This window comes from Zingiber officinale, chromosome 6A, assembly GCF_018446385.1.
Source record: "Zingiber officinale cultivar Zhangliang chromosome 6A, Zo_v1.1, whole genome shotgun sequence".
NCBI lineage: Eukaryota > Viridiplantae > Streptophyta > Magnoliopsida > Zingiberales > Zingiberaceae > Zingiber > Zingiber officinale.
In genome coordinates this window covers 63,381,386-63,525,564 of record NC_055997.1, presented here as the reverse complement: position 1 = coordinate 63,525,564, position 144,179 = coordinate 63,381,386, and the positions used below count along the sequence as shown (strand labels likewise).

The following is a 144,179-nucleotide window of genomic DNA, read 5'->3' as shown; positions in this document are numbered from 1 at the left end:
CTTGAAAACATGTAATTGTGTATCAATTTGAAACTTAATTATGCAATCATATGTTTCAAAATAGCTATACCACAGTAAATAAAACATAGAATTATTTTCAAAACATTTAAAAATGTCCAACTATGATCTATGTACAAGATGTCCATTAATTAAACATTTACTTTCCTCACAGTTGGCCTATGATCACTAAAAATTGATACATTTCATAATTCATCAAAATGTCATAAGCATAAGTGAATTATTAGTATCATCCTAGTATCTCACATCTATGTTTAAAATGATAAAGTAAGTCATTGTGAGATGAAATAAAGGTAACCTCTACTTAGCCTTCATGAGGTTATATTCAAGGTTAAGTGCTCCCCCTTAAAATCTCAAGTCAACCACATAGAAAAAATTGGAATTATGACTTCCATGGTTGACTTATTCCAAAATCCTCTAACCCTTGAGGATTGATTTTGGTACCCAATAGAGGTTCTTATTAATTGAGTTAACCAAGTATTCCTTAGGGATCCATTTCCTATCTATGGTTTTTGTCTTTGATTGCCTCCTAACAATTAGACAATGATAGAATATTTCATTGTTGGATTCTTTATATCCAAAACCCTTTTTGTTGAAACTTACCCTTTGGCTCCCAATAATCATGTTTAGGGTATTTGAGCCAATTTCAAATTTTATAAGGGCTTTGGTGAGGTGTTCTACCTTTTCCCTTAAAGCCTTATTTTCTTCGTCTAAGCATGATACATTTAAATAAGAAGAAGAAGCATGCAAATTATTATCCTTAATAGTTATGGATTCTAATTTTTCTTCTAGGCAAATAATATCATTTTTCAAAGACATATTTTTCCTTTTTTCCTTAAACAAATCTTCATTTGTACTTTTAATAATTTTAATTAAAACATGAGGGGGAAGATTGCATACCTCACTTACCGAGAAGTCCGAGTCAGAAAATTGTCCTCCCCCTTCACTTGAGCTCCCTTCTTCTTCTTTTTCTTCAATTTTGGAAGAAGTGGAGGCTATGTCATCAATTCTCATTAAAGCAAATGGGAGACATCGTGTTCTTCTTCCTCTGATGATGATGGATCATCCCATGTTGCCTTGAGATTTTTGACCTTCTTCCCTTTTTCTTTTGTCTTCTTCTTCTCTTCCTTCTTCTTTTCTTCCTTTTTCTTCAAAAGAGGGCATTCATCCCTCATGTGTTCTTCTCCATGGCAATTATAGCAAATGACTCTCCTTGTCCACTTGCTTGTCGAACTCTTCCTAGCATGAGATTTGTTAGTTGAAAAATTCTTAAATATTTTTCTCATTTTTCTTACCATGTACGCCTCTTGATCGCTATCCATTGAGGCGCTTGAATCTTCGGAGTTGGAGGATGATGGGGATGAAGACTACTTCTTACCCCTTTCCCTTGTTTGTCACAAGGGCTACTGCTCTTGATCTATGGGCTTCTCCATCTAGCCTTTCAACTCTAGTTTTGTGGAGCTCCATTGTTGAGAAGAATTCATCTAAAGAAGATTTCTTTAGATCCTTTGAAATGTAGAACGAGTCTACAATTGAGTTCCATGTCGAGGTTCTTGGAAAAGCATTGATAGCTTTCATCATAATGTCCCAGTTGGAGAGTTTCTCACCTACACTTGTTAGTCCACTTAAAATTTCTTTAATTTTAGCATGAAGTGAAGATACCTTTTCTCCTTTTTCAAGTTTGATGTTGTTGAGTTGAGTTAAAAGAAGATCTCTTCTTGCTAACTTTGACTCCGATGTGCCTTCATAACTGATATGGGTAAGGTTTTATAGGTCCCTGGTAAGAAGAAAAAAGGAGGTAAAGGAAACTAAGAAGAGAGGCCAATATCGGTCGGGACATACCTCCCAGGCAGAGTTAGGGCTATATCGGCCGGGACATACATCCCAGGCAGAGTTAGGTCTATATCGGCCGGGACACACCTCCCAGGCAGAGTTAGGCCTATATCGGCCGGGACATACCTCCCAGGCAGAGCTAGGTCTATATCGACCGGGACACACCTCCCAGGCAGAGTTAGGCCTATATCGGCCGGGACATACCTCCCAGGCAGAGCTAGGTCTATATTGATAAAAACACACTTCCCGAGAGAAAATATTTGCATGAATTAAAAGGAGGTAGGATAATATCGGCCGGTACATACCTCCAAGGCAAAGTTAGGCTAATATCGACCGAGTCATACCTCCTAGGCATATTTAGGTCTATATCGACCGAGACATACCTCTCAGACGGGGTTGGGTCTATATCGGCCGGGACACACCTCCCAGGCGAAGTTGGGGTAATATCTGCCAGGACATATCGCCCAGGTAAAGTAGGCTAATATTGGTCGGGACATACCTTCATGATGAGGGTAAGGTAATATCGACCGGGACATAACTTCATGATGAAGGTAAGGTAATATCGGCCGGGACATAACTTCAGGAAGGAGGTAGGGTAATATCGGTCAGGATATACCCCGATAGGAGAGCCAGTACGGGACGGTCGATCAATACCTTGGAAAGATACTGAATATTAACATGAAAAGAGGTGTAAATAGAAGACGTATGAGGAGGGATCATAGATGAATATTTCAAATAAGATAATTAATGAAGATATCTGTAATATGTAAATACATAACAGGTGTTATATTTTGGCGGGAAATATGCTTCCAGAATATTTTGCAGGTACTAAACGACAAAGAAGGTACATCTGGGGTACGAAAAAGATTCCTTAAAAATCATCTACCACAAGTACGCAGCTGACGTCATCGCATAATGAACTCTAACTAACCGGGGTTCACTTCATGACTACGGAGGTTATATGAAGTGGTATAAAAAGGGGAATCCTCTCCGTTGGCCAGGTAAGTGAAGGAGTTCACATCATTGCACACATTCATAACCCTAATTTCCAATTACTGTTCATCTTCTTCCTTTTTCCACACGAAGAGAGAGGACTGACTTGAACGTCGGAGGGCCTAGCCAGGGATTCCCACCCCGGTCTTAGGTCACTGACGATAGTGTTGGTTGATCTCTTGTGCGCAGGAGGTCTTGGAAGCTCTAGAGCGGGTTGTTCTTCGATTGGATTTCTTTTTCGGCATGGGATCTTGGTAGGAAGGAGGCATTTGGTAACTCTATTCTTCTCGATCCGCTTGGGTTTTCTCGGATCGGTATTCTCTAGGCATTATTCTTCGCCAGCAGCACTATTCTCTATCAACAGTGGGTTTCTTCTCCCGGTTCTCCATCTTGTCTAGCTTCTTAGACAGGATCAATAACTATGAGCATTTCTCACAAATCCTTGGCATTTGTGTAGTTTCCAATCCTTGTTATTTCTTGTTGAGGAAGAACATTTAGTAGATGAGGCAAGGCCTTTGAATTTTCTAAGTGCTCTTCCTTTTGCTTCTTACTCCATCTTGCTTTGTTGATTCTCATGTTGTTTTCATCCCTAGGTATCTCGAAACCATTTTCCATAATTATCATAATATCAAAATCAGTATAGAAAAATACCTTCATTTGTAGGATCAAAAAGAATTTAGATATCTTCACAATAGCATGATATTATCCACTTTGGGCCTAGACCCTCATGGCTTTGCTCTTGGGCTCTCCTCAAAAGGCCTCATTCCAATGGAGATATCTTTTCTCTTATAAACTCATGATCTTTCCCATGTGTTTTCAATGTGGGACTATGTTTGCAACCTTGCAACCCCAACAATCCCCCCCCTCAAACAAAGGACCACAGGCTTCCCACGTCCGATCCTCGACCCACTAGGTCTTCCTGGCCCTCGGTCCACCTGACCTACTAGGACTTCCTTGCCTAGCCGCAACTAGGACTTCCTGCTTGGTGTTTGGTCCTCTTGATCCGAACATAGGAGCCCCCACTTTTTTTTTCGAGGTCAATATTGTACCCACATGGCTCAATCAGACCATAGCTCTTGTGCACAGTCGGCGGTTAAACCTTCTGGTAGTCCAGGCTCTAGAGTTGTCAATTTGGGTTAGACCCGTCGGGTTGACCCGCCTCGCCAAACAATTTAAGCGGGTTGGGTTGGAATTTTATCAACCCAAGCCCGCTATGGGCCGACCCGCCTAGGCCCGCGACCCGGGTAGGTCGGCCCGCGATGGGCTTGGGTTGACCCACGGGTTGAGAAACACATGTAAGTTAAGTTTTTTTTTTGTCAATTTATTATTATTTTTTATAATTTTGAAATAAAAATAGTACTATTCATCCCACATAACTACTTGTTTGTGTTCATTTATATTTAAAATATATGTTTATGGATACATTTGGTTGATGAAACATTTTCGAAGTAAAACGTTGAAAATATAAATTTTTTTAATTTTTTTTAAAAAAATTGATATGCCCGCGGGTTGGCCCGCCAAACCCGCAACCCGCCTTAGATTGGGTTGGGTTGAAATTTTCCAACCCACCAAATTGACGGGTCGGCCCGCCCCGCCTCGACAAATGATTGGGCCGCCACGGGCCGACCCACCCCGCCATGGGTTGGCCCGTTTGACAGCTCTACTAGGCTCTGATACCAATTATAGGATCGAAAAGAATTTAGATATCTCCACAATAGCATGATATTATCCACTTTGGGCTTAGACCCTCATGGCTTTGCTCTTGGGCTCTCCCCAAAAGGCCTCATTCCAATGAAGATATCTTTTCTCTTATAAACTCATGATCTTTCCCATGTGTTTTCAATGTGGGACTATGTTTGCAACCTTGCAACCCCAACATCATTCTCTTTTTCCACCAAGAGAAATCTCCTTCGAATTTGGGTGGTTGAATGTGTGAGACGACCATTTGATGATGTTGCTCTTCTTGGCGATTAGTCCGTTGAAGGGTGTCTTCGCTCTGATACCACTTGTAGGGGATCTATTGGCCGGCTAGAAGGGGGGTTGAATAGGCTAGGTCACCCCCAACTTGATTTCTTCTCTACAAGATTAGTGCGCAAGCAGAAATACAACTAACTAAAGAAAATAATAAAAGCAATGTAGAGAAAGAATACGAAAACGCTAACACAAATCCTTTTACGTGGTTCGGAGATTGCTTTCTCTTACTCCACGGCTTGTCCTTGAGGTGGACGAACCCTTAATCCTTCGATGGATTAGCCCCGGCAATCTTCGGCCAAAGGTTACTCCTTCTTTGTGGAGTACAACCTCTTACAAGGCACTCTTCTTCTTTACAAGATTGAGAATAGGAATAGGAAGAAGAGTGTTAGGATTTGGAAGCTTGGAGGCCAAGACTAGCGGTGTTTCAACAAGATCAGTAACCTCCTTCAAAACTCCAAGCTTCCAATATATAGAGAGGAAAGAGTTGATTACTAGACAACTCATTTCCTGCGCACCAGTCGAATGACACTTCCATAAGTCGACTGGTGCAACCGTTGGACACAACCAACAGCTACTTGGAAGAATTAGGGTTTCTGCCAACGGTCGCCAATGACCACTTACCAATTGACTGGTAAAAGTACCAGTCAACTGCTAGCTACTGGATGAGCGAATAGAATGCTTCTGTTCACTCTCAGTTGACTGCTTAGTCGACTGGACCAGTTGACTGCTTAGTCGACTGGACTAGTCGACTAAAACTTCCATCAATCGACTGGTCCCGGTTACACACTCACACTCATCCTCTCCATAGTCACCCTTGAAGCCCTCTTCCTCGGTCTTCGTCCCTCATATGCACCAGAGCCCATGGCTCCTCTCCATGCCATCCTTCACATTTCCTTGAAGTCTGCTTCCCTCAGCTCAACTCCATTACTCCTTATCCGGCAGTCCCTCAGATGTCTTCCACATCATCCTTCACCGTCTCAAGGACCCAAGCCCTAAGATGAGCTTCCTAAGCTTAACCACACCAAGCTCCTCATGTGTGTTTCACCAAGCCCTGCATGACTCAAACACACATATCAAACCAATATGAAATCCTAACTTAAACTCTTTGACACACACATCAAAACCATAATCGTACCGATCAAACCTAGGTCGATTACACCAACACCTAGTTCTACAAAAATTACTTTAAATTTCTAATAATATTACTGATCCTTCTATTGATGATATTGGTGTTAGTGGACTCTTCACCACTTATAATTATGATGATGTGGATAAATGTGTAGGGGCATGTACTATGGAGGAAACATCCCAAGAATCACCTCCTTTGGTCTCACAACCAATTGATACTATGGAATTTGTAAAAATGGAATTGGTTGATGATAAATGTGTAGGGACTTGTGAAATAGAAGCAAAGCCCTAAGAATCACCATTTTCAGAGGCACCACCACTTGAGCCAGACCTAGAACCATCATTTGATCCAAAAGAAGTCACATCCACATGTTTGGAACTTTTAGGTACATCTCAATAATGCAAGGTTAGTATTTTTAGTGATCTTTTAGATAATTTCATGGAGGTACCTATAATTGATTTTATTGGATGTGATTCAATTTTTTATACATACTCAGTTCATTCTAATATGGTTCTAGTTCTTTCTTATATTACATGCTTGTGGGAGGTGTGCCTTTCTTTTGGGTGTGTAGATTTTCTTGAGGTCGATAATTGGAAGCTCAATCTGGACCATCTTCAACCGCTGGAAAGAACTTTTAAGGAGACAAAGATGAAGAGAGCGGTGATACACTACACTACTCTTATGATGATAGCTTTCTTCATAATAATATGGGCCATTGGAAGAAAAGTTCGGAAGTTTCTCACTTCAGCAAGATCGTGATTTCGATGAGCCTAATTAGGTGGTCGAGCTAATTGTTGGAAGCTACTTGGAATTCCATTCTGCTTCCCCGGTACAAAAATTTGTATAAGCAAAGAACTTTCCTAACAACCTATGTGTTCCTCATGAGTTAAACTTGAATTGGAAACGGAACTTAACATTTTTACTTCAAGTTCTACTCATGTGTTCTTCAGTAGTTAAAACTTGGATTGCAAATGATACTTAGCATTATTAATCCAAGTTCATCCCATGTTACAGAAGTTGATTAAATATCTATTTCAAGGATTGGCTTCCAAGTTAAACATGGCGAGGCAGTCGGCCTTCTTGGGTATGAGATCATCCACCACTTCCTAGACAAAGCCTTTCAAAGAAATTTGATATTTAAACTTCTTACAGTAACCCTAGGTTTAACTACAAAGAACTCAATAAAAGCACAAGATCAAAACACTAAATTGAAACACAAAAAATGAAACACGAAATCACTAGCCTCTTGTGTTGGTATTTCAGGATCCATACAAAAAAAACTAGTTTCGCTACGGAATTAAGAACTAGTTATACCTTTCTTTGTAAACAAAGACCTCTTGATCTTTTGCTGTATTCCTCTCCTCCTCTTGGACGTCGTGTGGGTGACGATCTACCAAGATAAAATCCACCCAAACCTTCTTCTTTGCCTACAAGTTTCGGCCACCCAAAGAATGCCAAAATAGGAAACTTCCTTCTCTTCTCCTTCTTCTCCAAGCAACCCAGCCACAAGAAGATGGAGCTTGATATGTCGCTGGCCTTAAGAGAAGAAAACAAAGGGAGAAGGGAAAGAGAGAAGGGCCGACCACCAAGGAATCAAAGAACCACCGGCCACCAAGGATATATAAGGTAGAGTCCCTCCTTCTCTTCTTCTTCTCCTTCAAGCAACCGACCACCAATGGAATCAAAAGTGTGCCACCGGCCCTAAGCTTTAGAAGAATAGAGAGGAGCCGGCCACCAAGGATAGAACAAGAGAGGAATCATGTAGATCATTATTTTTCCTCTAAGACACCATCTATCCTCTTTTATAATCCTTGTTAATGGCTAAAAAGGAAAGTTTTAAACATAATTAAAACTTCCTTTTAATTCCAATCATGGCAAAAAAGAAATTTTTAATAATAATTAAAATCTCTCTCTTTTAAATTTACTATTGTGATGGCTACAAAAGAAAAGTTTTAAAATTAATCTCTCTCTTTTAAACAATGTAGAAGGCTACAAAAAAGGAAAGATTAAAATTAAAACTTCTCTTTTAAATCATGGTTACAGAAAAGGAAAGTTTTGTAAAAATGAAAATCTCTCTTTTTAAACATTATGGATAACTACAAAAAAGGAAAGATTAAAATCTCTCTTTTAAACCTTTGTAGATAGCTATAAAAGGAAAGCTTTTAAAATTTAAAACTCTCTTTTAAAATCATGTGGATGGCTATAAAAGGAAAGATTAAAATCTCTCTTTTAAATCCCTTTAAGGATGGCTATAAAAGGAAAGATTTTAAAACTAAAATTCCCTTTTAATTCCCTTATGGTCGGCCCCTTGCTTAGGCACCAAGCAAGGCTTGGCCGGCCACATCTTGGACACCAAGATGTGCTTGGCCGGCCACATCTTGGACACCAAGATGTGCTTGGCCGACCCTAACATGGACTAGAAGATGGGCTTGGGTGGATACAAGGTTTTATATATAGAGGCTACAACAGGGACCGAGAGGAGAAATTGATTTTGTTCTCCCGATGAGCTTGAGCTTCCTATGTTTGACCCGAACACCCAACTCAAATTCATCAATAATAACTTATACCACTAAAGAGTTATTATTGAACTACCACACCAATCTCATATTACATTATGACCTCCTTCTTATCATAAGTGCATTAGTCTCCCTGTGTTTAAGATATCGAATGTCCATTAATTAAATGAGTTACTGACAACACACTTAATTAATACCTAGCTCCAAGAGTAGTACCACTCATCTTCATTATCATGCCGGACTAAGTCCACCTGCAGGGTTTACATGATACTCCTTTGAGCTCCTCAAGAGGGCACAATCAACCTAGATAACTAGGACACAGTTTCCTTCTATAATCAACAACAAACCATATAAATAATATTATTTTCCAACTTATCGAGCCTATTGATTTAACGAATAAATCTCGCCCTTTGATAAATTAAAGAAATAAATACTAAGTATATGTGCTTGTTATTATATCGGGATTAAGAGTGCGTGCATCCAGAATAATAGAGGTTCTGTTCTTTTATGCAGTCAATATAAAAAGAAACAACCTCAAATGGTCCTGCTCAATACACACATAGTATACTAGTATAATTTTATAGTCAAGATAAACTAGTACCAAATTACACTACAACCATTCCAATGGTTTGTCCCAATCTATCTTGGTTGTGAGCTACTATTTATAATTTATAAGTACTGATAACATGATCTTCTGTGTGACACCACACACCATGTTATCTACAATATAAATTAAATGGACAACTGCATTTTACTAAAATGCAGACATTTGACCAATGTGATTCTCATTTCAAAATAAATATTCATACAAAAAGCTAGGCTTTTAGTATACATCCTAACACTAATTACCTTAAACAAGCACTTCTTGGGAGGTAACCCAAGTTCTTCTTTCTTGTCTTCAATTATGATTTTAATTGATTTCTGATTTGTTTTCTTTATTCCTAATAACTCATATCCTCTACTTAATTTTTCTTATCTATCTTATTTTTGTAGGATTCAAAGTTGTGGAGGGCTTCACTGATAGAGAAGTATCTTCAGAACATGAATGTCTTAACATTTTGAAGCTTATCACTTGATAACTTCTCTAACTTCAAAAATTTCCTCCATATTTCATTTTTAGTTTTCATTGGGACAATGAAAAGTTTAAGTCTGGGGGGATGTGTTAGGTTATAGCTTAGTTTTTGCATATTTCTTTTTGCATAATAAAATTTTTGCTAGTTGCATCACTCATCATGTCATTGTTATCTGATCCTCATAGTAAAATACTAGCATGTTTCATCTAGATATTTATGTTGCATGATTTGGTATATTAGTATGTACTGATCTATGTTTTTCTATCCATAGTAGCATGAAGTGAGCATTGTCATTACTAGAAGAATTTGAATGTTGGCCTAGTTTTAGGATCTCTTCACATTATGCTTGACTTTGATGGTAGTTATTTTTAAAAATAGTCATGATTCATAGAACTAGACTAGTACTCTTACTTCTATGGTGACCACTTAACTACATTTTGGTTACTGGATAAACTCAGATCATGTAAGCTCATTTGGAAAATCAATGCCTAAAAAAATGAAGGTTTGTTCAAGTTTGATACTTTGCAAACATTCAAAGAAAAAAAATATAATAAGGGATAAAAAATAGTTATCGTGAGTGAACATTAGTAATTTACCCCTTTGAGACAGAGTTAGGTTACTGGGGAAATGAATGCTATGTTTCTCTTGATACTGAGTATTCCTTTGAGACCTTATGTAGAAGATGCATAGCATTTTTTGTGGGGGATGAACCTTGTGTGTGGCAAGTAAGTGTCTATCACCGAAAGTATGAGTAACATGATTAAATGAAAATTTGACTAGGTTTAGAGATTGACACTTAAGAAAGTTAAGTTACTTATCACACTGAGCACAGAGAACTTCTACTTAGGTCACACTCAAATAATTTTTATATCATGCTCATCAATGAAACTATATGATAGGTTTATATTGATTCACTAGGGATCATTACATGACATATATGCACATAAATCTAGATTGTGGGTTTTGTTTGAGGACAAGCAAAGGTTTAAGTTAGGGAGTGTGATGTGCGTAGATTATATACACTTTTATGTATGTTTTGATGCATATCTACTTATATTCCATTATCATAATCTATGTTTATTGTATCCTATTTCATTATAATATCATATTTCTATTATATTCTATTCATAGATCTACTCTTTGCTTGTTTTGATTGATAGAACTCTATTTGGAGTGAAAATAGAGAAAAAATGCACACGGGAATAACTCCAGAAAAAATCAAGCTTCCGCCGTGTGGTTTCACATGTACATGCCCCCTACCATAGGCAAAGAAAGGTCAGCCATGTGAACCCACATGGCCATGTCAATTTCCCGTGGCCAGGCAGTACACGGTCGTGTCATTATTCCAGAGCCGAGAAAGATTACGGTCATGTGAACCCACATGACCTTGTCTTTTATCCAGAGAAGGAGAAGACCATGGCCGTGTGGATTTCACATAGCCGTGTGGATTCCACATGGTTGTGTGGTGAAGAACTCGAGGCCGTGCCATGCTAAAACAGAGTCATGCTGAATTCTGGGCAGATTGCAAACCAATCATAAAACAGCCATAACTTTGTACTCGATTAGAGTTACAGGATGTTATTTATACTGAAATTTAGCTAACTTCAAGATCTACAACTTTTCTTCAGGTCTAATAGAGTGATAGCAGATTCTACCCATGCTAAAAGGCACGGTCGTGCCTCCCAACCGTGGCTTCATCAGGACCTCCGCCCAGACTGCAGACCAAACTTTGAACCACCATAACTTTCAGCTTGTTTTGATCCAATGCTCAATCCAAATATCAGATTGTAGATAATTTCAAGGGCTAACTTTGGTTCAGGGTAAATTATGAGAAAACTAGGTTTAATGGGTGAAAAACTTGGTTTATCGGACCCCTATAATCCTAATTTTCTTGAGCAGTTTAGAGGAGGTATAAAAGAGTCAAGAACCCCATTCTTTGACTAATCTTAGGATTGAGGTCTTCATCCCTCTCCTTGGGGAAGGGTTCTCCCCCTAGGGGGAAACCCTGGGGCTTTATCCACCTCCATTCCTTCAAGATCCATCTATCTCTGGAGAAAAGGAAGCGCTTCCAAGGATACTACGGTTCAAATATAAGCATCTCTTCTCTCTATCTCCATGTATTGAGCTATAGTTTACTTCTTTCTTTATCTTTGGTTGTATCTCCCTTGTAATGGAGTAGATTCTCTAAATTTAGGATATAGGAAGTAACTATGATGTGATGTGATGCATGGACTATGTATTTGGATATTTTCTTGTGCTATGAAGTGTTTATATCATATTCTATGTGTGTTGTGCCTTGTATGTGTTTGACGAAATGTGTGTGAGGTCAATTCATATAGATGTAAGGGATTTATCTCTATGTTAAGGTTATTACTAGACTGGATAACTAGGGGATCTTTAGTGATAGAGAATACCCATTTAACTGGACATATTATATATGCCCTTAGTGGCAGAGGGTATCGATACTTATCCACTTTCTAGAGTCAAAAGATCTTAACATAAGGACTAATTCTTGTTAAGACATTCTAATTAGAGTGGATATTCTAGTGCTACCATTAGGAAGTACATTAGATAATTCTAATGATTGTATGACCGGGGGCCCTGTGACAAAGGGTAACCCTTTAACCGGACTTTTTAGAGTTATTTCTTTACTTAATGGCATTAGAACTTGGATAACTCTCCGGTGCGACTTTCACAGGATTGTACTGGACTCTAGTTAGAAGCCCTACAAGATTATAAGAATGGAGTTAGGTAGATGAACAATGCATAGGGACATTAACTAGCATCATAACAAAACTGAAATCCTAGAATCTATCATCCTTTCCTTCACTATGCTCATTTTCTCCCTCTCTACTCTCTCTTTACTCTTACTCTCTCTCCTCTCTTCTCTTTCTTTTTCTAGCATTTATGAACCATCTTTTGATTGTTTAGATAATTCACCGTGTAAAGTTAATAAGTGCTTAATCAACAGTCCCTGCGGGTTCGATATCTTTTGTATTACTAACGACGTAACCATATACTTGTGGTTCGTAACATAAACTTCAAAGTCAGTTTTAAAAAACACCTCCATGCACTTTTTTCCATAACACAAATTCTCCCTTGAATTTTGGCGGGTAGATTTTTGTTTCAACCATCATCTCGGTACTTCAATCGTCAATTAGTCCTTCTGAGGCATTCTGGCTCTAATGGCAATTGTTCGTGCAGCGGGGCTGACAACAGGGGGTGAATTGTCTATAAAAAAAATAAACCTCTTTCTTGATCCTTTGATTAGATCAGACTAGCACAATAATAATAATAAATTAATTGAACAACTAAATAAAAGTAAGTAAGAGGATAATTCTATTTACTTGGTTACTACTTAGGTGGTTGTTAATTCAAGGCGTTGAAAAAAGTTCCATTAGAATTCTCCTTTGTTATAGGCAGAGAAGCCTCTTACAGAAGTTGATTACTAAAAAAAGACTAAGAAAGTGTACAATACTTGTTATTCAAGTTGTTGGATTATTCCTAACTCCAGGGGTCTTTTTATAGCCTCTAGAAAATTCTATCCGAAGCTAGAAGGCGACTTCAATAGGGTGGAAGGCGCCTCCAGCGTGGTAAATCTTATCATCGAAGATAAAATTTTATCTTCAGTTAACAGCTAGGGAAGCCGGCTTTAATAGGCTTGAAGGCGCCTTCCCATGGAAGGTGCCTTCCACAGGAAAACTCAGCTCAAAGCTGACCTCTTCGCGTAGTTCTTCGTGTAGGTGATTCTTTGGCTAGCCGAAGTTGAGCTCACCTGAACCCAACTTCGACTTCCTTGAGCAAGCTTCCTTCCTGACTTCTCAGCCCTTGAACATCATGCATATCCTTCTCATCCATCGATGTACTCTTCCATATCATCTCGTCCCTCGGATGCGCCAAGCCCGTCGGCTTCTTTCCTATGTCATCCTTCTCGTTAGTTGCATCTTCCGCTCGACTTTTTATGTTCCTAAGCTCCTGCACACTTAGACATAAGGATCAAATACAACAGGACATAATTTAACTTGATTAACTACATCAAAACTATCCTGGGGTACTTACACGACTGTGCCTCAGGGCAGGGCACGATCGGGGCATAGATCTTGGCTGGAGCGAGGCACGACCTAGACTCAAGGCATGACCTACCCATGGGTCAATCTGGAAAACTTCCTTTGTTGGTTCCTGTGATACATAGTCATGTCTCAATGAGACACGATGATGTCAGCTAAATAGAGGTCGTGCTATGGCTGGCACGACCCCATTTTACTTATTTTTGCCTATGAAGTTGCTTTAACATGTGTTCTTCCTCTATTTTAGCTTAATATCACGTCTGAATAGATCTATGAATAAAAGAGTAATCATGCTGATAAAATAGGGTGTGATAACGTAAATCATAATTAAGAAATATAAGTGAATATGCATCAATCAATGCCTAAAAATATATATAATCTGCACACATCACACTCCTAGACTTAAATTTTTGTTTGTCCTCAAGCAAAAACCTGCAATCCAGACTCATGTGTTGGTATAGTGCATTATAATCTCTAGTGAATTAATCTAACTCTATAAAGTAGTTTCATTGGTGAGCATGAGACCAAAGTAATTTGAGTGTGGCCTAAGAAAAAGTTCTCCATGCTTAGTGTGATGAGTGACCTTAATACTTTAAATTTCAATCTCTATGCCTAGTCAAGTCATCATCTAATTGTGTCCTTATACTCCAATGATAGACAGTTACCTGCCACATGCTTGGTTCATCCCTGTTAAACTACCCATGGTGTCAAAGGAGTGCTCGGAATCAAGAGAAGCATAACATTTATTTCTCCAATAACCTAACTCAGTCTCAAAGGAATAAATTGCTATGTTCCACTCATGATAACTATTTATTATATCCCTTATTCAAATGATTTTTTTATGCTTTAAATATGTATCACTACACAAATACATACATACATATATATATATATATATATATATATATATATATATATATATATATATATATATATATATATATATATATATATATATATATATATATAGATATATATATATATATATATATATATATATATATATATATATATATATATATATATATATATATATATATATATATGTATGTATATATATATATAATTTTTTAAAGTCAATCGAGGGATATATTCACGAAGATGAACATAATATAATTTGAGATATCACCATGGGAGCACAAGTACTAACAAATTCTATGAATCATGACTATTTATAAAATTATATACTATCTGAACTAGACAAAATGAAAAGAGATCCTAAAATTAGGCTATCACTTAAATATTTTGAATAAAAATACTGCTCACTTCATGCTACTAAAGATAGAGAAAAATCATTCACTAAACATACTAGCATTAAGGATCAAACAACATAAGTAAAGATCAAGCATGCTAGAATTTTTTACTTGAGAATAAGTCAGCAGTAATGTGATCAATGATGAACTACACATGCCATAAAATGAAACTAAACTACACTAGAGACAAACTAAATCAAAATGCAAACAAGTTGAAACAAATGCAACTAAACTGAATATGTACAATTCTCCCCCAAGTTTGGACATTTCATTGTACCAATGAAATTAATAAGGTGGTGAAGGATCATATTCGGGGAAACTTGAAAATCCAGGTAATATCATAAACCAATATTTTCTACTTTCTAAGTGCTTGTGGTATTTGTACATTGTATCAATTTTGATATGAATTTGTTGCATTTGCCCCCAAAATCCTCATTTTACTTCTAATCTTTCCTTTGAACTTCCATGAAATTGGTGATCACCTTAAACAACCCCTTCTCTTTCCTAAAATGATTCCACATAAACTGAAATTGTTCATTTGACATAAAGCTCTGTTGCTCTAACAGACTTCTATGTATAACGTGTTCATGATGAAGAGAATCTAGAATAGGGTGAAATTTGAAAAAAAAAAAAATTGAACTTAGCAAGAGAATGGCTACTTGAAGGTATATGAGTGGAGGGTTTTTCAAGCATAGGTTGTTCATTGCCATTTAATAATAACCAATTTTCCTTGATACCTATAGTGGTTAAATCATGATTTGGCAAGCACAGGGGAATTTGTCTTTCAAAATAAGACTATATGCTTCTCCATTCAAATCATTTGGATCACCAAACATGAATTAATATTGATCCTGAAGGTACTATCCACCATTTCTAGATCTTCTAAATCATAACCTAATATTATTGCAATGCAAGTAAGCGAACCTCCTATGATGATAGGACTATGGAAAGAGGATTTTCTTCATCTAAGTAAGTGTTTGATAAGGTAAAATCCTATGTCAATGTTGACCTCTTCAACCATAGCTCATTGGCAAAGTGATTCACATTCATGCACCATTCCCTCACTATCAATTCATCCAAATATCATATTCATTATAACCAAATGAAGGTAACGAAAAATCGGATTAACTAATCTAGTAGCCTTTGAAGTGGAAGTCTCAAATCTAGATCTAGCACCAAATGATTTCAATACAATATTACTATCAAAATTATTAGGAGTTAGTCGACTCATTCCACAAGGTAGATCAAAACAAGAGTTGAAGTCATCGAGTATCCACACATAATTGTCATTGAACAAATGGAATAAATTTTTCCTACCCCAAAGGTATATTGGAAATTTATAGAATTCAAAATTTCTAAGATGACTATAGTATATGTGGGGTAGTTCATACTCATAAAACATGTCCATCCAATTCTATTGACTAACCATTCAACATCATTTTTGAAGCCTAAAACATCTAAATTATCATAATCCAAATATCTTTTTTTTTTTTGCATGTGATAGGGTGCTTCACCAAATAATTAAAATGAGATTTTTATTCATCACAATCAAGGAACAATGCCAAAATTGTTTTCTATACATTTGAAGCATGCCCCTTGTTCTTCCTTATCCTCAAGCTTGTATTTGCCTTTGTCTTTTAATGCATCTTCCTTCCATGAGCGGAATCCTTTCGTAAGATGTTTCAACATCTTAGATGACCTTTAAGGTCAAGTCTAGGGAGAATAAATGGATGGGGAGGAGAAGATCTTGAGTGGAGGATGAAAAATGAGAGAATGAATGAGGGGAGGTGTAGAAAGGAGGAGAATGAATGAGGAAGAAGGAAGAAAGAAGAATGAAGAGGGAATAGGAGGAAGAGATGGCATGACCATGTGAGGAAAGGGCATGCCTGTGGCCTATGGTTTAATGTTCAGGCGACCCGACCATGTGGGAAGACATGACCATGCTGTGTGTTTCACTAGATGTGCAACACGGAGGTATGAGTAAGCACGGTTGTGTCATATAATCTTTAGTTATTAGAAGCATGGTTGTGCCAAACCGACATGACCTAGGCATTTATTTTACTATATATATATATAAGACACGACATGTGATAAGATACGACCATGCTATGGGGCATACTAGAGCAAGCCCTATTTTGTCACAACCATGCTTGATAAGCATGATCTTGTCGTGTGATCCTCTGCCCAACGGGCATTGCCGTGTCAAAGAGACATGACTATGCCATGCGAGTTGTGGCTCATGGTTTCCAGAGGCATGACCGTGCCTGCTTTTACCCATGGCACACACACCACAACCATTCCATGAGGCACGATCGTGTGGTAAACAAGTATGGGTCATGCCCTTGTCTATAAAAGCGGATTTTTCTCCTCATTTGAGATATCTTGGAATTGGGGCTCTGTCCCCTCTCCTTGGGAAAGGATTTTTTCCTTTTAGGGGAAACCCTAGAGTCACCATTCGAGGAGCCATCGACGATCCATCCACCATTTGAGCATGGAGATTCTCTCAGAGATATTGACAATGCATTGCTAAGTTTCTCTTATCCTTTCTTTATGATTTGAGTTGTAGAATGCTATTCTTTATATCTTTTAGTTGTTTCTTTATTGCTATGGAGTAGTCCTTAGAACTCTAGGATGTAAATAGTAATTATGATGTGATATTGATGTGTGAACTATGCATGTATTTGATCATTTCATTATTCTATGATATGCTTATGACTTGTTCTATTATGTTGTGCCTTGTTTGCATTTGATGAAATGTGTGTGTGGTGATTACATGTGGATGTAAAGGATTGGTCTAGGATTTTGGTTTCACTATGATACTAGTTAATGCCCCTATGTATTATTTATCTTCTTACTTCTATGTTTACATTCTTGTAGGAATTTTAATGAAATATTGGCATAACCCCGTGATGGTTGGACCGGAGTGTTCACACCATTGAGTTCCAATGCCACTGAGTAGAAGAGGTAACATAGAAAGTCTGGTTAAAGAGATATCGCTTGTCACATGAGGCCCCTCGGTATACAATCTTGATTACACGGATCACTTCCTAATAATGAATTGGTGTAAACCCATAAAACTCGAATTATCTAATCCCTTGTAGAGAATTAGCCCCCACTTTGAGGTGATACTCTAGAAAGTTCGATTAAAGAGATACCTTTGTCACTAAGGACCCCCGGTCATACAATCCAAAGCACCTCTCTACATGGTGACCAATCCTTTATATCCATATGTATTCTCCACATGCACATTTCATCAAATGCAAACAAGGTACAACATAATAGAATAAGTCATAAACATATCATGGAATAAAATACATAGTTCACACATCAATATCATATCATAATTACTCTCTACATCCTAGAGTTTGGAGGACTACTCCATAGCAATGAAGAAACAACCAAAAGATATAAAGAATAGCATTCTATAACTCAAATCATAAAGAAAGGAGAGATAAAGCTTAGCAATGCATTGTCGATATCTCCGGGAGGATCTCCATGCTCTGCTGGTGGACAAAATGTTGATGACTCCTCGAATGGTGGCTCTAGGATTTCCCCTAGAAGGGGAAAACTCTTTCCCAAGGAGAGGATATGGAGCCCCAAACCCAAGATATTTCAAAAGGGAAGAAAAATCTCCTTTTATAGGCAGGGGCATGCCCCCTACCTATTCACCTCATGGCACGACCACGGCATGTGTGCCACAGGTAAACGCAGGCATGATCGTGCTCCTCAAGCACGACTTTTCTTTATTTATTCTTCCAAGTAGCCTCCATGCCCATAGAATAGTCATGAAGAGCTCAGGGAGGTGTATAATCCCCTGAAAATGAAAATATACACAAATTAGACTCAACAAAAAGTTAAAAACAATAAGAAAATAAACAAAAACATGAACCCTTGGGTTACCTCCCAAGAAGAAATCATTTAAGATCATGAGCTCAACCCCTGTCTTGATCAATCCGGGGGGTGGTTGGGGGTGGTTCTAAAAAATATATTCTTTCATCTCCCTCAACTATCTTTTCAATCTCTGCCCATTCACCTTGAAAGATTCTGATTCCTTATTCCAGATATCCACTACTTCATAAGGATATACATTTTGTATTCTATAGCTCCTGTCCATCGAGATATTAGTTTTCTATGAACAAGTTTTAATATTGAATTGAATAGTAAAACTAGTTTTCCTTCTTGAAATTCTTGTTTTATAATGTATCTATCATGTCATTTTTTTTGTCTTTCTTTGTAAGACTTTGCATGCTCATAAGTATCCATTCTTAGCTCATTAAGTTCGTTCAATTGAAGTTTTCTTTTCTCCTTGGTCGACTTCAAATCAAAACTGAGTCGTTGAATTTCCCAATATGCTTTATGCTCCAATTCTACCAGAAGATGGCAGAGCTTCCCATAAACTAATCGAAAATGTGTCATTCTAATTGGAAACTTGTAACTAGCACCATAGACCCACAGAGCATCATCCAACTTAAGAGACCAATCATTCCTTGACATTGATACCGCCTTTTCTAATATTCCTTTGATCTCTCTATTTTAAATCTCCACTTGCCTACTTGTTTGTGGATGTCATGGACTTGCAATTTTATGGCTTACCCCATACTTCTTAAGTAAGGTCTCGAATTATTTTCAATGAAGTGAGATCCTCCATCACTTATAACTGCTCAGGGAACTCAAAATCGGGGAAAGATTATCTTCTTAAAAATCTTGATTACTGTCCTAACATCATAAGTAGGAGAATCTATAACGTCCACCCATTTAGACACATAATCTACTACAACCAAAATATAATTGTTGCCACATAATGAAGGGAAAACACATATACTAAGTTTGATTAGAGGTTATACCTTTGTTGCGTGCCCTTCACAATCTCGACGGCAACTTTGCTTTGGATGCAGATCTCAGCACGATCAAGTGGTCACACCTCTATGGTAACCACACGAACACATTTCGTCTGTCACACAAACACAACTTTGGAGAAGAACTACCTTCTTGTGCTAGCAAGCAAGAGCGGTTTGGCCAAGATCAAGAAGAGAAGAGGAAGAAGAAGATGACAAGTTTTTTTATTTTTTAAAATACATTGACAAAATTCCTTTTATATTCATCCCATGAATACCGAGGATTTTTGCCCTTTAGTCTTCCTCTTATTAATGCATGATTAATCCAATTAACCATCATTGTCTTTTCATCTTCCTTAATGCATGATTAATCCAATTAACCATCATTGTTTTTTCATCTTCCCTAATGCATGATTAATCTAATTAACCATCATTGTCTTTCCATGAATGAATGGATTCAATTGAGTCTAACTCAATGAGTCTAATACGGATTAGATTCTATCCAACTCAATGAGTCTAACTCGGATTGGACTTATTAACCAATAAGCCTAATCATCTTATAATTATCTCTTAGGGCTAATACTAACATTATCTTCCTCCTATTCTTCTTCCATCCCTTTGCTGATTATTATAGTTGTTTCTTCTTCATGCCTATGACTATTTTTACCTTTTTTTCACAAATTTTTTCCCTCCACAATCTCCTTTACTTTTCTCATGTTCCTCTCCACACTAGATTATTCTCCAGGAGGGTTTTTATATAACCTTTTGTTATGACATATTTCTTAACACCTGTTGCACATTTCTTTAACCTTACCGCTATGCTTTGACTCGATCCTAACTTTCATCTTTCTGCCAAGTTACATACCACTACAAAAAGGAAAAATAGTGCACTCTTCTAAATCTACTGGCCAAAATTCTTAATTTCTACATGGATATATATGTTTCACATAAGTACTTTTCCATATTTCAAATAAAAAAATATTGCTCACAATACGTATACAGGACCATTTGCTTGTACTCACATACTGTAATAGTGTGTGATAAAGGGAGTTCTGATATCTGGAACTCACCGCAATCACATTTATGACTCTCTATATCAACTATATAGGAGGACCCTGAAGTCACTACCTCCATTTCTATTCTGCTATGTGGATGTACTGCATAGTACCCAATTCTTCGGCTCCTTATTTTAATCTCCTTCATAGTAGCTAGTGTTAAAGGGCCTGCAAACTTAGACACTTCCTCCCTACAATTATAAAACCATTGTTTAATTTTCCTATGTGTGTTGTTTATTAGTCTTGTTATTGGGAGTTCCCGAGTGTATTTGAACAATACATTCATATTTTCTACAATATTCGTGGTGAGCATTGAATACCTTCTACTAGAAAAATGTGCATTTACCCATTTGGTATGTTCAACATTTTGCAACCATCTATAAGTGCCCCCATGTTTCTCTAACATCCTCTGAATGATTTGATCATACTCAAAAATTGTATTTGCTCTAGCTACAGCCCAAAGCAATCCTGATGCATGTCTATCCCTAGTCTCTATTACCATATTACAAGACAAGTAATAGCAATAAAATCCATGATGAGTAGTAGGATAAACTTTAATCATTGCAGATAATATTTCACGATGTTTGTAGGATATTATTGTCATTGTTGATGGATCAATTGCAAGAAATGCCTTTAAGTGATATAGAAACCACTCCCAAGGTTACCCACACTGAACCTCAGCAATTACAAAGCCAAGTGTCATAAGATCTCCATTAATATCTACTGCTCTACTACTGTGGATATTAATAAAATACCTAGGTATTTGTCACTCAGGTATATTGCATCAATTCCAATTATTTTACAAAAGTATGTTCGAAAAACTCTCCCAGATGCACCAAAGGCCTAGAAACAACTTTCAAATTTTTTATCAAAGCTTGTTTTCAATGCAACATCTGTTTCTAGGTGGGGTTCTATATTTTAGCTCTCATAAAAGCCTAGGGAGGTCACCATAATCCTTTTCAAAATCACTTATCACCTTTATTAGAGTTTTTTACGTGCATTGTATGTCTTCTGATATGATATATCTACTATAAATCTTCCTCTCATATCTCATTGAATATTTCTGAGTTTCTACAAATCTACAGACACAAACTGACTTTCAATCTAAGAAGCTATAAAAGAAGCAGTGCATGTAGGATGATCAACCTTTTCTAAGCAAAGACCGTACTTTTGTTCTTCTAAATATTTTGTAGCAATCAACTCTATTTCTCTCCTTTCAATTATTGCCCATGTGCAGTTTACTCCAACACGTATTGCTTTAACTCTTGTTTTCCTAGAGTCCTTTATTTTGTAAATGAACTGCTTCTTCATAGCATACTTAGAAAGTGCATCTTTAAATTATTTTTGAGTTGGGAATATCTACACAAGGATCAAAAGTTTTTTTTACTAATACTATCGTTGAGTGTTGTGAGGAATATGAAAGTTAAAGAATAATACATCTAATTCAAATGAGTACACATTATATTTTGAAGGGTCAAAAAAATATATCTACACTAGTGTTTGAAATTTAAATAATAAGTTGTTTATTACATATTAAATTTGAAGACCAGCAAAATGTTGTAGCATCTATGATTTCGTAGCTGCTATAATTATGAGTTGTAATGTGTTGAGGGGCCATAACTTTTGATTTTATTTGAAGTACAGGATGCATAATATATCAAATCAAAGCTCGTTCAAAGATCTTTGATTTGATATATTGTGCGTCCCATAGTTAAATCTTACTCAGCAAGTGCATCTTTAAATTATTTTTGGGTTGGGAATATCTACACAAGAATTAAAAGTTTTTTTAGTTACTAATACTATGAAAGTTAAAGAATAATACATCTAATTCGAATGAGTGCCAATTATATTATAAAGGGTCAAAAAAATATATCTACACTAGTGTTTGAAATTTAAATAATAAGTTTCTTAATACATATTAAATTTAAAGATTAGTAATATGTTGTAGCAGTTATGATTTGTTAGCTGCTACAACGTGTTGCTAGTATTTTGAAGATCAGCAATACATTTTAGTAGCTATAAAATCGTAGCTGTTACAATGTATTGTTGATCTTCAAAATACTAGCAACACTTTGTAGTAGCTATAATTTCGTAGTTGCTACAATTATAAGTTATAATATGTTGAGGGGCCATAACTTTTGATTCAATTTAAAGTACAGGACGCATAATATATCAAATTGAAACTCATTCAAAGATCTTAAATTTGATGTATTGTGTATTCCATGGTTAAATCTTACTCAGAAAGTGCATCTTTAAATTATTTTTGGTTAGTAATATCTACACAAGAATCAAAACTTTTTTTAGTTACTTGTACTCCCATTGAGTGTAGTGAGGAATATGAAAGTTAAGGTCAACAACAAAGTTGTTGTTCATGTTCGAAAAATAGCAACACGTTCAAAAATCATCAAGATTGAGTTAATGATTTCTGAAAATCAACAACAATGTGTTGCTAATTTCATAAATCAACAACATTGTGTTGCTGAAAATCAGTAATACAATGTTGCTGGTTTATTGAAAATCAACAACAATATTATGTTGCTGATTTCGGAAGCAGCAACATTTTGTTGTTGATTTTTTAAAATTAGAAACACAGTAAAAAAAATGTGGTTCAACATTTTTTTAAATGAACAGTAAAAAGAAAGAGAGACATGTATAAATGAAGAAAATGACTATGTTGTTTGGACATTTCTAAAACCATATACGTGATCGGGGAAAACATATATTCACCTAAGTTGTTTGGTAAATTATTAAAACTTTATATTACCTTACTAACATAAAAATCCTCTCTCCTGTATGGTTCTTACATTTGCAACTCAGTCATTTTTGAGCTCATTACATACCCATTTTAAGCTAATGGGCATGCATCTTCAAGGTTAGTACACTGAATCATTATGACTGCTAGATCTATTGAATTGTCAATATCATTCCCTATAAAGTCATCCCTACAGACATCTCTTTCAATTTCTATTACTATTCTAATGTCATATTTTTCTTGTTGAGTGCATGTATCTTCAAACAATCCTGCCAAACAACTTTGGCCTACAACATTGTTAATACTAATAGCTTCTTCTCTCAAATTATATATACAATTCATACTCTCTCCGGTATTCACCACAACATTAGCAAAAGTGAAAGATGTCATCTTACTACCACCAATATATTTATGTTTAGTGTACCATCACCGAGTCGATCTTCATTTTTTGAGTTAATCAATTCTATCTTATGTGACAAAACTTCATCAGCAAATGTATAACTACATTGATTCAACCGTAAATAACAATCACTTCTACTAATATGCAAATATTTCTATAACACACTAGTCAAGTGAAGGAAGACAATAGATCATCACATGTTCCTAATTTCTAGTTATCAATTTTAAAATTTAACATACAAGAAACTTTAATCTCATAACCACACTTTTTATATATTGATTCTATAAGTATCACATGGTAGTTTTGATATGATCGACCAAGTTAAGTTAAGTCTTGTTTGTGTTTGATGTCTTATGTCTAAGTTGTAGGAACTTAGGAGCACAAGAAGTAGAGCGGAAGATGCAGCGGATAAGAAGGATGACACGGGAAATGAGCCGACAGGCTCGATGCATCTGAGGAACGAGGAGCTATGGAAGAGTATACAGGTGGATGAGAATAATGTGCACGATATTCGAGGGATGAGAAACCAAGAAAGAAGCCTACTCAAGGAGAAAGTCAGAATTTGGTTCGGGTGAGCTCAACTCCAGTTAACCAGAGCATCACCCAAGTGAAGAAGATTAGCTAAAGAGCTTATCTACCTTAGGGAAGGCGCCTTCAATGGCTTGGAAGGCACCTTCCATGAATTGTGCCGAAGGTGCCTTCCAACCTGTTAGAGGTGCCTTCAATGGTCGTTAGCCAAAGATAAAGTTTTATCTTCAACGGATAAAACCTATCATATTGAAGGTGCCTTGGAGTATCTTGAAGGCACCTTCAAGCTCAGATAACATTTTCCATGAGCTATAAAAAGGCCCCTGGACCTAAGAATTTGACAACAACTTGAGTTTTAAATTCGTAGTTTATTTCTGAGCTTTCAAAGAGTGTAAGAGGCTTCTCTTCCTTTAACGAAAGAAATTTTTATTGAGCTTTCAACCGCCTTGGATTAACAACCACCTAGGATGTAACCAAGTAAATATTGCACCTCTTTTCTTTTAAGTTGATCTAATTTCATTAATGTTAATTTTCGATTGCTACTTAATCTAATTGTGCATCCTTGCTAAGTTCAAAAAGAAAGAAATTATTTTTATTCTAACTTTAATCGTAATCTATTCATCCCCCCTCTAGACAGCCGCACCGGGACCAACATGTTGGGTTCGGAGCACAGCGGAAGATATATATTGAATCATGGATCTTTCGTGGTACATATAGTTTTACATAAAATAATATAAAACATACCTCAAGCCCTCGATAGGTGTGAATAATATCACAGATAGATAAGAGCCCCACGCGTGACTCCTCTAGCGGTATCCACGCGCACTAGATCATGAACTTGACACGATCCGTTAGGTACTAGCCTCTTGGATCGACAAAGCCTTGGAAGCACTACGATCTCTTTCGAACAAAGAAGAAGTTGACGAGGGAAACTCAGAGAGAATAAATTTATCTCTTGCATCTTTTCGAGGATGGCTACTTATAACCTCCAAGGAATAGAAGAGTTAAGTTCTCAATAAATTCATCATTTATGATCTTCATTAATTAGGAAGATGAAGAGTTATAGACTCCATAAATTCTTCATTTATAACCTTCATTATGATAACTCTTCAAATTCTTCATTAATTATCATTATGATGACTCTTCGAATTCTCCATTAATCATCATGATTATGGCTATTCGAATTCTCTCTTCTTTGTATCAAATAAATCCATATTTGATCTTGATCTCGACTATCTTCTGATACCATTGTTCATGTCTACGTGCTATGCGTGCAACCCTCTAGGTTTTATACACGAAGGCAGTGTAAATCCATACACAGACTAAGGTAACCGTCTAGCAACAGTTTTTAGCCACCCAATGCGATGAAATTAATATCATTCATAAACTGTAAACTATTATGAACCGATTACTATTAATTCAATCTCTTCATCTAAGCCTACATCCCAATTAATTCAATACATTATGCATCATTACCAAATTAATTGTTTTGCTTTATTTCTAAGATATAATAGACTCCTCTTGAATGATAAATTATTCCTCCCATGGCCATGGATTTTGAGTCACTAATATCTCTATCAAGCGGCTAGGATGTTAACTCCTAATCCAAGAGAGCGATGAATCCTCTATTGACTCAACACTATTCTCTCTACGCTTTGTCATACACCCAACTACCATATTAATCACAATCCGATTAAAGACTGCTTTTAACGGCGTCAAAGCATATAACTCCACGCATAGAATAAATGAAGGTCTCAAGTCAAAAGATCAGTTACACTCGTTCATAAGAGGAATAACCAATGATGCTTAATATGTGGTCTCCTCTTGAGCGGGTCATGTTCAGTATACCTCTAAACTCAAGGCACCCCCAAGTACAACTTGGATATTCATCCCTCCAGTCTATCTCAACCTAGTCATACTCAACGTTGATCTAGATATCCATGTCCCCTCTAGATATCTATCCGATCAAGGGTTGTTTTCAAATTAATATACCGATTAATCTGTGGGACTTTATCATTAATCATTTACATACAGAAAAGTAAATAATTAATGATAAATTCTTACCTTTATTAAATAATTATCCACAAAATACATAAGGAGTGTCTTGGCACATAAGTGCACACACTAACAATCTCCCACTTGCACTATTGCCAAACACTACGGACTCTCAGTCCTAGGCTCCTCACATGGGTCTCATGTTTCTGTAGAGGTAAGGCCTTTGTGAGTGGGTCTGCGATATTCTCGCTGGTATCTACTCTGCTAACCAACACATCACCCCTCTGAACAATCTCCCTAAGGAGGTGATACTTCCTTAGTACATGCTTGGATCGTTGGTGAGACCTTGGCTCCTTTGCCTACGCTATGGCAGCATTATTGTCACAGTATAGCACAACTGGATCAACAATGCTAGGAACCACTTCAAGCTCTGCTATGAAGTTCTTGATCCACACAGCTTCCTTTGCTGCCTCTAAAGTTGCTATGTACTCAGACTCAGCTGTTGAATCTGCAACTGTCTCCTGCTTGGAACTCCTCCAACAAACAGCTACACCATTCAGAAAAAACACATATCCTTGTTGCGACTTCAGATCATCCTAATCTGTCTGAAAATTTGAGTCAATATATCCTCTGACGACTAATTCCTCGTCTCCTCAAAAAACTAAGAACATGTTCTTTGTTCTTCTAAGATACTTGAGGATAGTCTTTATCGTAGTCCAATGACCCTCTCCAGGATCTGACTGATATCTACTCGTCATACTTAATACATACGAGACATCTGGTCGAGTGTATATCATAGCATACATTATGGACCCTATAGCCGAAGCATAAGGTATCTTGTCCATTCTACTTCTTTCCTCTTATGTTCCTGGACACATAGCCTTGGAAAGATGCACACCATGTGACACTGGTAAATATCCTCTTTTGGAGTCCTGCATACTGAATCTATTCAGCATTTTATCAATGTATACACCTTGACTCAACCCTAGTAACCTGCTTTGTCTATCTCGGTATATTCGAATACCTAAAACATAGGTTGCATCTCCAAGATCTTTCATTGAGAAACACTCTCCCAACCAAGTCTTGGTAGATTCTAGACTAGGGATGTCATTGCCTATACGAAGTATATCATCAACATACAACACTAGGAACGTAATCTTGCTCCCACAAACCTTCTTGTAAACGCAAGGTTCTTCTGGATTTTTGACAAAAGAAAAATCTTTAATGGCTTCGTCAAATCGCAGATTCCAACTCTGAGATGCTTGCTTTAGTCCATAAATGGACTTCTTGAGCCTACATAACTTATTGACATTCTCAGATTTTATAAAACCAGGAGGTTGTACCATATATATTTCCTCCTGTAACCTTCCATTTAGGAAAGAAGTTTTAACATCCATTTGCCAAATCTCATAGTTCTTGTAGCTGCTATAGCTAGCAAAATTTTAATGGACTTAAGCATTGCAATAGGCGAAAATGTTTCATCATAGTCAATTCCATGACGTTGATTGAAACACTTTGCCACAAGCCTAGATTTATAGGTACTGATGTTCCCATCCATGTCAATCTTTTTCTTGAAGATCCATTTGCACCCTATGGGTTTTACCCCAACTGGCACATCAACCAACTCCCAAACTTGGTTGGTGTACATGGAGTCCATTTCAGATTTCATCGCTTCCAGCCATTTCTCAGAATCATTTGAAGCAACTGCTTCTTCATAAGTCGATGGTTCATCATCTTCGATGAGCAACACTTCCTTATCTTGGATTACCAACAAACCATATTTGTTTGGCTCTCGGTGTATTCTTGTAGACTTACGTTGATCTCGCATTTCTTGAGCAGTCTCGGATGAAGGAGACACTTGTAGTTGTGGCACTGTCTCATTATCCAACTGTTCATCTTCCAACCTGTTTGTAGGGTCTATAATTTCTTCAAGACTTACTTTACTCCTACTACTTTCTTTAGAAATAAATTCCTTTTCCAAGAAAGTAGCATATCGAGCAACAATAACTTTGTGCTCACTTGGGAGATAAAAATAATATCCCATTGTAGTTTTGGGATAACCTACAAACATATATTTTATAGATCTTGCTGCAAGCTTATTAGAATTTTCATTCTTCACATAAGCATCACAACCCCATATCTTAAGATAAGACAAATTTGGTTTCTTTCCAAACCATAATTCATAAGGAGTCTTATCTACAGTCTTGGTTGGAACTCGGTTAAGTGGGTGAGCTGTTGTTTCTAAGGAATAGCCCCAAAATGACATTGGAAGACTTCCATGACTTATCATTGATCTAACCATATCCATAAGTGTATGATTTCTCTTTTCTAAAATACCATTCCACTCCGACGTTCTAGGAGGTGTAAGTTGGGAAATTATCCCACACTCTTTTAGGTAATCAATGAACTCTTGGCTTAGATACTCGCCACCTTGATCACTTGAAAGGGCCTTAATTTTCTTGCCATGTTGATTTTCTACCTCATTCTTGAACTCCTTAAGCTTGTCTAGAGTTTCAGACTTATGTCTCATTAAGTAGACATATCCATATCTACTTAAATCGTCAGTAAAAGTCACGAAGTATGTATACGCTCCTCTAGCCTGAACTTGCAATGGCCCACAAACATCACTATGTATGAGTTCTAGTGGTTCCTTTGCCAGTTCACCTATCTTGGTGAATGGCTTCTTGGTCATTTTGCCTTATAAACATGCTTCACATGTATCTATGAGCTCTAATTCAAAAGAGTCCAAATACCCATTACTGAGTAATCTAGCGATGCATTTCTGGATTATATGACCAAGTCTACAGTGTCAGAGATATGTTAAGTTTGACTCATGTAATTTCTATTTCTTACTTTCAATACAATAGATCAGTTCATCTAAGTTAAGAACATAAAGACCATTATTCAATGAACCATTCTCATAGAATATATTATTCAAATAAAAGGAGCATAACTTGTCCTTGAATTGAAATACAAATCCCTTGGTGTCTAAACTTGACACCGAAATGATATTCTTTGAGAAACTAGGAACAAAATAATAGTTTTATAAATTCAAAATAAGTCCACTAGGCAAATTTATTGAATAGGTTCCTACAGCTAACGCAGCAACTCTCGTTCCATTAGCTACTCGTAGGTCCATTTCGCCCTTGGACAACCGTCTGAAGTCACTTAAACCCTGCATGTTCGCGTAAATGTGAGAACTACTTCCAGAATCTATGACCCATGATGAAGAAATAGAAAGATTGCACTCTATCATAAAGATACCTGAAGCATTAGCTCCATTGGCATTCTTCTTCATGAAAATATAACAGTTTTTCTTCCAGTGACCTTTCTTGCCACAATGGAAGCACATGACCTCCTTCTCATCAGATTGGGGTACCTGCATCCCTTTCTTAAGCTTCTTCTGAGCTTGATATTTAGGATTCTTCACTGCATTAGCCTTGGGATTGAACTTCCTGGTGCTAGGACGCTTGTTGGTCTTTCTGACCATCATTGCATGCAGTGAAGTATTTACCTTTATATCCTTTTCAGCAGTTTTCAACATTACCATCAGATCAGTCAAACTCTTGTCCATGCTGTTCATGTTGAAGTTCAACACAAACTGAGAAAATGATGGAGGTAGTGACGACAGGATTAGGTGAACAACCAAGTCTGGTCTAACTTGGAACCTAAGCTCTCGAGCCTCTCTATGTACCCGATCATCTTGAGTACATGAGACCCAACTTGGTTTCCTTCCTCCAGCATGGTACGAAATAGTATTCAAGAGGTTTCATACCTCTCTACTCTCACACTCTCTTGGAAGAGCTCATGCAAGTGCTGATCAATCTCCCTAGAACTCCTATTCTCATGTTGTCTTTGCAACTCGTGAGACATAGAAGACAGCATGATACATTGCACATCTAGTGCATCTTCCAAATACTGAGAATAATATGACTGATCTTCTTCTGAAGCATTGGGTGTAGGCTCTTTTAGTGGTTCATTTTTGAGCACGTAAATTTTTCTCTCATGTCTTAAGACGATTTTCAATTTCCTATACCAATCTAGGTAGTTGGAACCGAGGAGGATATTCTCTTTCTCGAGAATGCTTCTCAGTGATAAGGTACTTGTGTTTGTCATCTAAAATTTAAAGCAGAGTTTTAGTATTTGTGGAATATATTTAATAAAGGTCTTTTATAACTCCTATTATTTTATTCAAGTCCAACAACCCTCACTGTTAGAATCGGGAATTGGTTGGTAACAATTCCTAACAGGACCGAAATCTTGAATCATATAGAATACATACAGCTGAGCTGTACCTATATGCTACATTCATCAAGTAGGCCTTAACTTACCAATCACAAATCTATGTGACTTTCGGTATGTTCTTGTTGAGCCTTATATTCTCAACACTTGCCCCTCAAATTAGTTAACCTTAGCTGAGCTAAACAAGTCAACGAATTTGAGTTAAGTCGACCCACTAATAATTATGATAAATTATAGATGTTTTGACACAAGCCCACAGCTGAGCTGTACCGACTTATGTAAAAACTCTAACTATCATCATGGTTATTAGTGGAGGGCTTTTAACAGATCTTGACTTTAATATATTTAAGGAATTTTATAATTATTAAAATGTCTCACCATAATTAACTTCTTGTGCATATGCACAATCTCATTACGAGATTTATCTCCATTAATCCTCTTAGTCTTTTAAGACAAATAGGTCTCGGAGATGTTAACATGTTAATCTACTTATGCCATAAGGAATTTATATCTAAATTATAACACGTATTACTTTACAGGTTTTAGACAAAATTCATTTCTATCATGAAATGTTACGGCATATAACTTGCAATAAAGAAATTAAGATTTCTTTGAAATCTCTTGAAACACTGATTCTTCAAATAAATTTTGAAGAATCGGCTTCGTACTATATGATCCAACCACGAACCTTGCTCTGATATCACTGCTGGATTCGGAGCGCAGTGGAAGATATATATTGAATCTTGGATCTTTCATGGTACATATAGTTTTACATAAAATAATATAAAACATACCTCGAGTCCTCGATAGGTGTGAATAATATCACAGATAGATAGGACAGATAAGAGCCCCACGTATGACTCCTCTAATGGTATCCACGCGCACTAGATCACCAACTTGACATGATCCGTTAGGTGCTAGCCTCTTGGATCGACAAAGCCTTGGAAGCACTACAATCTCTTTCGAATGAAGAAGAAGTTGACGAGGGAAACTCAGAGAGAATAAATTTATCTCTTGCATCTTTCCGAGGATGGCTACTTATAGCCTCCAAGGAATACAAAGAGTTAAGTTCTCAATAAATTCATCATTTATGATCTTTATTAATTAGGAAGATGAAGAGTTATAGGCTCCATAAATTCTTCATTTATAACCTTCATTACGATAACTCTTCAAATTCTTCATTAATTAACATTATGATGACTCTTCGAATTCTCCATTAATCATCATGATTATGGCACTTCGAATTCTCTCTTCTTTGTATCAAATAAATCCATATTTGATCTTGATCTCAACTAGCTTCTAATACCATTATTCATGTCTACGTGCTATGCGTGCGACCCTATAGGTTTTATATACGAAGGTAGTGTAAATCCATACACAGACTAAGGTAACCGTCTAGTAATAGTTTTTAGCCTCCCAACGCGATAAAATTAATATCAGTCATAAACTGTAAACCACTATGAATCGATTACTATGTAATTCAATCTCTTCATCTAAGCATACATCCCAATTAATTCGATACATTATGTATCATTACCAAATTAATTGTTTTACTTGATTTCTAAGATATAATAGACTCCTCTTGAATGATAAATCATTCCTCCCATGGCCATGGATTTTGAGTCACTAATATCTCTATCAAGCGGCTAGGATGTTAACTCCTAATCCAAGAGAGCGATGAATCCTCTATTGACTCAACACTATTCTCTCTACGCTTTGTCATACACCAACTACTGTATTAATCACAATCCGATTAAAGACTGCTTTTAACGGCGTCAAAGCACATAACTCCACGCATAGAATAAATGAAGGTCTCAAGTCAAAAGATCAGTTACACTCATTTATAAGAAGAATAACCAATGATGCTTAATATGTGGTCTCCTCTTGAGCGGGTCGTGTCCAGTGTACCTCTAAACTCAAGGCACTCCTAAGTACAACTTGGATATCCATCCCTCCGGTCTATCTCGACCTAGTCATACTCAGCGTTGATCTAGATATCCATGTCCCCTCTAGATATCTATCCGATCAAGGACTATTTTCATATTAATATACCGATTAATCTGTGGAACTTTATCATTAATCATATACGTACAGAAAAGTAAATAATTAATGATAAGTTCTTGCCTTTATTAAATAATTATCCATAAAATACATAAGGAGTGTCTTGGCACATAAGTGCACACACTAACACAACAAGTGGTATTATAGCAAGGATGTTTCAGAAGGACTAACTGCCGACCGAAGCAAAGAAATCGATAGTTGGATCAAGCCTCAACCTGCCAAAGTTCGAAGGGGAGTTCGCACACTAGAAATGCCGAATGGAGGTATTTCTAAAAATATATTTCAAAATTATTTTAATAATAAAGTATAGTTTTGTAGTTCCTAAGGATTAACAAGGAGAAGAAAAAGAATAAATAAATGGACAAAGAAGGAACAAAGTGACTTTGTAACCAATAGCAGAGTGGAATACAACTTTCTAAGTGTATTAGCTCCTCAAGAAGTCAACCACGTCAGAAGCTGCACCTCGGCCAAAGAACTCTAGGAGAAATTCCTAGAGCTCCATGAAGGCAAATCCAAAGCAAAGCTTGCACGACGGAATATTATTCGGAGTAATCTAACAAACCTCTGCTTAGAAAAAGGTGAGATGGTGGCTCGACTACATGTGAAGATCAAAGAGTTGATCACTGGATTGATCAACCTCGCCAAAACGATAACCAATCGGGACTCGTCCGCTACGCGCTCAACGCCTTTCCTAGAATTCCAGAGTGGACCTTGATCACAAATGTCTACTATATCTCTAAGGACTTGGAGGTAAGTACCTTAGAAGAACTTTTTTCAACTTTATAATTACATGAATCCATATGTGTATGGACAAGTAAAGAATCAAGATAGAATCTAGCACTAAGAGCTACCGAGAAGGACAAACCCGAGTCAGATTCGGATATTGATGCAGGCCAAGAAACTTATATAGTAAGGAAGTTTAAAAAGTTTTTTAAATCTAACAAGTTTAAAGAAATGTAGATCAGAAAAAATCCAATAAATAAAAGAAAGATTCGATGATACCATTGCCAAAAAGGGCATATAAAGGAGGATTGTCCAGAGTTTAAAAATGAGAAAAACAAAGGGTTAAGATGAACCAAGCACAAGAATCTCAAGGCCACTTGGGATGAAAGTTCGTCATCCGAGTTTGAAATTGTAGCCTATGTTGGACTAGCACTAATGTCTAATCATGAAGAACCAAGCAACTCAGAAGTGAGCATTGATGAAGGGGGAGCCACATCAGAAGAATACAACGATGCAGGGGGAGAATCCATTTTCAAATCTGACATAGTAAGTGAGTTATGTCTCTTACCTCATTATCAATTATATTTTAGAATAAAGTCTATGTCTAAGTTTATGTGTAAATTGTAAACAAAAAATAAAAATTGAAAAAGGAAAATCAAGAAATAAAAATATTCTTAGTAAAATCATGTTTATTAGAGGATTTCGATAAATTAAAAAAATTGAAAATGCTAAGTTGAAAGAACAAATATAAAATTTAAAAAATTTTACATGTTCAAATTTTGCTACTTCAAATTTAAAAAATTATCAAGGGCTAAATTGGTATTATAGATCCATAAAGGTCAAATAAAAAAGTAACAAAAAATACATTCTAAAAAAGTTCTGATTAATCCAGTTGATAGAAACCTATATTAAATTCTAAAATCATGCCTAGATTAAATCTTTATGCATGTTTTAATTTTAATTTACTTTAATATTTTTTACTTAAAATTATCTAACTTTTTTATATAAATTGTTTTGTATCATTTTTATTCAAAATTAATTAGATCTTGATTTTTCCGAGAAAAAATATTTTATTACTTATCTGTAAAAAAATTTAAAAATTTTCACTGTTAATTAATTTTCTATAAATTTTTTACCAAACTATTAATTTTTAATATTAAAAATTCTAAAAAAGTCAATCTTAAAAAAATAATTTTTCTAAACATATAATTTCTGTTTTACATATTGAGAAAAAGTTGCAAGAATTTTTTAGTTCAAAATCTATTTATTAAGAATTTTTTTTCAAAATGCATCTCTTTGAGAATAATAATTTATTACTATTTATATTAATTTTATTAATTCATGAAAATTTTATTACTATTTTAGATAAGTATGTTTAACAGTTACAAAATTTTCAAAAATTTTCAATAATTTAAAATTATTTTAAAATTACTTTTTTTAAAACTGACTTTTAAATCATAAAAAAAAATCAGTTTTTTGAAAAATAATTCCCAGAATTTTTTTTTATTGGTCACTTTTTATGTAACTCGTAGAATTTTTACCTATATTTTTAATGTAATCAAAAAGAAAAAAACTATAGAATAAGTCTAGGGGGAGATACATTTTACTTTGCATATCAAATATTTTAATTTTTGCATACTTATTAATTGCATAGCATGATTATTAATTGCAATTATTTTACTATTTTTTATTTGTTTTACCCGAACTTAACTTGAATTACTCATTTCAAAAAGGGAGAGATTGTACGTACTCCATTGTAGTTTTGATGTGGTCAACCAAGTTAAGTTAGGTCTTGTTTATGTTTGATGTCTTATGTCTAAGTGTATAGGAAGTTAGGAGCATAAGAAATCGAGCGGAAGATGCAGCGGATGAGAAGGATAGCACGGGAAATGAGCCGATGGACTCGGTGCATTTAAGGGACGAGGAGCAGCAGAAGAGTACACTGGTGGGCGAGAAGGACATGTACGACATTCGAGGGATGAGAAGCTAGGAAGAAAGCCTGCTCGAGGAGAAGGTCAGAGTTGGGTTTGGGTGAGCTCAACTCCGGTTAACCGAAGCATCACCCATGCGAAGAAGATCAGCTAAGGAGCTTATTTGCCTTAGGGAAGTCGCTTTCAATGGCTTGGAAGGCTCCTTCCATGAACAGTATCGAAAGAACCTTCTAGCTTGTTGGAGGCACCTTCAATAGCCGTTAACTAAAGATAAAGTTTTATCTTTGGCACATAAAAGCTATCCTATTGAAGGCACCTTGGACCATCTTGAAGGCGCCTTCAAGTTATAGGTAACATTTTTCAAGATCTATAAAAAGGACTCTGGACTTAGGAATTCGACAACAACTTGAGTATTCAATTCCTAGTTTATTTCTGAGCTTTTAAAGAGTGTAAGAGGCTTCTCTCCTTCAACGAAAGAGATTTTTATTGAGCTTTCAATCACCTTAAATTAACAATCACCTAGGTTGTAATCAAGTAACTATTGTGTCTCTTTTCTTTTAAGTTGATCTTATTTCTTTAATGTTAATTATTTATTGCTTCTTACTCTAATTGTGCATCCTTGCTAAGTTTGAAAAGCAAGAGATTATTTTTATTCTAACTTTATTCGTAGGCTATTCAACCCCACTCTAGCTGGTCGCACCAACACCAACAGATTTAGGGTATTCTGAATTGGACTCTCAAGTGTATAAGGGAAGATATTAAATTCCAAAAGCATAACATTAAGATCACAAGATAATCACCAATTTACTAAACCACATTGCTAGGGTTCCATATAATGCAAATCTATGTCCCCTCGGGGCAGGGCGGTGGTTAAGGCATGGGGTGATGCCACATTAGGTCATGGGGTCGAAACTCAGCACGTTCAAGTATGCATTCCCCAATGCCTTTGCCACTGCACTAATAACTAGTAGCCACCTATAATTTACCTCCTCCGTGTTAGTCTAGAGACTGGTTGGCGAGGGCACCGAGGGCGAGAAAATCACATTTTTGCCACATACAATGCAAATCTACACATCATATTAATTAATTTACACATTAGCAGAATAACACTTATATGTTCTCCACAAGATTGATAAGAGAATAAAACTTAATCCACACTTTAAATATCAATTATCACTCCTACTATGATTGGTTTTTCTATAATAACAAAAATAATTATTAGACAAATATAATGAATATTTCCTAGCCTATAACAATGGTAAGGGAAATTTTAGATGTTTTTCATGTCCGGATGGAGTCTCTACCCGACAAACGGACAACATCTCCCCCTTAATGACAACATATGGGACATGGATATATAGCTACATTACTGTACAAGTATAATAACTATGGCCCATACGACTAGAAATATACATAACCATGCAGGATAATAAGCAACCCACATGGCTGAAATAAAAATACAACAGAAGACATAAGATAGGTCACCTAAACCAAAAATGGTAGATTGCGTGATGGCACGACTTAAACACAACAAGTAGCATAACCAAGACCAAAAATACACCACAAGACCAATAATTATATAAACAAGTCCAAATGCTAAAATGCAAGTAAACCCAATAATAATAAAGTGGCAAACTCCTGAGGTAACTTGGGACTGGCGAACAGGACATCCAAGCGACTCCATAAATCCTCTACCTGCTCCATGGGGAAAAGAAAATAGTAAAATGGTGCTAGTATTAACCCTAGTATCAATTATGAGATGATTGATAAGGGTACTTTTTTAATCATATTTCATTAATTAATAAAAGATAAAGTTGGTTATTATATTTATTTTAGTTCAGTGTCGAATGAATAAGTATAATAATGTCCTAGGATAGTAGGTTCTAGTCTACAACATATCAATTGGTTGAATTGATAGTGGGAGCATGTAGATATATATAGATAATATTATTAACTATTCCTAGTCAAGCATTAATATGCAAGGATAATATTAATGTATTGAGACTAGTATATAGGTCAATTGATGACTTAATCTCATAAGTCATAAATATAAGATATCACGTTGACACATGAGTATATATTAGAGAATATATACTGAATTGACCCGCCATGAGATATTTTATGGATCGTTATATGAGTATTATAAACATTCTCATGTGACTATTGATATGAATAATCATTAGACCTAAAGTCACTACTATTCCCTACATAAGGAGTTGTGTATTTTGGTATCGACAAATGTCACCTATAACAAGGTGGACTATAAAGTTGATTATTGGGTATGCACTACAAGAAAAAAGTCAAACAACAACGGTTTTTCACCGTTGTCGTAGGCCATTTTGAACTGTTGTTAAAGGCCGTGTTGTTAAAAGGGGTGACAAAAGACAACAGTTTTTAACCGTTGTCTTTGAAGGCAAAGACAACATTTTTTACAACGGTGAAAAACTGTTGTCTTTTCCTTCAAAGACAACAGTTTTTCACCGTTGTCTTTGAGCGTCTACCTTTAATAACAGGGTCTTCAACAACAGTTTTAAACTATCTACGACAACGGTGAAAAACCGTTGTCTTTTTTAGAAAAAAAATAAAAAAAAAATTAATACACAATTTTCCAATATTATAAATCATTCAAAATATTAAATTTCAAAATAAAATTTAATATACAATTTTCTAACATTCAAAAATAATATTTATAACATTCTGAAGAAATTTCATAAGCAACCAACAAAATTTCATAAGCAACCAACAAAATGATAACATTTTTAAAACAAAGGTAGAACAATATAACACAAGATTTTCTACTTAGATGTCAGTGAAGAGGAGGGATTGCAGGTTCTAGTGCTCCTTAATTTGTTAAAGTCTCTTCATTTTTTTAGCTTGTCGGCATTCTTCCCAATACTCTTGAGGACACCTAAAAAGAGAAGAATGAAATTATACAATCCTGTGCACAAGAACTATGTAATTCTAAGTGGTGGATCATGTCTGTTACAAGTTCGCCACTAATTTTTTTGACCATTATGCACAGATTGTAGACAAGCATGAAAATAAGCAGAACCATAAATATAAGCGAATAAAGGATACCTTTCAATCTTCGAAATCTTCTTTTCTGGTTGGCCCGTCTCCTTTTCCTCTCTTCTTTTGTTAACTCTGCCTCTTCTTTGATGTTTCCTTTTCCATGAAAAATCTCCTCAGGGGCAAGCATAGCCGCATCTGAGACGACCAATGGAGCAACCTGCAAAACCATTGTATTTCAGTGACTCGAAACTGTTTTTACCATAAACTAAAAGACAACTCCAAAAGATATTTTTACCTCTTCCATTGCTAGAGCAGGTACATTGACTTGTATAGACATATCCTCAATAACCTACATCATAACTTATGGTCAATCAAGAAATAAATACTAAAATATGAAGTCACAAGAATATGAAGTCACAAGGAATACAGAATATGAAGTCACAAGACTGAAATACTAACTAAGATCAATAAGTTGTCAAATTTTGTATCAATGATGGATTCCTTCTGAATTGAGCATTAAGCTTCATTCCAAACAAAAAGAGAAAAAGAATGACTGTACAATAGGTATTACCTTCTTAATAGAGAGAATTAAATTGTGGATGAATCTAGGTGCAGTGCAGTTGATTCCAATAGCAACGACTTTGTTGCATGAATCAGCCAGAGAAACACATTCAGCCATAGAATCTCCACTAACAACATTGATCCCATCCTTCGAAGTGAAAGAAAACCAAGCTGGAATTTTTGTGTCACACTCCAAAAGAAGTTCAACATATGCCTGTAAAAGAAGTCATAATTAGGATCCACTAAAAGGAACATCTTGAGCAAAATAAGAATCTCAAGTCTAGGGTTCCACTAAAATCAAGCTTCTTAATATTTGCAGTAGATTCTTGTAACAAACTCTGTTCTGAATTTCTGTTTTAGCTAAATCTTATCCAAAGCCTCAACTATTTGTGCCATTTTACTCTTTGGTATTGAGTATCCCAAGTACCTAAATGTGTAACGAAGGAAGAGCAGGAACCATTGCTTAGCTCTACAAATACATCAAAAGATACTTGAGCTTCAAGTTTATTTGGAATTGTTTCAAAAGCAATTATATCAGCTCCAGCTTCAGAAAGAACCTCAAGCCTTCTCCTGTGAAAATCTTTGACGATTTCCACAGTAATTTCTTGGCCATAGTTTCCACTACAAACTGAACAATCACATGATCATCTAATGAAGACCTCCATATCATATTGTAGTCCCGAGCAGCATTAACAAGATGCACGTGTACTCAGAACCATCTGCTAGATATGCTCCATAGCTTCCTATTGATGCAGCAACCAACACAGGACGCTGCTTCAGGTTGATTGCGCCCTCACTGAATCCATAGCTTCCAAATGGCGAATCAAAACTTTTATAATTCCCCAAACATCCTTCTTGTTGAGCCTGCGAGACTGCAAATTTCTTGGCCTGCTGAATCTGAATTTTGACCTCCAATTGGAGTGCTGTGGCTGGTTCCTGCATGGAATTAAATGCATCTCAATGGACAGAATAAGGAGCTGAAAAGAAAGAGAAAGCAACAATGAAAAACATACACTGGAAGAAATTGAGGACGCTGAAGTGCTATAGTTTACAGTCACTGAGGGAACATTCCTGCATAAAGACAGGAAAATGAGAAACACGCCAAATAATAGAAGATGACATGTGAGAAAGTGTATCTCAAGAATGGGTATGTAGCTGTATGATGATGACCATGTACAAAGCACTCAGTTTTTGGACTGTGGATAGAACCAAAATAGAAATAGAAACAGAAACATTTTGTATGTTGCTACTGCAACATAAACAAGAAGATAGAAATAGGTTATCTTGATGAACATGCTAGAATTAAGGTAGTAACAAAGAACATCAATATGAAGGAAAAAAACAAAAACAAGAAAGAACAAAATCTAATGTCCAAGAAAGGAAGATTTTCAAAGTCAACATGAACTATGTTTATATAATCTAACTCTCTTATTACTACTACACTACTAGTTGACATTATAGAAACACACGATTTAAGACGAAAATGGATGTTTCAGGATTTGGAGGCAACTATAAATTTACCTATTGACATGGTAAATATCTTTCACTTTACAATTTTGCAGTTACAGAAGCCTCAGAGCGAACAAGGAGGCAAAACTATTCAACAATAAAGAAGAAATGGATAACAAGGAGGCAAAAGTGTTCAACAACACCTACATAATCTGAAAGTCTACACACAAACTCTGTTCTCGGTAACAAAGTCAAACTCTAGAGTCACTTAAATGAAAGGTTTCTCAAACGAAAACAGAACAAGTCAATTCAAGATCTCTCAAATAAAAGCTTCAACCTAACAGTCTGAAAGTGGGGGGAAAAAAAATACTGACGCCTTTGAACTCCTCCGCAAAGAGATCCACAATAGTCTTGCCGGCCCACCTGTTCTTAACCTATATTGACTCAAGCGTTAGCTCAAACTTACGTGAAGCATCAAAATGAAAGAATCGAGCGAAGAAAAGGATACAGGTCTATTTTGTTTACGTGCTCGTCGTCCCCCTCATCATCGAGATGGACCGAAAAAAAGATCCAGCATCCATCACTATCTGAAAACAAAGACAGTTTTTTAAGTCATAAAAACTGTAATGGAAGAAGAATGATGGTACAAAAGAGCAAGTTTATCACAAAAAGGGCAAGATAAACTAGCAGATTGCATATCTGTTAAGAATAACACTTCTATTCTTGATGAGCAAAGAATTCATCTAACAGTATACTCACTGCCGCACAATACAGGACGCCCAAATGCTAATTATTAACAGATCAGCAATCAAGATCAATTGTTTAGGCAATCAGAGGATAGAATCAAAATTCATCTATCTTTTACCCTAAATCTACGTTCGTCAGAAGGAGTCATTGAAAACAACCAAATGGGATCACCCTCCATGAAATCCAAAACATGATTCAAATCAACATGAAAGAAAACTGAAGTATTTTTGGCTCATCAAACAAAATCCGACTACCTTAAAGCCAAACGAAGCATGGGGTTGGATCGCTTCTGTCTCAGGCGTGCCCTTTTAGGAAGGCAGGGTCACCAGGGGGGGGCACCGAGGAGGGCGGACTGCTGCATCTCCAGATCGTTGATCTGCTGCTCTCGGTCCATCTCGATGATGAGGGGGACGACGAGCACGAGGAAAAAAAAAAGGAGAAGGGGCAACAGGTTTAGGGCTTGGAGAGGAAGGAGGAAAAAAAAATGTGAAGTAGGTGAAGTGATCATAGGTTGGACGAAAATCCTTAAGGATCGAGAAGGTAAAGGGGGGAATGCGGCGGCAAAAAATTTCGAGGAGAGGGAAAGAAAAAACGCGGCGGTAAAAAATGACGAAGGGAAAAAACGGTGAAGGAAAAAAAATAAGGGTATTCAACAACACTTAATAGACAACGGTTTTCAAAAACCGTTGTCATAATCCTAAAAAAAACACACATAGACAACAATTTTCAAAAACTGTTGTCATAGCATTTAAAAACTGTTGTCGTAGACCCAAAAAAACATAAATAGACAACAGTTTTTAAAAACTGTTGTCGTAAGAAAAAAAAACTACTAAAAGACAACAGTTTTTATTAAAACCGTTGTTAAAAGGTAAAAAGACAACAGTTTAACATAAAACCGTTGTCGTTTGAGTGTTGTTGAATGAACATTTTCTTGTAGTGATGCAATAAGTTATGCAGAGGGATGTGAGTGATGTAGATGAGACCTATCCCTTCCATATGACGTTAACGATATTTTTGGGCTCCTTGATTAGTAGGACACAAGAATGCATGACCATACTTAAATGAGTCAATATGCGATATTGAGCTTATTTGATTGAATGTGTCTACTTAGATATCAAGAAACACAAAGATTGATAAGAGGATAACACAGTCTATACCTCATTGATTAATCTAGATATCAAGGATAGAAGGATTGAGTCATACAAGATAATAGACACAGAAAGGGCAAGTCAAATCTTGACATTCTTGTCACTTGGGTAGTGATGATGCCTTGCTAGATGTCACTCATTGTTTATATATCTAAAATAATTTTAGATACATTGCCAATATTACGAGAGCCTATTAGGTCACACATAAAGAATATGTTGATTTAGAGATAGTTTTAATTTAGTTTGACTAAATTATTATGGGCCTTAAGATTATTGGGTTAGACTCATTGGGTTGGATTGAGTCAAATTCGAGTTAGACTCATTGAGTTATACTCAATTGAATCCATTCATTAAAGAAATAAGATCAAAAAGATAATGATGGTTAATTGGATTAATCATATATTAATAAGTGGAAGACCAAAGGGGAAAAACCCTTGGTATTCATTGGATGAATATAAAAGAATTTTTTGTCAATGTATTTTAGATATGAAACTTATCTTCTTCCTCCTCTTCTCTTCTTGATCTTGGCCGAAACCTTCCTTGTGGTAGCTAGCACAACCTTGGTTGGTTTTCTTCTTCACTTTGTGAGTTCGTAAGATGGACGGAAGGCTTGCTTTGTGATACCAAAAGAGGCACGGACAGGTGATCGTGCTGAGATCCTTGCTGTCGGGAGCTCATGTTCATGCAACAAAGGTATAACTCTCTTTTAAGTAACTTAGTATATGGTTTTTCTTCACATGAATCTTCTGGAAAGGATCTAGTTAGTTTTTTCTCTGTGCTTTCTATGTCTTAAGAGCTCTAGATCCTTATAGTGGTATTAGAGCCGCTTGCGAAGGCGTATACTAAGTTGTAGTTAGATTTTATATGTGATAGAGACATTACATGAGATGTTTACTATGATTTGCATGATTATGAGTCTTTATTTTTATTGGGAATGAAATAGTTTATGTTGAACAAACTAAAGGATATAGCATCTTCATACATGTTATAAGGCGTGCTATAGACGATTTCATTTGATAAAAATATACTTCCAAGGTCTTGGCCAAAAATTGTTGTGAATAGCAAGGTTTTGGCCAAACTGTTGTGAATTGCAAGGTCTTGGTTTGTGGACAATATGGTCTTGAGTATGACAGCAACTCATACAATGAGTATGCAAAATAATTTTGTGTTGAGGGCACTACCCCCTAAACCCTGCAAGGGGTGCTGCCCCTTTCACTAACCGGCTTACAGGACCGCTGTGGTGTTACAGCTTATAATTCTTTGTTGAAATCATAGTAAATTTTATGTCATAAAGATATTGTGAATGTTATATGACATGGTGCATGGTTATGACTTTTAACTCCAATGTGTTTGGATGTGTGTGTATGTTGTAATTCATAATACAGCCTACATGTCGTGCCTCTCTTCCTTTTCATTCTTGTTGTAAATTTAGACTACCCTCAAATGTAACTCCAGATTTTTTTAGATTTTGTAATGTATAAATTAGAAAAGGACTAGTCTACTGGACGATGGTGAAAAAGGGAGAAGGACAACAACATACGACGACCAAGGAAGCACTTGGAGAAGATGCTTTGACCTAGGTTGACCTTTCGATCTTCTTTCTTCCTTTTCATTCTTGTTGTAAATTTAGACTACACTCAAATGTAACTTGAGGTTTTTTTAGATTTTGCAATGTACAAATTAGAAAAGAACTAGTCTACTGGACGATGGTGAAAAAGGGAGAAGAACAACTACATACGACGACCAAGGAAGCACTTGGAGAAGATGCTTTGACCTAGGTTGACCTTTCGATCTTCTCATTGGCTTGAGAAGACTGTAGTTGATAGGGCTATGACTATGTCACATTTAATTTAGCATATATATTGATGTGTGCCATAATTCTATGTGATACATGTGTAGTTTAATCATAATTAGGTCCTTTTAATATGCCTACCAAAGTTCGGTACTCACTATTACCTCAATCAATTGTAGTCAGATTTTGTCAAAGCAAAGTAACTTGATTTATCTTGGTAGAGTGTGACAGGACAATTATGATATTTGACTATTGAACTTTGGGTGTGACTCAACTAAGTTACCTCAATTGGATTGAGAACTTAGAGGCATATTCTATACGATATAATTCAAATTATAATAGTCTTGAGCGATTAGCCAAAGCTAACTCAAGATGAGTTATAATATAGATTTCATAAGATGGGTAAGTGAATAAATAGTCTTGTTCACCCAATGATACAAGAGTTACATAGGATGTAATTGGTAAATGTTGCCTACCTATGTTATATGAGTCTTGGGCAATTAGCCAAAGCTAATTCAAGATGAGGTATATATGAATTTTATCCCATATGAATGTCATCGTGATTAGATTTGGATCTAATAGTGTGGGTAAAATCATATCTATAACTTGCTCCTGCCAAGCTTTATAATTTAGTGAGAGAATTATTTAATTAAATTCCTAATTAAATGATCTAAATATGATACTTATTTTTATATTTTATTATTATAGATCACCATATCATCAAATACGTCGAATACTCTCTCTCTCTCTCTCTGTGCGATTTGTCCTTGATAAGGACATGCTTAATGGATCTAACTTCCTGGACTGGTACAAAAACTTACGAATAGTTCTCAAGCAAGAAAGAAAACTATACGTCCTAGAGCAGCCTATTCCTGAAACACCCCCACTACTGCCACTAGAGCTGATAAGGATACTTATAAGAAGCATAAAGATAATACATTAGATGTATCATACCTTATGCTCGCCACCAAGAACTCTGAGCTTCAGAAACAACATGAGAACATGGATACTTATGATATGGTTGAACATCTTAGATAACCAAGGACAAGCAAGGCATGAGTGATTTGAGATATCTAAGACTTTGTTTCAATGCAAGATGCAAGAAGGCAGTCCGATAGGACCATATATACTCAAAATGATTGGGTATACAAAAAACTTATAAAGATTGGGATTTTCATTAGGCCAAGAATTGACCACTGAATTTATTTTGCAGTTATTGCCTGAAAGCTACAGTCAATTTGTCATGAAGTATAATATGAATAAAATTGACAAACCATTGCCTGAGATGTTGAGCATATTGAGAACTACTGAACTCAACCTTAAGAAGGCAAAACCTAATACCATTTTAATGGTGCCAAAGGACAAAGGTAAATGGAAGCACAAAGGTAAGGGTAAGACCCAAGCCAAAGGCAAGGGCAGGACTCATACATTAAAACCCAAAGGTGGGGTTGCTAAGGAAGGAACCTGCTTCCATTGCGGTGAGACCGGACACTAGAAGAGGAACTGCAAGTTGTACCTAGAGAAACTGAAAAGGAAGAGAAGTGAGATTTATACCTCAGGTATATATGTTATAGAAGTTAATCTATCTATCTTGTCTTCTTGGGTATTAGATACCGATTGTATATCTCACATTTATACTAATGTGCAGGGCCTTTGAAAGACTAGATCATTGGCGAAGGGCGAAGTGGACCTATGAGTAGACAATGACACAAAAGTTGATGCTATTGCTATAGGAACATATTCCTTATTTTTGCCCACTAGGCTTGTTTTAGAACTTGAAGAGTACTTTTATGTGTCTGCCTTAACTAAGAATATTATCTTTATTTCTTGTTTGGATAAGAAAGGATTCTTATTTATAATAAAAGATAAATGTTGTTCTATTTATTTCAATGAAATGTTCTATTATAGTGCACATCTTCTGAATGAACTCTTTGTTCTAGACTTTAAAAACCCAATCTATAATATAAATACAAAATGGTTCAAGTCTAATAATTTGAATCAAACATATTTCTGGCATTGTCACTTAGGTCACATAAATGAAAGTCGCATATCACAACTCCATAAGAATGGACTCTTGGACTCATTTGGTTTTAAACATATGAGGCATGCAAATCTTGTTTTCAAGGCAAGATGGCTAAGACTCCTTTTAGTGGGTACAAAGAAAGAGTTAATGACTTGTTATGACTCATACATATTAATGTATACGACCCATTAAAATAGCAGCTAGAGGAGACCATCAGTATTTCATTACTTTTACTGATGATGTCAGTCAATACGACTACGTGTACCTAATGAAACACAAGTTAGAATCTTTTAAAAAGTTTAAAAAATTCAAGAATAAAGTATAAAATCAACTTGGTAAGAGTATCAAGATGCTTCAATCAGATCAAGGTGGGGAATACCTTAGACAAGAGTCTCATGACCATCTTGTTGAGTGTGGGATCATATCTCAACTCACTCCACTTGGAACACCATAATGGAATGGTGTATTAGAAAGGAGAAATTATACTTTGTTAGATATGGTACGATCAATGATGAGTCAAGCAGATCTTTCTACTTCCTTCTGGGGTCATTCTCTAGAGATGACCACTTTCCTTAACTATGTTCCATCTAAGGTCGTCATAAAGACACTATATACAATATGGACTAGGAAGAGTCCCAAGATGTCTTTCATAAAGATTTGGGATTGTGAGACTTACATTCGATGACATATCTTAGATAAACTAGGACTTAAATCAGACAAGTGTTATTTATAAGATATTCCAAGGAAATAAAGGGATATTAGTTTTATAATCCCAAATAAGACAAAATGTTTGTTGCTAGAAATGGTGTGTTTCTAGAAAGGGAAATTATTTTCTAGAAAAACTAGTGGGAGTAACGTCAATCTTAAAGAAATTCAAGATACAGAAAATAGCATCAAAGCCTTAATGAAAATTGAATAGGTACCACAAGATGTTATTACACCGCAAGAAGTTGAGAAGAATCAACCAGTTCAAGTAGAACAACTTCTATGCAGAACTGATAGGACCTGTCATCAACTTGAGAGATATTCTTTTCTCTTATTTGACCACTGTGATCTAGTGCTTATTTATTGGTCTGAACAGGCCTATATCTTATCAAGAAGTTGTACAAGGACTAGATTCTGAGAAATGACTAAAAGCCATGAGATCCGAAATGGAATCCATATACACTAACCAAGTATGGACCTTGGTTGATCCACCTGAAAGAAATAAAACCATTGGGTATACTAGGTCTTCAAAGTGAAGACTGACATAGATGGTCATATGCATACCTATAAAGGTAGATCGATGGCTAAAAGATTCAAGTAGATTCATGACATAGACTATAATGAAACTTTTTCATCAGTTACAATGCTCAACTCTGGTTGCTATTGCAGCTTACTATAATTGTGAGATCCGATAGATGGATGTCAAAACTATATTTTTTTAATAGAAATCTACTCAAGGATGTGTACATAACACAACCTAAGAGTTTTATCGATTTAAAGCATACTGGAAAGGTATGTAAATTGCAAAAATCTATTTATTGATTAAAGCAAGCTTCTAGAAGCTGGAATCTTTGATTTGATGATGCAATTAAAGCATTTGATTTCATCAAGAATGAAGATGAATCTTGTGTCTACAAGAAGGTTAGTGGAAGCACAATTATCTTTCTCATATTGTATGTAGATGATATACTTCTTATTGGAAATGATATCTCTACACTACAGTTTGTGAAGACATGGCTTGGGAATTATTTTTCAATGAAGGACTTAGGTGAAGTAGCCTATATTTTATGCATCAAGATCTATAGAAATAGATCTAAGAGATTGCTTGATCTAAGTCAGAGTACATATATTGACAAGGTGCTTAATTATTTTACCATACAGAATTTCCAAAAGGGATTTCTGCCAATGTCACATGGTATGAGTCTTTCAAAAATTCAATGGCCCTCTTCTAAGGAAAAAAGAGACCGCATGGATTAAATTTCTTATGCATCTTCTATAGGGTCTATCATGTATGACATGCTTTATACTTGCCCAAATGTCTCGTATGCATTAAGAATTACAAACATATATCAGTCAAATCAAGGTGAAGGTCACTGGATAGCAGTCAAGAATATTCTTAAGTACTTGAGAAGAACTCAAGATTATTTCTTTATCTTTGGAGGCGATGAAGAGCTTGGTGTAAATGGTTACACCGATGCTAGCTTCCAAACTGATAAGGATGATTCCAGATCACAATTAGGGTATGTATTTTGCTTAAATGGTGGTGTGTGAGCTGGAAGAGTTCAAAGCAAGACACAATCGTTGATTCTACAATAGAGGCTGAGTACATTGATACTTCAGCTACAACAAAAGAGGCTGTTTGGATTAGAAAATTTATTACAGAGCTTGATGTTGTTCCTAATATAGTGAACTGATATGTGTAGATTATATATACTTTTATGCATGTTTTGACGCACATTCACATACTTTATGCATGCTTTATCTATGCATTTTTATACCCCTTGTCTTACTTTCAACATAATTACTCTTCTTTGTTTGGAGATCTGCTCACTACAAGAAAAACCCTCATAGACATCGGTTTTCCACCGCTGTCTATTACAAAATCGACCAATGTCTATGAAGGCGATGTAAAAGGTCTGCCATTTTAGACATCGGGTTATAATCGATGTAGTATTACTTAACGACACTGGTTTTTAAATCGGTTATGAACCGGTGTAGTATCACTTAACGACACCAGTTCAACAATGGTGTAAAATCGATGTAATATATATTAATAACACCAGTTTTGGAAGCGGTTTACGACCGATGTAATATTAACAACACGAATTCTATCAACGATGTAAAACTGATGTAATATCAATTAGTGACACCGATTTTGGTAGCGGTAGAAAATCGATGTAATATCAGTATTGTTTAACGACACTGATTTGATTTCCGAAACAGTGAAAACCGATATTATACAACATTTTAATAGTACAAAATTTAGTTAATATTATTATACATCGGTGTATCTAAACACACCAAGTCAATATCCATGTAACCAACACATAAATATTATTCTTACAACATAAAAAGATAATAAATATTGTACACATCAAGTCCGTATCCATAAATTACATAAATATTCTTCTTACAATATCAAAAGGTAATAGATATTATACACATTAAGTCAGTATCCATAAAATACACAAATATTCTTTTTACAACATCAAAAGGTAATAGATATTGTACACATCAAGGTAGCATCCGCAATTTACATTCCGTGCAAATGCATGCATCATCCAAAGTTTTCAAAAATCAAATACCTTTCCTACTCAAATGTAATCTAGCATACATTCAGCCCACTCGAATCACACTTCATCAATTTCAACTCTGGAGTACTTGAGATTTGTAAACTATAACAACACATAAAAATAGATATTGCAGCACTTTCATTTTGTGAATTTTAAAAAAAAATAAAAGAGACATCATTGAGGAAAATAAAAAAGTAAAAGGTGTTGATTACAAAGAAACTTACTGAGACTTGTAAAATATCTTCACAAGCTAATGCAACATCCAGTAGAAGAAGGCATACACGGACAGCTATTTGCTGCATAGGAAAAAATAGCAAGGCGGAATAAAAAGAATCATCTTATCAATAACTCATAAGATGATTAAATTAAGGCATACCTCTTCAATTGGCTCGATATTCTGGAACAGCTTTTTAAGAACAGATAATGACTGTGCATACTCATGGATATGGTAGAGAATGTTTGCCTATGAAGAACCAAATTAATAAAAATACTAAGAAGAGAGCAATTTATTAACTGATTCACTAATTATGGAAAGAAAATTTTTGACAAAATGCGTTGAACTACATACAATATTCAACATTGTTACTCAAACATCAAACTCTTGGGCATGGACAACTCTACTGCTATTTATAACAGCACTTTGATGAATTGAAGCACTATTAGCTTTAGACCCTGAAACAATATAGCCTAGGTAACTATTCTTAGAGTCAATTTGGTCCACAAAAGTATGCGCAAGCTCTTCACTTTGCTCCTATAACCAATATAGTTATTAATCTAAGAGTGCTTGTACAATATCTTTTCAGTTGCAAGAACAATGCTAGTTTAAAAAATCATAGAATATTGACTAAATGGATAAACATGGATTAAATTATTTCCAACTTTGAAAAAAAGATAGAGAAAATGGTGAAATTACATGAAATAAATAATAAAATATTAGCAATATTCAAAATACCATGATTTGGAGAAGTCATGATTCCAAAGGAACAGTAGACTTTTCTGCTATAGAAGAATGGATGATTCTAAAGATCATGTTTAACCTTATCATACATGTTAAGTATAATCATGGCATATAATATCATATGTTTAATATGATTATAACTTTAATGTTTAATAATTTGTTTCCTCAAGAATGTCAGTATGAAGATGAGAAAATATCTTCATAAATTAATTCAAAAAATCAATTACTTGTGATTCAATAAACTTACTTTAACCTTGTTTAATGCATCAAGGAGATTCCTAGGATCAGTGCAACCATCTCAAAAGTATTCTGCAACAGCAATCTTATGAAGAACCTGAAATAAATAGAAAATTATTAAGGTTCACACAAACAAGAACTACACATAGTAAATAAACTTCTCTTCTTTTGTATGCAAGTCAACAACAAATCATCATGGACTTAAAAAATGAGTAAGATATTAGTTAAAATAGAAATAATTAGAGGAAAAGATAGACATGTTTCATATAGCAGCCAATTAATACATTTTGACATGGAGAAACAACATCAAACCCTGAGTTGCAACTATTAGGGAGACCTAAAGACAAACAGTGTAAAAGCTTTCGCACAAAAAGTAGAAGTGTGGATACCAAATATGCAATTTCTTCTTTCATATCAAACCTAGTAAAGAATCATTGGATCATTGTCATCTTTGAGAAGCAATGAGATTTCAATTAAAATAGAACAAATTTGAGAAATTTTACATTCTTGATTTGTATAATAATTGGTCAATTGATTTTCGTATGGAGAAGAACCAAGTAAAATATAGTCATTGTAAAATCCTTAAGAGTTGAAGTCGAATTATATTTCAACTAAAATACAGATTAAATCAATGACAAATGATAATCAAAGTGAAGAAATAAACAAGTAGACAACAGGTTCCATTATCACAACAGTTCACAGAACCTACACATTCTAAAAACACTAAATCTAAGAATTTATTTTTGGTAAAGAATCTAAGCTTGTTGCGCATAAAATGTAATGAATCTGGAATGCAAATGCTAAACACACTAGGAGTTGAAGTCTTATGAAAGGTCAGGTGCAAGAAAAGGTGAGGAGGGCCCCTTGAGGTTTAATCTTAACAACTTAGCATCTAATATTTGGACGCTAAAGTTAATGCAGGCTGATGACTTTGACTCTGAAATCTACAATATCCACAGTTCACACATGATTACAGTACACTCTTCTTCATAGCAAACAACATAGAGTAGGAATCTACAAATTCTGTTATGTAAGGTTGACCATAGAGAAAGTTAAAATCCTATTGCTCTTACTTGTTGGTCTTACCGCAGAATTACATCTGTCATGCATTTGCTGTAATTTCATAAAAGATATCCTTAGGTCATTAAGCCATGTGCAAGCTTTATTCATCTTTTTACCATTTTTTAAGCCCCAAAATCTTATATATTTTTCATCATGAAGGACCTTTTATTTGTTCATAGCTTGGATATGTAGTAGCATCTGCATATGCTAGAAGATTGGTATAAATGCTTGAAGTAATTATTGGACTAAGAGAGACTTGTCTTCTTCAGTTATCTATTCTACAAACTGTTAAGTCGTCATTCAAGCAGCACTTTCCATTGAGAATTAGTATTCGGAATCCCCCTAACCAGAAATGTATCAGACAGCAGAATCACAGCATAACGAAAGATAAATTAGACGCACCTTCACATCGCCTCTCTTTTTATCAAAAATCTGGCTCAATATTTCAACGCACTCCTAGAACCGCCAATTCTGGAACAAGAAAGCAGCTTCCTTGGCAAGCCCTTTGGCATCGGAGAGATTCCCTTCGTTGTTGGCAGGCCCATCCGTGGTCCCGGCTAGAGCCCCCGCGACCGAGGGAGAGGCTGGCAAATCCTTAATGATCATAATTAACTTGGTCATGAATCGATTTAACAAGAAGGTCAAAAGAAAATAGTCACTTAATGATCAAGACATATCAGTGACAACAAAAAGAAACAACAACAACAAAAAGAGATAAATTTATAAACCAGAAAACATGACATATCAGTGAAAAGAATTAACATATACATAAAAGAAACTTGATAGTTCAAGGAATACATAAAACCAACTTAGCAACAGAAAATAACAACTCCTCAATCTAGCAAACAAAAATGATAAAATCAACTCAGGGTAGTGTTTGAGGAAATTCATCAAACACATTGCATGCATCAATCAATTAATACTTGCAATCAAGAGATCAAGAAGATGAAACTGTCGAAGATGAGGAAGGACTTCAGTAGCGACAATGGATAAAGGAAAATTTACAAGAATGCCAGCGACGAGGAGGAAAGTGATGGTGGCGTCGATCTAGGAAGGGGAAGAGGAAGGGGCATCGATCATGGCTTACATATAGCATGATAATGTTAAGAAGATGATCTAGCCAGCCAGGAAAATAAGCATATTGTGCTGATTTATAACATCAAGAAGGTGCTTCTCTCCGTCACGATTTCTAATTTCTATGCAAAGCTTGACGAAGTCTGCATAGTTTGATATCTAAATTTAGTTAGTCGATTCTCCGAGACATAAAATGGACAATAGGAGGTGAGCTAGACTCATAATCATCATGGCTTACATGTAATATATATCTTGTTATTAAGATGACAATTATACTGTGAAGATTAAGATATTATAAGAGCTTCAACCTTAAGACACAACCATAGTCTTACCCGACATTCAAATCTACTGTGTTTGAAGAGTAAATGTGAAACCAAACCATTTTTCTGAAGCTGAAACGTGAGGCATAAACAAGAGATGACCAAACTAAACTTATTCTTTTAGCAATTTACCTTCAATTCAACAAGGATCTCAAGCGTGCCCCTTCCAGAGGCGTAGATGAGGAACACAAACCCAAACTTCTCCTGGTAATGGATATTCCAGTCCACCAATTCCTACAGTTTGACGAAAGAAAAAGAATTCAAATCTCAAATTAAAAGAATGATCTCTAAAATAAAGAGGGGAACATGATCAGATCCACCTGCAACGTGGTATCATTGGTAGTAGCCATTGCAGCAGATTGTTCTTCCTTAGACCACCTAATCCGGCCAACAATAAAAAGTTAAAAGGATTCCAGAATAGAAAAAGGAATGAAAAGGATTGGAAGAATAGTGATTGCGAAACGAAGGGAGAGATGGATCCGATCAGCGGGTGAGCCACGAAGGCCTCGAGCCATCCGGCGACGTCGATCTGAAGAATTAGAAGGTGAGGAAAGGGGCCGGCGAGGAGGGGGGCAAAGGTGCGACCTTGTTGAACCAGATCCCGTAGGCGGACTGCATTGCATGGTGGAGGTCGAAAAACGACGAGGCGGAGGCGAGCTCCTTAGTGAAACACTTGCTGCCACAACACCGTAGCACATCCTCCTTAGTCCACGAAAAAGACGCCATCTTTCGTAGATCTAGGAAGGGGAAGAGGGAGATGAGGCGAGGAGGAAAGTGGTGGTGGCGTCGCGATGGTATACGGTCGACGGCGCGATATAGGTTTAGGTTTGGAGGGAAGAGTGAAGTGTTGCAAATTTTGGCTAAGTATTAGTGGGAACATTAAATTATTTTATTTTGGTTCATTAACACCACTTTTAACAATGGTTTTTTACTATCCGATTTCGTAGATAGAACAAGGAAGCTATCATAGACACCGGGTTTTAAAAACTGATGTTAAAATCGATGTCTATTAATGAAAAAAATGTGCTCATAGACATCGGCTAAAAAAACCGATGTCTATGAGCTAAAATCTGCGCTCATATACACCGATTTTTGAAAACCCCGGTGTAAAATACTCAAAGACATCGTAATTTGCTTAAAATCATTGTTGTTCCACCGATGTCTATGAGGGTTTTTCTTGTAGTGGCTCTTTGTGTATTTTCTATTGACAGGAGTTAGATTCAAAGAGAAAATGACGTTCGTGGTCAATCCAGATAGAAAATGAAGGCAAATGGCATTGGTCGTATGACCCTACACATTCATGTCAAAGGAGCAAGGAGGAGGATGACTCTAGACGTGTGAAGTCACACGGCCGTGTGGCTTCACCATAGAAGGAGCAAGGCATGGTCGTGTGAACCCACACGGACATGTCACCCCACCAGCAAGAACCAGAGCATGGTTGTGTGGATCCACACGGCCGTGCAAAATTTCCAAAGAGCAAGAAGACCTCGGCTGTGTGACCCACATGGCCATGTGGCCAAGCAGAAGAGAAGAACAGCATGGCCATGTGAATCCACATGGCCGTGTAGCCCATCCAGAGCCAAAGCAGAATATAACTATGTAAACCCACACGACCGTGTCACCCTGGCCAAGACCAAGAAGAAGGAGGCCTTATGGAGGTCACACGGTCGTGCCACAGGCCGTGTGGTGCCCGTGTCTTGCTCTATAAAAGGGGGTTTCCTCCCCTTTCTAAGGAGGACTGCTCTCCCTTTGGGGAGATCTATCTTGGTGCTGGTCCTCGCCTTCTTCGACATTCATCTGATAATCCAAGGTCATCTCCATCTCCGCATCGACTCTAGAAGCTCAGGATTGGATCCTAAGATCACGCAATGCCATTGGATAAGCATTTCTCTTCTCTTCTCTTCATTTAGGGATTTGAATGTTTGTGATCTTTATGTCTTTTGATCCCTACCTTAGTGCCATGGAGTAGATTCTTTGTTCTAGGATTAAGGGAGTAGTTGTGGTGTAATTTGATGTATGAACTCATGGATATGCCAATTTCCTATCTAAATGATGTTAGCATGTTTTTTTATATATTTGATCTTATGTGATTTCATGTGCTTGAACTCAATTATCATATTTGATTGAATGTTTGTGTGTTCTTGTGGATCTCATAGAGAGATGCCCTAGATCGTATGATCGAGAGACACTAATGATAGACAGATCTCGCTAACGGATGTCTAGGGTGTCATCTTGAAAGGTGAAGCAAGTCTCTACAAGGATGTGGGATGGTTAAATGTAATTATCACCTTCATCTCTATGTACATTGAATAGTGCATGTGTTTCTGTGTTGTATGACCGAAGGATGCTAGTGATAGGCAGATCCCTCTAACGGACTTCATAGGAATCATAACTATTTAATTGCTAGTAATGTTAATCTAAGTCCCTTGCCGGTTGCCCTCTACAGGGGAGAACCGGCTACTTCCTACAAATGTATGTGAATTGAGAATGTGAATTGGTGAACCATTGTTACATTGATGAATATCACAATGAAATCAAACTCCTAGAACACTCACAAAAGCCAAGTTCCTCATTTACTTTTCTTATTCTAAGTCTTGTTTCTTTACTTAGTACCCTTCTTATTTTATTTAATCATTTAGCTAATTCTTTGTGAGACATCACTAGTGTTTATAACCAGCCCCTGTGGGTTCAATATCTTTTATTATGGACGACGAAATCATGCACTTGCACTATTATAACACGAACCCAATAAACCTGTATTGTGATAACAATGGGGTTATTGCACAGACTAAGGAACCTCACTCTCATCAAAAATCCAAACACATACTATACTGATTCCATCTCATTCAAGAGATCATCGATAAAGGAGATGTAAAAATATGCAGAGTACCGACGAATGCTAACATTGCGATCCTTTAACTAAGGCTTTGGTACAGAGAAATCATGATGGTCACACTAGGTTACTAGGTATTAGATATTTCAGTGATTGGCATTAGTGCTAGTGGAAAATTATTAGTATTAACCCTAGTACCAATTATTAGATGATTGACAAGGGTACTTTTTGTATCATATTTCATTAATTAATAAAAGGTAAAGTTGGTTATTATATTTATTTCAGTTCAGTGTCGAATGAATAAGTATAATAATATCCTAAGATAGTAGATTCTAGTCTACAACATATCAATTGGTTGAATTAATAGTGGGAGCCTATAGATATATATAGACAATTCTCTTAACTATTCCTAGTCAAGCATTAATATGCAAGGACAATATTAATACATTGAGACTAGCATATAGGTAAATTGATGATGTAATCCCATAAGTCATAGATATGAGATATCACGTTGACACATGAGTATATATTAGAGAATATATACTGAATTGACCTGTCATGAGATATTTCATAGATCATTATATGAGTGTCACAAACATTCTCATGTGACTATTGGTATAAAGAGTCCTTAGACCTGAAGTCACTATGATTCTCTAAATAAGGAGTTGTGTACTTTGGTATTGGCAAACGTCACCTGTAACAAGGTGGACTATAAAGTTGATTACTTGTATACAATAAGTTATGCGAAGGGATGTGAGTAATGTAGATGTGATCTATCCCTTCCATATGATGGAAATGATATCTATGAGCTTCTTGATTAGTAGGACACAAGAATACATGACTATGCTCAATGAGTCAATATATAATATTGAGCTTATTTGATTGAGGGTGTCTACTTAGAGATTAAGAAACACAAAGATTGATAAGAGGATGGTACGGTCTATGCCTCATTAATCAATCTAGATATCAAGGATACAAGGATTGAGTCATACAAGATAATAGACACAGAAAGGTTAAGTTGAATCTCGACATTCTCGTCACTTGGATGGCAATGATGCCTTGCTAGATGTCACTCATTGTTTATATATCTAAAATAGTTTTAGATATATTGCCAATATTACGATAGTCTATTAGGTCACACACAAATAACATGTTGATTTAGAGATAGGTTTAATTTAGTTTGACTAAATTATTATAGGCCTTAAGATTATTGGGTTAGACTCATTAGGTTGGTTGAGTCGAATTCGAGTTAGACTCAATTGAATCCATTCATTAAAGAAAGAAGATCAAAAAGACAATGATGGTTAATTGGATTAATCATGCATTAATAAGAGGAATACCAAAGGGGAAAAAACTCTTGGTATTCATTGGATGAATATAAAAGGATTTTTTTGTCAATGTATTTTAGATATGAGACTTATCATCTTCTTCCTCCTCTTCTCTTCTTGATCTTGGTCGAAACCTTCCTTGTGGTGGCTAGCACAACTTTGGTTGGTTTTCTTCTCCACTTCGTGAGTTTGTAAGATGGACGAAAAGCTTGTTCGTGTAGATACCGAAAGAGGAACAGACATGTGATCGTGTTAACATCTTTGCTATCGGGAGTTCGTGTCCACGCAACAAAGGTATAACTCTCTTTTAACTTAGTATATGGTTTTTCCTTCACATAGATCTTCTGGAAGGGATCTAGTTAGTTTTTTCACTGCGCTTTCTGCATATTTAACGCTCTAGATATTACAAAGGGGTGGTGAATCTAGGTGACTTAGTGGATAATAGACATAATAGTACATGGTAAACATAGAACATGGAGATCAAAGCATATAGTCTCAGTAGAAAAATATGAACATAATCATATATGACATAATAAATACATGTACCAGTACCAGGCTAACACACATGGTATAGCGATCAATAAATCACTAGGGATCAGCAATAGATTTACTCATAACACCTGAGTAATATATGTATAAATGAATATGTATGAATCATGGAAACCATATGCAACATGCATCTAAAACATAAGTAACCTACTCAATTATAAATAATGCAATGAGCAATGTCAGATAATGATAAATATAGGTATCGTAAAGCCTAAGCCTGTGTCAGTACATATAACAGTAATAGATTATCATATGTGGGAGCAACACTTCACTACAAGCAAATCATCATATATGGGAGCAACGCTCCACCACAAGCAAACAATCATATGTGGAAGCAATGCTCCACCACGAGCAAACTATCATATATGAGAGCAATGCTCCACCACAAGTAATACATCATATATAGGAGCAACGCTCCACCACAAGCAATACATTATATATGGGATCAACACTCCACCATAAGCAATACATCATATGTGAGAGCAACGCTCTACCACAAGCAATACAAATGACCAAGACATCTAGCTATGGACTGTGAGAGCTCACTCTACCACAGATAAGCTGTGGAGAGTTCGAAATGTTAGGGTCCCTGTCTGCGAGAGATCACTCTACCACAAATAACCCATGGGCAGACAGGATGTAGCTATCTAGCTATAGGCTGTGGGAGATCACTCTACCATGGATACCCTGTGGGCGGCCCAGAAAATAACAACCCAAAGATAACAATGCAGTAAACATATCATAATCACTATCAACTCTCTCAACATCGTAGTAGGGACATATCGTCAACCACTCGTAGGAGACCTAGTTGACAAGATATACTGGTCACTGTCAACTCTCTCTCAGCATCGTAGTGGGGACATAATCATCAACCACTCATAGGAGACTTAATTTATAGGATATACATATCACAATCACTGTCAACTCTCTCAACATCATAGTGGGGACATAATCATCAACCACTCGTAGGAGACTTAATTGATAAGATATACATATCACAATCACTGTCAACTCTCTCAATATCATAGTGGAGACATAATCGTCAATATTTGTAGGAGACTTAATTAACAAGATATACATAACGATGACATAGTATAGTGTTACTTACCTAGTAACCAACTATATCAACAGGAGTATATGAACTCTATACGATGGTACACTATCATACCTAGCATGATAAACATATGTTTATCTATAAACATGATCAATCAATCACTTATATCTATATGAATGAAAAGATCCAACTGTTATCTACCAAACAACATATACAGTAGGTAACAATACCTATAGTAAACATCAAATATGTGTTCACACTGCAACATAGGTATAATCAATATGATGTCTCCAATAGTACATACCAGACACGTGTGAACACACAACAACATAGGTATAATCAATATATATAATACCTCTAATAATAAACACTAGATATTTGTACACACATAAAATAGGCATAATTAATATGGTAGCTCCAATAATACACACTAGACATGTGTGCACACACAGCATAGGTATAATCAATATGATACCTCCAATAGTATATATTAGATATGTGTGAGCACATAACATAGGTATAATCAACATGATACCTCCAATAATATTCACTAGATACGTGTGCACACATAACATTGGTATAATCAACATGATACCTCTAATAATACATATCAGATATATGTGAGCACACAACATAGGTATAATCAACATGATACCCTCAATAGTATACACCAAATACGTGTGTACACACAATATAGGTATAATTAATATGATACCTCCAATAGAATATACTAGATATCTGTGCACACATAATATACGTTTAATCAACATGATAACTCCTACAATACACACGTATGTACTCTATAGAATACGAATATCCAAAGACAAGACTGTATGATAAAAATAGATAATCTCTAAGATCAAGCATGTAAGTATCAAATTCAAATAAAATATAAATAGAATCAAGGTGAAACAACCTAGTCCGTCAATTATATCCATGCACTAAGGTAAATGAACTACTAAGATCAAAGAAGATATACTTGCCTTTATCTGTAGATCATGCTGAACTAATCCCACGTCAATATGCTCGTCTCAAATCAAAGTCCTACAATCATATAATGTACAGTTTAACTAATCGCATATGCCACAACTAGCTAAATTATATCCCAACTAATTAGGAAAAATCCTAATTGAAATGATAATTAATTAACTTTAATTAATGATCTACTTCAAACGATCCCAATTCTTTGATCAAATTGATCTAATCCATCATTAACCCTAATCTAATCCATCCTAATAATTAGATCCCACAAATAGTAATCAGATTCAACTAACATTACTGTTAATTATGCATTTCACTCTATCAATTGAAGCAAGGAAGTTGAGTTTAGTTAGGGTTTACCCTATCGATGATTGTTGATGGTGGCTCACGTTCGGAGATCCAGCGGTTGTGACTACCTTCAAAGCAAAGACCAGCAATAGTAAATTTGATTGCCGGCAGAACTCACAACTTCAAGGACCCGTGGCCTACTGTGGTGGTTGCGACTATAGTCAAGGGAGGTGGTAGTCATGATTACACTGGCCGGTGCAAGGGAGGTGGAAAGTGGTGGCTCAACTCTCCGACAGTGACCACAGTAACGAAAATGGCAAGAGCAACTACGACGTTGTCCGTGGTGGAGTTCGACTTCAATCCCCATCAACTGTCGACTGAAGAGAGGACCGGTGTCCAACTTCAGTTGCTTGTGAGCAGGAGGCAGCGTCCGGGCTAGACCCGTGGCGGGAAGGACACACAACATCGACAGTTGGACATGTGGCAGCCAGTGCTATGAGGTCGGTAGCGTTGGGTGAATCAGACAACACAAGCACAAGAAGGAGAGGATGAGGGATCGACGGTCGCTGTGGCATCACCGATCTAGCCTCATGCACAGAAGGGGGCAGTGGTGGATCGGAGATGCAGAGGCTTCGAGAGGAAGAAAAGGGGTCGACGATGAAGGGGAGATCGGGGAAATAGGGCAAAATTGAAAGGATTAAAACTTAGATTTAGATTTATATACCTAGGTTAATGAAATAAACCTTAGATTTAATTAAATCAATCAACTTCCACTTGAGGGATATTCCAAACAGACTTTCTTCTAGATCAATATATCCATCCTTTTAAAACATGTCATAATCTCATAATATTATAGTCGCCTAACCAAGTTTACAGCATCTCTGGAAGGCTGGTTCAAAGTATTTTACAACTACTTCAATTTTTTGAACTTCACGTTACACTTGCTTATACCACCTCCCTTCAATCTTTCTCAAATCCAATAATAGACAACTAGTAAATAAAGCCACTGCTTGGAGGTAAGTTTCATCGCTTTTAACTTCATGGTTATGAGGGAATTATGTGGTCGAAAGCAACTACCTCATTGAGACCGTCGGAGGTATACACTTACTGTTTGTCGAAGAAGAACTTGCACCGGAGCTACATTTGTTAGATTTTTTCCGATCATCTTTTCTTTTCCATGTACAATAACCTGCAAAGTTTCCAAAAAGTTATAGGATACTAAACTTGAGTGATGATTTTTTTACCTATGCAACATTGCACGTTTTCTATAACCTGTATTGTTAGTCGAAAAATAGACCCCACCGACCCGACTTTTGTCGCCTCGTCCCTATTAGACATTTTCGCATAGCAGAAGTTAACAGTTCATCGAAAAAATTACGTACACCATTCACCGGAAATTTGCCTTCATTGTTCGCTATTGATTGCCTTTGCTTCGTATGCAGGTCGTTTTTTTTTTTTTTTTTTTTTTGAGAAAGACATCTTCACGGTTAGGAATGCTCCTTTTTTTTTTTTTTTTTTTTTTTTTTTTTTGCTTCAGAAGGGTAAACTGGGAATTTTACACATGGCTGACTACGCAATTTGGACATTTCCAAAATGCCTACATGGTTTGGGGGAAAAGTAAAATTGCCTATGCTCTTTGGTAAATCACCGTTAGAAAATATTTTTGAAAATTCTTTTTTTTTTCTCTATCTTAGATAATCATTTGGTGGCATCTTCCTTAATTGATTAGTGTCTCTTTGGAATTGTGAACTGCCAAAAAAAACTAAAAAATAATAATAAAAAAAATCCTCCACGTGATCAATCGTAAAAAGGGAATAAATGGAGCCTCCTTTTCAGATTTCTTTTTAGAACATTAATGAAGCAAGAATTCCATACCTATGACTGGACATTAAAAAAAGATTCAAAACTTTGGTTCCTAATGATTGTATGCTTAGTGGAGTTGAAGTGTTCATCTTTTCTAAAGGTTAAAGGAGGAAGAAAGAGTTGTTTGAAACGATGTGAGTGGTGGTCTTCTATTGTCTCATGATTTATATATCATAACCCACTATGTATAGTTTTAAAAGCCTATATATGATCGTTGAACTGGTTCTATAAGGGGAACCAACTCGAAGAATAACTTGGTTCACTTTGATTTGTCGGTTTCGGTTTTTTAACTATACTAGAAACTGTAAACACAAAGATGGTTCAGAATTTTAGATTGCAAAATCTTCACTTTAGTACTCAGCCATGACCAAAAGAGGAGCTGACTTAGCAAGCATACTTAAAAAAAAAAAAAAGTAGAGGAAGCATCTTTAGGGGCTTTGCCTAACAGGTCAGTGGTCTTCAAGATGAATGGCATTGCGATCAAAAAGATGATAAGTACTACGACATGGATTCTCATTGCTCGACATCATTGAACAGGCCGATGAATTGACAGCCTTACGGTGATTGTTTTAGTTCAAAGAATACTCCTAAATTGGAACAAAAAGGCATACATGACAAGCAAAGGCACCTCAGTCCATCAATTCTAATTCACCATGATCACATCCACACTTAGTTGAGAAGTATAGTAGACTATTATTCGATCGTGATGGAACTTTGTCATGGAATTTTGCACCTATTAAGCGCAAAGAAAAATTAGGTCTTTGAGTAGATCATATCATTAGCATAAAGTAGCTCAAGATCTCAAATATTGGAGTCACTGGGTTCTTAATCAATTGCTCTACTATTATGTAGCTTTAACAATGCATCAAAAGAGTACTAATGTAACTAACATAAATGAAAAATAAATTCAGTGCAATATTCCAGCATATTTATCTTTTCTTGTTTATTACAAAATGAAAACTAATCAGGAAAAGACTTGAACAAATTTGAGGAGAAGATGAAATTTGATTTTAAATGAAGAGTAACAATGAAAGTTTCTGTAATATATTCTGATGTTTCTCTTCTTAGTTTCTGTAATAGAGAATAAGGCAGCAATTAATTTATGATCAATGTGCAATAACACAAATCGTATGAAATTTAAAATATTTGAGAGTTAAATATTTGATAGACGGGATATAAATATTTGGTTGGAGAAATATTTAATTATTAAATTTATAGATCGTGATGGAACTTTGTGATGGAGTCACTGGGTTCTTGATCAATTGATCTACTATTATGTAGCTTTAACAATGCATCAAAAGAGTACTAATGTAACTAACATAAATGAAAAATAAATTCAGTGCAATATTCCAGCATATCTATCTTTTCTTGTTTATTAAAAAATGAAACAAAAACTAATCAGGAAAAGACTTGAACAAATTTGAGGAGAAGATGAAATTTGATTTTAAATGAAGAATATCAATGAAAGTTTCTATAATATATTCTGATGTTTCTCTTCCTAGTTTCTGTAATAGAGAATAAGCCAGCAATTAATTTATGATCAATGTGCAATAACATAAATCATATGAAATTTAAGATATTTGAGAATGAAATATTTGGTAGGTGGGAATATAAATATTTGATTGGAGAAATATTTAATTATTAAATTTATAATATTTAAAGAATGAGATATTTAATTGATGATATAAAAAAAATTATAAATATTTAAAAGAAATATTTAATATTATTATGAATACACTTAGAAAATATTTGGGAGAGGTTTTAACACAAATACTCTCTTTTGATTACAAATCCTCCTTGCAGCAGAGAATTTTGTAATCAAAAGGTTGATATATGTCGGAACTTGTCACAATGAGACGGCAGGATCGATCTTCGGGACAGTTGGGGAATAAATTTTCTATCTTCGTATTATACCCTGTCCATCACATGTCCGCTCAAATGCTACGATTTATCTTTTCTGTGATGACCTTGAGTCGGATACAGCGGGGGCGCTGGAGCAAGTGTTTTGCGTTTTTTTTCCCCCACAATTTGTAATCAAAAGGGATGTTTTGATTTTTGATAGGTGCTATTTAGTACGAAACGCCGCTCAACTAAAATTGAATAAATCCCGTAATTTATCCTCCGTCAGAATGTTTTCAGAATGGGAGGGGCCGCTATGGCGGCTTGACCTTTTGCCACCACAGCGAGTGAGACGAAACTGAAAAGCATGAAGATAGTCTGGAAGAACAAGGCGAAGGCGGGCGGCGTCAGCGGCGGAATAGGCGGGAAGAAGCGGTCTCGCCAGCTGCCAATAACCCTCAATCCAGATCTTCCATTCGATAAGGGAGAAGACGAGGCCAGCACCGCTGCAGGAGGCGAAGCTGACAGTAAAAACCTCAACGACGGACAAGAAGACCTAACCAATGAAGATCGCATCAGGAATCTCGTCGAATGCTTCCGTTCGGAGGGGAATCAGCTCGCGGAGGTAGCTTATCCTCAAATTCCGCCTCTTTTTTCTCAGTATACTAAATGAAAGAATTATTTCTCTTGTTGATCATCATGTTGTTTGTTTGAAACAAACATCCTTTGGAGGTTATTTTTTATGCTCTAATTTTGTTATATTGTGTGCTCGGCCACTCGGGGATGCCTGATACCAATATGGCCCTGTCTCATCGGGGAAGAAAATTGTTTGTTGGGCCTCTAGTTTTTTAGCGCATATTTTCTTCTTTCTCTGTTAATTTAACTAATAGAAGTAGTTTCGTTGCTGGACTTCCTCTCTTAACTTTTGTACTCCTTTTCAAACTCTTGGTTACTTGTAGGATTCTGTACTTCTTTATTCCACAATAACAGAAATTTGGAAGTAAATAGCCTCTTTTAGGCTTTATTTAATTTTTCAATGTCCCTAGTGCAAGAGGCTAAGTCTGAGGCTTACTAATGCAAAACTAATCTCAAGGTTTCATGAAGAAAAAGGAAGTTTGGGAAAGCAGAAATGCAGGGCTTAATTAAGAATATTCTTTCACAAGAGAGCTTTCTTCTTGTACTTTTCTACAAAGAAAGTAAATCAAGCTATGACTGTAGGAAATCAATGGTTACTGCAATTTGCTTTATTTTTTTTTTTGAGGGGATTAAATGTGGTTAAATTTCTAGCTTGTTAAAATTTTGACTCTAGGATGGAAAATACCATGAAGCTCTAGGAAAGTGGGAGGCTGGAGTGTCCTTGGAACCAAAAAATGCAGTATTACACGAACAGAAGGCACAAATTTTACTTGAAATAGGTGATTCATGGAATGCTATAAAAGCAGCCACACGTATGTTCCAAATCTTCTTATTCGCTAGCCTTGAAACTGAAGTATGTGCTGCATTTCACTGTGTTATTTGAGTATTGGTCCAAGTCATCATTATCTTTTTCTCTGAATGTATTGTGCATATAACCAAGCCTTTTAGGTTTTTGCCTCTTCAGTGGATGTTTAATGCTACTCCCTAATATTTGTCATTCATAATGCTATTTTTATGTGAAATAAGAGGAGAAATGCATCAAGAAATCACAAAATACTTGTTTTGCACTCAACCAACCCGAATTTTGGTTTTCTCTTAGCTTAGAATAGTTTACCACTTAAAATTGAATACGAGGCAATCAATTTGCTTACTACTTTACAACTAAAAATTATCATTGTTTAAGTAACAATTATGTTCAGTTTGAAAATTTTCTTAATTCCAATCTACAACATGCAGTATTGTTTCCACATTTTTCATTTCAGGATTACAACATTCTACTAGCACCTGCTATTAATTGTTGAGGCCTTGGCTTCAACCATTTTTTGATATTTATTCTTTAAACTTCAAAAGAATATTGATTGGGCCATTGCCATCGCAATTACCATTAGGTTGTCATAAATAATTGTCTTAAACATTACAACATACTCTGTAACCTTTGTGATAGCGATAACTCAATTGAAGAAGGGACAAAATATAGTAGTGGAAAACAAATGTACTCTTTATTGATGATATACCAAACTTGATAAAAACCATATGTTATACATATCTTTATATAGCAATAGGAATGAAAATCGATCCTAAAATAATGCTTCTACATTTAACCCCAGCCATTCATTTATTCAAAGTCTATCCATTAAATACGGATCTATTCTATCTTAATCTTTGACTTGATTTAATTAATACAACATAGTCTCCCTTAAACCAAGTCACAAAGGTTAGACATCCCAATCGCCTTCTTCAGCTTGAGAAAAGTCTCTGTCTTCATTGGTTTTGTAAAGATATCTGCAACTTGGCATTCACTGGGGCAATACTCGATGTTGATTTGTTTTTCAGCAACCCACTCTTTGATTTTGTGATACTTGATATCCATATGCTTGTTACGACCATGGAAGACTGGATTCTTTGATAATGCAATTGTTGACTTGTTATCACAGAAAATTATTGTAGGGTCATCTTGTTTGTGTTGTAGAAACTCAAAAAATTTTCTTAGCCAAATTGCTTGTGTAGCACAATTTGTTGCCGCAATATATTCTGCTTTTGTTGTTGAAAGTGCTACCACTTGCTGTTTTTTAGAAGACCAAGAAAATATAGCTGAACCTAGATGGAAAGTATATCTTGACGTACTCTTTCTACTCAACATCTCTAGCCCAATCACTGTCTGTATATCCAACAAGTTTCAGTTTTTTTAGTAAAATAAAAAATTTCATCATTAAATGTACCTTTCATATCTTAGAATTCGCTTTGTTGCAACCCAATATGACTCCTTTGGTTTCTTCATAAACCTGCTAAGTACTCCAACTCCAAAAGAAATATCTGGTCTCGTAGCAACCAAATATCTTAGACTCCTGATCAAGCTTTTATAAGCTGTAACATCCATACTCTTACCAATTTCATCTTTGGACAACTTCATCTTCTCAATCACGGGAGTAAAAATGGCTTGGAGCACTCCATTCTAAACCTTTTCAAAATATCAGAAGCATATTTTTTTTGTGAGACAAAAATCTCATCATCCATTTGAATAACTTCAAGTCCTAGGAAATAACTCATTAGGCCCATCTTTGCCATTTCAAATTTACTAACCAAAGCCATCCGGAATTCTGTGGTTAACTTTAAGTTCTTTCCGGTGAAAATTAGATCATCAACATAAAGACATACTATGAGTGTATCACTATATAGTATATTTAACATACAAAGCATGCTCATAAGGACATCTCAAAAAACCATTTTCAACAAAGTAAGAATCAATACAACTATACCATGCTCTCGGTGATTGTTTTAAACCATATAGAGCTTTATTCAATTTATAAATCTTATTCTCTTTCCCTTTCTTAACATATCCTATAGGTTGTTCAACATATATTTTTTCTTCCTAGAAGTCATTCAGAAAAGCAGACTTTACACCCATTTGATACAGTTTCTAAATATTTTGAGCCGTAAGCGAAATAAGCATGAACACTTTATCAAGTCTACTTACAGGAGCAAAAACTTCAAAATAATCAATACCTGCTTTTTGCTTGTCACTTTAAAATGATCAATTTCACCATTTGACTTATACTTGGTCATGTAAACTCACTTTACTCCAACTAGTTCTTTTCTTGGAGGTAATTCAGTCAATTCCCAAGTTCCATTTGTTTCAATGGCATGAATTTCCTCATCCATTGCCTTCAGCCAATGAAGTTTTTGTAGTAGCATCCTCAAAAGATATATGATCACAATTTGCAAAAAGAGCAAATTGAATAATTTCTTCATCAGATAAGTCATTATCATTACTTAATACATAATCTTGCAAGCGAACTGGTAATTGGCACTCACATTGTGATCTCCTAGTTGATGATTCAGATTGTGCAGAAGCCTGAACATTATCTTGAGTAGGCTGCTCATCCAAAAGGTCATTGGGAATACCAAGAACAACAATTGACTTTCCTTTTTCAATAGACCAACTCCAACTACCATGTTCATCAAAAATCACATTATGACTTATAATAACTTTCTTAGTTTCAGGATTACATAGCTTATAAGCCTTTGATGTATCACTGTAACCCGTAAAAATGCACTTCTCATCTTTATCATCAAGTTTCCTCCTCAACTGATCTGGTACATGTGCATATGGCAAACAACCAAAGATCTTGAGATGGTTGATAGATGACTTTCTTCCACTCCAAGCTTCCTCAGGTGTCTTATCTTGAACACTTCTTGGTGGACACCAATTCAGCACATAAATAGCACAAGATATAGCTTCTGGCCAGAAATGCTTAGGCCGATTTTTTGATTTCAACATACATCTTACCATGTCCATAACAATTCTATTTTTTTCTCGTAGCCACCTCATTTTGTCGTGGAGTATATCTAGCTGTCATTTGATGTTGAATATCATGCTTCTTTAAAAAATAACACAAACAATATATTCTTTACCTATGTCAGTTCTTAAGATTTTGATTTCAAGCCCACTTTGTTTTTCAACAAATGGCTTAAACTGCTTGAAAATATCACATGCTTCTGACTTTTGATGTAGAAGATAAACCCAAGTTTTTCAACTCAAATCATTAACAAAAGTAATAAAATACTTATTACGTCCAAGTGATGGAATTTTCACTATGCACAAATCTGAATGAACAAGTTCTAACGACTTCGTGGCTCTCCATGACTTTCCTACACGAAAAGGTTCTCTATGCTTCTTCCCAATTAATCAAGTCTCACAAGCATGATTAGGTTTCACAATATCAGGCATCTAAAAAACAAGTTTCTTTCTTGCTAAATAATTTAACCCCGAAAAATGAAAGTGGCCAAAACACATATGCCATAACCAATTATCATCCAAAATCTTACAATTAAAGCAAGAAAGAAATTTATGGTGACGGTTCAAAGGAAATAATCGATTTTGAGACATCTTTACCTTTGCTTTCAACTTTCCTTTTCCCTCTGTAATGGTACAACACCCTTGAGTAATGCATATTTTAGAACCTTTTCTAATAATTGTTCCATACTTAATAATAATAAGTTTTGGTGAAGTTCAGGAACATAAAAGATATCAGATATAAAATTTTGGGAACCATCTTTCAACTGAATATAAATTTTACCATTTCCCAAAATTGGTACTTTTGTCTTATTTCCAAAAGTAACCTCTGATTAAACTGATTCACCTATCTTCGAGAATAACTCTTTTCTTCCACACATATGGTTATTACATCCAGTATCTAAAAATCATACGTTCTCATCTGCAGGTAAAACGTTACTAGCTAAAAGTAAAGTTTCAGTCTCATTAGAGTTCTCGCAATAATTTCCAGCAATGTCTGCTTGATTGCCACAATTGTTGAATTTCTTGTATCTGCAATCTTGTGCCCATATTTTCTATAATTATAGCAGTGAAACGGAAACTTATCTTGCTTGACATTATCTCCACCTTTTCCTTGATTTGAGTAATTACCTCTTCCTTTATATCCTCCTCTTCATCTTCCACGTCCTCTATTGAATGCTCCTCCTCTTTGACTAGAGTCAGTCGTGTTAAGAGTAACCTGACTCTTTAAAGCTTCTTCATTTGTTGGTATTTCCGTCTTGCTTGGATCCTGTCAATGTGACTTTCTATCATACCTTTTAATTCTGCAATTATCACAGTTAAATATCACGTGATTCTTGAATTGAGGCCACCACATGATCATACTTCAATGGTATGGTTCGAAGAACTTTATCAACTACGGCGTCATCTCCAATTTTATCTCTATATAATCTCATTTTATTAACAAGATCAGTAAGATGTGCAAAATATTGCTCAACTGTTTTTGTAGAGGTTATCTCATTTTTGTGCTCGATCAACTCCTTTGTATGACAATTTTAAGATATCCCACGCCTCCTTTGTTGTATTGGCATTGGCTATCATGCCAAAAATTGATTAATCTACTCCTTGATGAATTTGTCCTAGAGTGAGTTGATCTCGACATTGAGAGTTTGCATCGGCTCCTTCTAAAAGACCTGGATCAATAGAACTCCAAAGATTTTGAGCTTTCAAATGTGTAGACATCATTATCTGCTAATAATTATAATCGAGCTTCCCATCTAATTTGGGACCGGACCAAATAACATTAAAATCGTTTGTCATATTTTACTACTTGAAAAATAATTCAAGCTAGAAGGTTTCCGGCTCTGATACCACTCTGATAGCAATAACTCAATTGAAGAAGGGACAAAATATAGTAGTGGAAAACAAATGTACTCTTTATTGATGATGTACCAAACTTGATAAAAACCATATGTTAAACATGTCTTTATATAGCAGTAGGAATGAAAATCGATCCTAAAATAATGCTTCTAGATTTAACCCAGCCATTCATTTATTCAAAGTGAAGGCGAGCCTTGGCGCAATAAAGTTGTTGCTTTGTGACCAAAAGGTCACGGGTTCGAATTCTGGAAACAGCCTCTTGCAAAGCAGGGTAAGGCTGCGTACAATGGATCCTTCTCCGGGACCCCGCATAGCGGAAGTTTCGTGCACCGAGTTGCCCCCTTATTCATTTATTCAAAGTCTATCCATTAAATACGGATCTATTCTATCTTAATCTTTGACTTGATTTAATTAATACAGCAATTTGTGAGTGGTGTTTTTGAATGAATAGTTGGTGGATGATACATGGTGCTAATCTCATAATAAATGCCAAAACCAAATTCATCACAAAGTGCACTTATCAATCAGAGAAATTGATTTCAGAACCATCAAGAATGATACTCCAGTGTATTGTTGTAATCGACAATGAATCCAGGTTACAATATAAATTTAAATGCAACAACATGAGTTGTTAAACATGGCTACCACAAGGAAGTTAGAAGTTGTGCAAAATCAATAAGCATAACAATAAAAAATCATACCCAGAAATATTATAACTTCATGATATTTCACATTATATGGAAAAGAGCATACCTTGATCTGCACTTAATTTTCTAAGAAAAGATAAAAAATGATCTGCGAATAAAGGATAGAAATTGAAGAGACAGTTTCTGTCTTTTGATTCCTTGATGATTTAAATTGGAGCATCCTGTTTGTGAAAATTTGTGTGTATTGGGGTTAGAGAGTGGAATCTTAAAAGGTATCCCATCAAAAGACATGCCATATTAACTGACATGTAAAATTGTTTGTGTAAATTTGTGTATTAAGATTAGAAAGGACACTTAAATGATTAACTTTTGATCAAAATTACCAAAGACATCTCATATTAACATTAACTGACATGTAGCTTATTAAGCCATTTATTAAATATCATATAGTTATAAGAAAGTGAAAACTGCATATTGCTTATTTGTTTGAACATGCAACTGTAGTTGTGTTTGTTTTGTGAATTTCTTTCAGAAGTTGCTTATGAAAAATGTATTTGTAGGCTAATGAATCTTATCTCTCCATCAAGCTTTATGCAAAGCTATAAGTGTATACTTAATAGCGAGACTGTAATATTCATGTCATTTTTCCCATTGCTCTTTTTGTTAGGGTGCCTTTTTGTTTTTTGCATTTAGTTCATGCTTGAAGTATTTAATGGATGCACTTTTCAGCTCTACAATTTTAAATTATCCTGTTTGTGATTGTTTACAGAAGCTACAGAGTTGGAACCTTTATGGTGTGAGGTATGTGACTCAGCATAAGAAGTTTCTTTTGTTTTTGGTGTTCATAGTAATAATTAGGCATGCTGTTTGAACCTAGAAAGTTTTGAGTGGGATAATGGTAAGTTGCCTTGTCATTCATACTAGTTCTATTCTTGTAGCCTTTGAGCTCCTTGCTGCTTTGAATTTTTCTTGATCTATGCATTCTGGTTCCACCCTAATAAACAGAGAAAACATTTCTTGAAATATTTGTTGCTCAGTCAAACATTTTGATTTAATTGGGCTGTTGATGAACAAAACCTAGTTTCAACGCTGAAGCTAGTGAGGTTGGTTGGGAAATAGTTTCAAATAAACCAAAAAATATTGAAACCAAAATAGGCGGCCTACCTAGAAACAAAGATTAAATCAATGCCTTCTTTACTCACAGAATTAGTTTTAAAAGTACATATATTTTACTGAATATCTGATTTTGAAGGTTGTTTTGAGGTAATTTTTTCAGATAACATATATGGAAAGCCCACAACTCCATTTCTAATGGTGGATTTCAGACTCAACCTTGTCAAAACATATTTTTACTCTGTTATTTCATATTTGGACTCGTACAGATCAACTATCTGATATAACTGGATGGTTTTATTTCAAATTTCATAGTTCTATCAAAATATCAATGGTTTTAACATAATCAAGTATTTATTCTTGTAGGCATGGATCACCCTTGGCCGAGCACAACTAAACTTCGGAGAGCCAGATTCAGCAATTGAAAGTTTTGATAGGGCGCTTGAAATCAAGGTGAGCGCAACTCTCTACTGGTTCATTCACCTTAACTTGCAATATCAAATTTCTTTAGTATGCTTCATTGTGATTCCCACCAATCTTCTCAACATGACTGTCGTGAAGAAGCACAGTTCTGTTTTCATTTTTGTTAATGGCTTGATTCTAAGGCTCTAACAAAAGTTGTCTGCAGCCAAATCACGAAGAGACTCTCACCGACAGGAACACCGCAATTCGTTTAGTGAAGAAGCGAAAGCTACTTCAGGCCTCAGGCTTGGATGTTGCTGACAATAGATATAAGGTAACAGATAAGGTTGAATCAGTATGATCTCCAAGTTAATAGATCGCGATACAGCATAAAGTGGTAGTTGTAATCTTGTTACTAATGCAAACGGGATTTTGTAGCATAGGAAACAGCAACTTCCTGCCATTTTTTTTATGTGATTTATATGTTGATGATTTTGTTTTTCTTCCTAATGGCAACCTTATTTATTACACGGGGAAAATTTAACAATTCCTCGCATTTGCTGATTCCGGCAAATTTGTTTGCTTATTTTGATTATGTTGGTTAATTAAAATCATGTGAAATCTATGACTGGGAGGGGATCGAATGGTTAAGGCTGTAAATGAATCAAGCGTTCGTGAACAAGCTTGGTGTTTTGCTTGGTAAGAGTTTGTTTATGTCCGTTTAATATATATAAGATTAATTAAACAAATAAGCTTGAACAGTTCGTTAATCTAAACAAATAAGTTTGAATACATATGTGTTTAACTCGTTAACGTTCGTGAACAATGTTCATGAACTATATTTATTAATAAAATTCTTTTTAATATGCTAAATAATAAAATAAAATAAATAAATAAATTTAAATTATCAATTTTAATAATCAATCAAACAATCAAAAATTTCAAACAATCAAATAAGCTTGAATTGAGAGATTGATAACATCTAAACAAACCAAGTTTAAGCCAAGCTTGAATTGAGAGTTTGATAACATCTAAATGAACCAAATTTAAGTCAAACTTCAAACAAGCTCAAGTTTATAAAAAATAAATCAAGTCAAACTTGAACACTCATTTCAAAAGCTTGGTTCATTTTAAACTCGGCTCGACTTGACTCGGTTATCTTATCAAACAAGCTTGAACACTCCAAAACTCGGCTTGACTCGATTTATTTACAGCCCTACGAATGGTAGTGGAAGTGACGTGAAGTGATTTATAGCATTAGTAGAGTAGTATTAATGAGTGGATTGGTAGTTTGTATAATTGGTTCATGTGCATTAAATTAATGATTATTTTTCATAATTTCACTTGTTTTATTCATTTGCTCATCTAATTTCCTTTCTTCAGTAGTTCAATTTGGCTTATGCAATCATTTTAGGTCACAAGGTCAGGTTGGCTCAATTAGTTCAACTCGATATAAAAAAAATTGGAATCATTCAAAACACTTTAGAACTTGTAAATTACGGGAATTGATCAAAGGACACCTACATATTTGAGAATTTCTCAAACGAGGCGTCATATTTTGAGAATAATTAAAGGGCATACTGATTTGGATGGTTTTTCGTTCTACTCCTACAAAGTTGATTTTTTTTAATTTCTTTTCCGTCTTTCTTTTGCACATAGCTTTCCTCTCTTCCTTTTTATCTAATTATTTTTTTTCTTATTTGCATGGATGTTTCTGGTTTCTAAAAACCAGAACCGTGGTGGTGGGGAGACCAGAGTTGGTCTTGAACTACCTTCATATCAGGCCAACGTGGTCGGTAGAGGATCAGGTCTAACATGATGTTGATCTTTAGGAGATCCTGTTTTGAACTGAAAGTTAACATAATAATAGAGTATTTTTAATTTACCGGATCTAAAACAAATATAATCTCAATTTTCTATATGATTAGTAAGTTTTAATCGAAATTTATTGCTAGATTTGTTTAGATTTATATAAATTTACACTCATTTAGTAAAATTGAGTAAGAGGAAGATAAATATAATAGGAAAACTATGAGCTTAGTATCGAAATATCAAGATCATTTTGGACCGATTTGAGGATAGATAAGCCCAACTTGATCCTTATTTTTAAGAGGCCAAATTCACTTTGGACTTGATAGGAGTCCAGACCAAGCTCAGTCCTGTCTCCTTGGCTTTTTGTTTCAGTTTCAGAACCAGTAACTGCTTTGACAACAGATTAATTAATTTACAAATTTTCGTTCCATCCATTTAAGCAGAAACACCATGATGTCTAAACGGCAAGGAGCTGCAAAGGAGACACGTCTGGTCTCAGATCAGGCCTTGGGCCTGGTCTGGTTTTAGATCAGTCTCGAAGTGGGCTTGTCTTCTAGAGACTAGAATCCAGTGGGGCCTGATCTGATTTCGTCCTGATATGCGCCTAGTCTGTCCCGACTAGGCTCCACAATTTTTATTGATTAGAACCCATGTTTGATTTCATATCTAACTTTCTCTCACTTTATTCAACTAAATGGATGGATGGATGGACGGACGGACCTAAGTATATAAATTCAAATAGTTTATATTTTTCAATGAATTTTGATTAAAATTTATGAATTGATATAGAGAGCTAAGATTATATTTATGTCAGGTCGTGTGAATTTTTGAGATTATAAGAAGTTCAAAGGTATTTCCTATTACTTATTTCAAGCTTCCCATAAATGTTCCAGTATTATTTTAATTTTCAATTAGAACATTTAAATTTGATCTTCTAGAGATCACAGGACCACGTTAAACCTGATCTGAAAGAGACAAGAATCAAGTTGATCTTGGTAATGCTATTTTTTAGAAATCACCATCATCACGGTACTAGCCTAATTAAATTGTGGTCCTGATTTTTAAAAACCAGCATCGTAGATTGTTGCATGACAAATGAGAGAGTGAAAAGAAAAGTTTAATCGGAAGAAATAAAAGATAGGAAAGTTGTACATGAAAAAGAGCGGAAAGAATTTAAAAAGTTAGTGTTAGTAGGAGGGGAGAATGGGAAGGTCATCCAAATCAATGTAACTTTGATTATTCTTAAAGTGATATGGAAATTTTCCAAATCTTCTTTGATTATTCTTAAAGTACTATTAAAGTACGATGTATGATATGGAAATTTTCTAAATCTCTGTGTGCGCGCCCTTTTGTCAATTCTTAAGGTCAGAAGTTTAAATTTCGATATAGCCGAGGTAATACTTTCCTTATGTGTTAATTATTATTCTAAATGTTAATAGTCGTTCGTAATTTATCTCTTTCGTGTTGGCCCTGAGACGAATTGGTGGGGTGCTGGGGATGAACGTATTTACCTTTTACCACCATTATATAAATTAATATAGTGTAGTCCCTCGTATCATTCCAAATCCATACTTGATTCAATCTACTAATAATACATGCTAAAAATTTGATGAAATTTATTACAAATTTATTATAAAGTCTATAATAATAATAATAATAATACTCACTAACCAACACAACCAACCAACCAATAGACTCTTAGAATTTTCATGATTCAAAAATATCAAACTTTTATTATTTTAAATGGTCTAGATCACATCCGTCCTGCTGTATTGCATGCGCCCACTCAAACCATACGTGTTATCGTTCGCATTTCTCACTGGTCTACTTAGCTAAAATGCTCTGATCCAATACATCCAACCCTTATATTTAGTCACAATTTAAATCTGCTTCGGTTAGATTTGTGTTTGTACTATATTTTATCATAATTTTTATTGCTCATTTGCAATCCGTTCTCAAATTATATGAAAAAAATTAATTATAAAATTAATTTATAATCAGACTAATCCAATACTCGTAACGCCCCAAACCTTATGCCTTAACGTCAAGAACTTCAAGGGGCTAACACCTAGTCACTCGCATGGACGACTCTGATAATTCATCCAAGATAATGGCAGCGTATATGTATTTATTTTTTTTTCCACCTAGTAAAATCTTTATTTTTGTGAATTTCTAGATAAGAAAAAAAACATCAGAAAAATTAAAATTCCAACGGCATTATTCACAAACAAGTACATGTCAAAAATTGATGTCTTCCTTCCTTCACATCTCCTTGGCTTTTATATACTACTCAAATGGATAATAAATAAATACCCGAGTCGCTATTTCTTTCCGGAGGCGCCTCTTTTTTGTGGACATCGCAAACGGCAGTCTCCGCCACCCCATTCCGCAACAATCCAAATCTCTCCGTGCCCATCCCGCCGCCTCTCCTCCTCCAATGGTGGCGATCAATCTCGCTGCGATTCCCACCGAGGCGCCGTCGAATTGACCTGATCGGAAGGGTTTCTCCTGTGGACTGGATGCTGTTGAACTGCGCGGCCAGGGGCCCCGTCAACCTCTGCCTTATTCCTGGCGAGAGGAGCAGCAGCGTACAGGGAGGCTGTATCGGAGGCTTTCCAGCGAAGGACGGATGGTGGCGACGTGTCAGTCGCGATGAGGCTCCTCATCGCTTGGTCGTCGCCGCTCGAGCTCGGCTCTCTCATTTCTTCTCTTTCCCAATCGGTTTGGATTCGCAGGTTTGATTTGATTTCTCCCGTGAGGGTCGTGTCTTGGTCTTCGGTCTGCTTCCTATTTTATTGTGATGCTGGTGGAGCTCTACATACTTCTCCTTACTGGTCTTGATATTACTTTTACATCTAGAGGGCGCAGTGACATTTGCATTTGGAGTTGATCATTATTTGTTTATTGAATTGGGTTGCTTAATCGATATCGTTCTTGTGGTGTCTATCTAGAAAAGGAAGTTCTTGCAGTAAAACTTTGAATGATGAAATTAGTGGTAGCCAAGAAAATTATTTTTCTCCATAATTTTTGGTATATATTTGTGAAAAATAAATAAAAATATAATAGATACATGTGTGCTTCATGAACTACTTCCTTTCTTGGACGGGTGTTGTGGCTGGTTGCGCTCATCGATAAGATGAAAGGTTGTAAAGCTCTATTTGGGGTAGCTGTTGAATTTTGTTTGCTTTTATTTCTTTCATTGCTTTTTTTTTAAATATTCTTTAATCATATCTCTTTTTCTCATTTCTTAGTTCTTGATCAAGATCAGTTCTTTTATTTGTCAAGATCATTTCTTTAATCATATCTTCATTTTTTTATCACTTATGTCACCAATATGGTTAGTTTCTTTCTTTCTTTTCTTTTTGTTAGCTTAAATACTGGAGGTGATTAGACATCTGTAATATGTTCAGGAGCAGCCATACATTCTTATTTTTTATTAACTTTGTTCAGGAACAGCCATAGACTCTTCTGTTTAGAAAGTTTGTTCAGGAACAGCCATAGATTCTTCTGTTTAGAAACTTTACCTTCATGATGGATCTGATTTCTTCTTGATCATTTGTGGCTAAATAACCTTACTTTTAAACTGTAGACTTTCCAAACTCAAGATGTATCTCAACTTCTGTGGATTGGTCCTGTACCTGGTGATATTGCTGAAGTGGAAGCATACTGTAGAATCTTCCGGGCTGCTGAACAATTGCATTCTTCGATAATGGATGCTTTATGCAATGAAGAAACTGGAGAGTGTGCTGTTCCTTATGATATCCCTTCCGAGGATATGCCTATGCTTGAAGACAAGATAGTTGCAATACTTGGTTGCATGTTAGCATTGCTGAATAGAGCTAGAGAAGATGTCTTGTCAGGGAGGTCATCTATCATGAGTTCATTCCAGGTCTCAGACATTACTACTTTTGATGGTAAGGTTCCACCACTTGCTGCTTTCAGGAGTGAAATGAAAAAGTGCTGTGAGAGCTTGCAGGTTGCACTTGCAAGTTATTTTACACCCACTGACGATCACAACACTTATATCTGGAGACGACTGCAAAGGTTGAAGAACGTTTGCTATGATGCTGGATTTCCACGTGCAGATGGCTATCCTTGTCCAACAATATTCGCCAACTGGGGTCCTGTATACTTTTCCACTAGGAAAGAGGGCAATATGCTGGAAGATTCTGAGATAGCATTTTGGCGGGGTGGCCAAGTAACAGTTGAAGGTTTGACATGGTTATTGGAAAATGGGTTTAAAACAATTGTAGATCTGAGGGAAGAGGCGTCCAATGATGAATACTATCTAGCAGTTCTCCAAAAAGCTGTTTCACATGGAAAGATAGAGTTAGTAAATTTGCCAGTTGAAGTTGGGACTGCTCCTTCAGTGAAACAGGTTGAGCAGTTTGCTATGTTGGTTGAAGATCCAAATCAAAGGCCTATTTATCTGCATAGCAGAGAAGGTGTTGGGAGAACTTCTGCCATGATTTCAAGATGGAGGCAGTATATAACACGGTCCTCTACACTCTCAGTTTCACCACTCCAGTTTAACCTTAATGGAAATGCATGTAAAAATACAGCAGAAGAAGAAGAAAGCCTAAAACCACATGCTCCTATCTTACAATTGCCTAAAGGAAACATATCTTCAAGAGGCGGCATCATTTCACCTTCTTCATCTGATGCGTTTATTGGTAACAAAAATCAAAATATTCCAGCTTCAACAGTTGAAAACCAGCATAAAAAGATAGTGATAGATAACTCATTTTCAGAACAACAAAATGGTGATACTAGTGCAGGCCAATGCTCCGACTTCTCTATATGCAGTGATCCTCTGAGGTCACAATTTCCTACATGCAACATTTTCTCAAGGAAAGAAATCATCACTTTTTTCAAAAGTAGAAAGGTTTCTCCTAAAACTTGTATGAATAATCCGCAGAAGAAATCTGACACTGGACCAGTTACAAGTGCTTCATCTCAATTAGGGGATGAAGCTAATGGACCCTTGGAGGGTCTGAAGTCAGTTCAAGTAGAATCTCCAATTCGGAAAGAAGAAAATGCTGATGGTAATCTTGGTTTTAACATCAGTATCAATAATGGCACACATGGAAAACCTATCAATACTGAAACTGATGCAAACATGAATGTCTATCCTAAATGTACAGGCACTACGACTATAGAACCTAAAGCTTTAAGAAATATGAACAATAGGGAAGTTGAGCAAGTTTTAAGTATCACCACAAGAGAAGGAAAAAGAAAGGATGCTAAAAATTCTGTGGAGACAGACAATGCTACTTTGGCTCTTGATGGAGATATGTGTGCTTCAGCTACTGGTGTAGTTAGGCTTCAATCAAGAAGAAAAGCAGAGATGTTTCTGGTTCGTACGGATGGGTTTTCTTGCACCAGAGAAAAGGTAACAGAATCGTCTTTGGCTTTCACACATCCAAGCACCCAACAACAAATGCTCATGTGGAAGTCTCCTCCCAAGACTGTTCTACTGTTGAAGAAGTTAGGCAAGGCACTTATGGAAGAAGCCAAAGAGGTACTGATGCAGCTAATTTTGTTTTTGTTTCGTTGTTATCTTGTAGACTAATATTGTCTCAACAAATTGACTTTTTAAATGGATAAAGCTAGAAATATTATAAGAAACTACAACAATTTTAGGGATAAAGTTCAGTGGCACTTGTGAAGTTGAAGTATGTTTTCTGGATTCTGATTTTGCAGTAGAATTGGAGGGGTAGCGTTATTATTCTTGTTTCTTCTTATTATAGGTGCCAATGACTAGAATATCTCCATCCTTCCAATCTAGGTTCCTTATGAACATAGTCAGATTCTTAACCTTTTTCTATTCATAGATAGGATTTCCAAAGATTTTAACTTACTGGAATATGCTTGCATTTACCTATATATTTTAAAGCTTAACATCATTGAAAGCAGATTTTTTTTTTTCATACCATACCATCTATGGAGACTTTGGATTACATGAGAATAGCTTAAGTTGTAAGCCGAACTCTTTTGACTTAATATCACATCTTTCTTTGCATAGAACTTTCTATTTTCTATATGAAAATGCAACACATTAACATTTATATTTTCAGATATTTCCATTTTTGTTATGTTTTGAGAAGTTACAAAATTTGGAATGTTTATGATAATATTTGATAAATGTTCAAAGATGAACAATATATTTTATGTCATGGCCAAGGGTATAGTGTCCACTTATCAAGAGGCGCCCCTCTTAGTGACAATATGACACTAGGGAACCAAGAGCATGCAAATATATATATACTTTGATAACTTTGATAACCAAGAGGTTCAACTAACTAGATATATATACTTTCTTTTTTTTTAACAAAAAATCTAAGTCTCAAAAGACATGAACAAAATAACATAATACAACAAAATACAAATAAACATGTAGTTAGTAGATCAAGAATCTCTAAACAACTACAAGTACTAGTTGAAACTAACTATAACTTCAAAAGGTCACCTTTGCCTGCAAAACTAGAGTCCAAGGCAAACAGAAAGTAAGTACAAATTTGATAAATAAATAGGAAAGATGTACATGTATTTGATCTTAATTAAGAGATCAAGAGAATAGATAAAATATAATTTATATTGCAACTTTAAATCACAATTTAAATTGCAACTTAAGTCCTAATTTGAAAATGAGTTCTTTAATATGTATATGTATATATGTGCGTGTGTATGGATGCAAGTATGCATATATATCAACTATTATTTTCTTTCTAATTATTTGTCAACATTTAGAGTCACAACTATTATCATCACCTTATATCACAAATTAAGATAATTGTTAATTATCATTTCTTTTTGTCTCCTAAATGTGTCACTAATAATATATCTCTAATAAATTTGTCACCAATAAATTTATTAAGAAGTGAATCACTAGATCCAATATGCTCAAAGTATAATAATGTCATTTGACGTATGAACCAAAAACCTCATCAGTGATACGCAACAATATAGTGCTCTCACTCAAATAAATATTGACCGCATGCGACTGCTCGCTACCATAACCTTATGTGGGTGGTGAGAGTCAAATACTCTTGTATAAAATTAGGCTCATAGTTTACATTTTTAGTTTTTGTTTTCTCTATTTAAAATTATTACTATTTCACTTAAAATTGTTACATTACAATTATTCTACTATGGACTTACATCTTACTAGAGTGACTAACCTAAATCAATTTTTTAATATAAATCACACTAATTTTCTATATATTAACATGTTGTCTCAGGGTATATAGGGTATAAGGTATACAACATAAAAATATAAGTATCAACAGGAAAATATAAGTATCAACATTTAAATCAACAAGGATATCAACTAAAGAGTAATGAGAGTATTCATTTAATTTTTTTTAAAACAAACCCTTCTTATATTAATCTCCACATATGTACAACATGAAAAGAAAATCAATTATTTAACCCCTCAATATTTTAATTTATTTTAAAATTCATTTCACTATTTTAATTATCATTTTAATCCTTTTTTAAAATTATATAATCCATTTTATACATTAGTCATACATAAGGATACCAATGGTGGCCCCTTTTGGCTCCAACGATGAGCAACAATGACAAGCAAGAGAGGAGAGAAAAGAGCAGATTAGGAGGGAACTGGAAGGGCAGTAGCTGTTATCCACCTCTCTCAAATAGTGTTGACAAGTGTAGCGGCCACAGTGATTGAATGAGAGAATGAAAAAGAAAGAGAGAGGGAAGCCAAGAGATGGACAGTGGGAGGGAGAGAGGGAAAGAGGAGTCGAAAAGGATGGTCAACGGGAAAGACCAACATTATGTTGCATACCAGGAGTAGCGGCCAAGGGAGGAGGGCATTCAACTAGTGGTTGGCATTGCATAGGAAAGAAGAAGAGGGAGAGAGGTGTCTGATGAGGGAAAAGAGAAGATGGCTTTCGGGTGAGAACACGTGGAGAGAAACGCATGAGAGGGGGAGAGAAGATGAGAGAGAATTTTAATCCCCAGCTCTTAAAAAAATATTCCAACTTGTCGCAACTCGACTGAACTAGGTAATTCCTATTTAAAACATTGGTTCGGTTTTAAATTGGTCAAAACAAATTCAAATTGAACCCGGATCAAATTCACATGGCTCTTAACACTATGTCTACCTAATGGGACAATTGGAACTCAATTCAATTTCAATTCAACATCTAAATTCTATATTAACAATTATATTCGACTTGTCGTTTAAATTTGTTTTTTTAAAAAACTTGTAGATGTTTGGATGAAAATTTGGTGTTTAACATTCTACAGTTAAAATAGTTCAATTTGTTAGCGTGGAAGGTCTAAGGGGTAGATGGAGATCCAAGAAAATATGAATCAATGTGATATAACATGACTTAATTATTTTGAATATTATCATTGATATTTCCTTGCATAGGGCTCAATGAGGGGATAAATTCATATACTTGACCCTACACCAAAGAATTGGGACAGACACAACTTAGTGATGATGAAGGTGAAAGTTAATATAGATGTCATTATAAACAAAAAACATAAATCCAAAAACATTTGTTAAATTATAGGATTTTGCAATCATATCCTCTAAACCAATAAACCCTTCACTTGTATAGGATCCCAACTCTAGCAACCATGGAAAATATGGTATTACAGGAGGAATTAGATCCATATAGCTGACCTGAAATAGTTGGGAATGTTGGCTTGTTCTATAGCATTATATAAAGTCCTTGATAGGTTCTACTCTAGAAGTTGCATGACTTGATGTTCGATATAAAATTCATTAAATTATATCACTATTAGTTCCTAGATTGGCTTTTAAGATGATTCTTGTTTAGGAGTTGTATTTTAGTGAACCATTTAACTTCATAATTAACAGGTGATTAATGTTGCATATAGATTAATATAGTCTCCAGCGAAGATGAGAAAAGATTGAGGGTTGGGTTAGGCATTGACAGTACGTGTATAGATCTTAAGGAATAAGATCTATGTAGGTGATTCCAAGAGTTGGGGCTAACACAGCTTGAGAGTTAAAATTTCCGGACAAGATCAATGTAGCTGACTTCAAGTAGTTGGGACTGACACTGGCTCCTTGTTTCACTTCATAGTAAGAATGAGAATAAGATGAGCTTTGACTAAACAACTAATTGGAACCATTATGTTTCTTTGATGACAACAATGGGATTCAGTTATTCCATTTCAAGCCCTCTGTTTTCCATGTTACCAACTGCACACTGAACATATATGCAAAAATCTGGTTAATGAGTTTATTGCTCTTCCCTCTTAAGCTTCTATTTCTACTTGCTTTCTTGCATAATACTAATTTTTGATTGTGCAATCTATGTTTCTTAAGAACTTGACTTGGAGCTGTATCTTTCAAGTTTAGACTGTTCTATGAACAAATTTATTAATATTTTAATTTTCTGCTTTGGTGCAGGTTGCTTCCTTTCTTTACCACCAAGAGAAAATGAATGTTCTTGTAGAGCCTGATGTGCATGATATATTTGCTAGGATACCTGGTTTTGGCTTTGTACAAACCTTCTACAATCAAAATACCAGGTAATGAACGTATTTCCAAACATATTACCAGATGTATAATTGTTCTCACATATTTTGCAGCCATGCAGTGACCTTCATGAGAGAGTTGATTTCGTGGTATGTTTGGGAGGTGACGGTCTCATCTTACATGCTTCAAACTTGTTTAGAGGTGCAGTTCCTCCTGTGGTCTCGTTTAATTTGGGGTCTCTTGGATTCCTCACATCACATCCTGTATGTTTGCCTCCACATGTTTATTGTATTTGCTCCCTACAATGCCCCCTTGTGATGGTATTAGATCGTTTTTTTTCCTTACAGTTTGAAGAGCACAAAAAGGACCTAAGGGCAGTTATCCATGGGAACAACACACTAGGAGTCTATATTACTCTTCGGATGCGTTTGCGATGTGAAATATTTCGCAGTGGAAAGGCAGTTCCTGGGAAAGTGTTTGATGTTCTAAATGAAGTAGTAGTTGATCGTGGTTCTAACCCATACCTTTGCAAAGTCGAGTGCTATGAGCATGATCGTCTTATAACCAAAGTACCATACCTTTTATGCATAGTTGATTTTATATGTATTAGATCTTGGCTCAATGAACAATTACTTTACTATTATAATTATCTCTTCTAGTAGGATCCTTCTGACATGCTTACTCTTCCTTACCTTAATTGTTCTGAAAATAGTTTTTTTGTCAACAACTTATTGCGTATTATTTCATGATAAGTGCTTTTGCCTATTAAGAAACAGCAATCTTGTTAGTTGTTTTTTCTTAATAAAGATAGGGCTGAGTTCTTCTGATATGCTAATATCTCCCGATGCATCTTTTAAGATGTTTTGGACTTATTTTTCGAATTTCACCCTGTTGTATCAGAAAACTAGTTTAACTTTTGTCTGATTTCTCATAGGTACAAGGTGATGGCGTCATAGTAGCCACACCCACTGGGAGCACAGCATACTCAACAGCTGCTGGGGGATCCATGGTTGGCAACTTTGTTCTTTTTGATGAATAATTGATTTACTTCATTGTCATATTTTCATCATAGTTTTTATATTTTCCTTTTTTTTATTATTATTTTCAATATTCGAGTTGTTTGGCCCAACCCAACTAGTTGGGAAGCGATAATGACAACGATGGATATTAGAGGTAGTTGTCTGAACTTTTATAGTAAGTTTTGTTTGGTGTTCGGAAATTATGTATAACTAGGATGAGGTAGCATAGTTTGTGTTGACCTGATTAAATAAAGTTACGTTTTAAGAGGTTAAATTATTTTAACATATACATTCTATACAAAAAAAGTGTATAATTGTAATGTTAGGCAGAAACATTCAGGCATTATTACGATTCTTTTTCTTGTTTTTATTTTTATTTTTTTATAATTTCCAACTCTAATACTAATCCAGTTCTGCAATAAGAACAAAACCAATCACATGGAGATGGTCTACCCCCCTGATCTCAGTTCCTATATGGCAAATATAGTTCATGTGGGTATGATACTAACACTGCATGTCATCACCTAGTATAATGTCACATAGGCTATGTAGTGCTGCATAAATGTGACACTCTAGCTGCCAAATAGACACTAAGAAAATACTATTTAGAATCGATGGCAGGAAATACGAAGAAAAATTATCATGCTCCAAAACACAAAATATAAAGAAATTTAAGTTTGGACCATCAAGTTTCATATTTGTAAACTAAGTTAATCAGTTTGATAATTGTAGGTTCTAACAAATTTTATATGTAACATAACAAGACTAGAGATAACAGTGATTTTTCTGTCCTTCTGCATTAACAAAATTCTTTACTTAGCTGTAATTTTAAGAATAAATATCTCTAACACTCTTTTTGAACAATACATATCTATTCAGTTTTAAAAAAAAATCCTAAATTCTAGAATGTAGTTCACATTAAAAGATATGATTTGTTCAATGAAGGGATTGGATCATTGTATCCGTGATATTCAGGTTTTTCCCATGTCTGGTTTGAGCTACAGATTTTATGTATGTGTTTTAGGTTCAAAGTACAATATATATATCTATATAGTTGCTTGATGTAGTCGTAAATGAGCTAGATCTAGACGGCATCCTGCCAAAGGTGGTTTTAATGTATAACTGCATTGGGAGGGATTTAACCTCTTAGTATGCAGATGCCTTGTAGTTAAAAGAGAAAAAAAAGTTGGTTAACTGGATAGTAACAAAGTCAGTCAATTAGGACAGCTTTTAACTTCAGTTCTTTCTTTTACAGTTGGTCAAAGTTAGATTGTCTGTAAGGTCCAGTTTACTTTTGCTTTATGTTTATAATCCGTTCTGGATTTTGCTGTAATTCTTCTCCATTATTATCTGATTCTATTCCTATTGCATAATGCCAAGATAAAACTTACTGTCTCCAGGCATTCAAAAATACTTCATGTCATTATAATTAGGTTAGGATGGCAAAATAAGGTAAAAAATGATGTAGGCTGTCTGTGGTTCAAAGCTTTTATTGGTTTTAAATCGATAGCTCGAACACATTGCATCTTCTTATTGCAATCATTCTAACTTGAATTCATTTGTTAGCTGTTAATGGTGTTTGCAGTGGTTTGTTTGATTTTCATTTCTATTTGAATTTCATGTTATATGAGATCGCTATTTCAATTTGCAGGTTCACCCAAATGTTCCATGCATGCTATTTACTCCGATTTGCCCACATTCTCTTTCATTTAGGCCTGTCATACTTCCGGATTCTGCACAGCTTGAGATGAAGGTGAGACCGTGAGACTTTTTGTCTTAATATTCTCCTTGTGTTACCTTGTGAAGTCTTTCAGCTTTGACATAAGAGGCAAAATTGGTTAATTTAGCAAAATTATGCACTATAGTCATATATACTTACAACTACCTTCTTTATGATAATATTCCACCTACTTTTTGTCTGTTATGTTAAGAACAAAATTTGCTGAATCTCAACATGGAGGAAAAACTCATGAAGAGAATCATTATACTGAAAGATGACTTACAAGGGGAGGTTTAAAACACTGTGTGGAACAATGACTGAGCTTCTTTTAAGTAAATCTTCTAAAAACTAGATCTAATTTACTTAAATAAAAATATAACAAACTTTTTAAAACTTAAAAATAACTAAGCAATTGAAACATGGAATTAAAACTCACCCTAAAATTAAATCCTAAATTTGCCTATTGCATTATTTGCATTGATAAAATTTCATCGAATATCATCCGGATGAAGATTTTATGCTTTTAGTGATTCAATCTTTAGCCTACTAACCTGTGATGTCTAACCAGATTCCTGATGATGCAAGAAACAACGCATGGGTTTCCTTTGATGGCAAAAGACGACAGCAGCTCTCTAGAGGAGATTCTGTTCGTATAGCAATGAGCCAACACCCACTTCCAACTGTAAATAAATCTGATCAGACTGGGGATTGGTTCCGTAGTTTGATTCGATGCTTGAACTGGAATGAACGGAAGGATCAGAAGGCACTATGACATCCAGAGCTCATCCCCTATTTAACCCCAAGTAGTTTTACGTATCCGTACATACCATACCTCAGTTACAAACTCGAGGAAGCTCTCCAAGACATCCATGACTGCTTTCAATGCCATTATGATACATAAATCTCGCTGTTCCATACCTTTCAACGATAGGGTGTTGCTTAAAGAGTGTAATGCTCAAAGTTGAGGACACCAGAAGACTTTGTTCAATTTCTAAAGCAGTTATTGGTGGAACTCGGTGTCTCGGAAGATGATACCAAATACGAAGCCAACTAAGTACTACTCCATAGTGGAGAAGGTATCTTTCTTGAGTCAGTTGATAATTGCTTATAATTCTTTACTTTTTTGGTTAACACACTGATAATTCTCTTAATTGATACCTGATAGAATAAAGGACCATGTAATAAAGAAACCATGAAGAAGTTAAAACTTGATACCAGACATGTTCTCTTTTCAGTCTTGATCCAAAACTGTCTAAAGGTAGCAGTAGGGTGGTATACTGATGCAATGAGTGTTCGATTCTCACATTGAACATTTTTGAACGTCTGTGGTGCTCGAACTACTCGTGCTGTTGGGTCGTTTGTCAAGATTTATTTGTATTTCCTAATTTATTTTGATGGTCGATGAGAAATTATTGTGAGGTCGAATCAGTCATCTTTAGGATTAGTCAGTTCAACAAGTTAGATATGTGGATTAGTAAAAAAAAAACCTCTGTCTAAAGCTTACATGCTTTATATGGTTCATAATCTTGTTTACTATTTGATTGTGGAGTTATATGGTGGGGAAGTGAGACAGATAGAAAGATAGTTTAGAGATATGCTAATTTGACTTATCCAAAAAAAAAAAGAGAATTTTATTCTCAGTAATCCAAAAATCCTTCTCAATTCCATTGCTCAAAAACTATTTAAAGATTTAAATTAAATGTAATAATAAAATGCTTTAATTTTTCTAAATGTTGGCACAACTTTATCTATAATCCTTTCATTCCCTAACTTTTGACTTCAACTCCTAAGCCTTCAACTCCCAAGCCTTTATAATTTACTAGCAGCTCTTTCAACTCTCCAACCTTTGACTCTAACTCCCTTAGCCTTTGGTGTTCTACCCTGCATCATCGTCCCTAGGCGATAAAGAAGTTGACTCAGTGTTTAGCTTGTTTTCTTCATGTAAGGAGTCAAATCATGAACATTGAATGTTGGATGCGTATGTATATGTGATGGGAGCTTGACCTTGAAGGCATTATTATTTATTTTCTTAAAAATCTGACATGGTCCAATCTTCTTTTCCTTAAGCTTGTTGTACGTTCCAATAGGAAATCTCTCTTTCTTCAAAGAAATACAAACAAAATCATTTTCATTGAAAATTTGAATTCATCCATGGGCAGCTTCTTCATAGGATTTATTACTTTGTTACCGCTTCTTTTTAACCTCCTCTTGGACCCTTGCCATTGTTGTTGCAAAATCTTCAACCGCCCTACTAAGGGTTGAAACTACAACAAAGTCCAGATAGTGATGAGGATTTCTCCCATACACTACTTCAAAAGGAGTTGTTCCCATAGAGCGAATCACAATCAGAATTATAAGGAAATTCATCTCTAGAAAGGACGATGTCCCATTGCTTTTCCTTTTCGAAGCAAAGCTTCGATGTAAGTTTCCCAATGGCAATTGACAACCTCAGTTTGTCCATCCATTTTAGGGTGGTATGTGTTACTATAAAATAGTTTAGTTACCCAATTTTTGTCACAAAAATTATTAAGGAATTTTGAGTCGCAATCTAATGTAATAGTCTTGGGGAATCCATGAAGTTTGATGACTTCTTTAAAATACAAATCAACAATATATGAAGCATCTATGGCATTTTTGCAAGAAATAAAATGTGGCATTTTTAGAAGTGATCCACCACCACAAAGATAGAATCAATATCTTGTTGTGTTTTCGGTAATCCACCAACAAAACCCATGCCAATAGCCTCCCAGATAGTATTTGGTAAGAGATCTAAGTATAAGCACTCCAGTTTTGACCTTGTCCATTGAAGTTTAGCATACTTGGCACCTTTTCACAAATTTTGCAATGTCTTGATAAAGTGTCAGCTGAAAATACTTCTCCTTAATTAGCAACCAAGTTTTATCTCGTCCAAAATGTTCACCGGACCCTCCGCCATGAAGTTATCTGATGATATGATCTCTGAGAGAATATTTAATAAGAATGCATAAATGTGCTCCCTTAAAAAGAAAGTTATATACTAAGCAATCTTCGTGTTCTCCCTTTAAATGTGACCCAACCAGCATGTCTTCTATTCAAGTTGGCTTTTAAATGTTTGAGAGCTTTATGATTAAGAATGAATTCCCTTTAAATGAGATAGGTTGCCAATGTTGAAGTGATTGAACAATTACATAGAGTTCCACATCATAAGTAAAATATTCTCCTTGTCTCATTTAGGTTTTCACTAAAGAATGCTACTGGATGTCCCTCTTGACTAAGTACTCCTCTGATTCCCACGTGGGATGCATCACAACCTGATAATGGTGCTACAATGGTATTGGAATTCCTTATGAAATGATGAAAAAATGAAGTCAATCCATGGAAACTATGTGCTTAATGCAGCTTCTTAGGAACAGACCACTCCGGTACAACTTTAATCTTTTCGTCATCAACCATCACACTTGAAGGAGTCAAGACAGCCTAGAAAAACTAGGCGGCTAGTCACAAAGTTACACTTTGTAAGTTTTACACACAGTTCTGCCTACCTCAAAATAGCCAACACAGTTCTTAGATGCTCCATATGGTCACACACATTTTGGCTATAAACAAGAATATCATTAAAGTAAACAACAATATATTTTCCAATGAAAGGCTGAAGAACCTAATACATTACCTTATGAAGGTGCTTGGAGCATTAGAAAGCCTGAAAGGCATGACGATCCATTCATACATGTCATCCCTTGTTTTTAATATTGTTTTCCATTCAGGTTTGATTCTAATTTGATGGTAACCACTGCGAAAATAAAGTTTAGAGAACACACCAAGTAACATATCAAACATCTCATCAATTATTGGTATGGGGAATCTATATTTGATAGTGATACGATTGAGTGATTGATTGTAAATACATATGTGTTACAAACTGTAAGTATCCCGAGTTAATTTTGATGTGGTCAACCGAGTTAAGTTAGATTTTGCGGTTTTAATGTCTTGTGCAGTGTGCAGGAACTTAGGAATACAAGAAGTTGAGTGGAAGACACAGTTAGCGAGAATGATAACACGAGAAGTGAGTTGGCATGCTCGATGCATCTAAGAGATGAGGTGCTGTGGAAGAGTGTTCCGGTGGATGAGAAGGACACATACGATGTTTGAGGGATGAGAAGCCTAGGAGGAAGCCTACTCGAGATGGTCAGAGTTAAGTTTGGTGAGCTCAACTCCGGATGATCAGAACATTACCCAAAGAAGAGCGATGAAGAGTTAACCATTTTTGAAGGTTAACTAGTTGAGCTGGTTGGTAGAAGGTACCCTCAAGGTTCTTGGAGGCACCCTCACACCTCTTGGTGGAGGTGCCTCCTCGAGTCCCCTTAGAGTTGCCTCCAGCAACCATTAAGCTACCATTAGGAGAGGATTAAAACTCTATCATGTAGAGGATAAACACTATCCTCTTGGAGGCGTCCTAGACTGTAAGTACCTCGTGGAGGTTTGATATGATCAACCAAGTCAAGTTAGGTTCTATTGTCTTTTGATATATTGTGTCTAAGTATGCAGGAACTTAGGAAAATAGAAAGTCGAGTGAAAGACGCAACTAACGAGAAGGATGACATAGGAGAGAGTCGATGGGCTCGGTGCGTCCGAGAGACGAGATGCTGTGGAAGAGTACGCTGGCAGACAAGAAGGGAGTACGCTACATTTCCGAGGGACGAAAAGCCGGAGTGGAATATTGCTCGAGGAGAAGGTCGGAAGATGAGTTCGGATGAGCCCAATTTCGAATGACAGAAATTACTCAAACGAATGGAGCCAAATCTCAGACACAAAAGGCAACTCGAAGTTGAATGGGGTTCGAGGGCTTGAACCCCCGGGGCAACCCGGGAGTGCCTCGACTCAGCCTCGCTATTGATAAAAGTCAACAAGGGTCCATGTGCCCGGAACTGTTCTAGGCGCTTGTACTAGAGAAGTTTATAGTTTATTCGGATTGAGCTATTGCAATCCGTTGCGATGTGGATAAAGTTTTATCCACGGTCAGGTGCCCGGAGCCTTGAGCCCTGTGCCCTTCTAGGCACCTGAAATTTGGTTATAAATGCAGCCTTGATCTCAGTAGTAAAAACATAATACTTGTAAACGAATTCTCTTTCTGTTCTACTACTTTTGTGAGTTATCAACATTGCAAGAGGTTACTGCTCCCAAAGGAGATCTTAGTGAGCTTCATTTGTCTTGAATTAGTAATCTTCTTATTACAAACCAAGTAAACATTTCTTGCCTCTGTCTTTATTTTATGCATTCACTTTTTATTTATAAACAAATGTTTTTCTAACTTAGTCCAAAGTTCGAGAAAGTTTTGATTTTCAATTTTAGGCAATTTACCCTCCTCTTGCTAGTCGCCAGGAGACCAACAATTACTATCAGAGCAAGAATGTTTTAGAAGGACTAACCGTCGATCGAAGCGAAATCGATGGTCAGACCAAGCCATAATCCAATAGTTAAAACTAACATAGACCATTGTCAACCACTCACCCAAATCCAGATAAGACCTCCATTAATTCATATCTATAACTCAATCCAATGCAGATATGAAATCCATGCTATGAAAATTTGATATCCAAAGCCAACTTACTTTAATTTGCCAGAGATCTTGTTAATGGAAAAATTTGTGGCCGGAGCTATGGATCATCCACGCACAGTGCCGATCGAAGCAAGGTAAAAAGGGTGCTGCCCTCCACATCAAATAATCCCTAAATCAACATTGACCATAGATCAATCACTTAAACATCTGCTAGGGCTAAAAGATACCTCTAAGATGGCCACAAACAGCAAGGTAGCCGCTGCAGGAGATAACAGCCAGGGCTAGGGCATGTCGGCGTCGAATTTGCCCGGCAATGCAAAATCTGTGCCGGCACAACAACAACGTCGGGATCGAGAGGGTGGTGGAGAGATCGGCGATAGCAGCGATCAACGGCGATGGCGCGACGTCTGTCGGGTGGCACAACCTCAGGCGGTGTCCGTCGGGTAGTGTGACATTGAGAGGTATTCGGCGATGGTGGGTAGAAGCAACACAGAAAGAAGCGAGAGGGCGGCGATCGACAAGGACGGTGATGTGCGGCTCGAGAGGGAAGAGGAGATTGGTCGCGATGAGAGAAGAAGGAAGAGGAGGGTTCGGCACCGTGAGTGGGGAGGAGGAGAGAGATCAGCTCGGGAGAGAAAAGAAGGAAAAAGAAAGAAAATAAGAAAAATAAAGAAAATATTATTACCTTAGGTATTTTAATTAAACCCTAGGTTAAATTTCTCAATCAACTCTCACTTTTGGGTATTCCAAATAGGTTTTTTCCAAGCCTGAAAATTCATCCCTTTAAACTCATCATACGAGCTCCGAAAAATTTCTAAATATTTCTTTATGGTTATTTGCCTATTAAACCTTATTATTAAATCTTTATTTGGGGTATTGTATTTTACAAGTGAGCTCAACTCCGGACTGCTGGATCATCACCCAAAGAAGAGCAATGAAGAATTAACCATTTTGGAAGTTAATTGGTCAAACCGACTGGTAGAAGGCGCCCTCAAGGTGCTTGGAGGCACTCTCACGCCTCTTGGTGTAAAGCGCCTCCAACATGCACTACAACAAAAATGGCCTGTGACAACAGATATTATCCGTTGTCGTAGGGTCAAAAAATCATTGTAACTGACAGTGTTGTAAAATGCATTACCCTACGATAACGGTTTTGAATCCGTTGTCTTTGTAGACATTCGACAACGATTTTTTTTTCATTGTTGTTTATATGCTCAAAATTTTTTTTACCCTATACAACAACATTTTAAAATCGTTGTGGTAGATAATTTCAACAACAGATATAAACCGTTGTTGTAGACTCTTTTTACAATGGGTATAAACCGTTGTGGTAGATAATATTTACTCGTTTTGAATTTAACAACAGTTATAAACTGTTGTGGTATATAATTTTAATATGTTTTACAACGGATAAAACTGTTGTCTTTTATCACTTTTCATAAAAAAAATTTCATTATGGTTACATACTTTTTTACAACGTTTCTAATCGTTGACTTTAATGTTCATGTTGTAACATGATAATAACAAACAACCAATATTTTTTTAATATAAGCAAACTACCAAATACAAAACTAAATATTTACTATATTCAATCCAAAATATGCTAGCTAAAATATACAAAATGAGTTATACTCATCAAACTTAGTAGTATCAAACCATAAATCACATGTTTTCCATTGCTGTTCTCCATATGACTTTTACACATTAGCAAGGCAATCTAGAACCTAACAAAGCTCACTCCTTGCATCAAAAATCTCAAGCTTCACGAATTGCCCGAGTTACGTACCTGCAAGAGAAAAATTAAACAAAATTTATCAAAAAAAATATAAAATATAAGAAAAAAGAGAATTGTTGTAAGTACTGCATGAACTGTAATAAGAGAATAAATATTTCGCATAGCTCTAATATCTGGACATGAGAGAAAGATTTCCAGAATTCCAGGACAACACTCAATGTCTGCAAAATGGAAAAGAAAAAAAATATCTCAGAAATATACCCATAAGGTCATGATTAAAATCAATCATCTTTCTTCAATTACATAAAACCAAATGTAGTTAAAACAGTATGTATGCCTCAGGCATTTACTGTTGGATCGAGACGCGCTATAGGGGGGGGGGGGGTGAATAGCGCTCGTGGCTATTTTGTTTTTCGAATCGCAAAACTAACGAAGTAATTAAAAACACAGCGGAATAGAGTAAGAACACATAAACAGAAGGACACAGAGAATTTTACTTCGTTCGGAGTCTTGATCGACTCCTACTCGAAGGCCCGCGATCCTTGATCGCTTTGCATGGGCAACAACTATAAGCTTGATAAAATGATTACAAGATGAAGTACAAGTAAATGCAAAAACTAATTATACCGACGACAAAAGTAGAATCTCGGAGCTTCGGGTCGTCGTAAACTTGTAGCAGTACTTTCGGGCGTCTTTTAGAGCAGCACGTTGGAGACAGAAGACTTGGAAATCGTTTTTGTGAGCTGCTGGTCGAGACCCCTTATAAAGGCTGTTCAAGGCGCCTTCTACTGTTTACCAAGGCGCCTTGAATGAGCCGAGTCAGCCGCAGAGATAAGTGCTGAACTGGTCGAACCTTATCAGGTTCAAGGCGCCTCCAACCACTCCAAGGCGCCTTCATGAAGCTGTCCAAGGCGCCTTGGCTTCCTTCAAGGCGCCTCCAGGCTTGCTTCGCAGCCAGCTCAGGTTTTGCACCCGAGGCGCCTCCAAACTCCATGGAGGCGCCTTGGACACTGTTCATCCGAGAGTAATTGTGCACTTTGATCCCTGCAAGATATGTTAATCACACAAAATACCTTGCAGCACAAAGTTAGCATAAATGACAGTATAAATATGATCAAAAATATTGTGACAGTCTTAGGACTGTCCGGGTCTGACTTCGGATTTCCGACCGGAAACCCTAGGTCGACCCGACGCCTACTGTTCCCTCTACGGGGAACGCGTCCTCACCTACTCCACTCAGGAGATTTTACCTGTTGCCAGTGCGATCCTCCAGATCGACTGGACTTTTGCTCAGCACTCGACGCTTCCGGACTTTCTGCTGGACATCCTCTTCCCGGCTAGTCCAGTCTTTCACCTGGTTCGCGATACCAAGACTTTCCACCTAGGGTTACCACCCCCTAGGACTTTTGCCTGAAGCCATCGACCTGCCAAGACTTTCCGCATAGGGTTACCACCCCTTATGACCTAGGGTTACCACCCCCTAGGGTTTTTCCCTTTGTCTAACCGCAGCTAGGACTTTCTTGAAATACTCAAGCAGACTTGTTAGATCACAAGGTACCTTAACTTTGAATCCTTTGCCATTATCAAAACACGAGTTCGATCGTCGGATGCTTTCTGCATCAACAATCTCCCCCTTTTTGATTATGGCAACTTGAATTCAAAGTTAAGTAAACAAATATCAAAAAATAAACATTCAAAGCAAGCTTAGCAAATTATTTTGCTAAGGTAAACTTTATGAATTTAATGTATAGGCTCCCCCTTAACTGTTGCTCCTCCTTTAATATTCATTTTAAGTTTGAAGTATTTGAGTTTAAGTATTTGAATTTGCTACTTAATAATTTTGAGTTTAAGTATTTGAATTTGCTACTCTCCCCCTTTGCCATATATCAAAAATAAGCAAAAATAGTCAATTGATTTAATAAAATTTTTGAAAAACATTTAATATTTTAGCTAAGTGAGACAATGATGTTAGCTTTTTTTGGAAACTTAAAATTTTAAAACTACTAGAAAGTGGATCTTTTTGATAGTTTAAAAAGCTAGTAAAACTATAACTTTTATTTAAAAAAAACTTTTCAAGTAGCTTTTTAATTTTTGAAATCTGTGCTTTACTTAAAAAAACAAGAATTTATAAAGTTAGATTTCAAAATGAACTAAGTTTTAAAGTTTGGAGAATAATGCTGAGCTCTTTGCAAGTATTGGATTTTGAAAGCTATAGCTTAGAGAAAAAAACTTAGCTTAATTTTAAACAATATTTATTAAATTTTACGGCTAGGAGGGAGCAGAGTAGCTGAAAATTTGGTTTAGAAAGTCAGTTGGTCCTTAAGTCCAAGTATGAGTCAAGTTTAATAGATTGACTTTTAAGAAGTATCAGAGCCCTAAAGATCAAAACATGCTTAACTAGAAAACTGAGTGTCCTTTACCAACTGTCTAACCTTTAGCTACTTGCTGATTGCCTACATGGCAACAACTTTCACATGGTTAGTCAAGTTAAGTCAATTTGGTCCAGTTAGATTTGACTAGAGCTGGAAGACTTGACTTGATTGATGTATATTGCGTGTTTAACGCCCAGAATCATATTGGTGCACAGATATAAGCATTCTTGAGTCCAGGCTGTACCCTATGCATCTCACACCGTTCTAAGTCTTTCAAACACAATCAAGGTATACCTAGGTGTTTGTGAGATGTTCTGGCTTAATTCTAGGGGAACAAGATTTCTAGGGGGAAAACTTAGGCTAAGTCCAACTTTTGAAAAAATCTAATAAATTGGAATTTTGAAAACTATTTTTCCTAGATTTTGAAAAATAACAAGATAACAAAATGAGACACCTACTCTACCCAACACATTCCTATTTGCCTTCTAAGTGCACTGAGCTCAAGTTCAGGTAAGGGTTTTGTAAAGATGTCAGTTAGGTTTGATTTGGACTCAACATGGTTGAGTGCAATTTCACCTTTAGCTACGTGATCCCTTACAAAATGATATTTTACTTCTATGTGTTTAGTCCTAGAATGGTGAATAGGATTTTTGGTCAGATTAATTGAGCTGATATTATCAATAAAGATTTTAAAATAATTTTGAAATTTAGTTTTAAAATAATTTTGAAATTCAGTTTTTAAAATAATTTTGAAATTTAATTTTTAAAATAATTTTGAAATAAAATTTTTAAAATAATTTCAAGATTATTTTGAAATTAAGTTTTTAAACTAATTTTGAAATTAAGTTTTTAAAAATAATTTTGAAATTAAGTTTTTAAAATAATTTTGAAATTTAGTTTTTAAAATAATTTTGAAATTTGGTTTTTAAAATAATTTTGAAATTAAGTTTTAAAATAATTTTGAAATTTGATTTTTAAAATAATTTTGAAATTAAGTTTTAAAATAATTTTGAAATTAAGTTTTAAAATAATTTTGAAATTTGATTTTTAAAATAATTTTGAAATTAAGTTCTTTTTAAAAATATTTTAAATAATTTTGAAATTGATTTTGAAAAGATTTTAAATAATTTTGAAGATTTAATTTTTTAGTCATCTCACCCGATCTAAATTATCAATCAGGGAACCCTACAATTATTGTGAGACGAATTATGGTTGAATTTAAGGGGCTGGTTTAATTTTATGTTAGATTCAGGTTTAGCTTTGGGTTCAACAAGTAAACATTCTTTGGATAAACTTCTGGGCTATGGTGAGTCACAAGGAGCTCATTAAAGTAACCATGCCTTCGAGGTTTCCCAAATAGTCCTACCCATTGAATTTAATACTAATCCTTGGTCTAACTAGTTATGATCCATTTAAGGGTAGCTTCGGTCAGTTCCACTTGGCCAAATGCACCAGGTCGAAGCCATATCTTCCTAGACATGCGATGCCCAAGCTTCCCTAACGTACTATTATCCAAAAACTTCACCAGTACTGTGGGTCAAGTTAAACCATGCCCGTTTTAATCTAGCCTTAATTACCCTACCGGGTAATCTACTCTTGTTTTACTCATTTCGGGTAGATTAGGTTCAATTACCATGTCGGGTAGTTCAGTTGGGGGTGCCAGCTAGTTTGGATCCTCCATCTATATTTGATTTTAAATTTTAGCTTTTGATTTGTTAATTATAAGTTAATTTCAAATTTTTTAATTTATTTAATTTTGATTTTTTGAATTATAAGTTAATTTCAAATTTTTAATTTAATTTCGAATTTTTAAATTTTTAAGATCGTTTTTCTTTTTGCTCCCCTTGGATCATAGTCTCGATATGGTCTATCGAGGTAGTGTATTTGATCATTCGGGACCCAGTGTTGGCCAAGTACAACTTGATTGATTAATTTGGACTTAGGAACCCATGCTTGGATTGCTTTACTATTTTGTTTGTTTATTAAGGATAAATAAGATTTATATTTCTTTTTACTTTTATATCCTAGCCCAGTTCTATTGTAAACGGCTCTTTGTGTCCCAAGAATTAGGTCCAGATTCTTGGATCCCAAAGAAAACCGTTCTAAGGAATTTTTTAGATCTTTTACCTGATTTCTCAAACTAGAATTTTCTTCCTCAAGTTTTTGAACTTGAGTTGAATTTCCAGTCTGAACTTGATCAGGTAAGGAATTAGGATTAGTCACTTCTTTAAGGACAGCTACTTCCTTTAGAAGTGATTTAATCCTAAGGTTTGACTTAGCTAACTTGCGTAATAAATAATTGACTAAATTATTAAGCCTCGGAATACTTACAATGGAGTCTGGCCCTTCGGAAACGGATGCGGATGCATGGCTTCGCTCGAACTCGGCCTCTGACTCGCTCTCGCTCTCGACGATCTGGTCCCGGGCCATCAGTGCGAGTAAACTCGTCTGATCGAGTTCATCGTCGTCGTCCTCTGAAGAAGATTCGTCCCACGTCGCCTTCAGGGCCTTCTTTCTTCTTTGCTTTTCCTTTTGGTTAGGGCAGTTGGCTTTGATATGCCCCTTCTGGTTGCACTCGTAGCATGTAACTTCAAACTTTAATTTTGGACTCAGTTGGATCTCCTTGGATTGAACTACCTTCTTCAGGTCTTTCTTGTTGAAGTCCTTCTTCTTCTTGTAGAGCTTCTTCACGAGGTTCACGAGTTCGCTGGTCAGTTCATCTTCTTCATCTTCTGAGTCGGGTTCGTCTTCTGATTCCGGTTCAATTTTTCGCCGTACTCTTGGTTCCCGTGTTCGACTAGTACTTGCAACCAAAGCAATACCCTTCTCGGTTGGCTATGCATTAGTTTGTTCATGAAGTTCAAATTCACTAAACAGTTCATCTAATTTTAAAGAAGACAAATCCTTGGAGACTTTGTAGGCATCTACCATTGATGCCCATAATGTGCTCCTAGGAAAAGAATTAAGAGCATACCTTATGATATCCCTATTTTCTACCTTCTGCCCGATTCCGTGAAGGGAGTTAAGGATATCTTGGATTCTTGCGTGTAGTGAACTCGCCATCTCGCCTTCCTGCATTTTTAAATTGTATAGTTTATTAAGTAACAAATCACGCTTACTTACCTTAGTTTCTGAGGTGCCCTCGTGAAGTTCGATCAGTTTCTCCCACAGCTCCTTTGCGGAAGAGAACGGGCTGACTCTGTTGAGCTCTTCCTTGGTAAGACCGCACTGGAGGGTGTAGGTGGCTTTGGCATCAGCTTCCACCTTTTTGATAAGAGATGGTTCCCACTTTTTGCAAGATGTAGGCTTGCCGTCTTCATCAGTTGGTAATTGTAGTCCCGTCTTGACTATCATACAGGTGTCGAACTGAGTTTTAAGATATATCTCCATTCGCCCCTTCCAATACCCGAAGTCTTCTCCGGAGAATAGTAGGGGACGAACAGTGCTGTATCCTTCTTGTTGGGCCATTTAGTTCTGGCAAAAACAAAAACAAGAAGATTTATTCCAAGACTGAGTCTTGGATTAGTAGTGTTGGAAGAATAATAAAAAAAAAACGAGCTCAAGTGGTATTTACCAACTTTGAGCAACACCGATTTGAAAAGAATTAGAATTTTAGCTACTAAGCTAATTTCTAATTGATTCCGAAAAACAAAAAAAAATACCACGAAAAAAAATATTTTGAATGGTGGTTGCACCAATTCAGAACAACCCCGCTCTGATACCAATTGTTGGATCGAGACGCGCTAGAGGGGGGGGTGAATAGCTCTCGTGGCTATTTCGTTTTTCGAATCGCAAAACTAACGAAGTAATTAAAAACGCAGCGGAATAGAGTAAGAACACACAAACAGAAGGACACAGAGAATTTTACTTCGTTCGGAGTCTTGATCGACTCCTACTCGAAGGCCCGCGATCCTTGATCGCTTTGCGTGGGTAACAACTATAAGCTCGATAAAATGATTACAAGATGAAGTACAAGTAAATACAAAAACTAATTATACCGACGACAAAAATAGAATCTCGAAGCTTCAGGTCGTCGTAAACTTGTAGCAGTACTTTCGGACGTCTTTTAGAGCAGCACGTTGGAGACAGAAGACTTGGAAATCGTTGTTGTGAGCTGCTGGTCAAGACCCCTTATAAAGGCTGTTCAAGGCGCCTTCTACTGTTTACCAAGGCGCCTTAATTGAGCCGAGTCAGCCGTGGAGATAAGTGCTGAACTGGTCGAACCTTATCAGGTTCAAGGCGCCTCCAACCACTCCAAGGCGCCTTGGCTTCCTTCAAGGCGCCTCCAGGCTTGCTTCGCAGCCAGCTCAGGTTTTGCACCCGAGACGCCTCCAAACTCTATGGAGGCGCCTCGGACACTGTTCATCCGAGAGTAATTGTGTACTTTGGTCCATGCAAGATATGTTAATCACACAAAATACCCTACAGCACAAAGTTAGCATAAAATGACAATATAAATATGATCAAGAATATTGTGACAATCTTAGGACTGTCCAGTTCTGACTTCAGATTTCCGACCGGAAACCCTAGGTCGACCCGACGCCTACTGTTCCCTCTACGGGGAACGCGTCCTCACCTACTCCACTCAGGAGATTTTACCTGTTGCCAGTGCGATCCTCCAGATCGACTGAACTTTTGCTCAGCACTCGACGCTTCCGGACTTTCTGCTGGACATCCGCTTCCCGGCTAGTCCAGTCTTTCACCTGGTTCGCGACACCAGGACTTTCCACCTAGGGTTACCACCCCGTAAGACTTTTGCCTGAAGCCATCGACCTGTCAAGACTTTCCGTATAGGGTTACCACCCCCTATGACCTAGGGTTACCACCCCCTAGAGTTTTTCCCTTTGCCTAACCGCAGCTAGGACTTTCCTGAAATACTCAAGCAGACTTGTTAGATCACAAGGTACCTTAACTTTGAATCCTTTGTCATTATCAAAACACGAGTTCGATCGTCGGATGCTTCCTGCATCAACATTTACTAGCCTTTTTAAACATAATTCCAATAGATGGGCAACTACTCATGACAAGTCGCTCATTTAAACCATGTTCACAAGGAATGTAAACAAAGATAGAGATTTAGATTTATTCATATAAATCTACATAAAATACAAGCAATATAACCAACTTATAGTCTAAGAAATAAAACTTATACAATACAAGTAATTTAACCAACTTAAAGTTGTCTTGGTAACTTCTATTGGGAAACTTATGCACGTAGCTTTACATTCGCAGAATAAGTTTACTCTGCCAGTACCTGTCTATTTGATCAATGAATTTCATTGACCTTGCCATTGAGTTTATAAATAATCAATTAAGAACATTCTTAAAAGATACTTGTGGCGGAAATAAGAAATCTAAACCTGCGAAAAATGCATCTAAATCTGGAGCCTGCAAGGGGTCATAACAAATTAGCTATTCAAATATCGATTTAGGATGCGGCCTTGCTAAGTTATAAGCAGAATTGATAAAATGACAAGAACTTATCTAGACAAATGTTGAAAATATACAAGGAATTTGATATATGCTTTGTTCCTAGAAAAATATCTTTATATACAAAACATGCTCATAATTCCAATCAACATGCTATAGACTCCATCTACTAACTCAGCCGAATCACTAGACGATGAGATTATTTCCCGAAAGCAAAGTTTAATAGACAAAACAAAAACAAAATTATAAGGACGCCACGACTTTACCTATAACTAAATTTACAAAATGTTCAATCAGCAAGATAACACATGGATGTATATTAGGTATTGACATATCAAAACAAAAGATGAGAACAAAGAGAGGCAATAAATAAAAGAAATGTCAGCCAATTCTGCTCATGATAGAAATGCAAGAATGAGGTATTGGGCAAAGGAGTTAGCTAGCAGTGAACAAACAAATTATTGGCACTAAGGAATCAAAATCAATAAGTCATGGAGTCATAAACAAACAAAGCTCACTCCTTGCATAAAAAATCTCAATTCTCATGAATGTCCCCTGAGTTACGTACCTGCAAAGAGAAAAGTCAATTAATAGATACTTAAAACTCAAACCACACTACAAAATAAATACAATTTGGGGACGAAAATTTGGGACAAATAAAATTCATTGCAAATTTGTGACTAATTTTGCAACGAAAACCTAATTCATCGCAAATTAGCAACGAAAATAAAAACGAAAGAAATTCGTCGCAAATTCGCAATAAATATATTTTCGTCACAAAATTTGTTGCCAATCAGCGTCGAAAAATAACATTCGTTGCAAATTTACGTCGCAAAAAATTGTTCATCGCAGAAGCAGAGATGAACAGATAAATTTTTGCAACAAATCTCTGGTTTCATTGCAAATTGGCGATGAATATATATTCGTCGCCGTTTTCGTCGCAAATTAGGGACGAATTCCCGAGTTCGTCGCAAAATTTATATTTATGAAGTGATACTTTAAAAATTTGGAAGATGACCCTAGAGAGCTCGGAATGACACAAAATGAGTTTTTATGGGTTCGTACCATTGTCCTCGTATTATTAGTGGGCTCAGACAAAAATTTTAAAAAATATACAGATGTTTAAAAAAATTTTACGCCGAACAAGTAATAAATGTTAAAATCTTGTTCAAAAAATTTATAAACATTGGTGTATTGGTTAAAAATTTATTTTGAGGTGAGTAATAAGATGAGGAGAATGATACGAACCCAAAGAAATTTGTTTCGTGTCATTCCGAGCTCGCTAGGGCCATCTTCCAATTTTTAAAAGTTTAACCTAAAAAACAGATTTTAGGGACTAATTTGGAAATTCGTCCCAATTAGGGACGAAATTCTGAGTTCGTCCCTGATTTGGGACGAATTTCGTGTTTGTCGCAAAAATTAAATTTTTATAAAATCAAAATAAATGCGTATAAAATACAGAAGATGGGCCTAGAGAGCTCGGAATCACATGAAATAAGTTCCTATGGGTTCGTATCGATCTCATGATCACAATGATGGCCTCAAATAACTAATAAAATTTTTTAATCGTAATAATAGTTAGATGGACTTTATAAACCTTAAGACTGTGAAAAAGAGTTGAGTTTGAAAATGATTAGGTAGTTTTGATATCCAAAAATCCCTCACCTAAATATATTGTGTGAAAAAAAAAATTTGAGGTCATCATTCTGATCAGGAGATCGACACGAACCCATAAAAACTTGTTTCATGTGATTCCGAGCTCTCTAGATCCATCTTTCGTATTTTATATGCATTTAATTTGATTTATGAAAAAATTAATTTTTGCGACAAACTTGAAATTAGTCCCAAATCAGGGACGAATTCAGAAGTTCGTCCCTAATTTGGGACGAATTTCAAGTTTGTCGCAAAAATCTATTTTTTTAGGTTAAACTTATAAAAATTGGAAAATGACCCTAGAGAACTCGGAATGACACGAAACAAGTTTCTATGATTTCGTATCAATCTCGTGATCTTACTAACGGGCCCAAACATAATTTTTAATTAATACACCGATCTTAATAAATTTTTGCAACAAGAATCAAATATTTATTACTCGTACGGGGTTAAAAATTTATAATCGTCAGTATATTTGTTAAAAATTATGTTTGACCCCATTAATGAGATCAGGAGAACGATACGAACCCAAAGAAAATTGTTTCGTGTCATTCCGAGCTCGCTAGGGCCATCTTCCAATTTTTAAAAGTTTAACCTAAAAAATAGATTTTAGGGACGAATTTCGTGTTTGTCGCAAAAATTAAACTTTTGTAAATTCAAAATAAATGTGTATAAAATACGGAAGATGAGCCTAGAGAGCTCGGAATCACATGAAACAAGTTCCTATGGGTTCGTATCGATCTCATGATCACAATGATGGCCTCAAATAACTAATAAAATTTTTTAATCGTACTAATAGTTAGATGGACTCAATGAACCTTAAGACTTGGTGAAAAAGAGTTAGAGTTTGAAAATGATTAGGTGGTTTTGATATCCAAAAATCACTCACCTAAATATATTGTGTGAAAAAATATTTGAGGTCATCATTGTGATCAGGAGATCGACACGAACCCATAGAAACTTGTTTCATGTGATTCCGAGCTCTTTAGGTCCATCTTTCGTATTTTATACGCATTTAATTTGATTTATGAAAAAATTAATTTTTGCAACAAACTTGAAATTCGTCCCAAATCAGGGACGAATTCAGAAGTTCGTCCCTAATTTGGGACGAATTTCAAGTTTGTCGCAAAAATCTATTTTTTTAGGTTAAACTTATAAAAATTGGAAGATGACCCTAGAGAACTCGGAATGACACGAAACAAGTTTCTATGATTTCGTATCATTCTCGTGATCTTACTAACGGGCCCAAACATAATTTTTAATCAATACACCGATCTTAATAAATTTTTGCAACAAGAATCAAATATTTATTACTCGTACGGGGTTAAAAATTTATAATCGTCAGTATATTTGTTAAAAATTATGTTTGACCCCATTAATGAGATCAGGAGAACGATACGAACCCAAAGAAAATTGTTTCGTGTCATTCCGAGCTCCCTAGGGCCATCTTCCAATTTTTAAAAGTTTAACCTAAAAAATAAATTTTAGGGACGAATTTGGAAATTCGTCCCAAATTAGGGACGAACTTCTGAGTTCGTCCCTGATTTGGGACGAATTTCGTGTTTGTCGCAAAAATTAAACTTTTGTAAATTCAAAATAAATGCGTATAAAATACGGAAGATGGGCCTAGAGAGCTCGGAATCACATGAAACAAGTTCCTATGGGTTCGTATCGATCTCATGATCACAATGATGGCCTCAAATAACTAATAAAATTTTTTAATCGTAATAATAGTTAGATGGACTCTATGAACCTTAAGACTTGGTGAAAAGAGTTAGAGTTTGAAAATGATTAGGTGGTTTTGATATCCAAAAATCACTCACCTAAATATATTGTGTGAAAAAATATTTGAGGTCATCATTGTGATCAGGAGATCGACACGAACCCATAGAAACTTGTTTCATGTGATTCCGAGCTCTTTAGGTCCATCTTTCGTATTTTATACGCATTTCAATTGATTTATGAAAAAATTAATTTTTGCAACAAACTTGAAATTCGTCCCAAATCAGGGACGAATTCAGAAGTTCGTCCCTAATTTGGGACGAATTTCAAGTTTATCGCAAAAATCTATTTTTTAGGTTAAACTTATAAAAATTGGAAGATGACCCTAGAGAACTCGGAATGACACGAAACAAGTTTCTATGAGTTCGTATCAATCTAGTGATCTTACTAACGGGCCCAAACATAATTTTTAATCAATACACCGATCTTAATAAATTTTTGCAACAAGAATCAAATATTTATTACTCGTTCGGAGTAATAAATTTATAATTGTCAGTATATTTGTTAAAAATTATGTTTGACCCCATTAATGAGATCAGGGGAACGATACGAACCCAAAGGAATTTGTTTCGGGTCATTCCGAGCTCGCTAGGGCCATCTTCCAATTTTTAAAAGTTTAACCTAAAAAACAAATTTTAGGGACGAATTTGGAAATTCGTCCCAAATTAGGGACGAACTTCTGAGTTCGTCCCTGATTTGGGACGACTTTCGTGTTTGTCGGAAAAATTAAATTTTTGTAAAATCAAAATAAATATGTATAAAATACGGAAGATGGGCCTAGAGAGCTCGGAATCACATGAAACAAGTTCCTATGGGTTCGTATCGATCTCATGATCACAATGATGGCCTCAAATAACTAATAAAAATTTTTAATCGTAATAATAGTTAGATGGACTCTATGAACCTTAAGACTTGGTGAAAAAGAGTTAGAGTTTGAAAATGATTAGGTGGTTTTGATATCCAAAAATCACTCACCTAAATATATTGTGTGAAAAAAATATTTGAGGTCATCATTGTGATCAGGAGATCGACACGAACCCATAGATACTTGTTTCATGTGATTCCGAGCTCTCTAGGTCTATCTTTCGTATTTTATACGCATTTAATTTGATTTATGAAAAAATTAATTTTTGCGACAAACTTGAAATTCGTCCCAAATCAGGGACGAATTCCTAAGTTCGTCCCTAATTTGGGACGAATTTCAAGTTTGTCGCAAAAATCTATTTTTTTAGGTTAAACTTATAAAAATTGGAAGATGACCCTAGAGAACTCGGAATGACACGAAACAAGTTTCTATGAGTTCGTATCAATCTCGTAATCTTACTAATGGACCCAAACATAATTTTTAATCAATACACAGATCTTAATAAATTTTTGCAACAAGAATCAATTATTTATTACTCGTTTGGGTTTAAAAATTTATAATCATCAGTATATTTGTTAAAAATTATGTTTGACCCCATTAATGAGATCAGGAGAACGATACGAACCCAAAGAAATTTGTTTCGTGTCATTCCGAGCTCGCTAGGGTCATCTTCCGATTTTTAAAAGTTAAACCTAAAAAAACAGATTTTAGGGACGAATTTGGAAATTCGTCCCAAATTAGGGACGAACTTCTAAGTTCGTCCCTAATTTGGGACAAATTTCGTGTTTGTCGCAAAAATTAAATTTTTGTAAAATCAAAATAAATGCGTATAAAATACGGAAGATGGACCTAGAGAGCTCGGAATCACATGAAACAAGTTCCTATGGGTTCGTATCGATCTCATGATCACAATGATGGCCTCAAATAACTAATAAAAATTTTTAATCGTAATAATAGTTAGATGGACTCTATGAACCTAAAGACTTGGTGAAAAAGAGTTAGAGTTTGAAAATGATTAGGTGGTTTTGATATCCAAAAATCACTTACCTGAATATATTGTGTGAAAAAAATATTTGAGGTCATCATTGTGATCAGGAGATCGACACGAACCCATAGAAACTTGTTTCATGTGATTCCGAGCTCTCTAGGTCTATCTTTCGTATTTTATACGCATTTAATTTGATTTATGAAAAAATTAATTTTTGCGACAAACTTGAAATTCGTCCCAAATCAGGGACGAATTCCTAAGTTCGTCCCTAATTTGGTACGAATTTCAAGTTTGTCGCAAAAATCTATTTTTTTAGGTTAAACTTATAAAAATTGGAAGATGACCCTAGAGAACTCGGAATGACACGAAACAAGTTTCTATGAGTTCGTATCAATCTCGTAATCTTACTAATGGACCCAAACATAATTTTTAATCAATACACAGATCTTAATAAATTTTTGCAACAAGAATCAATTATTTATTACTCGTTTGGGTTTAAAAATTTATAATCATCAGTATATTTGTTAAAAATTATGTTTGACCCCATTAATGAGATCAGGAGAACGATACGAACCCAAAGAAATTTGTTTCGTGTCATTCCGAGCTCGCTAGGATCATCTTCCGATTTTTAAAAGTTAAACCTAAAAAAACAGATTTTAGGGACGAATTTGGAAATTCGTCCCAAATTAGGGACGAACTTCTAAATTCGTCCCTAATTTGGGACAAATTTCGTGTTTGTCGCAAAAATTAAATTTTTGTAAAATCAAAATAAATGCGTATAAAATACGGAAGATGGACCTAGAGAGCTCGGAATCACATGAAACAAGTTCCTATGGGTTCGTATCGATCTCATGATCACAATGATGGCCTCAAATAACTAATAAAATTTTTTAATCGTAATAATAGTTAGATGGACTCTATGAACCTTAAGACTTGGTGAAAAAGAGTTAGAGTTTGAAAATGATTAGGTGATTTTGATATCCAAAAATCACTTACCTGAATATATTGTGTGAAAAAAAATATTTGAGGTCATCATTGTGATCAGGAGATCGACACGAATCCATAGAAACTTGTTTCATGTGATTCCGAGTTCTCTAGGTCCATCTTTCGTATTTTATACGCATTTAATTTGATTTATGAAAAAATTAATTTTTGCGACAAACTTGAAATTCGTCCCAAATCAGGGACGAATTCCTAAGTTCGTCCTTAATTTGGGACGAATTTCAAGTTTGTCGCAAAAATCTATTTTTTTAGGTTAAACTTATAAAAATTGGAAGATGACCCTAGAGAACTCGGAATGACACGAAACAAGTTTCTATGAGTTCGTATCAATCTCGTGATCTTACTAATGGACCCAAACATAATTTTTAGTCAATACACAGATCTTAATAAATTTTTGCAACAAGAATCAAATATTTATTACTTGTTCGGGGTTACAAATTTATAATCGGCAGTATATTTGTTAAAAAATATGTTTAACCCCATTAATGAGATCAGGAGAACAATACAAACCCAAAGAAATTTGTTTCGTGTCATTCTGAGCTCTGCAAGATGATTTTCTAAATTTTTAGAATCACTTAAAAAAAATTGAAAGTTTGGGATGAATTTTTACTTCGTCCCTAATTAGGGACGAAATTGGCAACGAATGTGGTTTCGTTGCAAAAATCGCAATAATCCCAATCTCTACCGTGCCCTAATTATTTTTCTTCTCTTCTCCATCAGCTCGTGCGGCGGCGGCGAACCTTCTGCCCTATTCCGACCACGATCTCCAGCAGGTAAAGTTCATTTCTCCCCCTCTTTTTTCCCAACCATACTAGAGTGTAAGGCGTCGACCGCTGCTTGGTCGCGCTGGCTGTTCTTGCACGGCACGCACGGATCTCCGACCCCCTATATGCTGCAGTCGGACCTCGGTGGCCGCTGGTGGACTTGGCGGCCGCTGCCGGCCCAGGGTCGTTGCCGACCGCCTGGCGACGCTGGCTTGCCGGTCGCCGCCCCCTCTATGATGCCTAGGGGGCTGCTGTCGGTCTCCTTCTACCGTCAGCAGCTGTTGCCGGCAGAAGGACAGCCGTTGGTGGCCTTGGTGGCCACTGTCGGCCGCTTGGCGACATTGCCTTGCTTGTTGTCGGCCACCTGTGACGCCTAGGGGGGTTGTTGCCAATCTCGTGCTACTGTTGGTAGCCACTGCTGGCTCCTAGCTGCTGCTACTGACCCCGGCAGTCGGCTGTTGCTTTCCATCGGTGTCGGAGGATATAATTATTTTTGAATCTTATATACAATTGTAAACATTTTATTGTTTCTTGTGTAGGTTTGTACACAGACGCAGTTTGGAGAGACGCTCATTGTTGCTCTCCTTTGCAGGTATATGTATTTATACTTGTTTACTAATAATGATAGTAATAATGTTACTGTATTTGTCTAATTGTACTATATCTTGTTTTTATTTTGGTTGTTATATAGTATTTTCATATGTATGTTCACTTGCTTCATATTTACCATTAGTTTGTTGTCTAGAAGTTGTTTATTATTGTAATTTATTGTAAACAGCCAAAATGCAGAATGAAAGAAGTTGGATGTATTTGCCAAAATGTCGTCTGTTGGTAGTGATTTCAATTTATGGCTATAGGCGAGTGGGGGGCCAAAAGGGGAGGAAAGATATTCGGAATGGGTTCCTTGAGCAGAACCCATAGAGTTGGTCGTATATCTTCTTCCTCCTCCGCACATACCCAGCAGATGCATAACTTGACTGAAGAGGTTTCCCAGTTGAAGGGCATTATAAAGGACAGAGATGAAGAAATGAGAGAAATGTGTCGACAACAAGATTTTATTATGCGGCATCTTCAGTTAAGTTCTGTTTCAAGTCAAATTCCTCCCGGTGACGGTGATGATGGTGATGATGATGATGGCAATGGTGGTGATTCTTGATAAATTTATGGTAAATTTTATGTTTGAATTTTTTTCATGTCATGTTATAGTTGATTCTATATTTTCATTTTACCTTGATACATTGCTTCTTATGTCATGTTTGCTATCTATATAAGATAACACTGCAAAACAATTCTACTACCTTATTATTAATTTAGCTTTGTATCTTCATGTCCTTGCTCTTTTGATTGTTTTTTAGAACGCCTTATACTGTGATGTGTTATACTAATTCCATGCTGCCTTTGCATAATTTTGATGTTTGAATTACAATTATGTCATCTTTTTGATGCAGTGACTAGTTTAATTTGGTGATCATTCTTTTGAACCTTTCATAGAGTAACTATCTCTAATATTGATTTGAGTTCTTTTGTCAATTCTTTTACCAGCAGTTGTTATTATTTTTGTTGGCACTGGAAATCTTGTTCTAGTACAAAATCTTGTCTAGAAAGTAATGACTATTTGGTCTGCACTATTGCTTCACTCTTTAAGTATCTTCTATAAAATTGGGTTTAGATAAATTCAATTGCATGAGACGAGTTGGTTTTCTCATTCATAGTATAAATTGCAAAGAGCTATTAAAAATGAAGAACCACGATAACTTAGTGGTGTGAGATATCAGAGGAGGATGAATGACTTAATTTATACACTAAGGTTTATTTAAGCCATTAATTTCAATTGTCATACAAGGGTGTGTATCATGTGCATTTAGATTTAGTTTTTGAGTAGTTCCAGCCTCTTCAATAATACTCCCAACGCTTGATTTGAATATAGGAATAGGTTATGGGTTAGTATGAATGTGAAGCAAGTCATTTTTTTAGTGCATGAGATATTTTTACGTACCTTGTGGCATGATTTGAAAACCATTGCTTGTAGGATCCAGTTCTTATCAGTGTGACTACTGGAGTTTCACACTTTGAGAGATGTGCCCTTTGGGTTCAAGTTTTGTATAATTGTATTACCCTTTTTATGGAAGTGGCATTTCTGGAAATTATGAAGGAAACTATGCGGAAGAGGATATGAACATGAGGCTTGAACAAAGGATATGAATTACAAACAACTTTAATTTCACATTGATACTTTGCATTTTATGTCATGATGATACTTTGCATGTTATGACAAACAATCTTAGTAACAAATTTCATTCATGTATGTAAATGTTAGATACATATATCATTAATATGTTTGATACATTTTTTTTTAGTTATAAATGTTACTTATTGTTTGTTTGTAATTTAACGCAGGAAAAGAAGCATGGAAGGCGACCGAAGCTCCTGAGACATGACGATATGTATTTTATTTTCCTTTGGATGTCTTGTTACATTTGTTGTTTGGATTGTTATAGAACTTTCATGTTTGATATTATGAGTTGTTGAACTTGTTTGGATTTTGGCTAGTTGTATATATGAATATGACGTGTTTAGTTTTGGAATGATTTGTTTGGATATAAGATATATGGATTATGGATGTTTTGGATATGATGAGTTTAGTTTTGGGATGATTTGTTTGGATGTTGTATATGGATGTATTTGATATAAATTGTTGAAGATGTTGTAAGTGTAATATGTAAACAGAATAACAGAAAAATCAAAAAAAGATTCTGGATTTTTTTTTTATTTTTGGGACAAATTTTATGACAAATATGTTTTTGTCGCAAATTTATCGTAAATCTTTTGCGATTAATCAAAATTTGTCCCAGAATTCGTCGCAGATTTGGGACAAAATTAAGGTTTTCGTTGCAAATTAGAAACAACTTTTGGGACGAATTCAGATTCGTCCCAGAATTCGTCGCAAATAGCTTTTTTACCCCACGTCTTTAAAGCGACGTTTTTGGGACAAATCTAGGTTCATCGCAAATTTGCGACAAATCTGGATTCATCCCAAATTTGGGACGAATCTAAATTCGTCCCAAATTTGGGACGAATCCAAATTTGGGACGAAACCAGATTCGTCCCAAATTTGGGATGAAAATATTTTTTTGTCGCAAATCTTCGAGTTTTTTTCTCCTCTAGTCATTTGTAATTAAGCAACGTTTTTTGCGACGAAAAGTTTTCGTTGCAAATTTGGGACAAAAGAATATGTTTGTCACAGATATAAAATTATGAAATTTGCAACGAATAAATGTTTGTTGCAGATTTGCAACGAATTCTGCGACGAAGATTTAAATTTGTCGCAAATATTTCCAACGAAATTATGTATTCATCGCTAATATTTTTGCAACACCATTTTTGGGACGAATATAAATTCGTCCCAAAATTCGTCGCAAAAAATTTTACGACGAATTTTTTAATCAAATTCGTCCCAAATTTCGTCCCTAACTAGCAGTTTTTTTGTAGTGCCATTGATTTAATGCAAACAAAGTCAGGAGAGAAAAATTAAATAAAACTTATCAAAGAAAAATATAAAATATAAGAAAAAAGAAAATTATAATAACTGCATGAACTGTAACTAGAGAATAAATATTTCGCATAGCTCTAATATTTGGACATGAGAGAAGGATTTCCAGGACAACACTCAATATCTGCAAAACGGAAGAGAAAAAATCTCTCAGATATATACCTATAAGGTCATGATTAAAATCAACCATCTTTCTTTAATTACATAAAATCAAATGTAGTTAAAAGAGTATGTATGCCTCAGGCATTTACTAGCCTTTTTAAACATAATTCCAATGGATGGGCGTCTACTCATGATAAGTCGCTCATTTAAACCCTGTTCACAAGGAATGCAAACAAAGACAGTAAAATAAAGATGTTATACATAAATTAATCCTTTATAAATAGAAATATAATAATGTTCTATCATATGAATGAATTGAGCAAAAAAGAAAAGGAGAGAATGTAAAATAATTGCATTATGACTTCTTTGTCAGACTAGGGTATATAAAACAAATAAATTTCAAGATATATTCCATAAAAATAATATAATGATGATGTAAATTAACAATACCTTCCAAGGTAATGATGAAGGATGTATTTCCATCCTTGTCTTGTTGAAGGAGCTCTTTTATTTTATCTATGTCTTCCTCTCTTCCTCTCACCTCCTCATTCAAAATAGCAGAGTAGTCATCATGGTTTGGATCCATGGTCCATCATCTCCACCCGGAGGCCTAAAGCAACCCCTCTCTTGACTAGGTAATTCAACATGAAGTCATCTCTTTGAGCTCTACTAGGATGAATTGGCGGCTGCTCATTGTAAGGAAGTTATTGATGGCAAGACAGGATGACCGTGGTACAATAAATGTAATGACCGTGGCACATTTGATGGCAAGACAGGATTATTTCTTTTCGCGACACTATTCTTCCTTTGAGGCTTCGTTAATGCAAATTATTTGCTAGTGCATGTTTAATTTCATTTAGTTCAACAAGGTATAAGACCACAAAATGCCATGACACCTCACTGATATCTTATAAAAGTTATAATAGAGACCAGAAGGTATGAGGCACAAACTCTGATGTAATAATGGCCAATAGTGATATAAAAAAAATTCTAGAAGAGGAACAACATGAGAAAACTAGGCTGCTTACTGATAATTTAACACATGACAGTTTTCAAGTTGACACAAGTGCAGATGATACCTCAGTCATGTGTTGTGTCTCTTGAATATCTTCAAAGAGGGAGGAATAATAGGATGGATCATAAACAAAACCTCCCAAAATTTTATTAGCATTGGAGGTCTGCCTAGCTACTTCATTTGTTGGAGGGTTCACAAAGCTATCTCTAACATTATAATCTGCACAGTTTGTCGTATTGTCCAGTGTTGAAACCCCCAATCTGTACATTTGAACCCATAAAAATGAGGACAAAAATCTCAGTAAAAAGCCAATGATTTCCATCAACAATGCAAATTTGATTGAGAAGACAAATACTGGCCCAAACTTCTGATCGGGATTGAAGTTCCTATAGAATGTAACATTGCACAAAGGAAATAGTGAATGCCCATAACATAATGTATAAAGCATGTGGGTAATAAAAGCTTCAGTCAAATAAATTTAGAACAAATAAATTTGGAAGTCGATCAATAACCCATTAGTAATCATGTGGCAAATGGTTGAAATGGCAACAACCAAGAATGACAATATATAGTTCAAAATGAATTCATGCATTATAAGCAATAAGAATGATTGGAGATACTTGGTCTTGACATCATGCTACCTTGAGTTATAAATCTCATGGTGTGCCATCACATGGTGTCATATGTACATTCAACTCACTCCATCTCACTTGCTAATCAATTGAATGGTCAACTGATCATGAATTATAAGAAACATAATTAAATTCAAGTCACTAAGTGGCATACAGTCCTTTCATGACAATTTGGCTTCTTGTTTTTATCCTAGCTATTTAGGTCTTCCTATGGTAGACAGAAGCCCTTAAGAAGCAGTTACAAATATGCATTTAAACCAACTGTAACAAGATAATTATTTTCCCTCGTTTAGAGATAATTATTTCTCTTATTTCGCGAACTGTAACAAGATTAGCGATGTCCGTCACTCATATAAGATGTTCTTGCTACCCCAAATCTGGCTGTGAATTGAAACACATCACTGTACTCCCTTTGTTGAAATTTGGAACATTGAAAATGAAACAGGGAAAGAATTTGAACTAAAATTTAACTAACAAATATGCATTCAAACCAACTTATGCCGAGAATGAAAATGGAGGGGAGAGAGATTTGTACAATGTCGATCACGGGACGTCTACCAGGAACTCCACTTTGAAAAACTAAAACTGAATGGAGAAGGGGGCTGCAAAAATAAAAATTAAAAGGCTAAGCGTTACAGCTAAAAATCGTAACTTCAACCTAAAGCCAGAGGATTTCGCCGAAGTACAAGAGAATCAGCCCATTCTAGATCAGGGAGGATGACGCTTGAGAAGCAGTAAGATCTCACTACGTTCCCATTCAACAAAAATACTAAAAGCAAACAGAAAAAGACGGAAATCCCAAGCACGAAACTGACTAAAGCAATAAAAAGATTCAGCTCGTTGCAAAGGGCGAAGTAAACCACCTACAATCAAGAGAAAAAGGCAACGACTTTAGGTTGGAAAGGAGAAAAGGTCGTACCGCTTCGGAAGCTACTCCAGTTAATAGCATCGGCGAGAGACGGAGATCGAGCGCGATGCTCTTATCGCATTCCCAAATCGCACCATCGTAAAGATCGAGCGCGAGGCTCTTATCGCATTCCTAAAGCGCTCCATCGCGAAGGCGACGGTGACGATGTCAGTAACTTTCTGGTTTTCTCGCCCTTTTAATTACAAAACAAAGCAGATAAAAGGAAAACACGCATTGGACATGAAACCCTAATAAAGCTTAATTTGGCAGCGACTAGATTTTATGAGTCAAGAAGAAGAGACATTGAAAGGAATTGGGGGACTCATGATAAAATTCGAGACTAAGAGAATGAAGTAAGTTTTGGAAGACTTAATAATGGGACTCAAGGAAAAGGATGATTAATGCACAATGGAGGTAACAACTAAATGGATCACATTCCTTCAAATTGAAAGTGAAATTGGACCAACATGAGAACCATTTTTGTATGTATTTTTGGGGATTTTTTTCTAAAGTGACTTTTGATATCCTTTGTGGGTTTTTAATGTATTTTTGAGAGTTCCTAAGCTAGTATAATAAATACTATGCATGTATAGTTGCATTAAGCTAGTATTAGGGATTAGTGGTTGCATTAGTGGATAATAAATACCATGCATGCAAGCATGATATTTATTGCATAATTAGTGCATAGTGGATCTTAAGGGATGTTAAATAGGAGAACTCTTGTATGGAAAAGCAAGTAAGTTTGAATGAAAATTTTAATTTCTCTTTAGTGAGAGCTTCCTTCTAGTTCTTAGGCAAAGAACTAATTCCGATCTTATCAAGGCAACTTGTGGCGATCAAACCCCATGACTTATCACTCACCTTATCATCTTGCTTGAGTGTGGCGTCAATACCCTTCCCCAAGCCGAATTTCAAGGCGATCCATTTACAAGGCTCTTTATCATTTGGTATCAGAGCCTTGGCTCCTTGATTTTCAAGTTTGTGTCTTGTTTTTCATCTTTGTTCTTGTTCATCTGTGTTGATCTCTCCGTCCCTATCTATCGTAAATTTCTGTTCACTATTTGGGTCCTCAACTCCAAAAAAAAAAAACAAAGGAAAATTCGGAAAAAAAAAAGAAGAAAAAGGAATCATTAGAGTCATTGGTTTCTTTTTGAAAAAAAAAAAGAGGATTTGTAAATTGAAAGGACTCAATATTTTTTCTTTGTGAAATCTGAATTCAAAGATATTCCTTTCATTGCTCTTGATCGTTACTGAATTTCTCATTTTATCCGTTTATTTCTCTTGTTGGTTTCTTGTTCACTTGATTGTTTACTTGTTGTCTTGAGAAAGATATTGATAAGGTTCTTTCCTTAAGAGCTTATAAAGGAAGCTGAGTGAATAAATTTGAGTGCAACCACGTGAGTAGAGTGGTGAGGTCCGTCTAACATTTCTTTTGTAATTTTCCTTGTCATCTTCTTTTTTTTCTTTTTTTTTTTTTGCAAGCATGAGTGGGGAAAAATCACCTCATTCCCCTAGGCGAGATCTTAATAGGCTTCAAATGGAGGCACTTATTCGACAATTTGAGAGAATGCTTTAAAGACAACTTGAAGAAATACACGAAAGGATGGACCGACTTGAAGGAGAAAAAGTTTCCAACCGTGGGGGTAATTCTAATCATGAAGAATCTCGTCAAAGTGATCCATTCTATGATTCACCAAGAGAAAGAAGGAGGCATGAAGGGGGAAGAAGACGTGAGAGAGGAGGTAGAGACCATATATGAGAAGATGATCTAGGAGGCGTGAAAGTCCAGATACCTTCCTTCCACGGGAGGAATGACCTCGAAGCATATCTTGAGTGGGAGATGAAAATAGAGCAAATCTTCTCATGCCACAATTATAATGATGCAAAAAAGTAAAGGTAGCTGCCCTTGAGTTCACCGATTATGCCTTAATTTGGTGGGATCAATTGCAAAAGGAGAGAAGAAGGTATGAAGAGCATCCTATCAACACTTGGGACGAAATGAAGACTTTGATGAGAAGGAGATTTGTGCCTTCCCACTATCACAGGGAATTGCACAACAAATTGCAAAAACTCACCCAAGGGAGTAGGAGTGTGGATGATTACTACAAGGAGATGGAGGTGGCTTTGATTAGAGTCAATATTGTGGAGGATAGGGAAGCTACCATGGCTCGATTTCTCCATGGCCTAAACCGAGATATTGGAGACATTGTGGAGTTACAACATCATGTGGAGCTTGACGAATTAGTACATCAAGCAATGAAAATAGAACAACAATTAAAGAGAAAAGACGTTATGAAGAAATCCTCTTCTCCAAACTACTCTTCAAGTTGGAAGGACAAGACAAAGAAGGAGGGTTCTTCTTCAAATTCTAATGAGGCAGCAAGCACTAAGAAGCCTATTCCTACTACCTCTTCTTCCACTTCTAAGAGTAGGGATATCAAGTGTTTTAGATGTTTGGGAAAATGTCATATTGCATCCGAATGCCCTAATAAGAAGACTATGGTGGTGAGGGATAATGGGAGTATCTCTAGTGAAGAAATTTCTTCTCATTCCTCTTCCTTAAGCGATGAGGAAAATGATGGAGCAGCCTATGCGCAAGATGGAGATCTCTCTTGGTGGTTAGGAGATTATTGGGAAGCCAAGCCAAGGAGCATGAGGAGGACCAAAGAGAAAATATTTTTCATACCCGCTACCTTATTCAAGGTAAGACATGCTCTATGATCATTGATGGTGGAAGTTGTACCAATGTGGCAAGCACTAGGTTGGTTACCAAACTCAACCTCAAGACTATACCACATGAAAAACCATATAAACTCCAATGACTAAGTAATAGTGGTGAATTGGTAGTGAACCAGTAAGTGTTGATTAATTTCTCCATTGGCAAATATGAAGATCAAGTTCTATGTGATATTGTGCCTATGGAGGCAAGCCACATTCTTCTTGGAAGACCTTGGCAGTTTGATAGGCGAGCTCACCATGATGGATTCTCCAACAAGTTCTCTTTTGTCCACAATTCTCACAAAGTCACACTTGTACCGTTATCACATAGGGAGGTTTGTGAGGATCAAATAAAAATGTGAGAGAAAAGAGAAAAAGAATAGCAAGAGCTTAAGAAAAAGAAAGAGTGTGTGAAAAAGAAAATACTTGATTTTGAGGACAAAATTCAAAAGAAAAGGGAGAATGAGGAAAAGAAAGAGAGAAAAATAGAAAATTTGTTTACAAGAGGAAGTGAGACGAAGAAAGCTTATTTAACAAGGTAGCCTATATTTCTTCTTTTGTGCAAGGAAACTTGCTTGGAATCTAATACTAACTCATTGCCTAGTGATGTTATTGTTATTTTGCAGAATTTTGAGGATGTGTTCCCCAAGGAAGTACCTCACGGTTTGCCTCCAATGAGGGGGATTAACACCAAATAGATCTTATTCCTGGCACTTCTTTGCCCAATAGGTCAGCTTATAAGAGCAACCCTCAAGAAATAAAGGAGATACAAAATCAAGTGGAAGAGTTATTGCAAAAAGGATGGGTTAGAGAAAGTTTAAGTCCTTGTGCTGTACCCGTATTTTTGGTGCCCAACATCAAAATTCGGTATAGACATCCTATCCCTAGACTTGATGAATTGCATGGTGCTTGCTTCTTTTCTAAAATTGATTTGAAAAGTGGGTACCATCAAATTAGGATAAGGAAAGGGGATGAATGGAAAACAACTTCAAAACCAAATATGGATTGTACAAATGGTTGGTAATGCCTTTTGGGTTAACTATGTACCAAGCACTTTTATGAGGCTTACGAACCATGTCTTATGAGAATTTCTTGGAAAATTTGTGGTAGTATACTTTGATGATATTTTGGTATATTCCAAGAGTTTTGTTGAGCATATTGCACATCTCCAATCTATCTTGCATGTCCTTAGAAAGGAAAAACTATATGCTAACTTGGAAAAGTGTTCTTTTTGCACTAATCATGTATTTTTTCTTGGTTTTGTCATAAGTTCTAAAGGAGTGCAGGTTGATGAAAGGAAAGTTAAGGCCATTAGAGATTGGCCAACTCCTAAAACTGTGAGTGAGGTTAGGAGCTTCCATGGGTTGACAAGTTTCTATAGGAGGTTTGTGAAGGACTTCAGCACAGTGGCAGCACCTCTAAATGAAATTGTTAAGAAAAACATGGGTTTTAGATGGGGGGAGAATCAAGAAAATGCATTTCAAACACTTAAGGATAAACTTACACATGCACTCATTCTTGTTTTACCTGGTTTTTCCAAATCATTTGAAATTGAATGTGATGCATCTCATGTGGGTATTGGGGTTGTTTTACTTCAAGATGGTCATCCCATTGCATATTTTAGTGAGAAACTAAGTGGCGTCACTCTCAACTATTCCACTTATAATATAAAATTGTATGCACTTATTAGAGCATTGCAAACATGGCATCATTATCTTTTGCCTAAAGAATTTGTTATTCATAGTGATCATGAATCTTTGAAGTATTTGAAAGGGCAAGGGAAGCTCAACAAAAGGCATGCCAAATGGGTCAAATTTCTTGAACAATTTCTTTATGTGATTAAGCATAAGCAAGGAAAGGTAAATGTTGTAGCAGATGCACTTTCAAGTAGGTATAACTTGTTAACTACACTTGAAACTAAATTACTTGACTTTGAACATATTAAGGAATTGTATGTACATGATAATGAGTTTTCCCAATTATATGCTACATGTGAAAAGAAATCATAAAATGAGTTTGTTAGGCATGACAACTACTTGTTTAAGAACAATATACTTTGCGTGCCTAGAGGATCTATGGGTAAATTACTAGTTAGGGAAGCACATGACGGGGGTTTAATGGGACACTTTGGGGTTCAAAAGACCTTAGACATGTTGCTTGAACATTTTCATTGGTCACACATGAAACATGATGTGCAGAAATTTTGTGCACAGTGCATTGTGTGTAAAAAAGCAAAATCTAAAACATTACCTCATGGACTTTATATGCCTTTGCCTATTCCTAATTTTCCTTGAACTGACTTGTCTATGGATTTTGTTTTAGGGCTACCACGTACTAAAAAAAGGTAAGGACTCCATTTTTGTAGTAGTTGATAGATTTTCCAAGATGACACACTTCATACCTTGTCACAAAGTGGATGATGCAACTTATGTGGTAGATTTATTTTTCAAAGAGGTGGTAAGACTTCATGGCATGCCTAGGAGCATTGTTTCAGATCATGACACCAAATTTTTAAGCCATTTTGGAGGACCTTATTGAATAAGCTAGGAACAAAGCTTCTTTTCTCCACCACATGCCACCCACAAACTGACGGCCAGACTGAGGTGGTAAATAGGACATTTTCCACTCTTCTTAGAGCAATTATTAAGAAGAACATTAAATCTTGGGAAGAATGTTTACCTCATGTTGAATTTGCTTATAATAGGGTGGTCCATTCTACTACTCAATTTTCTCCTTTTGAGATTGTTTATGGGTTCAATCCACTAACACCTCTTGATTTGCTTCCTTTACCTAACACTTCTTCTTTAGTTCACAAGGATGGCAAAACAAAGGCAGAATATGTGAAGAAGCTTCATGAGCAAGTTAAAGCTCAAATTGAGAAGAAAATGGAGCAATATACAAATCGAGCCAATAAAGGGAGAAAAAGAGTTATCCTTGAACCTGGTGATTGGGTGTGGCTTTATATGAGGAAGGAACAGTTTCCTACCCAAAGGAAATCAAAACTTCAACCAAGAGGAGATGGACCATTCCAAGTGTTGGAAAGAATTAATGACAATGCTTACAAAATTGATTTACCCGGTGAGCATGGTGTTAGTGCAACATTTAATGTGGCTGATTTGAGTCCTTTTGATGTAGGTGATGATGACCTAAATTCGAGGATGAATTCACCTAAAGAAGGAGGGAATGATGTGGGCCAAGAAGAGGCATTGAAGGGAATTGGGGGACCCATGACGAGGTCCAAGACTAAGAGAATGAAGCAAGCTTTGGAAGGCTTAATAATGGGGCTCAAGGAAAAGGAGGATCAATGCACAATGGAGGCAACAACTAAATGGATCACATTCCTTCAAATTGAAAGTGAAATTGGACCAACATGAGGACCATTTTCGTATGTATTTTTGGAGGGTTTTTTCTAAAGTGACTTTTGATGTCCTTTGTGGGGGTTTTAATGCATTTTTTAGAGTTCCTAAGCTAGTATAATAAATATCATGCATGCATAGTTGCATTAAGCTAGTATTAGGGATTAGTCGTTGCATTAGCGGATAATAAATACCATGCATGCAAGCATGATATTTATTGCATAATTAGTGCATAGTGGATGTTAAGGGATGTTAAATAGGAGAACTCTTGTATGGAAAAGCAAGTAAGTTTGAATGAAAATTTTAGTTTCTCTTTGGTGAGAGCTTCCTTCTAGTTCTTAGGCAAAGAACTAATTCCGATCTTATCAAGGCAACTTGTGGCGATCAAACCCCATGACTTATTACTCACCTTCTCATCTTGCTTGAGTGTGGCGTCAATACCCTTCCCCAAGCTGAATTTCAAGCCGATACATTTACAACGTTCTTTATCATTTGGTATCAGAGCCTTGGCTCCTTGATTTTTAGGTTTGTGTCTTGTTTTTCATCTTTGTTCTTGTCCATCTTTGTTGATCTCTCCGTCCCTATCTGTCATAAATTCGCAACGGTTTCTCTTAAAATCGTTGTCTTTGTGGTGTCGTCTTTTAACATTTTTGTTGTAGTGATGGTTGGAGGCACCCTCACACCCCCCTTGGAGACACCTCTAATAGTCGTTAAACTATCGTTGGAAGAGGATAAATGTAAAATACCGGAAAATAGGCGAATCTTAATAAAGGAATTTTTCAAAATTTTGGACATTTTTCGGGAATTTTTCGGAGCTCGTACGGACGAGTTGACGGGGATAAGAACGGGGTCCGGAAAAGCCTGTTTAGGTTACCCCGTTTAAATGAGGAAAAGTTGATTTTTCCTTTTCCTTTTAAATTCTTTTTCTCTTTTTCTTATTTCTTATTCTGTTTTCTTTCTCGCCGAAACATCTCCGCGCGCCTCTTCTCTCCCTCACTCCCGAACCCGACGCCAAGAGCCCTAACCGCCGGCTACTCGGCGGTTCTCTCTTCTTCTTCCTCATCCCTTGCCCCTCACGAGGACAGCATCCTCTGCCCTAGCCTTGCCGTGGAGTTCCCAGCGCCGTCGCCGCGACAGTTTTCCCTCTCCTCAGCCGTGGCCTAGGGTTTGTGGCAAATCCCTTTATCTTCTCGTCTTCTCCCTCACCGAACCTGATTTCCCCTCTTCTTCTTTTCTTCTTCTTCTGCCCTAGCGCCGACCAAGTTTATGTTTCACCTCTCTTTATTTCTTCCGGCAGAGCAAGGGCCGACCGACTGTTCTACCTCCTGATCGTCGGCCATCATCACTCGACTGCCATCATTCATCGCCGGAGGTGCTTCTTGTGTTTGTGGTCATTGTGGTCGCAGGATTCTACCGAGCCTCTTCCCCATCGGTTGATTGTTGACGCTGGGCCCTGGTTCTTTTCTCCACTGCCGGCTTCTTCTTCCATTAGCCACCGACAGAGAGGGAACGAGGGGCACTGGTTAGGAGAGGCAGATTTGAGTAGGTATGTGAATATAATTTGGGGATGTTGCATTGAGTTGTTGGCTGATCACAGTGGATTCTGTCACTGTTTATTTCCGCAGCAGTAACTTCTAGTTCCGGTCATTATATCACCAAGGCACGCGTCTCCGACAGTGACTCAACAGTCGGGCATACGCAATTGGGTGAGTTTTGGATTAAGGTAAATGCATGGTTGTGAGTATAATTGTGGATTTCATGGTTGTAGGATTATGTTGAGTTAATCTAATTTGGAATTTCTTAATTCGATTAGGATTTAGTTTAGCTAACTAATGTGTGATAGAAGTTGCTAAACTAAATATTGGTGATACAGGAGCTTGACGCGAGACGTGTTTCTCAATTATTGGATTTGGACCACTTTATTGGAGGCGGGTACTTTGACTTATGTCTTTTGATATACATGATAATATGTTTAACATATAACAGTAATTGTGTTACCTGTTTATTTCGGTTGGTCACTACATGATTAGTACATGTTGTTTGTTTATTTATTCTGCACTGCATATTGTCTACCTGATCACATATGCCTTAGGTAGTGACCTAACCACATGCTCTGTTATATTCTGGATCTAGGGTTTATTTGATACCCTCTTCGATTTGTGTACCTTCTATTTGATACGTCTTCTTGTGGTACACACTTTGTATCTATTTATATGGATCATGCCATGTTATTCATGAGATTGCCATGTTCAGTATCATGCATCATGATTGCATACTGTGCGATTGTCGGCTCTACTTTGGTTGAGCTCATCGCCAGTTACATGTACTGCACACATCACCCATGGATTTGTATATCTGGCTGGTGTGTGGCGGTTCTGCTGTTTGGCTCCGTTGGTCAGGCGACTCAGCGTGGTAGCCGGCAGTCAGTTCCGCTCTGTTTGGCTCCGTTGGCATTTAGGGTAGCAGCGTGGTAGCCGGCAGATGGTGGACTTTGTTTGGCTCCGTTGGTCAGGAGACTCAGCGTGGTAGCCGGCAGAGATATCCTCCCCGTCATCGTGTACTGGGAGATGAGAGCATTGAGCTCCCCCATTTATGATTTGGGGTCACAGGACAGGAGTACTCCGACAGCATCCCGTTTACTCTGTCATTGCTCAGGAGCATTGATTTCAGAGTATGGGGTTTACATATGCATTTATTGCATTTTTATTTGCTTGTGATTGCTGCACTTATATGCTGCATTTGTTTGGATGCATTGATTGACATGCATACAGGATTATGACTCACTCGGTCCGACGACTTGTTACCTTTATACTTTGATTCCGGTTAGTACAGTTATCTTCTGATTTCATTTCAGTTGCATTTATCCTCCTCATATTCAGGAGACTGTACGCATGATTAGTGTTGTCTGTTATTTGTTTTATTATGCATATCAGTTGTACCTGCTGAGTGTTGGACTCACCCGCCTCCATTGTTGATATATTTTCAGGTTGAGGCTGGCTGGCCCCCATCTGCACGTAGAGCTAGTTCTCTACTAGGTTGTTATTTGCTTTATTTTGGTTTTTCTTCCATCAGACTATGTTTTAGTTTTGTTTTGGATTTTATCTATGGATATTGTACGGATTGTTACCGTTTGATGGACTTTTGGATGGTTTGGTTTTTATTCTACTATATGCCTGCCTGGACGGCAGAAGAGGTGAGTTCGTTGGATTTGAGCTTTACGAGTGTAGTGGAGTAGGGTGGATTTCGAGTCAGAGTCCTATTGTTGTTGTTTACTATTATTAACTGCGTGGTTGTGACAGCCAGAGGCTGGATATCTTTATTAACTGCGTGGTGTTTGTCTTTATTTTTTTTGTTATCATTCCAGCCGCCTGTGGCTGATGTATATGTGATATGTAGAAAGTTTCATATTGTCCGCCGTACAGGGGAGATGCTGCCGAGACTCCTCTGGGGCGTGACAATTTAGTGGTATCAGAGCAGGTATACGATACTTGCTATGTGTTTTGGATTTTCGTTGATTTATCTGATACCAATTTATTTGGTATCAAAGCATAAGTTTTACGATTCTTTGATTTCGTATTGTGGACATTTGGGATAACCTGATACCAATTTATTTGGTATCAGAGCGCCAAAGTTGGCGATACTTGTTGGATTTCCGTGTGTTGGATTTTTGAGATTTATCTGATACCAATTTATTTGGTATCAGAGCGGGTTATGATACCTGCTTTTGGTGTTCTGGTGATTTATCGGATACCTGTTTTTTTTTGGGTATTCTGGATTTTTGGATTAGCCCAAGTTTGCGAGTCAAACTGGGTAGTTGTTTGAGTGACATGGATTTTTCCATTACGATTGGGTTTGGATTTCCGTTTCGGATTTATATGGATTTCCGGCGATTTTCTCGTTCGGAATTTTGAGGTCAGAAGTTGGGGACTGGACAGCGATGGAACATCTCCAGACGGCAAATAGGTATGATGTTTATTTTATGATAGTTATGGCATGTATTAGCACTTTATCTTTAGTACCTGTCTGATTGCTATAGCCCATATTACATGTGATGGGTTAGCCATTGAGCATGGTTGACCTTAATAGAGATCAAGGATTATAGTCTCTGGTGATTTTTCACATCATACCATCAGTAGTTTTAGCTTCTGTTACTACTAGTAGGAGATGGAGGCACATACCAGCCTCTGCTATTATTAGCTGTATAGTGGATGGTACCTACATATTCATGTTGACTTAGCCAATAGAGTTTTTATACTCATATCTTTTGGATATTAGGGTACTCGATCTGATGGAAATTGGTCATTGGGGAGTTATCATGTTTGATCATTGATGAGAATGGTTTGAGGTTGAGGGATATTGTGAGATCAGGTATTGTGATATGTTAATTTCTAATGATTTAAGAGGATAAATGTTATGTGGTTGTCTGATGATCAAATACTAGATATTTGTTTTGATGATCTATTAGTGGATAACTATTTTGATGATTTATATTTGGGTTGTCATTGATGGTGACATAGTGAGTGTCATTTATGATATTCACAGGTTTGATGATTATGGTTGGTGATCAGATTATAAATTGGATGCTGGAGAGTTTTACGGTTGAATGTGCCTATGAGATTTTAATAAACCTGGTTGGTTATGGATAGTTAACAGGATATATAAAAAAAAAAAAATTGATATATGCTTCCTCTGAAATTGGACTATGTGGATAAATAATGATTGATGTTTTGAATACTAACTTGCCCTCATGGGGAGTAGAGACTTATTCATCTGATATTATGTGGGCTGATGTTTTTGAGGATGAAAATGAGAGTGTCGTGATGTTCTTAAATTTTGACTTTTTCTTTGGGTCGTACACATATGTGGTTGGATATACCTTAGTTGCTTGTGGAGGATTAAGGTATTCTTGATTAGTTAGTAAATGAATGATTTAGTTTTGTTGGTTGATCAGTAGTGGATTGTCATACTCTATTTTTAGAGGTTTGAACCTTTAGGTTATTTGTGCTTAGTTATGTATCTAGAGCACATTTGAGTACATGTTTTGTACTGATGTGAAAATGACTGATTTAGCCATATATCATTATCGGCTTGGATAAGTTATAAAGGATCGATGTATCCTATTCTATGAAGATTTTGACCGTGGATTGTATATACCTGGTGGGTTAATTTAGAGGGTGTTTGGGATGTGACCCCGCTGATGTAAGGAAGTGTAGAGCTAATTGCTTAACACTTATGGGATACAATTGTTACTAGTGTATACTGGAAGAGTACATTTGGATTTATGATGATAAAATTTTTCCCATTTGATATAGTCTTGGTAGGGTATGACATTGACTTGCAATGTTATACCACGGCTGTGTATATTTTTCTTGTCCGATACTAGTTCCTTTGAACTTAGAGCAGGGTTGTTACTGGATGATTAGGCTGCTCCATTTTGAGTTGCTTTTGATTGATGTATTCATGCTTGATACATATGCATGAATTTTGTTTAGATATACCCGTAACCCATGAGTGTTGGTAGCATAAGGTTGGTCTCTTTGATTGAGCTGGTATGCTGATTTTGCATGTCTATATTGCACGTATATGATGATTGTTATGTGTTGTAAGAGTCCTGGGTGGACTGTCCATTTGTAAGTAGTATATGTATCCATGTTCTGATATGGTTTGAAGGTTCCTTGTGAATCATAGATATGTAGTTGGGTGTATGTATCTGGAGGTATTATTGAAGATATCTTGTTGATTAAATCCGAGATGTAGTATATGTACATCGGTGGTGTTTTGTTGGAGGCATTTTGTCGATTTAATCTGAGTTGTGATATGTACATATGTGTTTGGTGTGGTATCTGAGGTATCTTTTGATTATGTTTGATTTTATGAGTGCACCTGGGTTTAGTAGGTTTTATTGGAAGTATATGTTGGTTATACTATATGTTATGTGAGTGTTGTTTGAGGTGTATTGTTGATTTTACCTACATTGATTTTGCACACGTGTTCGGTATGTATTGTTGGAGGTATCATACTGAATATACCTGAGTTGTGAATATGATTGGTGTATAATAATTGGAGGATTTTGTTGATCATACATATGTTGTGTGAGCATGAGTGCTAGGTGTATACATTGGTAGCAGTATGATGATTCTACTTATACTGAATGCAGAATGTGGAGTGACTGCATTATGTCATTTGTTGAATTAACCCATCAACTAATTTTCCTATCAGTGGATGACTCACTAGGATGCTGATAGAGTTGATGATGAATTTGATTAGTTACTAGGTTGTTATATCCTAGGATAACCACAGCGAATTGTGGTAGAGAGATCTTGTACAGTCTCTAGCTGGATAGTTAGGTGCCTTGGGGTACTTAGGTATTGTTTTGTGGTGGAGCGTTGCTCCCACATATCACGGATTGCTGGTAGCGGAGCATTGCTCCTATATTTATTGCAGATACATATTTGATTATTTGTGGTGGAGTGTTGCTCCCACATATTGAGGGTAGAGCGTTGCTCCCACATATGTAGTATTTCCTGTGATGGAGCGTTGCTCTCACCCTGGAGGATCTATTCTTTGGTGATTTATGTTATTGATGATCAGATTTTTCGATTTATTATTGGAGATCTTATGAATAGGAATGTCTGTGATACAGACATTATGTGTATTGGTTTTTGCCATATAGGCTTACAGTGCCTTAGATGTTTTCAGGGACTCGATAATCCTGGTATGTCGAGGATGTTTGGATAGGTGTCCATTATCTTTGTGGACGATGTTGTGGTTTATTACGGATCCGAGGTGAGTCACGTACACTATCTTTGCATAGATCTAGAGATGATTCGACGAGAACATCTATATGTGATTATCAGTAGTGCTGGTTTGGATTGTCTTTTGTTATGATGTTTGGAACACACGGTCACCAGTAGAAGTATACCGTGGTTCCACAGGAGATAGAGGTTGTTACCGTTGGGAGCAGCCGAAGTCAGTGTAGGAGATCCGCAGTCTTTTGTGACTCGCAGGATATTACAGACCTTTCGTCGAGGGTTTCTTCCGCATAGCTATGCTACTTTCACGCGTGACCATGAAAGGCGTGAAGTTTACTCGGACTGAGGATTGCAAGACCAGCTTTTAGGAGCTGAAGCGGAGACTAGTGTCGGCTTCGATTTTTGGTTTTTACCTTCTGGAGAGGACGGATATGTCCTCTACACCAACGCATCTATTCAGGATTTGAGCGCTGTTCTGATGCAGCACGATATGTTAGTCTCTTATGATTCTCGTCGGTTGAAGGAGCATGAGAAGGTCTACCCTGTACATGATCTGTAAATGGCCGCTGTTATTTTTGCCCTGAAGATTTGGCGGCAGTACCTGTATGATATTACATTGAGATTCTCACTGACCATCGGAATCTCAAATATCTGTTCACTCAGAAGGAACTTAATCTTCGACCGAGGAGATAGATGGAGTTCTTGAAGGATTATGATTGTACCATTAGCTATCACCTGGGAAAAGCTAATGTGGTTACCGATGCACTTAGCTAGAGGTCTAGAGGGACTTTAGCTTGCCACCGAGTTGGGGTCACAGAGGTGATTCAGGATTTCTGAGGAGCAGGGACAGACAGAGCAGGGTATTCTTGTTACCATAGTTGCTCAGTCGTTAATCAGGACGAGAATCCGAGAGGCCCAGTTGTTGGGACCTCATAGAGCTCAACGTGAGGCAAAGTGGTCCATACTATCGGACAGAAGATGTTAGAGGCATATGACTGCTAGAAGAGTTACGCTGACCGGAGTGGGAGACTCTTAGAGTTCTCCATTTGTGACCAGGTAATTTTGCGAGTTTCACCCAAGAAAGGGGTGAAGAGATTGACCTCAGAGGTAAGCTAGCTCTGTGATACATTGGACCTTTCTAGATCTTAGAAAGGATTGGAGCAGTAGCTCACTAGTTGGTAGTATCGCCGTCCTTGATTGGCGTGCACGATGTATTCCACGTATCCATGCTGATGAGATACGTGCCCGACCCGACGCATGTGCTGACAGATATTCCAGTTCCAGTTCAGCCTGCGGAAAGAGCGTCAGTTGCGGAACAAGACTATCCGGCTGGTTAAAGTCGGATGGCAGCATCATTCGGATGAGGAAGTTACTTGGGAGCTCGAGGATACGATCCGAGCTCGATACCCCATCTTTTCACTTGTGGTATGTGAGTTTATTTACCGTTCAGCATTTGTTATTATTATCTGTTATTAGTATTTCCTGATGGTAAATAATGAAATTTGGGGACCAAATTTTTATTAGTGGGGGAGAATGTAAAATACCGGAAAATAGGCGAATCTTAATAAAGGAATTTTTCAGAATTTTGGACATTTTTTGGGAATTTTTCGGAGCTCGTACGGACGAGTTGACGGGGATAAGAACGGGGTCCGGAAAAGCCTGTTTAGGTTACCCCGTTTAAATGAGGAAAAGTTGATTTTTCCTTTTCCTTTTAAATTCTTTTTCTCTTTTTCTTATTTCTTATTCTGTTTTCTTTCTCGCCGAAACATCTCCGCGCGCCTCTTCTCTCCCTCACTCCCGAACCCGACGCCAAGAGCCCTAACCGCCGGCTACTCGGCGGTTCTCTCTTCTTCTTCCTCATCCCTTGCCCCTCACGAGGACAGCATCCTCTGCCCTAGCCTTGCCGTGGAGTTCCCAGCGCCGTCGCCGCGACAGTTTTCCCTCTCCTCAGCCGTGGCCTAGGGTTTGTGGCAAATCCCTTTATCTTCTCGTCTTCTCCCTCACCGAACCTGATTTCCCCTCTTCTTCTTTTCTTCTTCTTCTGCCCTAGCGCCGACCAAGTTTATGTTTCACCTCTCTTTATTTCTTCCGGCAGAGCAAGGGCCGACCGACTGTTCTACCTCCTGATCGTCGGCCATCATCACTCGACTGCCATCATTCATCGCCGGAGGTGCTTCTTGTGTTTGTGGTCATTGTGGTCGCAGGATTCTACCGAGCCTCTTCCCCATCGGTTGATTGTTGACGCTGGGCCCTGGTTCTTTTCTCCACTGCCGGCTTCTTCTTCCATTAGCCACCGACAGAGAGGGAACGAGGGGCACTGGTTAGGAGAGGCAGATTTGAGTAGGTATGTGAATATAATTTGGGGATGTTGCATTGAGTTGTTGGCTGATCACAGTGGATTCTGTCACTGTTTATTTCCGCAGCAGTAACTTCTAGTTCCGGTCATTATATCACCAAGGCACGCGTCTCCGACAGTGACTCAACAGTCGGGCATACGCAATTGGGTGAGTTTTGGATTAAGGTAAATGCATGGTTGTGAGTATAATTGTGGATTTCATGGTTGTAGGATTATGTTGAGTTAATCTAATTTGGAATTTCTTAATTCGATTAGGATTTAGTTTAGCTAACTAATGTGTGATAGAAGTTGCTAAACTAAATATTGGTGATACAGGAGCTTGACGCGAGACGTGTTTCTCAATTATTGGATTTGGACCACTTTATTGGAGGCGGGTACTTTGACTTATGTCTTTTGATATGCATGATAATATGTTTAACATATAACAGTAATTGTGTTACCTGTTTATTTCGGTTGGTCACTACATGATTAGTACATGTTGTTTGTTTATTTATTCTGCACTGCATATTGTCTACCTGATCACATATGCCTTAGGTAGTGACCTAACCACATGCTCTGTTATATTCTGGATCTAGGGTTTATTTGATACCCTCTTCGATTTGTGTACCTTCTATTTGATACGTCTTCTTGTGGTACACACTTTGTATCTATTTATATGGATCATGCCATGTTATTCATGAGATTGCCATGTTCAGTATCATGCATCATGATTGCATACTGTGCGATTGTAGGCTCTACTTTGGTTGAGCTCATCGCCTAATGCACACATCACCCATGGATTTGTATATCGGCTAGTGTGTGGCGGTTCATTGTTTAGCTCCGTTGGTCGGTGACTCGGGTGGTAGCCGGCGATTCGCTCTGTTTGGCTCCGTTGGCATTTAGGGTAGCAGCGTGGGCAGATGGTGGACTTTGTTTGGCTCCGTTGGTCGACTCATGGGTAGTCAGAGATATCCTCCCGTCATCGTGTACCGGAGATGAGAGCATTGAGCTCCCCATTTATGATTTGGGGTCACAGGAGAGGAGGCATCCCGTTTACTCTGTCATTGCTCGGGAGCATTGATTTCAGAGTATGGGGTTGACATATGCATTTATTGCATTTTTATTTGCTTGTGATTGCTGCACTTATATGCTGCATTTGTTTGGATGCATTGATTGACATGCATACAGGATTATGACTCACTCGGTCTGACGACCTGTTACCTTTATACTTTGATCCGGTCAGTACGATTATCTTCGATTTCATTTCAGTTGCATTTATCCTCCTCATATTCAGGAGACTGTACGCATGATTAGTGTTGTCTGTTATTTGTTTTATTGTACCTGCTGAGTGTTGGACTCACCCGCCTCCATTGTTGATATATTTTCGGGTTGAGGCTGTCCGGAGCAGTTCCAGTCGCTGGCCCCCCCATCTGCACGTAGAGCTAGTTCTCTACTAGGTTGTTATTTGCTTTATTTTGGTTTTCTTCCATCAGACTATGTTTTAGTTTTGTTTTGGATTTTATCTATGGATATTGTACGGATTGTTACCGTTTGATGGACTTTTGGATGGTTTGGTTTTTATTCTACTATATGCCTGCCTGGACGGCAGAAGAGGTGAGTTCGTTGGATTTAAGCTTTACGAGTGTAGTGGAGTAGGGTGGATTTCGAGTCAGAGTCCTATTGTTGTTGTTTACTATTATTAACTGCGTGGTTGTGACAGCCAGAGGCTGGATATCTTTATTAACTGCGTGGTGTTTGTCTTTATTTTTTTGTTATCATTCCAGCCGCCTGTGGCTGATGTATATGTGATATGTAGAAAGTTTCATATTGTCCGCCGTACAGGGGAGATGCTGCCGAAATTTCTTCGGACAGAGACTCCTCTGGGGCGTGATAATAAAACTCTATCATGTAGAGGATAAACACTATCTTCTTAGAGGCACCCAGGATCTCTTTGGAGATGCCTCCAATCGATGAAAACTAATGGTAACTTCTTTCTAGGAGGCTATAAAAAGTCCCCTGGAGTTAGAAATTAATTAACAATTCTTATATTCAATTCTTAACTATTTATGAGCATCCAATAACTATAAGAGGCTTCTCCGTCTTCAACAAAGGAGATTTTTAGAGCTTTTCATTGCCTTAGATTAACAACCACCCAAGTTGTAATTATTGGTGTAGTTAGCATCAATGGTTAAACTTAGGCTTTGTTGAATGACAAATAGATTAAATTTAGATGTTGTGTTATCTAACTTTATTACCAAGTGTGCAGGATTTGACGAGTCTGGAAGACCTGACATTACGCTGAAATCTAGTTAGGTCTATTGGACCTAATAACGGGTGGGAAGTTTAGATAGGTTAAGGAGTGACGTGATATCTGGCAGGAAGTTCGGTTGGGTATGCGGGACCTTATAGTTGGTTGAAGTCTAGTTGGATATGTAGACCTGACAATTGGAAAAATGACCTGGTGGGTCAAGAGGCAAGTCAAGAGACTACAAATGGTAAGTGACGTAAGTCACTGGAGGTGAGTGATTCAGTGAGGATGAGTCCCAGTGGGACTGTAGGCACTAATCCAGTTTATATCCATTTTGGAAATTTAAATTGAGACTATGACTAGATCTTGATCTTGAAAAGACAGGATCAAATTAAAAATCCCTTATATTTTATTGTATGATATGCATGTATTATATAGGGTTTTAGGTATTATTTGACGCATATTTACTTGTATTTCATGAGTATAATCTATATTTATTGTACCTTATTTTATAGTTGTATCTTACTTCTATTCATTTTGTTAAGAGATATGCTCTTTCTATGTTTTGATTGACAGGACATAATTTAAAGCAAAAATAGAGCAAAAGACACTCATTGAAGCAACTTGTAAAGATCATCAACATGGATCGTGCTTCCTGACATGGTTGTGCGCCCTCTCCCATGGCAAAGCAAGGGCAGGCCTTGCCTTAAGGCACGATCGTTCCTCCCATTAGCTGTCAACCAAGGAGTGGCCGTGTGAAAACACACGGCCGTGTCCCCCTTCCACGGTCGAACCGTGTTCTAGCCATGCCAAATGGCACGACTGTACCACATTTCCAGTGATGCTTCCAAGGGACGTAAGGTTAATGGAGGAGGCTAGAAGGCAAGGTCAAAATTGTGTGGGCAAGGACGAGTGCATGAGAGATTATACTTGGAATAAAATCCTAGGTTTAGAATTTTACCAATCGATTGACAACTGGACCAATCAACTGGGCCAGGGTACAAAATATTTCTGTGCCCGATGACTGTGAAAAGCAATCAACTAGAATTGTAGCAGTCAATGAGTATTGTAGCAATCAAATCGGTAATGTACCAGTCAAACCGGTGTTATAGTAGCCAAATCGGTATTATAGCAGTTACTGTAGCAGTCGACTGGTACACTGCGCAGTTGATTGAAAGTGAACAAAATGCTTCTGTTCGTAGCCAATATGTAGTAGTCGACTGGTAAAGTCATCGGTCGATTAATATCGAGCCGTTACGATATAATAGTCGAATTTCCACAAAGGGCAGTCAACTGGTATACTTACTAGTCAACTAGTGGCAGGAAACACACCTTGTGTTTTCTCCAGAGCTTTATTTAATAGAGATCGGGGTGGCTGGCCATGATTGATGAAATAGACTTAGTTAAAGTCTATTAGAAGTCTCCTAAGTGCTCCAAGCGCTTCTTGTGATCTAAGGGTTTTTGGATCAAGGTTGCGGTGAGATTTCTTCATCAAAAAGGAGGTTTGAGCTAGCCAAACTATTTCGGGGAGTCATCCACCGACGGATCAGGATCACCCATCTTACAAACAATTGTGCAGTAGGAGTAAGTTATCTCCGAACCACATTACATAAAGGTGTTAGGTATGTGTGTTTTCTTCTTGTTCATTGTCTTGTAGATTAGCTTTCTTCTTGTTAGTGTTGTTTATATTTTCATTGCGTACTAATAAGTTGTAGGAAGCGATTGAAGTGGGGTGATCGGTTATTCACCCCCTCTAGCCGGGCATAAAAGTCCCAACAATTGGTATCAGAGCTTGATCACTCTTTGTTAGGCTAATCACCGAGGGAGCAAAGTACTAGATAAAGATAGAGTCAGAAGGACCATTAGGATAGGATATCCAGATCCCATCTCCATATGGGAAGGAAGACTTCAGATATTAGAGGTCTCGCTTGGAGGCATGATTTCAAATGGATTGGGACCATTAGAGAGCATTAGAAGATCCTTTCAAAGCTCCAACAGACAAGAAAGGGAAACGTCTCTGGCCTCTGTATTGGACCAAGGAGCAAAGAGAGTAATTAGAGGCGGATAAGGAGGTAACGAAAATTCTATTGAATTTATTTGCTCCTAACCTTTTGTTGAGTGTTGGTAATTAAGAGAATGCAAGTGATCTTTGGAAAAAGATCATTGCATTCCATGAAGATCCTACAATCCTCCAAGGAGTGGATGAGCCCAAGGAGAAGAGCTTATTAGTCCAAGAGGAAAAGGATCAATCGTATGTTGACACATGTTTAACATATGAGGAAGAGAAGAAAGATGAGGAAATGTCATCCATATCTTCAAGTGAGAAAGATGTGGAATCGTCCACATCTTCGAAGGAAGGAGAAGAGCAATCCAAGGAAGAGGTCTTGGAAGTTTAACCTTCAACCGCACCCATTGAGAAGAGCACTAAAGCCCACATCAAGTGCTTTAAGTGCGGGGAGATGGGGCACTACAAGAGTAGGTGTCATTCACTCAAGAAGGTAAAGGAGGTAAACCCTAAACCTAGTAAAGTTCTTTTGAAGACTAACGTGGGTTGTAGGAATGGTGCCAAGGAAAAGAGGCACATTCGATGCTTCACATTGTTAGTGAGAGTCCTAGAGCCGATCATGTGATGATTGTTGTAAGGACTCGATGTATCATATTTCTATATTCCTATATATATATATATTTATAAAGACATTTCTTTATGGTTATTATACTTACTTGTATTAGTACCAAATAATTGAGTATAATAGCGTCCTTGAGTAGAAGGTTCTTATCTATATCAATCGATTGGTTGAATTGATAATGAGATGATATAGAGAACACTACTCTTAATCATTCCTAGTCAAGTATTAACATTCAGGGACAATGTTAATGCGATGAGACGAGCATGTAGGTCAACTCGATGACTTGATCTCATAAGTCATGGATATTAGATATCAAGTTGACACATGGGTATGCATTGGAGAATGTATATTGAATGACCTGCCATGAGAAAGTATCATGGATCGTTATATGAGTGTCATATACTTTCTCATGTGACTATTAGTATGACTATCAGTCCTTGAACCTGAAGTCACCATGGTTCCCTACATAAGGAGTTGCATACTTTGGCTTCGTCAAATGTCACCCGTAAAGGAGACTACTGGGTATGTAACAAATTATGCGGAGGGATGTGAGTGATGTAGAAGGGATCTATCCCTCCTATATGACAGGAGTGATATCATGATTCTTGATAGAGTGAGACCACTAAGTGCATGGTCATGCTCAAATAAGTCAATATGAGATATTGACTCATTTGATTAAAGTGAGTCTACTTGGAGTTCAAGACATAGATTGATTAGAGGATGACACGATATATGCCTCAATTGATCAATTTAGATGTCAAGGATAGAAGGACATTGTCACATATTATGAGAGTCACAATTAGTAGTCACAATTGTATGATCGAAAAGAATTTAGATATCTCCACAATAGCATGATATTGTCCACTTTGGGCCTAAGCCCTCATGGTTTTGCTCTTGGGCTCTCCCCAAAAGGCCTCATCCCAATGGAGATATCTTTTCTCTTATAAATCCATGATCTTTCCCATGTGTTTCCAATATGGGACTATGTTTGCAACCTTGCAACCCCAACAACAATGGTGATGTTGGATCTCAACATTCTTGTAACTTGGGTAGTAATGATGTGTTGCTAGATACTGCTCATTTTTTATGTTTTTAAATGGGTTTAGGAGCATTGCCAACGTTACAAAAACCTATAGGGTCACACACAAAGGGCAGTTAGATGGAGATTATGTTCATATGATGGACCAAGAGGATTAGGTTCATGTGATGAACCAAATTAGATTAACAGTAATTCAAATTAGACTAATTGAGTTGGACTCAATTTGATTCATGTGTCAAATGAGTCTAATTTAGACTATGATTTATTGAGTCAATTTAAACCAATGAATAGAGATTCATTAAATTAAATTGATTTGAATCAAAGGGTAGATTTGATCAACCATGGGAGATAAGAGGTCAAGTTTGACTTGACTTGAGAGGCAAGATAAAGGGTCAAGTTTGACTTGACTAAATGCCACCTCATTGTGACTTGGCATGGGCCGGCCAATGATGATGTTCTACATCATCAAGGCTACATCATTGTGTGCCACCTCATGAAGAAGACCAAGAGCCATGACTCTTGGTATTACATGGAGGTATAAAATGCTCTAATAAGTGGCCGGCCACAATGATGAATAAGAAAGGGTGTGCTTATTCAAGGTTTCTTCTTCTTCCTCTCTTCTTTTTCTCTCCTTCTCCTCCATTGGCGAGACCTCTCAAGAGTGCTAGCACACTCTAAGTGGTTCTCTCCACCTTTTGTTCGTGTGGATATGTGTAGAGGAGTGTACACTTGATACTCTACGAGATCCGACAACCATTTGGATGAGCGGGATAAGAGAAGGGCATCGCGACAAGGGTAATACTTCATTTTTCATGTAGATCTAAGGTAGATCTAGTGTAGACAAACATGTACATGAATATCTTGTTTATTTATCTTCGCACGGATCCGTGGATAGCTTCGAGGTTTCCGCAACGCAAAAATAGCAGTTTTTGCGGCTCGAAAGTTCTAACACACATGTGGTGAGTGGGGTCACTACCACACAAAGTGCTCAAGGATAGGAGAGCTCAAGAAATTAGCGCACTTGAAGAAATGGAAGAAGAAGAGAAGTTCAAGTTAAGGGAGAACTCCGAAAGTAAAAGGGAAGGTAATTCCTAATTTGAAGTTTAATCCAATTTTAAATTCTTTTATGGTTGTTAGGAATAATAAAAATTATGTATCCATGCATAATTATGGATTTAGGTATAATGATAGGAATAGGGTTAACATAGTAGATAATCCTAGGAAATCATACACTAAGGTTAGACCTAAAAAGAAATAACCTACCTTGCCTAAGGAGAGGAAGGTGGTTGAAAACCTAGGTATTAATCATCCCAAGACAGGGTGACATATGCGTAGGAAGGGTAGGTCAAGGAATGTCCAATGTGGACATGTTGACTCTAGGGTTAGAATCCTAGAATTAGAAAATCAAGCTTTGAAAGCAAGACTTGAGGAAATGGAGAAAGTTTTAGATAGGTTCATTATTGGATCTAGAGGACTTGATATGTATTTGGGTGGTCAAAGATCCAAAAATATCAAATTGGGTCCCTCCAAGACCAAAAGGAGGTCAAGTGCTAGGGTGACATATGACATTGGTAAGGGAGGAGTGACCAAGGACAAGGGAGTGTCATCCAACGTCAATGAGAAGAAATATGCTAGGGTTACATATAATTATGGCAAGGATGAGATGCCCAAAGTTAAGGACAAGAAGAAATTAACCAAAGACAAGGTGTCTAAGGTTAAAAAAGTCAAGTTTATAGGTTAAGTGTCACTCGAGGTGCACTAAAGTGGCCTAGCCATAGTGGATGAGTCACATAGGGAGGTGACTAAGGTTAAGAGCTCTAGAGGAAGTTCAAAGAGTCTTTGGGATATATGATAAATGGATCTCAAGAGGACCATGGTTGGGACTCAAGATGGGTCATCAAATGTATCAAAGTGGTTTGGAGATGGACTTGAGTCTCAAAATCCAAGAAATTGCACAATTGGGTTGTGATTTATGCATGAAATATGAAATGAGATTTATATTGCATAAAAATTAGCTTTAGATGTATATGCTGGTGTAGCGGGACCGACAAGAGGGGGGTGAATTGCCTGAAACTCAAAAAGTATACCCTCCTCAAACTTTCAACTCTAAGATAAAACAACAGGAATAATAAAATAAATAACAGAAAAGAAAAGAGACAACTCAGCGGTTTTGACTTGGTTACAACCAAGAAGGTTGTTAATCCAAGGCGGTTAAATAGGCGCACTAGTAGAGTTTTCTTCTCTGAAGGTGGAGAAGTCTTTTACACAATTGGAAAGCACAGAAGTTGCTAAGAAATGAAAGTACAAAGTTGTATTTCATTACTGTTCGAGGCCCCTTTATATAGGGGTTCCAGAGCTTATCAGATCACCTGATCTTCGGGATCAGGTTTTGACTCGAGAGGGATCGGTCGACCGATCCCCAGGTTCGGTCGACCGAACCTGCGTACTTGGCCAGCCTTCCGTCTAGATGTAGTCTGTATGGATCGAGCATGCGTTCGGTTGACCGATCCCATTGTTCAGTCGACCGATCAGCCAATTGTCTTTCCCTGAGCTGGCCCGATCAGAATGCTTGACTGAGTCTTGGGTTTATCTCCAGTTCGGTCGACCGATCAGAGGGTTCTGTTGATGTGTCACCAACGGCTGCCTTCTGTTAATAGGGGTTCGGTCGATCGATCATGGTGTTCGGTCGATCGAACACTTGTCAAGTCAACTCCCAATTGACTTGCTCTGGTTTGGTTTGCTTGGGTGATTTTGGCCAACGGGAATTGGGTTTGGGTTGGCATAGGGCTCACCCGAACCCAATTCCCGGCCTTCACCTCGAGCAGTATTCCGTCTCGGCTTTACGTCCCTCGAACGCGGCGCACGTTCTTCACGTCCACCAATGTACTCTTCCGCAGCTCTCTCGTCCTTCGGACACACCGAGCCCGTCGGCTCCCTTCCCGTGCCGTCCTTCTCGCTAGCTGCGTCTTCCGCTCGACTTTCTGCGCTCCTAAGTTCCTACACACTTAGTCACAGGGATCAGACAAACAGGACCTAACCTAAACTTGGTTGATCACATCAAAAAAACCATGGGATCCAACAATCTCCCACATTTTGATGTGCATCAACCCAAGTTTAAGTTAAGGTAAAAACAAACAAATAGTAATTTTAAGAAAATTACGAAACTAACATTTTAAGCACAATTTTTTTTTTAAAAAAAATTAATTTTTCTAACTCCCCCTAAACTTGTTACTTAAGTCTCCCCCTTTGATCACAGTAAAAACGTGGTGGAAAAATTTTTCTAAGTAAAAAAAAATAATTTTCCAAGTAAAATTTTTTTAAAAGATTTCCTGTTTCGACATTTTTAACAAAATTCTAAGTTAAAATTTTATGAAAAATATTTTTAAAGAATTTTCAAAAAAACTTTTCAAAGCATTATATAATTCTAATTTTAATGCTTTTATCAGAAAGTTAATTAAACAGTTTATTTCGATATTTCAGTTTCCAGGTCGTGGCGAGCCACTATGCCTTCTTGGTTATTGGAGCAACAACTACTTCCTTAGACAAAGCTTCATAAAGAAATTCTAAACATTTAATCTCTTTTCTGTCAGCCTTAATTTATAACAATTTTAATTTAGGACAGATTTTTTAACCTAATAGAGGTTCCTTCCTACATGATTAATCAAAAATCTGGGGGGTACATAAGTTTTAGGAATTTTTCTAAGTTAACCTTGATGCTTTCTAATATACCAGTTTAATTTTCCAAAAATTCTTAATTTAGATTTTTGAAAAACATTTGAACATGCAGCAGATTTCAACTTTTCAATTTGCATTTTCAAATGATCATTTTCTGATTTTAAATTATCTAACAATTTACTTAAATCTGCGTTCTCATTTTCTAATTTAAGTAAATCTTTAGAAAGAGATTTAATAAACTAAAAGGACTGCTTGGGAGTTAGATTACGTACCTCACTTACCTGTATATCCGTAGCTCCCCCTTCATCCTAGTTTTCTTCTTCTGATGTTCCTCCCCCTTCATCTATGCTCATTTCTGAGCTTGACTCTTCTTCCAGCTGATGGTTAGCCATTAGCGCTAACCCCGAGAATTCTTCGACGTCTGATTTGGAGGATGAAGAATCACCCCATGTAGCCTTTAGGCTCTTGCGTGTAGAGGACGTCGGTTTTTGAGGCTTCTCCTTGTTCTTTTTTTTTTCAGTTTGGGGCAGTCATCCTTGATGTGCCCTTCCTCGTTGCAGTTGTAGCATTGGACCGTCCTTTTGTTACGTTGATGCTTCCTCGATTGTGATTTAAATTTATTAGTTTTAAAAAATTTATTGAAACATCTTACCAATAGAGCCGCTTCGGATTCGTCGATCGAGGCTTCGGAGTCAGAACCGTTTATTCTTGCCTTTAAGGCAATGTTCTGACTAGTCTTCTCTACTCCATTGGGCTCTACAACTCGAGATTCATGAAGTTCAAAAGTAGAAAACAAAATTTCTAAAGTACTTACCTCGAAGTCCTTAGAGATGTAGTATGCATCTACTAAGGCCGCCCATTTTGGAGTTCTGGGGAAGGCATTGAGCGCGTACCAGATCGAGTCTTGGCTCGTTACTTCTTCTCCAAGGTTGCTTAGTTGAGTTATTAGCTCCTTAATCCTTGCTTGGAGTTGCGCTACCTTCTCGCCATTATTCATCCGGAGGTTTGTTAGTTGTGTCCAGAGGATGTCACGCTTTGCAAGCTTTGCAAGCTTTGCTTCGGAGGTACCTTCGTGAAGCTCCAGGAATTTGTCCCAGAGATCTTTCGCGGAGTCGTAGCTTCCGATCCGACTTACCCCCTGAGGCGGCATAACGTTGAGCAGGTGGAACTCAGCTTTTCCGTTGGCCACGAAATCGGCCTGCTCCTTCTTCGTCCAGTTGTACTCTTCTTTGTCTTTTGGCGCTTCATATCCATATTTCATTATTAAGAGTATATCAAATTCAGTTTTAAAAAATACCTCCATTTTTCGCTTCCATGTAGCGAAATCTTCATCGAACTTCAGGGGATGAATGTTCACGCCGACCATTGTCCTGATCTTTGTGCTTCAGACGACGGTTAGTCCTTCCGAGACTGTTGGGCTCTGATACCACTTGTTGGTGCAGTGGGACCGGCAAAAGGAGGGTGAATTGCCTATAACTCAAAATGTATACCCTCCTCAAACTTTTAACTCTAAGATAAAGCAACAGGAATAATAAAATAAATAATAGAAAAGAAAAGAGACGACTCAGCGGTTTTGACTTGGTTACAACCAAGAAGGTTGTTAATCCAAGGCGGTTGAATAGGTGCACTAGTAGAGTCTCCTTCTCTGAAGGCGGAGAAGCCTTTTACACAATTGGAAAAGCACATAAGTTGCTAAGAAATGAAAGTACAGAGTTGTATTTCGTTGCTGTTCGAGGCCCCTTTATATAGGGGTTCCAGAGCTTATCAGATCACCTGATCTTCGGGATCAGGTTTTGACTCGAGAGGGATCGGTCAACCGATCCCCAGGTTCGGTCGACCAAACCTGCGTACTTGGCCAGCCTTCCGCCCAGATGTAGTCTGTGTGGATCGAGCCTGCGTTCGGTCGACTGATCCCATTGTTCGGTTGACCGATCAGCCAACGGTCTTTCCCTGAGCTGACCCGATCAGAATGCTTGATTGAGTCTTGGGTTTATCTCTGGTTCGGTAGACTGATCAGAGGGTCCGATCGATTGATCAGCCAACATGTCTGCTGATGTGTCACCAACAGCTCCCTTCTGTTGATAAGGGTTCGGTCGATCGATCATGGCATTCGGTCGACCCAACACTTGTCAAGTCAACTCCCGATTGACTTGCTCTGGTTTGGTTTGCTTGGGTGATTTCGGCCAACCGGAATAGGGTTCACCCGAACTCAATTCCCGGCCTTCTCCTCGAGCAGTCTTCCGTCCGGGCTTTACGTCCCTCGAACGCCGTGAACATTCTTCATGCCCACCGGTGTACTCTTCCACAGCTCTCTCATCCTTCGGACACACCGAGTCCATCGGCTCCCTTCCTGTGCCGTCCTTCTCGCTAGTTGCGTCTTCCGCTCGACTTCCTGCGCTTCTAAGCTCCTGCACACTTAGGCATAGGGATCAAACAAACTAGACCTAACCTAAACTTGGTTGATCACATCAAAACAACCACGGGGTCTAACAGTATAGATGTCATATAAACTAATGCAAGTGATGTATTGTGGTTTAATATGGGAAGATACATCAAGATGAAGTCAAAACTAGGACTTTAGGTTAATATTCAATTGAATCATTTAGTTAGTTTTGAGTTTTATGTCAATCTTGGGATCTGTGATATATATATATATATATATTCTAAGTTGATATTCGTAAAACAGACCTCTCCACAAATTTGAAAATTTTGGAGGTTTGTTGAATTTTTAGTGTATTTCTGAAATTGGGTTCAGAATATTATTTGGGGCTGAAATAGTATATCAGTCGACTAATACAATTACCAGTCAACTAGTAATACTATTTATTAAACACAAAATGGTTCTATGAGATTGTTTCGATGAGGGCAGTCGACTGGGCCTTATGGCAGTCGACTGATATAGTCTAAAACTATTTTTTAACAATAGAAAATGGCCAAAAGGATGATGTATATGTATGTGATCTTAAAGAAGATTAATATATGATAATTACGGTTATTAGAGGTTAAAGAGTCTAATAATTGGATATTATTGGAGGTTTTTTTCAATGTATGGCAAAGGAGGAGAATTTTAGATTTAAGTGGGAAATCTAAATACCTTTGAACGAAATCTTAGCTCAAGGGGGAGCTTAGGTGAAGGGGGAGTCTAGGATTAGGTTTCATAATTTATGCATGAGTTACGTTGATTTGTGTATTTATTTGCATATGTATTGCTATACTATTTTCCTAACTTAAACGGATTGACAAACATAAAAAAGGAGTAGATTGTTGGATTAATCTGTGTGACCCTAGATTTTGATGATTGGGCAAATGTTTAAGTTAAGATTATTGTTGTATTTGATATACGCTTGTGAGCATGCAAGATATTGAAGGATCGATAAAAAGTGATAGAGGGGGGAAGGGGGTGAATATCACTCTTTAAAAACTTTTCTTTTCGTATCGTAAAATCAATCAAAGTAAGTAGTGGAAATTAAAACAGATGACTCAGGTGGTTACTTGGTTCGGAGCCTACGTTGACTCCTACTCCAAGACCCATAATCCTTGACCGCACCGTTGGGCAATCCACTATGATTCTTCTTACCAATATGTACAAATTCAAGTAGAAGATAATAACAACCTACTATCTTCTTTTCAATTTAAGTGTAAAGCAAGCTTAAATAAATATATCGACAAAAGTGGAAGACAAAGCTCGGTCGACACTTGAATGACACATCAGCTTAGTTGAAGATGAGTAGCAGAGTAGTAGCATGAGCAGCTTTGCATAGATATGAACTGGTGAAATTGATTCGTGTTTGAGCCTCGGACCTTGAGCTCCTTTTTATAAGAATGTCAACGATTGGTCGACCGATCCTTGAGTTCGGTTGACCGAACCCGCTCCCTTCCTTCTTCGCTAAGATTCGATCTTCGGGCATTGATGATATTTAATGGTCAGTCGACTGATCACCTTGTTCGGTCGATCGAACAGTGAATTTTCCTATTTGTCGAGAGTCACACTTAATGCTTCATTAATGTAGCGATCATTCAGTCAACCGATCTCCAGGTTTGGTCGACTGATCAGCTTGATTTCCTTCTTTGCTTTGGGTCGAGTCTGCTGTCTGCCATGCCATCATTATTCGGTCGACCGATCTACTGGTTCGGTCGATCGATCAAACTTTGACTAGACTTTTCATGTTTTGCTCTGGTCTGATTTCTGATATGAATCAACTTGGTTCGGTTGATCGATCCTAGGATTCGGTCGATCGATAAATTTGGCTCCTGCAACACAGAATTAGAACGAAAGTTCCTACAAAACAGAGTTAACACAGTAATAGTAAGATACATGAGTAATAACTGACAATAACACTGTCTTGATCTTTACTGGAAACCTTCCCGGTTTCTTCAGTTGGATCAGCGACTTAGGGTTTGCTCCTTCCTGGAACACGACCTCACCATCGCTCCTTCAGTTGCTTACCTCAACCTACCTGCCAAACCTTGGTCCTCCAGATCTATATGGACTTTGTCGCTTAGCATTGGATCGATCACTCAAGACTTTCTCTTGATCTTCGGTCCTCCAAACCTATCAAGCTTCCCTACCAAGTGTCGAATCCTCTCGTCCCACTTGGTTTTTTCGCCTGACTTTCATGATTTGCTAAGTCTTTCCTGCTTAGTCACAACTAGGGCTTTCCCGGTCGAGTAAATAGCTTGCACACTCAGTCAACTTGTTAGATCATAATAAGACTTAACTTGAACCTTTGACAACATCAAAACTCAGGTTCGATTCTGACACACCCTACACCAAAAATCTCTCTCTTTTTGATGTTTAGCAACCAATGTCCATAGTTAAGTTAATATAAGTAAAAA

General features: G+C 36.6%; 4 protein-coding genes and 1 long non-coding RNA gene across 10 annotated transcripts; 4 read left to right on the top strand and 1 right to left on the bottom strand.

Annotated features, from left to right (window-relative positions):
- The first annotated feature begins 64,034 nt into the window (after positions 1–64,034).
- Positions 64,035–72,735, top strand: LOC121996451 (tetratricopeptide repeat protein 33-like). Its single transcript, XM_042550434.1, has 5 exons — positions 64,035–64,399; positions 65,084–65,222; positions 71,480–71,511; positions 72,190–72,276; positions 72,452–72,735. Exons 1-5 carry the CDS (start codon positions 64,142–64,144, stop codon positions 72,584–72,586), a joined length of 651 nt encoding a protein of 216 aa, XP_042406368.1. The 5' UTR covers positions 64,035–64,141; the 3' UTR covers positions 72,587–72,735.
- Positions 72,736–76,364: 3,629 nt separating this feature from the next.
- Positions 76,365–109,398, top strand: LOC121996450 (probable NAD kinase 2, chloroplastic). Of its 4 annotated transcripts, none has more exons than XR_006116086.1 (9): positions 76,365–76,772; positions 77,627–79,558; positions 83,453–83,574; positions 83,643–83,784; positions 83,869–84,090; positions 84,456–84,530; positions 86,192–86,293; positions 86,829–87,336; positions 109,166–109,398. XR_006116086.1 is itself a non-coding variant. In XM_042550432.1 (8 exons), the coding sequence occupies exons 1-8, from the start codon at positions 76,557–76,559 to the stop codon at positions 87,030–87,032; spliced, it is 3,015 nt and encodes a 1,004-aa protein (XP_042406366.1). In that variant the 5' UTR covers positions 76,365–76,556; the 3' UTR covers positions 87,033–87,494. The 4 variants fall into 4 exon arrangements, 2 of the variants coding, with proteins under 2 accessions (XP_042406366.1, XP_042406367.1); XR_006116087.1 differs by lacking the exon at positions 109,166–109,398 and adding an exon at positions 87,426–87,494; XM_042550432.1 differs by lacking the exon at positions 109,166–109,398 and having other exon boundaries at positions 86,829–87,494.
- A 2,664-nt stretch (positions 109,399–112,062) lies between these two features.
- LOC121996449 lies at positions 112,063–114,959 on the bottom strand. Of its 3 annotated transcripts, XR_006116085.1 has the most exons (5): positions 114,606–114,959; positions 114,222–114,288; positions 113,410–113,440; positions 112,490–113,314; positions 112,063–112,252 (listed from the first exon to the last, which is right to left on the bottom strand). It is a non-coding gene; the product is annotated as an uncharacterized LOC121996449 (long non-coding RNA). The 3 variants fall into 3 exon arrangements; XR_006116084.1 differs by lacking the exon at positions 113,410–113,440 and having other exon boundaries at positions 114,606–114,958; XR_006116083.1 differs by lacking the exons at positions 113,410–113,440; positions 114,222–114,288 and having other exon boundaries at positions 114,606–114,956.
- A 5,436-nt stretch (positions 114,960–120,395) lies between these two features.
- On the top strand, positions 120,396–122,599 carry LOC121994853. The gene is made up of 4 exons (XM_042548753.1): positions 120,396–120,400; positions 121,965–122,209; positions 122,293–122,373; positions 122,541–122,599. Exons 1-4 carry the CDS (start codon positions 120,396–120,398, stop codon positions 122,546–122,548), a joined length of 339 nt encoding a protein of 112 aa, XP_042404687.1. The 3' UTR covers positions 122,549–122,599.
- A 6,029-nt stretch (positions 122,600–128,628) lies between these two features.
- LOC121994852 lies at positions 128,629–130,149 on the top strand. Its single transcript, XM_042548752.1, has 4 exons — positions 128,629–128,639; positions 129,515–129,759; positions 129,843–129,923; positions 130,091–130,149. Exons 1-4 carry the CDS (start codon positions 128,629–128,631, stop codon positions 130,096–130,098), a joined length of 345 nt encoding a protein of 114 aa, XP_042404686.1. The 3' UTR covers positions 130,099–130,149.
- Positions 130,150–144,179: the final 14,030 nt, after the last annotated feature.

Excerpts from the sequence above, each read along its gene's own strand:
- LOC121996451 (XM_042550434.1), top strand. The coding sequence starts at position 64,142 with ATGAAGATAGTCTGGAAGAACAAGGCGAAGGCGGGCGGCGTCAGCGGC. Across the intron at positions 65,223-71,479 it reads TGCTATAAAAGCAGCCACAC|AAGCTACAGAGTTGGAACCT; the intron begins GTATGTTCCAAA and ends GATTGTTTACAG. Across the intron at positions 72,277-72,451 it reads ATAGGGCGCTTGAAATCAAG|CCAAATCACGAAGAGACTCT; the intron begins GTGAGCGCAACT and ends AGTTGTCTGCAG.
- LOC121996450 (XM_042550432.1), top strand. The coding sequence starts at position 76,557 with ATGCTGTTGAACTGCGCGGCCAGGGGCCCCGTCAACCTCTGCCTTATT. Across the intron at positions 76,773-77,626 it reads CAATCGGTTTGGATTCGCAG|ACTTTCCAAACTCAAGATGT; the intron begins GTTTGATTTGAT and ends TTTAAACTGTAG. Across the intron at positions 84,091-84,455 it reads ATGATCGTCTTATAACCAAA|GTACAAGGTGATGGCGTCAT; the intron begins GTACCATACCTT and ends GATTTCTCATAG.
- LOC121994853 (XM_042548753.1), top strand. Across the intron at positions 122,210-122,292 it reads GTTAGGAGAGGCAGATTTGA|CAGTAACTTCTAGTTCCGGT; the intron begins GTAGGTATGTGA and ends TTATTTCCGCAG.
- LOC121994852 (XM_042548752.1), top strand. Across the intron at positions 129,760-129,842 it reads GTTAGGAGAGGCAGATTTGA|CAGTAACTTCTAGTTCCGGT; the intron begins GTAGGTATGTGA and ends TTATTTCCGCAG.